Below are 113,699 nucleotides of genomic sequence, written 5' to 3'. Positions count from 1 at the left end.
CCAGACGGCTTTTGAGTATCTCCGAGGAGGGAGACTCCACAACCTCTCTGGACAACTGCGTCAGTGCTCAGTCACAGTAAAAAAGTGTTTCCTGATGTTCAGAGGGAACCTCCTGTGTCTCAGTTTGTGCCCACTGCCTCTTGTCCTGTCACTGGACACCACTGAAAAAAAGCCTTCCTCCGTCCTCTTTGCACCCTCCCTTCAGGTATTTATATACATTGCTAAGACACACTCCCCCAAGCCTTCTCTTTTCCAGGCTAAACAGTCCCAGCTCTCTTAGCACTTGCTCATAGGAGAGATGCTCCAGTCACTTCATCACCTTAATGGCCCTTTGCTGGACTCTCTACAGCACATCCAGGTCTCCTGTACTACGGAGCCCAGAAATGGACATAATACTCCGAGTGTAGCCTCACCAGTGCTGAGTAGAAGGGCAGGACCACCTCCCTTGACCTGCTGGCAACCCTCCTCCTCATGCAGCCCAGGATACCATTTGCCTTCTCTACAGCAAGGGTGTGCTGCTGGCTTACGGTCAACCTGGTGTCCACCAGGACCCCCAGGGCCTTTTCTGCAGAGCTGCTTCCCACTGCATATAGCAGTCTGGTGCTGTTCCTTCCCAGGTGCAGAGCTTCGCCCTTCCCCTTGTTGAGCTTCATGAGGTTCATTATGTCAGCCCATTTCTCCAGCCTCTGGATGGCAGCACCACCCTCTGGTGTATCAGCCACTCCTCCCAGTTCTCTGTCATCTGCAAACGTGCTGAGGGTACACTCTGCTCATAATCCAGATCATTAGTGAAGATGTTAAACAGGATCAGACCCAGTATTGACCCCTGGGGTACACCACTAGTTACTGGCATTCAACTACTCTTTGTGCCACTGATTACCACCCTCTGGGCTCAGTTACTCAGCCAGTTTTCAATCCACCTTCAGAATTCAATTCATAAGGTCCTCTTACCTGGACAACCCTGCTGTCAAACTCCTTCAGCTGATGAATCAGATGGCTTTCACTGGACAGCATCGAACAACCACCAAGAAGAAAAAAGGCAACACAGAGGATTTCAGAGGACTGTAATTGAAAAATGTGAAGGTAGACCTGCCTTTACTGAAAGACACTTTGTTATTACAAGAAGAGAAATTCTTTCACCTGTTCTCTTATATATTCAAAAAGCATAGTTCTACTGTAAAATTACTGCACAAATAAGGAAGGTAATTTTGCATTCTCTTATTTAAGAAGTTAAGAACTTTTTAAATGTAACCTCTCATGGGAACTGGGGGTGGGAGCAATCCTCAAACACGTTCCCTAGTCTGGATGAGCACAGACACTAGATAATACTGCAGCATCTATATAAACCCTACACTTAACTAGAGATTAACAAGATTTAAATCACAGAGCACAAATGGTGTAGTGTTAACATCCATCTCATTCTTTCACAAGAACAGGAATTCTGAACAATCCAATGACAAACTTCCAGTATCAAGGCGAAAAAAGCTAGCTAAGTTACAGCTATTTTCTTAAACTCTACAGGCCAAGTCTGGTGGATCACAGAGAGCACAATCAGCAAGATCTCTTCTAGGCCCTACCAGGGCATTAGTAACTTTCAACACATTGCCACTATCCACTTACATCAATACCATCTTATAGAGCGTTTTGAGAATATGCTTTGGTGTGGCCCACAAAAACCCTGTAAAGGAAAAGCACTACAGATTCAAAGGCAGTTACAGCAAAGAGATTCAGCAAAAGGATGGGTCCTTCATCATTAAATGGCATTTCTAACACCCTCAGAAATAGCACTTGCACTCCAAGAGACTAAAGGGAGAAAGATCAACTACTAACGCCAATTACCTCAAGCAATTTATGAAGGTTGGGTTTTCTCACTATGACCTGCGAAAACTGTCACATGCTGATATCCTTCTGCCTTTTGTGAATGTGGTCAGAAGAGTGCTCGTGCCCAGCCTGGGTTTAAAGCCAGGCCGTTTATATGACGCCTGCACCATAACAGCCTGTTCTCAGACTCCTTAATCTTAAATGGCATCCTTATACTACCAGATTTTTCCCACCTCCAGGCTTTTTTGTGGGGTTGTTTTCATGCAATTATGTTTTTAACATGAAGGAAGTTCAGAATCTTTGGATTCTCACATGTAAGTTTCATCTTCAACAACCTTCCGGCCACACTGTCCATAAGAATTGTTCCCCATGGTGAAAACTGAAAAACAATGATAAAATGCACTAGTTTTATTGCTGTCCAATCCCCTGAAGGCCTCTTTTCAGGTACACAAAATATTTTCATGTGGTCCTCAGTATGAAAGGTGGAACACAGTACCGTAAAAAGTGGCATAAGCTTTCTTCAAACCAAAGGCCACTTGAATTTAAGTGACTGAATCCATTTTAGTCAACAATATCCCAGCAATATTGTTGCAGGCACAGTGGCAGTACCTGGAGCCCATTGGCTGTTTTTCAGTAATTGCCTAGTTCATCCTGCCGTTGCCAAGGAGACTCAGAAATAGATCAGCGTTCCCACAGGAGCGTTACATCAACCAACCAACCAGCTCACCCACTGATAAGCAGCACTGGATGGCTCAGTGCAGCACTGAAGCCACTGCACCAGAGAATTCCCAGAGACGTGGCGAGTCAATTCACACACAGAATCTCCTGTATAAAGGCCTACTAATTAATCGCTTTTATAAATGTAGCACTCTGGAGCTTCAAGAGGAAAATAACACAGGAATATTGGCACAGCCATCCAAAACTGAATTCAAAAACACATTTGACTGAACAAGACAAATAGGCTACACTTAAACAAGGCCTGGGGCTAGAGAAACAAACCACATTTTGCAATACTTGTAGTGAAAAATCTTCCAACACATTTACAGCTTGAGCCAAGCAGAGCTCAAAACACGGTTATAGGCTCAGGTCTCTCCCTCCCGGTAGCAATCCTACAAAGGCCAACAGCTACCTGCCATCACATTTACAGTGCAGACAGCCCATTTGGGGTCTAGCTCGAAAGGAGGGAAGACAATCTTTTCCAGATCTTTTAATGAAAACATAGTCAGGTGTCCCTTGTCACCAGCACAAGTGATACTATACCTCCCTCACTGTCTGTCAGGATCAGGGAATGGGCTCTCCCACAGGACACTTGCAAGACTCGAGTTTGCTGTGGCTTCTCCAGTGGTAACGGAATTGGAGATGGTTCCAAGACATATTCATAGCCCTTAGCTTAAAGAAGAGAGAGAAATTTAAAAAGTCAGTAGCTTCCACAAAGCAAATTCATCATATATTTTAGAAAGCCAAGATACTAACTAAAGTAAAAGGTTGACTGGGATTCATTTGGGGGGGGGGGGGGGGCACGCAGGTAAAAAGCCATAGGAATGGTTGAAGCCAATAATCACTGCCTAATCAAAAATCCACCATACCTAGAAGCTGAATGTTATTAAGGCTTCAGGTGGCCAGAACTGAGAAACAGAGGCTTTCAGCCATATGTTGAACCTCTGGTGAATAAGGCTGGATTACTAGAGAGCTTAACACCAAGCACAAACTAAGTACTCTGCGCAACTGGGGACATTGCAAACAAGGTACAATAGCAGCAATCACAAAAAGACAGCACAAAAGGTGAACAAAAACAATCTTAGGGCTTCATATTTAAAGAACAGTAGATTAAAGGCTTTTTCAGAAAAAAGGAATGGAAGAAACACTAGCTAGCATGGCTCCATAGGGGATAAGAGATCTAAGGTTTACAAAAAAAATGACAGGCTTTACTAGAAAAAGAAGATTTAGTAACTTGAAGAATATGCAATCAGTTACGGTCAACTGGGAAGGGGGAAAAAAAAAAAAAAAAAGAACAGCAAAACATAAATCGGTACTAGGGAAAAGGTTAAGGGGAGATAAAAAGCATTGATATAAAAGAAAGCCACCGTAACAAGTGAAATCAAATCCCAAAGGACCCAAAACAGCATTTTGCTCACATGTAGCAGTGCTTTAACTAGTCCTCACTGCCTTCAATTAAAAAAACCCCAGAAAATCTACACATACCCTTTTACAGTAAGACACTACTGGATGCGGAACAGGCATCACAACTGGCTGTTTCCACATAGTGGGAGCCTGCCTTGCAATACAGCAGCAACTGAAAGACAGCGAGGATGTATCTGTCTGAGACACATGGAAGTTCACAAAGCAAAAAACCTTTTTTTCCTCTCTTTCTGTTCCTTCCAGCAGAGTCACTAGCTACTGGCATCTGTGGTAATGAATTCAGTATCATCACTGATATCTGAGGGATTTTAGAGAAAAGAGACAACAAGGTGGCTAAGGCAGGGGAGGACGAGAGTAAAATATTCGTAGTTTAGCTTAGAAACAGCTCAAGTTAGAGCATGAAATACAAACATCTAAAAAGTCAGAAGGCTGCAAATTCCCTTGGAAACAAACCATCTAAGGGGACACAGCCTTAGAACTAGTAGGTACTAAAGTAAGTTTGTAACACTGAGTAACAAGCAGCACATCCAACAGGAAGCTTCTCTGTGAGGAACAAAACATGGAGCAGCAGCAAACCCACTGATCTGCACACCACTTTCAACAGATCCTATCAAACACTGAACACTCGCTTACTTAGAAGGGCTTGAACTGCACAACCTATTTACGGATTCTCTGGCAAAAATAGGCCAGATGAAAAACAAGAAAGTGTCAGGATACCCCTGAGACATCAACAGTCACAGAACTAAGAGTAAGAGCTGAAACCTTTAAAAGCAGAAGTGAGTGGAGGCTTCTGTGGTCCTTCCATTTTGCAGCTGCTGTTTAAGCACACACACTTGCTGTGTGCACACGCTCTTGGAAATCTATGTAGTATGCTAGCAGCAACACACAACAGCAGCACCACTGTAAACTTCTGTGCATTCTGCACAGTGGCAGCAATTTTCTTTTGCTTCTCCACAAAGTTTAATCTTTTGCCCGTATCGGATGCACCATATCTTAACGGATTATGCTCTTACATACAGTGTAAAGAGGAAAAACTGTTTTTAACATGGAAAAAGGTTTTTGAACAGTTAGGAGACAGCCATTCTATAAGGGAAGTAAGTTTGTGCTTTTTGTATCTGTCTTAGGTGGAAGGTGGCAATGTTCTGCACACAAATCATGAACTTAAATGCGTTTGAGAGCCTGGTATAAGACAGAATGACTGAATAACACGTTTTTCCTTCAAAATGCAAGTTGGTGTTAAAATAAAAAAACCCTACAGCTTCACACAAAATTCCACTGACTGTATAAAAAGATCTCTGTGGGAAATTAGTTTATAGATGCAAAGGCAACAGAAGTGAACAAATCATCTTGCCAAAATAATTTTATTAACAGTCCACTACATTGTCTACTATCAAACTATAGAGATTAAAAGCAACACCTGAACCAACACACGCACATTTCTACAGAATAGTTACTTAGATTTTAGTTACATCCAGGCAAGAATGTAAGTGCACTGCACAGAACAAATGCAAACCTTGATCAGCTACAAACCACAAAAATACATAGCTAAGTTCCAAAAAAAAAGTCCTTTTTTTTTTTTTAAAGGAAAAAAAAGCATAGCCCTGTAATCTGCATCAAAGCCTCCTGGACATTTTTTATGCCTTCTAACCCAGTTTCCCACCTCACATGTTTCCTACAGTGCCGCCCTGTAAGCCCTTACACCACCTCAATCCTTACTTCGATCTCTTATGCTTCTCTGAAATCCAAGCTGGGAATCCTTGTTCAGCCCCATGCCCCACACTTTGATGATGTCCGTGGTATTAGAGGACAGCAGCGTGAATCCATAACCACATGCAGCAGAGGATATCTTTGAAGACAAGCAAAACCCACACCATTCAGTTATAAACTATGGCTTAGAAAAACAAGTTTCACCCCATGCTATTTGTTCATCAGCATTCCTCCTTCATTAGGCCACATCCAAATACAGCCCAAATTCATGGTACATAGAAACTTCGCAAAAATCATCCGAGACACTCTTCAGAGATAAGCACAATGGTGTAAACTCAAGTCCAACATTACTGCCCTAGAGTTTTGGGTTTGTGTGTATACATCTTTATTTTTGCATTATTTTGGACCACTTCAATCACAACAGGAAGACCTATCTGCTGACCTGCAGCAGCAGTAGGTTAAAAAAAAAAAACCAAAAACCACAAAAAGATATTAAGAGAATAACATTTCCCTGCTTTACTTCTTTTGCCAAAAAAAAGCCCAGTGTAACAGCTCTGACCTTCTTTGAACTAGACAGCAGAGCATGATGTTTGAAACATGTAGACAACAGAATAACATGATTTTCAACACAAGCTTCCAATTTTGTCAAAGTGAAAGTAGCCACTGAAAACAGGGCCTTATTTCTCTGGTAAATGTTGTTTACACTCTTGCCCTCTTTGGCTCTGCCAAAAGAATACAGGTATACATATTTTCCAAATTGCATGCTACTATAGTTATACCACAAAAATCATCCTCATAAGTATCACTGTATCAACAAAAAAAATCAATCACGGCAAAGTCTTTAAATGAGATTAGTTAATGCCTTTCAAAGCTGAGAGAAGAAACCTGCCAAGACTGACTAGCAGGGGCAGAGGAGATGCACCGGTGTTTGAGAAGCAACGCTCACGTTACCCTGTCGGGATAAAAGAGCCTCCTTCCCCGGGCCCACCTTCTCTTCCGTTTCCAGCCGGTAGGGCGTGGGTTGGATCCGCCGCGGCTTCTTCCAGCCCACGTCCGGCTTCACGAAGCTGGGGACGCCCAGGGCCCCCGAGTAGCAGAAGCCCCACACGAAGACCCGGTCCTTCCGCTTGGCCGCCTTCCCCGCGTACTGGAAGACCGGGGCGGCCTCCTCGGCCTCCCTCAGCTGGCGGACGGTCCGCGGGCCCGCCTCCTTGGCCAGGCCCCTGCGGAAGGCGGGCGGCGGCTGCCGCACTCCCCTCAGCGCTCCCCACATGGCCGCCGCCGCCGCCCCCCCGCACCCGCAGGCCGCCGCCGCCGCCATTTTGTCGACCTCTCACCTGCGACCCCGCGTGGGCAGCGCGCCGCGCGCATGCGCCCGCGCGGCGCCGTGCGGCTCGAGACGGGGGCCGGTAGGGGCGCGCGAGAAGCTCTGGTCTTAAAGGGGCTACACCGCCCTTTGGACAGGGTGGGCCCCAGCCCAGAGAGAGATCTAAATCTAAACCTAGACCCAGACTCAGACCTACATCCAGACCCAGAACCATACCTACACCCACGCCCAAACCCAAACCTAGCCCCAGACCCACGGCCAGACCCAAAACCAGACCCAAACCTAGTCCTAGATCCAGAACTAGACCCAAACCCAGACCCAGGCCTAGTCTAAGATCCAGGGCCAGACCAAAAACCAGACCGTAACCCAGACCCAGACCCAAACCTAGTCCCATACCCAGAACTAGACCCAGACCCAAACCCAGACACAGACCCAAATCCAAACGCAGGCCCAAAGCTAGACCCAGACCCAGACCTAGTCCTAAACCCGCACTGCCTGGCGTGGCACTGGCAGGGCTCCTGTGGTGGCTCCCAAGCACAGCCCTCACACCACGCTCCCTGCTGAAAAGCAGCCCTGTCCCGGAGGGGCTGGCAGAGCTGTGATGGCCACCGGCCTCCTGACATGGCAGCCCTCCGCAAGGCGGCAGGAGGGACCAGCGTCTGCAGCCTGGGGAAGCCACTCGCCCCTCATGCCCTGGCAGCCCCACAGGCCCTGGGCCGCCCACCCTGCACCGCTCACACCCTGCCACCATTTGGGGCAGCCACCTTGCCTCATGGCTCCTGCCTGACCCAGCAGACACCACATCCCCACACCCCAGCCCTTGCTTTCCACTAGAGGGAGTGAAGCTGACGCCTTCCAGGAAGAAGATGTCCTCCGTTCATCGCCCCAGCCAGATTTCCTCCCCGCTGGCATCTTTCGCAAGAGACCCTTGCCCAATCCACCCGCCGGACACAGTGGGGAGAAACGCCTTTCCTGCAGCCATGCCACCGGCCGCCGGGCTGCTCCCCGGTGTCTGCATTGACCAGCTGTCCAAGCGGACATTGAAATATATCTATAAACTGTCTCTCCTTGATTGGTGTAAATCACAAAATCATTCAAAATACAAATAGGGGATAAAAGGGGGTCTAGCGGCGAGGGGTATCCAGTGGCTACGGAGGCCTCAGCCTCCCAAGAGCCAGTGGAGTCCCTGCTGGGACTGAGTCCCTACTCATGGTCTCATTAGGACACATTGGACTCGCTGCACTAGTGGGTGAAGATGGGCACTGGGCTGCGCCGATCCAGCTGGCAGCCCCCCAGGGCCTGCAGCAGCTGCCAGTGATGTCTCAAGTAAGGTAATGTTGAGGTCAGCTGGTAGAGAATTAAATATATACAAGGACAAAATGTTAGTTAAAGCAGAAGCTGGCGGAGATAAAGCATCAGCTGACTGGTGGGGTGGGCTGAGGCTTCACAGGATCTTTCTCCGGGTGCTCTCGGTACAGCGGTTCAGGATGAGGTCTTTGCTGGGACGGGGAGGAACAGCAGGTTGAGCTTTGGGTTTGTTCTCCTCTTGCTCGTTTTTCTCAACTGTGGGTAAAGCAGATGTACAGATGGGTCAGAGCTGTCCACCACCCAAAACCTTCATGTGAACATTCAAAAGCTTCCTATGTAATGGCCATCAAACCTCCTGCCTCTCCTCCTGTCTCAGCCTTGTGTGATGGTCTTCCCAGAGGTTGGGGTGGTGGCATAAGCCCACCGGTTCCTGGCTGGGAGCTCTGCTCAGGTGGGAGCCCAGCTCTAGGTCCGTGCAAGGAGCTGGTCTCCCTTGGGAAGGTCAAGGATCCCACACGGGGATCACCAGATCTAAAGCGTCTACCTCAATAGCAGCCTCCTTCTTTACGCACCACCTCCCTCTAGGTGCTTTGTTGACAGCTAAAGTACATGATGACAATGGTAACAGCAGCACAGGTGAGGTTAGGTGCACAGAGGAAAGCACAGGTCCTAAATGTGGGCTGACCTCCCACCAGGACCATATTCCGCTCCTTCTCTGTCAGACCTATAACCAGAGGTAAGAAACCTCATTGAAAAGAAACATCTCCCTGCACATGCTTTCCTCATAGGATAAGGGTGGACAGGCAAGGTGTGACCTTCATGTGCTGTCCTACTCCAGCAACCAGCATTGGAGGGCATGGGCCATGCCTGCAGGACTTCAGCCCGTGTTCAGGGAAAAGGCCCTGATGAGACTTACTGATGACATTGGCCTTATTCTGGAACTTTTCCTTCATGTTCCTCCGGCTCTGGATGTACTTCTTGCTGTTCCTCCTGTAGGTCTCCTGGCTGATCTGCTTCCGGCTCTGCTTGTGAATGCTCTTTGCGTTTCGGATGGTGGATCTGCCATGAATCAGAAACAAAACTTTCAGTCTCTGTGCCAGCAGCTCTCATGCCTCTTGCTTTCTCACCAAGTATTTCCCCAGCCCTGCCTCTCAAGGACCTGCTACAACAGGACTCCGTGCTTCCTCCTCTGCCTCACGCAAACCCCAATATCTGCTTTGCGGTTTTGCCCAGTGGAAGGCAACAGGTGGATGCCACCCCTCGCGGGCAGCCGTAGGTGAGATGAGATGTACAGTGTGTCAGGAGGCAGCTGGAGCGGTGCTTTGGAAGCAAGTACTGAAGGGTGAAGCCTGAGCACAAGCCTGGAAAGTAATGATGGGGATGGCGAGGTAGATTGGGCATAAGGCTGGAAGGACAAGATGAGCATGAGGTTTATCCAACAGAGTTCAAGAAAGCCCTGGAAGTGATCTATAGCTCTTGGATGGATGGACATACAGCATCTATACTGGCTGCCACACTGAGATCCCTGGTGTGGTGTTTGGCATGGCTCCCCCAACGCCCAAAGATCAGTCCCTGGGCCAGGGGAACAGAGTGTGGGGTACGTGTCAATGTGCACCTAGATGTGTGGTGTTGAACCCACAGCAGAGAAACTACTGAGAGAAGTGAAAGGCTGAGCACCTGGGGCTGTGTGGCAGAATGCAGCCACAGGGGAATCCCCAGTGCCAGGGACCGTCCCCAGGCAGGCAGACGGAGGCCACTGCTTTGTCGTCACTACCAGGGCATGAGTGATGTGTCTCCTGACATCCATCCCATGGCATCATCCTCCTGCTCTGCTCAAGGCAATGGCCTCTTGCTGTGCCCATCTGCCTTCAGCCTCTCCCTGGTTTGAGCACACATCCATCTCAAAGCAAAGCTGATGCCCACAATGGCAGGTCACCACCTTTGCAACAGGGCTCAGCCTAGGGACAGCATTCACCATGGTGGGGCAAATCACTGTCCTTGAACCAAGCCACCTCATCTCCCCCAAGGGTATCAGTAGGCATCACTGTGCTCAAATAGGTGGATCTGGGCCATTTTACACTGTCTTACACTCAATCTGTGCTCCAGCAGAGCTGAATTTTGACTTTATAGCAAGGCTGCTGTGTCTTCTTGTAGGGAAGAAAAGATAGCCACAAACTCTGCCCTTCCTAGCAGTTTTCTTTGCATCCGAATTAATGAGTTATTATTGCTTTTTATCTTTTTAATCAAAATAAAATCCCTTCCATTAGCTCAAATCCTCCCATCAGATTAGGCCATTTGGCAGCTCTGATTAGTCAAATCTCTCCTCGCTTCTCAAAGATTCAGTGGATGTACTTAGGAAATAAGGAAAAGGCCAATTTGAAGATTAAATGAGATTAGCCCAGAAAAGAAACTTTGCAGCAGGACAAGGAGAAATACACTTCACTGGAGGACCTGCTGGAGCAAGGATCGTGCAGCCCTGCACCAGAAATGCTGGGCTGCCTCTCCTGCCTGGGGAAATCAGGGAGCACAGAGCTATTTTTGCTGCAGCCCTGCAGGATCTGCCTCATGGTCTGTCTTTGCCCTGCTCATATCTCTCCTGGGCAGTTAGTTCCTCATTGCCAGGGTGAGCAAGGGACACCACAAACCATAGTCTGGTTTCATTTCACCCACCTTGAAGAAGAACTTTAGTCCTCCTTCCCCCTGCCCGAGGCTTCTCCTACCTTCGTGGAGGAGCACTCCGGTTCCTCAGCTCACTCTTCACAGAGGTATTTGCCTCCCCGGCTTTCTGCAGGTACATGGATGGGTAATAACCCGTAGTTTCATCCTTCCTGCAGTGCAACACAAAGCAACATTGCTTGCAGTCTTGGCTCTGCAACCATCACCTCCATGCCCCTGTCCCCAGCAGGATTGCTAGGTGGGCCATTTCTTCTCATGTTGCTTGCAGGGATGGGGGCTTCAACTGTCCCCTCACCTTGTGTGCCTTTGGCTCTCCATGAAAGTGTGGCTTGCGTCCCAAAAGTAAGTAGGTAGCAGACAGAGCAATGGCTCACATCTTTCAGGGTCTCACCAGCTCATATTATCTCTCCTGGGGGTTTTGCTGGGCTCCTGAAGCATTGCTCAGGGCCTGCTGCCAGACACCCTGCCATGTGCTCAAGAAATGCTCCCTGGTCGCCAGCCCGTCTCCCACTCCAGCCCAGCACACCTGCAAACACCAGGAGATCCTGCTAGACCACTTGCCTGAGCACAGGCTAGGGCAGGAGGATCCCCAGGGTTTGCAGCCATGTCATGTCTTGCTGTGAATGTGCAATCTGTGACCCTCCAGAGTACAAATGCAGCTGGGGTTCCCCTTGGGAAAGCCCGAGTTTGCAGGGCAGGCCAGGGCTGGGATGAAAGCTGAGGTTTTGCAAAGCAAAATGTGCCAGAATACTTGAAGGCAAAATAACAGACTTTTTTTTTTCCACCGGCCTCTTTTTTGGATATTTCTGAAGCCCCCAGCAGACAAAGCCCCAGCTGCAATGTTTAACATTTGGCAAAGCCACAGGCTACTAGAAGCAGCCCTGCAAAAGGAAGTGCAGCAGCACCAAACAGTCTGTGGCTTTCACAGCCCCTGTGTGGAGAACTGCTGGTTCATCCCTTCCCTCTGCCCAAATCCCACTTGCCTTATTTGTTCGTGGCATCTCTCACCTGATGACCCACCAGCCATCGAGGAGCTTGTGGATGACTTCGATGGTATCACCCTCCTTGAGGCTCAGCTCATCCTCCTCCATGGCTGTGTAGCTTTTCTGGACAATGTACTCCTCACCTGCACACAAAATCAGGACAGCAGGTTGTGTGCTATCACACCAGGGATGGGGCACATCCTCTCCAGCTGCCGAGGAGAGGAGGCACCAGAGCATCTACCCTATGTTTTAGGCAAGACCCAGGGTGCTTCAGGTCTCCAAGTTTGGATTCAGACTTGCCCCAGCCTTGTCGGTGCCTGTGGCTCAAGCCAGCCCCTCCAGCACCTCTCCAGGAGAAAGATGGTGAATGCAAGCCGTGGAAGTACACCAAGAGCATGTTTATAATTCAGGTGATTGAATGAGGAAGAAGGAAGCGTTGCACTAATAGAGTCTGTTTTGAAAACCACGAAGACAAAGCCTGAAGAGCACTGACTGATGAGTCTGCAGGATCCTCCCTCTGCTCTGTGAGATAAGGCCCCACCGACACGGTGGGGCGATGTGGAGTGCTGCTAAGGACAGCACAGAAGCCAAGTGCTAGGGAAAGCCTGCAGCTCAGTTCAGATGCTGCACCGTGCTCCTTTGCTAACCCAGCAACTCAGCATGCACCCAGCTAGCTCAGGATAGCCACTAGATGAAGATGTGCATCTGTGATCAGCCAAAACAAGCATCTAATGCTGAGTTGCAGGTCATGGGAAGCTCCTGATGTTGAGAGTAAAGCACTGAACTATGAGATTTATCCCTCCTGGCAGCTTCTACAGCAATATCTCTGTGGCCAGCGGTCCTGCTGCAGCATGGACTGCCCAGTGGAGGCCTTGCAATGAACCATCCCAGCAGGGAGCAGTGGCAGGCTGTGCTCTGGTGCACACCCTGGTTACCCCAACATTTTACCTGCATAGTTGGGCTCCTGCTCTTCAGACTCATCAGGACCATCCATTGGCTCCAGATAGGCAGCTGGCACCCAGCCCCGTTTATTCTTCAACTGGCAAAACCACCAGCCTGCAACAAAAGTAGCCGTGGGCAAGAATAGAGGGTGTTGTGGGGGCACTGAGGGGGCACCAGCGCCGGGTCTGTCCCTGGCCGGGGTAGTCGCAGGCATCCATGTGGCCTGGATGGAAGGGATGGTGCCGGGGCTGGTCTCTGTTTACATGGTGCAACCAGGGAGCTTGGCCACTTCCTCCTGTTTCTGCCGGGGCAGGAAACCTCACAGGCTGAGGCGTGTGAGGAGGAGGTTGCAGGGTTTTCTAGGATTGCCCCACACCCTCCCCAGCCAAAACTGACTGTCACATGGCTCCATGGGAATGTGAAACATGTCCCAAGGGGGTGGGAAGTGCCAAGAGGTTCAGTGCTGCTGGCTGCATTTGCTCTGAGCTTCTCCTTTCCATCAGGAGACCCTCATACAACCACCTACCCCTTAACCCGTGCACTGGCATAACCAACTCCCAGGACCACCGCACTTGGACACAAGATGCAAGGGCAGTCCACGTCCCCGCTGAAATGGTGGCCAGGAGAAGGCTGGCCCTCGGGGGCTCTCTGGAGGGACAGACACATACCACTCTCGCTCTTCTCCACTACGTCCACCATGTCCCCAGCTTTTATAGCCATCTCAGATTTGGAGCTCTTCTCATAGTCAGCAACAGCTCGGTAGGTTTGCAGGACAATGGGGCCCGTGATGTCTGTGGGAGAGAAGTGAGAGATGTTCCCTCTCCCAGCCCCTGTGCAGAAATACCCTATTTCAGGCAGGCCAAAAGCAGCTCCAGGACAGCCCAAAGCACTCTCCCAGCCTCTTCTGGTCTCAGACCAGCTGGATCCCAGGACAGGGACTCCTTCCCCCCAGAGCTGTGGTTTCCTCCCAGCTGCAGCTCTGGCACAGAGACTGTGTTCTTGGTCAGGGCATCTGCCGCGGGATGGCTGCCCCTCTCCTGGTCAGGCTTTGCTGCCGCTGAGGCAGCCACTTGCACCCCTCCAAGGCCTCTTACCAGTGGGGTTTTTCTTGGAATCCTTGGGCAGGAGGAAGACCTCAGGCTTCTTGATCCTAGATGGGTCAGAGCAAAGGTAGCTCAGTGCTGACCACCCCTCACAGCCAGCAGCGGTGCCCTCCCTGCAAGCTGCTGCCAGCGCCTGGGGCTGGGGACGCAGGATTCCCCCAAAGCGGCAGGCAGCTGGACTCACTGGCTGTCCGTGACGGGGTTTGTGTCGTCGGGACGGACCTTGAAGAAGTTCACCACATGCAGGCACCGGGAGATCTTGTGGGGCAGGTTGACCAGTGCGTAGCAGTACTCAGCCAGCGTGCCCTGCCTGCTCTGGGTTGAGCGCTGCCCATCAAACCACTTTGGGGCTGAGGGTGAGGGGAAAAAGCAGACAGAGTGCCCTGTTTTTATGAATTTCCCAAGCAGGCTGCTCCGAATCATTAATTTTGCCCTGAAAACAAGTGGATTTGGCCCCAGGGTGCTGCATGGCAGCGTGGTGCCATAAGGCAAAGCTCTGGGGGAGGGTGGCCCAGTGTCCTCCCTTGCTGCTCTGGCCCTGGCCATGGCAGGCACGCAGGGGGCCATGCATGGTGCCGAAAAAGCTGGGGAGAAGCTGACTGCAGGGCCATGGCTGTTTTGCAGAAGTGCTGCAGCTGTGGGTTCCTCGTTTTGGCAGTGTGTCTGGGGAGGCAAGTGTGGTGTGGCACCCAGCCCGGGTGCTGTGGTCAGCATTGAGGAGAGCACTGTGCAGCCAGACTCACCCCCTGCAGCCTGTGGACTCTTGCAGAGCTCATGCAACCCCAGAAAAGACCCTGTTTGACCCCAGTTCGGTTATGGGATAACTCCCACATACATGCTCAGACTAAGCCCAGCCGCTGGGCCACAAATGCAGCGACTGCACCGGGGCACAAGGAGGGACTCAGGGGACCAGCCCATGGCTAGGGGAGACATGCACATCCCTCCATCCCACTGGCCACGGCACACATACTGCAACAGCCACTCTTAACCCCCGGGCTCCAAAATGCCACTGGCAGCCTTGACCCACAGCAGTCTTGAAGCCTGCATCGGGGTGCATGTGTGCGGCCAGTGGCACCCCTGCACCCCCTGCAGCCATCCGATGTGCGTCTTGTCCCCAGTGCTTTCAGTTCCCCAAACGGGACGAGGATGCTCTGAACAGCCCTGCACGGCAGTGGCAGCACATAGGAAGGGTCCCGGCATGGCGGTGTTAGTCCGGCCCCAAGGGGAGTCTCCCCACATGGCACCCACACTGCTTCGCGGTGCAGGTTTATTCCTCCTTGAGAAGTGTTGACAACAACCTGCAGGTATTTCTCATGCTCCTTCCTGCCTCCTTTAAAGCAGGAAATTAAATAAAAGGGGGAATTTTGCTGACATGCACCATGCTTGGAGACAAACCGTCAGCACTTTGGATCAGGAGTTAATTCCCTGTCATTGAAGACATATTGCATTGCTTACTCTTACAAAATATCTGTGTTGCCATAACGGCAGTAAAAACTGATCCCACTGGTGGTATCACCAAAGGAGGGCTCAGCTCAGCACAGCTCAGGCTTTCCGAAGCCAGACCCTTTGCACCAGCCAGGGGTCGCACCCAATTCTCTGGGAAGCATCCCCAGGGAGGAATAACAGGGCCTGCAGGGCTGGTGAGTGTTAGGAGAAACCACTGCTGCTGCTCAGACAGACCTTGCTGTAGTTTTGATTTCAAGCCCAGTGGGCAGGAACCAAAATCGCACCAAGCACCTGCGTGGGAGGCAGCCGGCAGAGTGCAAGCCGCTGGGGAATTTCCCAACCAGCTGCAATTGCTATTTCAGCCCCCAGCCCCAGCGCCTGCCCCTCACCTGGCAAGGGTGGGATGATCCGTTTCTCCATGTTGATGTCCCCGGATTCAATGGGGAACATCTCCTTCAGCGCTTTCTGTGGAGCAGAGCCAGGCATGGCTGTGAAGATGGCACTGGGGGATCCCCCCATGGCACCCGCACTCCTGCCTGCATTTTGCCCCCCCTTCTCAGCGCTCACCCCGCTGCCTGCTGGCATTTGCTGGCTGGATCCCGCACCTTGACGCTGGGAGAAACCTGACAGGGGAGCACAGAGCTGGTTGCTCCCCACTTCAAGGGGCAAAGGACATTGAAACACAGGGACCCAGGAGCCTCTTGTGAGCCAGGTTTGTTTTGAGGCAATTTCAGCTGGAATTCGCCCTCCTGTTTTTCCCCATCCCAAGCCCTGGTGCGCTGGGCCAGGGGCCAGTGCCTGCCCTGGGATGACTCACGTGGAACTCGTATATCTCAGTAAAGCGGCGGTAGACGAGCTTTTCAGAGAGGTCATTCCACTTCACCAGGAACATGTAGACCTGAGAGGCAAAGCAGAGGTGCTGCAGCTCTGTGGGTGAGCACAGGACCCCGCGCTCCGCTGTGGCCAAAGCCCCCGGGGAGCCTCATGGACGTTTCCATTTCAGATAAACTGCACGCTTTTCTTCCACCACCCCAATGCGAGTAGCTCTGCCCAGGCAGCGGGGTGCTAGGGAAGCTCAGCAGGGACACAGAGGAGACAGAAACTTGCAGACAGGTGGGAATCAGAGGGAAAAGCCCTCTCCAAGCCTGTGAAGTAACCAACAGCTTGCAAAGAAGGTGCCCAAAATCTTGTGTGTTCAGGATATTTTAGCCTCTGGCTGCCTCCAGTTCATGCCAGCTGCTATGACCCCCTGAAAAAAGGATGTTCTTAAGCCCTCATTCACATTTATCTAAAGAAACATGCTGGCCAGGCTTTTTACCCCCGCCAGTCCTTGCTGCTCAGCTTGTCAGAAGATTGCTGTGTACTCACATAGTGCTGGCTGGGGAAAAACCTTTTCTCGTAGCCCAGGAGCTCGATGTGCCGGATGAAGTCATCCCCCATAGCTGCTCCCAGCTGCAGTGTCCCACTCCGGCCCCTGCTCCTGCCTCCCCGGGCGTCTTGGTGTCCTCTCCTCCCCTCTGCTTTTGCACAGCTCTGCTTCGCTGCTAAAGCTCCAGGGAAAGCGGAAGTCCCACTGCAATTGTGCCTGTAATTGTTTACCCGCTGTGGTTTGTATTGAGTCAGTGTTTCCCGTGGGGAGTCTCCAGCCCAGCCCCTCCAGCAGCTCCAGGGCTGGGGGAGGAGTCAGGCAGCAGGGAGACCTTGGGGATGCTCTGTACGCACCTCTGAAATCAGGACAGCGAACGTTCAGGGCCAGGTCAGCTGCCCCGATAGCCAAGTGGTCCCTCTGACCACTGATGCTGCCCCGTGATGGCACAGGGTGCTGCAGCGCCCACTTCGCAGAGGGTCAAGGACAGGCAAATGCCTTGGCAATGGCAACCAGAGGAGTCTTTACCCTCTCGAGCAGAACTGGACGGGCTGAATGAAGCATGTAACATGCTCCCTGAGCTCAGGGATGGCACCACAGTCCTCTGTATGGCTGGGAGACCGTCCCATGCACCCGGGGCTCCTGCCCTTGCATCACCATTTCCTTTCAGTCACCTGCAGCTTCCCTAAAATCTGCCGTCAATAGGCCCTTGAGGGCCTGAACCCGCTTCAGCACCATGGCTCTGCTCACTGCCATACCTGGGCACAGCACTGCATGGGAGCACTGGTCACGGGGGACCCCAAGCATGGGGAAACCCCAGGGTAGGCTGGAGATGGACCCCTGCCTCCCACTGGGAGAGCATGAGGGTCCCCAGCAACACCCCTTATTAGCTGTAAAGAAAAAAGCTTGCCCTGACTGCATTAAAAAAATCAAATACTAACTATAGCTTTCCCCTGAATCTCAAGTATGGTGCTTTGCAGGTGTTGAGATCAGAAACATGGTCATTTAAATTTGGTTTCTTGTTATTTTAACATGGGGACTTCCCTGTATGCAAGGCAAAATTATACAACCAGTAATATTAAAAAAGATACCTCCAGGACTGTTCGGATTCTGCTCAATTAATAGCTGGATCACTGCTTCTTATGCAGAACGACCACAAACTCTGTCATGAAAACTAATTTCATAATTACAATTGTTTGTACTAAATCTAAAACTGCTTTACAGACCATGCATTACTGGAAGCCACTTAATTCACATGCTTCTTCCTGTTTCCTCATAGCTCATCTTGTGATGTGAGAAATGAAACGCAACTTGTAGATCTCACTGCTGGCGATGGGTTAGTTCACAGTGAGATGCAACGCCTAACTCCATATGATACACTGCTTAGTGTTTCCACCAACTGTCCCATAGTTACTAGGTACCACAAAGCATAATTTTAGAAGCAAATTTGTGGAAGGAGTAATGATCCATCTGATAAACAAGCTGAGTTTACGGAGTTCATGAGCTGATTCATGTTTTGGGAAACAAGCCTGGCATCTGAATGCAGGACGTGATTTTTGAGAGAGATGGAGAACTTCCACCTGCCTCAAGATGGAGAGTTGGTAGCAATGCTTTGCAGCAATGCACCACTGCTTTGGAGTGAGAACAGCAGACACGGGACTTAAGGTGACAGATTTCAATCAAGGTTATTGAAGATGAAGCGCTAGAGGTTTAAAGCTTCTAGGGAAATGGACTATCCTCTTTTCTGTAGTGCTCCTCCCAAAACAACTACCAAAACCTCCTAGAAATTAAAAGCTGAAGAAAGGAATGCCAATCTGACTTTGTTCAAAATGTAATTTTTGATTTTTTGGTAGTTTATATTTAAGCTTAATTCAATCCAGAGCCAAGGGAGGCCTTGCTTATGTCACTGATGGCAAACTGCTGTGTGTGAACAGTACTACATGCTCTAAGAGCTGTTGCAAAATCACAAAAATGAAAGTCTGCCCTCTTCCTTAGCAGTGTGTCGCTGACAAGACAGGTAAGAAAAGAAACAAAAGAGAAAGGGTTCAAGTTTTGTATGTGTAAATCTTGAAATCCCAAAGGAAAAACACTGGCCAGCAGCTGCATGACAGAGGTGCTTGGACCTCATCTGACATCTAGTGGTTACCGCTGCGAGAAAAGGCAGGGTGTCATACCCAAGGAACACCAGGCTCCACCATAGACACCCTGGATCCTATACTACTTGGATCCAAAATTCCTGTTTAAGAGAAAGGAGACAGCCCAAGGCACAGGACAGGCTTTTAAAGTTCAGTAAAACATGGGGAATAAATACTTGTCTGCTACTTCATCACCACAAAGCTTCTCTGCTGGAACAAAAAATATTCAAAGCTCTGGTAAATTGTTGCAATTTTATTTATTTACTTGCTTAGTAGTACAGCCAAGGCTTTTTAGGGCATTATCACTCAATACCCGAAGAGTGACACACCTCATGTATTACTAGTTTGGAAATTAGTGAAATTTTCATACACGTCAACATCGTAAAAGTCTGCTACCTGTTAGGACTATATACAGAGATAGATAATTTTTTAATATAAAATTGATATTTGGAAGGTATAAATATTGGTGCAATTATTTTGTCAGTCTAATTTCTCTCTACTGGATATAACTCAAAACGTCTGAGACGAAAAAGAGACTTCAGTGTTGAATGCTGATGCACCCATCAGCATTACTGCAAGCCCAGCAGCGGGACGGACACGCCGCACACCGCCCCCCTAACTTCCAGCATCACATAAGGACTCCAGTCCTTCCAGCAGAACCACTGCATCAGTTTTCACTGCATTTTTTTTTCAGCTCCTGCACGTGAAGTTGCAGGATGTTCATGCTCTGCTGTTACATGCTTGACAAGGCAGTAGCCTGCAATTACGTATTTTCACGGTTCTTTTGCTATGATGCCTCGCCCTCATTTTGAGTGAGCACTGACGACTCCATCAGCAATATATAGCCTTACTGGGCAGGCAGGTGTGCAAAATGTGCCTCCTAAAGATAGCTGCAAGTGAAGAAGGGATGGACCATCCTTCCGCTTTTTCAAAAGGGGAAGTTGAAAGCCAGCTGAAAACCCCGGGAAAGCTGCATTAACTCATTTCCCAATTATAAACATTCCTAGCAGCAAGTGCAAAACTGGCCATTGCCCTGATAACAACCTGTTTATGGAGGTACGTTAACTGAGCACGTCTCTTAATCTGATCAGCAGTGAAATACATCAGTGGTTATAATTTGGGACAGTACCCATACGGCTGAGAGTTAACAGCTAAGTTAAGTCAACAGGCTTGTTCCCATGGGACTGAGATGGGGCTGTTTGCTGAGGCAGGAAGGCAGCACTGCATCGGCTACCACTGGTTCCCATCTGCAGAGCTGGAAGGTACAACAGGACAAGCATTTTCAAAATGACTCAGAGTGGAGCTAACCCTGCTCCTACTGACATCAACAGCACAAGGTCTGAATATTTAAGTGCGAGCACCTAGATCTGCACGGAGCAATTGTGAAAATGCAAGCACATGTCCTACAGCTCTCCCTTGCCTACAGAATGACAGAGCATGTGCTGCTCTGAATTAATCTGCTGGATTTCAGGCTGCTCCCAGGGAACAGACACTGTACCTAATTGAATTTAAGGCTTCAAAATTTTCCTTGAAGATACAACAACCTCACCCACCTGGAGCTGGATTTCTGTCTGAAAGTCATGACTGGAACTTGCTTCCTTTGCTGGAATGAATAACTATGCTACAACATGTTCTACCTGCCTACAGAATTACTGCTAGAACTTGATTTGTTGTAAAATATGTAAAGGTATACTGCATGGACAGTCATGAAAACCATCAGAAAGGTCTTTATTTCTTAATCAGGGAATAAGGTTTACCATTTGTGCATAATGCAGTCATCCCAAACTCATGCCAATAAAAGAGAAACCTTTACAATAATCTGCACCTTCTCTATAGAGATTATCATACAGCCAGAACTTTATATCTCTTATGGTTTGTGAAACTTAAAAAAAAAAAAAAATGCTTACATGAGTGTCTTACATGATGCAGGGCATAACCAGGACTACAGAGGACTAACTTTTGACATAGTAGGACTTACAGCAGCTTGTAGCATACGTTTCCATAACTAGTTCTAAATGAACAGAAAGGCATCCCCCACAGCCTTCAGGAGAAAAGCTCTCACAGAGGTCCATGTGAGTTTTGCCTACATTAGGAGTGCAAGACCAGACCCACCATATATAAACCATGTGATATTCTGATAAAACATGCACTTACTACTTTGAATTAATGGAACAAACTATAACAGGGTTTAATTTAAATCGGTTCCTAATCCACACACTGAAATACTGACCATTTCACAGTCCATCTCATTAATGCGTACTAACGGTCAAGTGAACCAGTTTATCTTTTATTTATGAAAAACGTATGAATTGTGATAGATATAATAGGAAAAATTAGTTCAAATATACAGATACTATTTTCCAATCAGCCATTAAAGGAGTAAGAATGAAAAATTAATGATATTTTTTTTTCCCCCAAGTAAAACTAACAAACTGAACTACTTGCAGGAATTTTTCTTCATTACAAAAGCTGAGATGCATTCAGGTACAGTGAAATTCAGCTTTATTGGGAAATGTGGACAGCCTCTGTTAAGTCCCTGTTGATTTTAATCCCTGTCATCTCCCCAGCATTGCTGCATCAAATTTAGTCCTTATAATATATTCCAAAGTAAAACCAGCCATTCCAAATCTACAGTCATTCTTTGCTTTAAGTCAATTCACAGAACTGCTGAAAAAGTAGACATTTCTATCTAAAAGTACAAAAAGGGTTTGTATAGAAGGTACTTCTCTTATACAGTTATATTACACAGCTCAAGACAGTCCCGGCAGGCTCTTCTCAGAACTGGATACTTCTGACTAGGTAAGAAAAATTACAAAAGTGAGTTAGTTTCATTGCAGCTCTGCATTCTGCTACAAATATGAGTAGTTTGCATTGCCTTTTCGAGTTCTTTAGGCCTAGGTTCAGAAAACATGGAGAAGCTGAATATTGCTCCCAATAAATATGAGATCAAATATGTGCCTGAATGGTCTCTCTAAGAATTTAGATCAAATATATGCTTTAGTATAAATTTAGTGCATGGCCTACAGCATCCAAAAATCCAAACCACTGCAGCACCAAATTGTGAAGCCATTGCTCAGGCAAAATTTCCATGACCTTTAATGGATGAGTTAGTTAGCTTTTTATATCTCCACTGGGTGAAGTGCTTCCCATGACAAATCAAAAGGTTTTCTTTAGCACATTTTCTCCTGACATGTTCAGTTTTATGACAAATATTTCCAAAGCAGACTTCACCAATTCATTAGGAAGACTACTGCTGTCCTTATAATTCTCAGGGCACAGACAGTTGGTATGCTGGTATGTCTGTCTCTGCCAGCTTCTACCAAAGAATTTCTGGATTTGTCCCTTCAGTCCTTCATCCCGATGCCATCAGCAGCCCTCCATGTGCCAGGCTGTGTTTATGCTGCACGGATGGAGGGCCACGGCCAAGGCTGTCCTTGTCTCCAAAAAGCTGGGTGGTGCCAGGAGTGAAACCCGCAGGCTCCAGGCTGCCCCAGCCACTGGCTCATGCGAGGGGCAAACCGCATTATCACTCTCAGCTGCTCAGGCTGACAGAAATGAAGAACCAGAGCTTGGTTTTGCTGATTGCCTGTCTGTGCCCTCAGAACTGGAATAGTACACAGATGTTTTCTTCTCTGGGATGAATAAAATGTTTTCTTACTAAAGCTAGACAGGTTACAGCTCAAGTGTACTAAACAAATGCATCCAACTTTGTATCAATCAAATCAGATTACTAAAGTATCAAACACTACTCAACGAGGAAAATATTTGGAGTATTATCAAAAAACTGAAATGGGAAAAAGTACTACAGAGCTGTGATAACTTAAAATTGCCATTTTCTCTGAACAAAGCATACAGACTCACAACCATGTGGGTCAGCCTTTTACATTTGGTGACATGGTAACATCACTAGCACTGTTCTCCACCTCCACCAAAATGTCATTTTTAGGAATGAGTGAAGTTAAAAATAGTATAAGAGAAAGATTCAGACATTTCTGCATACTGGAAAAGAAAAAAAGCTTAAAGGAAGTTGGTTTGTCATCACGGCTAATAGCTTTACCAAGTGTCCCAAGCTTAGACAATATCGCAATCATAGTCAAGAGCCTTCCTGCTCAATTACAATTTGGAAATATATAGGCTTTACCAAGAATAACAATGGTCTTTCACACAACCATGTTAGAGCTCTTCATAAACACTAATTCCCTAAGCTTTCATTTACTCTGCCTCTGAGGTATGTAATTATCATCACCCATTTTTATTTATAGGCCACATTTTCCTAGGAATGACTGCCTCACAAATTTGAACGCAGCGTGCTTTACATTATATTTGGGTAAGGTAGTGAAAACATCCTACATTTTACAGGTGAGAACCAAGACAAATAAAATAATTCACAAGTAAAGGACTGGCACCTTCTGGCACTCAGTCCTGTATCTCAGGCCTCTTCTCCCCACCCCAAACATAAAGATGTTATTCCTTGACAGGTGTTGACTTCAAGAAACACTAAATTCTTTTACCCAGTATTGATGAAGTCTACCACGTTGGGTCTGGTTCTTGCTTTATTTGAGAATTTTCTTCTGTTTCTGTAATATCTGTTGAAAAAGCAGTAATGAATGAAGAAAAAAGGAAAACTCTCAACCAATTTTGTTGTTATTGTTGTACTTAATAAATAAAAAATTATGAAAATATAAAAAGCATTCATTTATCATTTTAAACTATCGATAAATAAAAACATATTCACAACAATCTGAATCTGTGGAAATTACCACATTGACTTCACTGTAAAGCAGCCTGGGATCTTAGAGAACTCTAGTTTCTTAAAGAACAGAAATAAAAATTGGTATTAGAAGTGTATGAAACTTTAACATGCTCTTTATGCAGCTGAAATACTCACTAGGCAAGAAAGGAACTTAATCCAAAAAGGAAACAACATATAACCAGTGAAAAAACATCAGATATATCACTGTTTTGGTCTGCATCCTGCTCTTCAGTCCTTCTCCCTCCTCTTTGTCAATCCCCAGCGCCATTCCTTCCTCCACCCTCCTCATCAGATATGCAGTGCAGGGTGAAGCTTTTCAAACGCTCACATGTAAGTCTGTAGCCCATGATTTCAAATACTTCAGGCATGACCATTGCTTTACATTTTTTAAGATGCTGTCTTCCAAAGCTAGCTAACAACAGCTGAACCTACTTGTGCTCAAGTCATGCCTTCTGGGTTAGTTATTAAACTAACATTCACTGCACAAACTCTTGCTTTCACAGCACTGACTATTTTCCAGGGTTTTTTTCCGTCTGTAGAACTGCTTCTTTTCTTGACACCGGCTTTTGCATTATTATATTTCAATCTGTCCAAAACAAATTTTGACCCTAGCTAATTTTTCTTCTTCAGTGCACAGTATCACATAGAAAGGCATTATGATATGCTTAAAAAAAAAAAAAAAAAAAAAAAAAAGAGATAAAGACATTTTATCTTGTTGGCTAAAGCATTCATCATCTTTTGATACAAATCTTTTTTCATTTCCAGGAGACTTCATTACAAAATCTTTGCTTTTTCTTGTTCACAGGGATGCTTGGAGGTAAATCAAAGAAATCTTGTGCCTGTATAGCACTGCCTATATGACCAGGAGCCTGATTTTGTTCTTTGTATAAACAGAGAATGTGATGTTGGAAGGAAATTGGTTTTTTACTGAAGTTGTTTGGAAGGTTTCGGGCTAAGGTAATTCATCATTACAAAGCCAAGCCATTTCACTGCATGATCATTTTATACTTTCCAGCCTAGTTCTGAAGCGATTTTGAACTCTTTAGCAATTGCATGCCTTATCTCAAGATCATTCTTCTGGTAACTGGGTCTAAATCCAGTTTTGGATGACAAATTCAAAACCACGTTTGTCTATTTCTTCAAAACAATCACTGTGCAGGCTAGATCTCCTCTGCGTGAGGGTATTCAGGAACAACTCGTGCACTCCATCTAACAGTTTCAGTGATCCCGCATAGTTTTGGTATCATAAAGACATTTGATGCTCCAGCTTTCAGTAACTGTGAACTTAAAATCTGCAGCTCAGCTCTTCTGTGACTCTAACGCTTTCTTTTTTTCTTGAATGTTGCAACAGGATTGATCTATATTCTGAGAAAGACCTACTCGTAACGCTGAGTGAACCTGTAACTGAGTTTGTAACAGTAGTTCTGGCTGAGCATGTTGCCTTGTCTCTGCGTCCAGTGGCATGCTAGGGAAACTGAAGCAACAGACTAGAAAGGGCATTTCCATGGAAAAGGATACAAAGAATGGGAGTGCTGAGATTTCCTGCTTTCTCTTTTGGGGGAATCTAAGCAGGATTAGGGAATGAACTCAAGTCAAGAGTTTTAAGATGACAAGTGCTGATGCACAGCAGCATCCATCCCAGTGCTGTTACATTGCTGTCAAGCTGCTACTGACACATCAGAGAGCCCCTCTCAGGACTACCTAGCACGAAGGCAGCATCCCATCAAAATGACAGCACCTCAGATCCCCCATGCCAGCCACGCCAGAGGCAGCCACAGCCATCCAGGGCCATGCTGACAAGCTGGGGCTATAGCAGAGGCAGCATTTACAGGACCAGAGCACACAGCAGACACCAGCATCCCAATTCTCAGGTCAATTCAGTATTCCTAATGCTCCAAGACCATATGCAAAAGCACAGGGTGGGTAGAAGAGCCACAGCCTCCTTGGTCTCACATATATCAACATCTGAAAAAGGTACTACTCAAGTATATTCTTGGACAATAAGAAAGTTGGATGTTTTTCAGAGCTTAAGTTCTGGAAGAACAACAATACTCCCCCTCCCCAACACAGTATATTCAGGCCAATATGGCATTCAAATTTCCTGATGATGGCAATCATTCACTTGCATAAATTGTGGACTACCACGCTGAATAACTAGATGCATCACTCAGGATATGAGCAATCACTCAAACCCTATATATAGTCATGACTCACCAACCAAGAACAACAATTCATAAAACTCCTCTGTAAAATTATTTGAATAATTTTGCTGCAGGGTATTTTTCACATGATGCAGCATGATATTAATACAGATGAAAAAATGTCCTGGGAACCAACAAAAACCTTTTTTTTGTTTTGATTGACCTGTCTCCTTTAAAAAAAGATGCAACTTTGTTAAAAATTACTTAAAAATATTTGTTGATAATAACTGAAGACAAACACTTACCTCCTACTGATACTTCTATTTGGCTTGGTTCAGCTGGCTCTTCAATGAAAAAAAAAATCAGTCAAATGAATACGAATATAGTTTCAACAATATGAATCAGGTAAGCATCTTAGAAAATTAGGGAAATTAAGTTTTCCCTGAAAAAAACAGCCTCATCTTTTTCTTATGATCAGACTCAAATATCTTTGTCTGAGATAAATGTGTCTAAGTTTCTATAATCTGCAGCAAAATATAAAAAATACCCAAACATTTATTACATTACACTATCTAACACATTCTCTTCCAAGTCTGGTTCACTGTGGCAGACATATCATCAAGTCCTAGCAGAACATAATGTGCACTTGCACAGAATATACCAAGTTTAGAACAGCTTTACTCGAACCGCTTAAATGTAAAACTGTATTAAAAAAAAAAAAGTCATCACTTCTGGTTAGTATTGTCTTTAATGGTGAGTATGTGTATTTTGGGGGAGAGTGGGAAGGTGCAGAATTCCACCTTCCACCGCCTCCAAATGTAAACAGAGGAGCCAGTAGTTTCCTTTATAATTACTTCCACTATACAAGTGTCCCTTACTCTTAAAATGTTCATCGAACGTTTTCTCTTAGTTTCCCTGTTTCTTTGAGTAACGGTTTATTCAGTCAATTTCAGAAGTCTTTCCTGCACTACACCAACTTGGGAAATGCATTTTTAAAAGGTCTGCAAACATTTAGAAACTCTATTGAGTCAAAAGGAAGTTGCTCAACTACAGTTACTTTAGCTATTCATAGCATAAAGCTAAGTTCTTCATTCAGACTAAGCTGGTGATGTGTGTGCAGTCTAGACCCAGTCCAGCAGGGGTTACAGAGCTGTGCAATGGGCAGAAATTCCATCAAGACCCCATTCTAGGTTCTTACATGTTACACAGGCAAAATTCACTTGGCTGAACATCTATCTGGTGCAGGCACACACATACTTTGAGTTAAGCAGACATCAATAAAAGCATACTGAATTGACTTTACACGTTGCCCCTACTAATCCTTCTTCTCAGCTCACTCATCATCTGTGAAAATCAAATCAAGGAACACGCCAATGACACAGCTTGAAAGAATTAATGGTTCTATTAATTTATTAATATTTAATAGCTATAAAAGTCACCATCATACACTATCTGTCAAAATAAAAAGGCTCATCATGAGCAGCGTGTACCCAGGACATGACTACTAATATCGTCTGTCAATAAAATTAAGAACTCCGCACCCTACCCCTTCTGCAAGGACATGCATCACGCTCTGCATCACCTGGTAGTACTGGTGCTGCCGCTGGTGCTGTTGGTGGTGCTTCTGCTTCAGCTTTTTCCATCAGCTCTAAGATTAGACATGATCACTGTTTAACTTCACAATGAAAATGATCCCACACGTAACACAAGGGCAATCTTACTTCTTGAATCTGCAAATCCTGAAACTTGTTGCACGAACAGGTTACTAACACTTGTGATTGAGCTGCAGTTCAGTATTTTTTATTACAGAGAAAACATTCACTATCTTGCCTGCAAGCACCAAAAATTTCCTTGCAAGTTCTCACACGTTCTTCAGAACAAGAATAAACCATCATTCCTACATAAGCAGTAGGCTCAGAGCCTTTCAATCATTCACCTCAGTATCTATCAATATCAGATAATTCTGATCATCATGAATAGACATGGATACTGCATAAAAATCATATGTTCAATAACCAATCTGCTCCTCCAGTGATGGAAGATGATTGGAATGTTGTTTTTATGAATGTTGTTTTTATTCAGCATATTAGCTAGCCTCAGTCTCAACACATGCTGAAAGTTATGCTGGACAGACAACAGTTTAATAGATTCTTTCATTTCTAATTCAATTCTCTGGAAATGCTATTACACACTTATCTGCCTAGAAAGTTCCCTCTTACAAAGTGATCTCTTTCCCACCTAAGAAGGGGTGCCTAGGACTGGTAAGCAGGTCAACTAGAATACCTTCCTGAGAACACTTCGTACTTGCAGTTCATAGACCTCAGTGTGTTAGCTGGAATATAGAATCATAGAATCATTTAGGTTGAAGAAGACCTTTAAGATCATCGAGTATGGTGGTGGCTGGATGCAGATGAATAAATGCTGGGTTGCTAAGGCTCAGGCTGGGTAAGGCCAAATGAACAGTAGGTTATTTGGCCTCTGAATTTCTAATCTCACATTGGCTCAGAAAGAACATGACACAAGGGACACTGCAATGACAGTGTTCTGCAGTTTGTTTTTTCTCTTAAATAAGATCTAAAAAACCAGGTCACAATTATTTTAGGCAACTGAAAATACTAAGACTTTTTTTTTTTCCCCTCTCAAGTGATTTCATTAACATGGCCAAACTGGCCATGGCACTTCAGGTAATTATACTCTGCCTCTCTAAACTGTTACAGTTTCAGCAGAATGCAGAATTTTTCACTGGAACACAGTTGTGCAGCTACTGGAAAGTTCTTGCTTATTAACTACTACTGCAATGGATCCGAACCTAAAATGCAGACACTCCCATGTAAGTCTGTTGCTCAGTCAGGGTCCTAAATCTCTTTGGGACTCTGCAGCTGAAAAATACAAAATCAGTATCTTGCATTTTCATATCAAAGTTAATGCTAATCTTATACTGTTCTGTAAATTTATCACACTGCTCTCAAGTTAATTGGACATGCATGTTTAGTCAGAAAATCTTAATGAGACAGACACAGACAAAAGAGTTATACACAGAACTTAACTACTGTGGAGGCTCTGCCACTAAGCCAAAAAGTAGAAAACGAATCTTGGTAAGTTACAAAGATACATTTCCCATCAGTGTTTCATAAATACTTACGATTGTTAATCACAAGTCCTGGAAATGGTCTATAAAAAGAAAAAAAGTAAAAAAAAAAAAAAGGTCAGTGATTCTAAATATACTGCATGGGGTCTCCCTCCCAAGGCAGACTCACCTAATGGTTCATAACAGAGGTCATGCTAAAAAATTAACAGAAAGTCAAACAAAACAGAAGGAACCACCATAGTAGCTCTTGGGCGCCATGGTTTATTCGCTAGCATTTCAAAAAGTAACATACACAGAAAGATCTAAATCCTTCCCTCAGTCACAGCTAGTGAACAAGAGAGTTACCGCTTCTTCGGAGCTCAATTAAATAAAATTTATCAAGCAAAAGTCCTCTCAGTTAGAACTATTCATGATTAAGGGTTGAGAATTCAGACCCCTTAGTAAAATACATTTAAGAAATTCATCTCCATCTAAAGATAAATTGAAGCTTTAGACTCCTGTGAAGCAGCCTATGATTTGAGAAGTTACATAAACTGATAAATTTTTATTTTCAATTCCTGAACTCCTTCTGAGGATGATTCCAAAGTTTCATTTATTCTGCTTCATGCATGCAAATATACTTTGTGTGTGTGTGTGTGTGTGTGTGTGTGTACGTTTACGCAAACATACACATACAAAGAAAAATCACTTGTATTGTAATTGGACAATATTGTATTTTTATATATTGTAGATAAAGTTATTTTGCAGGAAAAAACCCATTTATCAAAGAGCTTACCTTAACTCAGGAATTTTAACACAACTGAAAAACTTAAAAAATATTAATACTACTAGAAACATACTATTTACTGTCAAAAGCCAACAAGCTCTGGACCTGTCTCAAAGCTTAATCTGATAAATGGGAGAGCAAGGCCCACAACACTTTAGGACTCTGTTACATAATATGAATAGATTTCAACTCAAAAGACAGCTTGCTGTAATATGCAGTATTAATAACATGCCCTTTGTCATACTAATTGGACATGCCCTCCAAAGAGTTACTATCTTCATTCATGCTATGAACATCTGGGCTTCATTTGACTTGACCTATTGTTTCCAAAAGAGCCAACATCTTCCACTATTTAAAGATGCAATGCAACTTCTATTCTTTCAAATCTCAATTTATTGAAGCTACAGGGCTGTCTTCACAACATCTGTACGATCTAATCAATGGCAACTACATACCTAATGACAGTAAATTTGATAAACTCTGCTGATTCCAAAATCTTCCTCATCGAGCTGATTTCCAGGTAACTTGGAGCTTTAAATGCCACGCCAGGAGGCATCCCATCCACCACCACACAGCCAGGGTTGATAGTGATTTTTCTGTATGGGACTTTCACAGGAAAGTTCATACCAATGGCTTCACCTAAGTGAGAGAGGTCACGTTGACTTTCAAGTCTACATATTTATGATTACACATTGAAGAAAAAGTCCTCAGACGATTAAGAAACTAAATGCAAACCCAAGCTTTCTATCAGATCTGAAACTATGAAAATCCACTTGACAATCAAACCATTACAGTGTCAGATGTTTTGGATTACACTCATGAATGTTACTACAAGATCATTAATTAAACTTCAACTCTAACAGCTCACGATATGAAGGACCCAGATTCTGTTTTTACTAAAAAAGATACAAAACAGGATACCTAAGGAAACACCTACATGAAGGAAGAAAAAGCATTTCCTGCAATGCGCACAAAAAGCAATTCAACACAGCACTAGTGAAGGAATTTCAGATAAAGAAACTCAGATCATTACTGCCATACAATGCAAATAACAAAGTAGAAATAAAGAAAACCATACACAGCAAAAAGGTTAAGTTGCATTTTAAAAATTAATCTAGTTTCAAGTATTAAGAGGTCTCTGAAGCCCTAAGAAGAATCATGGTTTGCCAGAAAAATATTTCATCCATTTTTACACAGAAAAAAATAGGAAACTGGGGGGTGGGGGGTGGGGGATGGGTGTGGTGTGAGCAAAGATAAAGCAATCTATACTCTTGGGATTTTTTCTTTAAAAGACCAAACAACCTACATCACTTATAAAACATTCTTTTTGAAGTCAAAACACAACATTCATATACAATTCTCAAATTTGTTCATTTTAATGTCATATATATCATCCTTTGTGATGATTCAGCAACTTCAATATGAACAACATTAATTGCATTCACACCTATGGAAAAATAGGAAGTAAGAAGCAATTACCAAATTTCCGGCTAAAAAGATCATTTACTTGCTCTCTCAATTGTCTGGCCTTCTCTACTTTTGACAGTCGCTCACTTTCATCATCTGGAAGAAATTGTTAGAATAGCATCAGAATTAAGCAGGTTTTTTTTTCTCCTGAAGCATGTTTACTCAAAGAGGTATATCTGAATGCTTTGAAACAGGCCCTGTTTCTGTTCCTAGTTTTAGCAGTGCCACAGAATTGTACAAATATGCAAAAATCGACAGTTGTTGAGAAATCTGTGAGAAGCTTCGAAGTATTTACATAACCAACATTAGAGGTACTATCTAGAGATGATTTTGTAAATTTAATCTAAAACCACAAATTATATTGTATTTTCCTATGGTACATATAATAGTGGGGAAAGGTAAAAGCAAAGTGACATTCAATAGATGGCCATAGCATGCAATGTTCCTCACGGTTTCTAATGAGTGTAATGTATGTGTGAGAAAGTAATAATCAGTGTTAAGACAAAGCAGTTCAGTCTGCATGGTTATTCAATTCAGTCCAAGTCCTGATGTCTTGAAGTTGCCAAGAAAATTGCAAATCAGTTTTAATTTATTGCATGTGAAAAAAGGGAAAAATGTGGATACTTCTTAACTAGGGGACGGACCAAGAATATTCTAGAGATATCACTGAATAAATATTCATAAGTTAGAAAATATTTAACATCTCAGCAAAAACAGAATGCTAAATTATGCTCTTTGTTGACTGTACTTATATTTCAGTGAACCAACTTGACTGTAGGAAAAAACTTCACCAGACTAAATAAATATCATGGAGAATATAAGCACAAAAAGTATGGCGTGAAACCTGTCAGTATACACACCTGGTATAGTTACTTGAATGATGTTAAGATCTTCAACACCTGCAGCTGTGTTCACCACTGTGTTTGTTGTGGTGCTTGCTGTATTGGCTATATTAGATGAATTATTTTTTCCTAGAAGTAAGAGAATTAATTTTAAAAACAGTTGTAAAGAGCCCAAAATCTTGACTGTCCTATATAAAGAAAATATTGCAAAATAACAGGTATTTGCGAAATTTTCAAAGCAGACCCAGTCCCATTTTCAAAATGGGTTCAGCTTCCAATGAGACATACTTATTGAAGGTACATGCTACTCTGTCTTTCCAACCCAAGAGGAGAAAGGGCTAGATTAAAGACAATGTTAATCTTTACCTACCTGTTTTCTTAAAAAGACTATTAATAAAAGGAAAAAAAGAGTATATGGAACATGTGTTTTGGTATTTTTATTAACAGAAAAATCGCAGAACTCGCAGTTAATTCAGTAACACGTATTGATCCACATGTTCACTGCATGCATTCACAAAAGAAATCCCTTACAGTTAGATTTGTAAGCCACACTGTCCAGTGGCACAAACTAGCATAGTTCAGCTAACTCAGTGGAGTCTTGCCAACCCATAGTAACAGATAATAGTATGACTTAAAACATTTAAACCATGACCTGCCTGACACAATTTTCTACTGGCTATCTGCACTCTTATCTGCGGAGCACTTCTCATTTAGATGACCTACATATCAGGAACAAATAATTTATCGCTAGACCTGAGTTACCTCTATGTTGCTTCTTTTATTTTGACAAAAGGTAGTAAAGAATATATTAGAGGAATGATTATTGTGAATAACTTAAAAAAATTTAATACTGCCTTGCTAAAGCTATATTAAAACTGCAACTAGAAAGTGCTTTTCCCATCTCAAAAAAACCCAAGCAAACCAACCACAACATAGAATGAATCTTTCAGGAACTCATTAACACCAGGCAGCACTCCTGGTTTGTATTTAATCCTTGAAAGAGACTGTTATCTAGAACATTAAGCAGTTGCAAAACTCACTTTGGGGGCTTCTAGCAGAACTTTCCTTAACAGCTGCCTCAAACATCTCGGGCCTGCAAACAGATTGAACATTTCATGTACAGTAATAAAATTACATTCATCAACATTAAAGCAAATGAGATTTTCTAATATTAATTTACTGAAGACAGGAACTAAGTGATATCGTAAATGCTATATTACTCTCAGCCAAACAGACAGCCAAGAATGCAACGGCTAAGACGCTCTGCAACTTCTCTTGCCACTGTTTCTACACTGGCACATGGGAATCTAAACCTATTCTAGACAAGAAAAATAAATTCTTACAACCCCCAATATATGAATGTCCACTTCTCAGCTTTTAGTACACCGCTGGCAGGTTTTATGAGTAACCTGTAAGTGCTCTACGCAGTAGGAACTAAACCACTGATGTGATAACTGAAATGGGCTAAGAAATCTGGACTTGCTCTTCCTCCAAAAATAGGCTGTGAGCATCTTTCGGAACAAAAAGAGATTTCTATGTCTTGGCTCCACTTCTGCAAGAGCTTTCTGACCATTTCCTCATTTACTAAAAATATTCCAGTGTGTATTATAGAGTAATTTAGCAACTCGGCAACACAGTTTCATTTTTTGGTCTACATTTCAATTCCCATAGAATGGATTATCAAAGACATATGGAGTCTTACTTTTTAATAATGAATTTTATCTTTGATTTGTTTCTCAGGATCTTCTCTAGTCTTGGAATTCCAAAAGTAGAAGGTCGGCGGAATGGCACCCCCTCGGGTAGTCCTTCCACGTAGAAAACCTCCGGGAAGGATTCAAACAATGCAAACGGCACCTTCACTGGTTCAGTCAGCCCCAGCGCTTCCCCTGAAATGCAACAGAGCAAATAGGCTACCAGCTAGATAACTGATGTGTCTATAAAAAGGAAAATCTCAGGCATAAATGGTATATAATAGTCAGCACTTACATACTAGATTAGGTGGAACTACCAGGCTTTGGGTTTTTTTGGTGATGGCTATGAGTAGACAGGAAGAAAATAAAGTCTCAAACATAACTCTCTTGCAGTAAATCTGATCGTAATTTGCAGTTGAAAATATTAGTATTTATAGACAGCTCATGCCACTGGCTTGGTCTGCATACAATACTATCCCATTTGCACTGCACTTTGTTACAGGCAGCGTATTCTGTCTTTGTCTCTGCTAGAGAATAGCACAAAGGGCAGGTGACATTAGTGTTCTTGTTCCAAAAACTGCACTCAGAGGAGTAATGAGAAGTCATTACTTCCAAAAGTAATTAGTTTCCAAACAGCCTGCACTAGAAGAAGCACTGGGATATGATGGAGGACGTCTCTCCAGATACCATCCATAACGTATTGAGTCACGCAGAGGCTGAACTCATACACAAGTCCCATTCATAACCAGAGTGAAGAAAACTTAAAAAATGTGCCAGGATGTAGAGTCACTATGCCTCTGGGTCATTAAAGAAGTAGTAATGCAACCACAACTTCTCCATTTCCAAGCCCAAATAAAATAACTAGTAGAAATGTGACACAGAATTGCAAGCAACCTTCGTGAGAATGAACTCAAATTAGAGATTGCCTAGAGCACACAAGGATTGCAGGACCTTTGGAATAAACATGTGAACATATCTATCATATGTCTAACTGCATGTTCATAAGACAGACATCTCAGTAAAAAAGAATCAATGAACTTACCACATTTTTCATTAAAAAGATTTTCGACTTTCTGCTTTAAGTCAGTAATTTTGGCATTCCACGCCTCTGCCAGGAGGAAATTGGAAGAATTAGATCAACACAGACACAATGAATCAGTCCTTGAAGAATATTTTAATAAATGTTTAATAAGTTATTATGCTTGATCACTGATTTACTATGACAGTAAAATGCACAAAATGGCTATCATTCTGCAAATGGCACTGAAACATCCTGCTGCAGTCTAAACCTATACCCACATGAATCCTCATTTTCCTAAAGCTTTGAAAAATACTGCTAACTAAAGCAAGGATGATTAAAATCAAAATTAACCCAAGAGTGATCCAAATTTACAATATCAGGCAACATAAAAATTACTCATCTAAACCAGCACCCAAAATAGCGGCAGAAAGTTCTTCATATGTTGAGTGACATAGCCCCAAAACACATGCCCCTCTCTAGAGAACTATAAGCTCTATCATAATTTCAACTTCAGCGGGTAAGATTTAATGTCCATGTAGCTAGGCATTTTGTTTCTGACAGTGACCAGCAGCAATTCCTAAACCAGTTTACCTGTGGCTGCAGTAAGTGGTGCTTAGCTGGTCTACAAAATGAAAAACTCAGTTGAAAGTCTGAAAAAGTTGCAGACTAAAGCTTAAAAAGAGCCTAGGTCTAACAATGACAAGCAAGTCCAAGAAAACTGTACACAACTGTGAACACAGATACTGCCCGTACCAAAACGAGGAGCAGTCATACCAAATCGGTATCTTATATTCATTCTAAACTGGCACAGTAGGAGTAAAAAATTCCTTTGTTTCATGTTTTATGACCATATGGCTAAAAAGAAAACATGGGGGGCAAACACAAAAAAGCAAGTAACAAACTCCTATATAAATATAAGCAAATAATCTTAGAATGTAAGGATTCTGAAAAAAAGGTTTCATGAGACTTGGAAACTGCTTACAGTTACTCTGAATACAGTCACCCATCTCCCCTGACTATGAGGAATTTATCTGGGTTGCAAATTTGACCCTGCTTTCAATGCAAAGATTTATGTGCTAGAGCACTGCACAGATAGGCCTGGTCCTCCATGGTTAAAAAGGTCTGGCCCAATGCTCATGAACACAGCTACATGGCTTTCAGCCTTGCCTGGCTTCTCCTTTATGGATTTTCCAGAACTGGAGAGGTTTATAATGGCGATCTTGCAAAATTAGCTCCAATATATTATAGCTTACTAATGTTAGTTCAAATCCTTCCTAGTTCCTGCATACCACATCTCTGCACAGGATGCTCAGTATTTCAAGTTTGTGGAGTGTTTATTAAGCTTATGGACAATATCAGATCTCAGCTGGGTTTATGCACTCTGGTGGTACTGTGCACCAGACAAGTCCTTCAAGGGTCTGCAGCATTGTGAAATAACAGAGCAGCAAAAGTCTAAAGGGACTGATTCTGGACCCAAGCTAGTAAGATCTAATGGACCCATGCTGCATTTGTACAGCACTCTCCATACATCATCCAGGATTCCCCAATGCAGATTATTCTACATGACAAAGAACTGAATATACATGAAAACAAGAACTTCAGTCATTCGCTAACTGTAGAATAAAACATGAATTCAAAATATCTCTGATATGTAATCACCAGAATTTTTGATACCAACATTAACAGAATGCATGTGTGCTAATTCCCACAACATTTACCAAAAGAAAACTCTCTTCCTCGTGGCTTGAAACTCATATTGGACCCATTGGTTTGAGAGTTAGTTCGAACCTCTGTTGTTTGTTGTTTATTAGGACCTGTAAAAAGACATTACATATATACATGGAGAAAGCAGAAGCAAGCCATTACAGGAAAAGAACAAAGCATCAAACTTTATTACTAGAGAAAACTTAACTTCTGAATCAAGAGTAGAACAAAAAACCGCTTAAGAAGTTCTTCTATGTCTGTCATTTCTCTGCAGAAACCAGTTCCAACATCTCTGCTTGGAATAAAAGGCCCAAGCAAGCTGTCAAACTCTAACATTTTACATAACCATCATCTGCACAGAATCCAGTATTATTCAGAAACGAAAAATAAAACTGTTTTTACATTAAAGTGTATCTGGAGCCCTGAAATGAAACTGGGTTTCCTACATGATATGCATGTATAAGTTAATTATGGGCTATGAAAACTGAGAAGAACAGAAAACATTAGAAGAATAGAATAGAAGAACATTAGAATAACGATACTTCTTCCATACCTTCTTCAACAGTAACTTCAATCTCTGGGACTTTTGAATTGCCTGCAGGACTTCGTGACCTTTTTGAACTCTTTGGACTCATTGCTGGAAGTCAATATAATACACGGTGTAATGCACAAACCCTCTATAATGTATATCCTGCACAGCTAATGAAAAAACAGCTGTATTCTAAAAATTCCAACAGACTGAAGAATCACTTGTGTCTGTACTAAGTGCAGTCTGCATTGTAAAATCTGAACAATACAGTGATGCTCATAGCCTTAAAAAGTAGGTTCAGTACTCTTGAAAAAGGCAGGTATCACACCTAAATTTTCACTCCACTAATTCAGAACAGAAGACTTCCTTGTTTCTAAGTGTGAGGGACAGCTTTGGTACTTTTTATTAGCTAAGTAACAAAATTATTAACTTCTGAATTTTTTATAGACAACATAAACTTAAAAGTCTTTCTTTTTTATTCTTCTCTTACAAAACTTCATTGTTATTTACTTCAGTTCACAGCCATAAGTTAAATATGGTTTAGGCCATTAATTGCAAACTAAAAGTTGTCAAAATTGGGTAAATTCTATATTCTGTATTGGAATAGTCTTAAGTAAAAAAAAGTAGATAAATTTATGTTTTGAGTAACTTTTTCAAATAAAAGCAGATTTAGAGCCTACTATGCTAGATCATCTTAAATAACGCCTTGTGTTTGCAACACCCGTATTTTTCAACCACAAAGACCTCTCAGTCTGCTACGGAAGCAGAAAGTAAGTATTTATGAATTGATGGCAGCAAATAATACTTAATTGTTTACCTTTAGTGTTTATTTTACTAGCCAGTCCTGGAGGCAAATAGGAAGTGACAAGCTCAGGCCTAAAAGTTGAACAAAACACAATCCAATCAATTAAACATGCAAGAAAAATAATACAGCAAAATGTTACAAATTTCTTGGAATTCAGTTGAATTCAAATTTACATAACATCAGGTCTCTATAATAAAATTCTGCTAGAAGCACAGGTGACTCTCCGTCTACTATAACCACAAAAAGTTAGAAAACATAAAGCTACATTTTCTACTCTTATTTCAAGCAAAAAAATAAAGAAAAAGAAGGGGGAAAAAAAAAAAAGAAGGAAAAAAGCTTCCAGGTATAAGGCCATTTTTTCCCCTAGATCCTTGATGCATGAAACACACAATTTATACATCTATATAAATTTAATACAGAAGGTATATCCTTTTATGAGATAAAACATATCTCATGCAAAATGTTCTTTGCGTTTCATGGAAATATAATTTAGGTAGCATTTAAAGCCTGAAGTTGTTGGGAAGAAAATCAAATAACTTCAAAATCAGGAGTAAAAATAACTGAATTACAAACATACTTTTTAACAACAAATTTGATTTTGCCACTCCCACGGACAATTCTTTCAAGGCGTGGAATTCCAAACCATGTGGGACTCCGGAAGGGGATTCCTTCTGGCAAGCCTTCGACGTACAAGTACTCAGGATTTGATTCAAATACAGGATAGGGAACTTTCACTGCCTCTGAAAGCCCCAGAGCCTGGGCTGAAAATAAAGATTTAATGATAGTTTACACACTCAAATGGGTGGTATTTTATCTCAAGTGATTTTAAGAAGCTTGGCTTACAGAAGCTCTGCTAGTCAGAGATAATAAAAAAACCCAAGAGAAATATTTAAATAGATTTTCTATTATTTTCTGTAGAATAATTGCAAATGGCAACATTGTCCATCTTGTTACAGATAACATCTAAGTCTGCAGTGGCTAATATTTTCTTCTGAGAACTTTTTTCATCACCTCTGTCATGCAACTAAAACTATGGCCTAGGATGTTGTTATAAAGTCGTTTATGTCAGTTATAGGGAAGAGTCAGTAAAAAGTAGGTCAAGATTTCCACATCTGACCTAGCACATTTCTGATGTTTAAATAAGTACAGTAAAATTTAAAACTTTTTACAGACGAGTTTTAAAACACAGCAGTGTTATAAAACAGTTTAATTAACATGTAACTTACCAAACTTCATATTAAATATCTCTTCTACTTGCTTTCTTAGCTTTGTGATCCTGACGTTCCAATCTTCTTTGACTGAAAACCAGAAATGGATATATGTCAGAGTATTACCCAGTTCTAGATAAACAGGTAAATTCGAACACATTTTTTTCAACACAAGAACTTGTAAACTATCAACACAATCACATCTGAGTAGACAAGGACACACAATGAGTAATGATTATTAATGGCAGCCTAAATGATACACGCAATTCTCTCTACATAATGGAAAAACTATTTAAATGTAGTTACAAATTTCAAATATTGCCCAAAGTGGGAGAACTTGTTCTTCAGAGCCTTTAGATGCAGGAAGGAATTATTCTAGTGCCTCTTACAAAGCTGGAATTAATTAATCATAGTGCATGAGAATAACACTCTTTAGAACAGAACATGAGGAGGTAAAGAGTGCTTTGCTAAACATTTTGATTAGCATTAAAAAATCATCTTCAATCTTGTTCTCTATTATAAATAAAAGTCAATTATAGGAGTGCTAGCCAGAGCAGACGATTTGTAGCTCAGGTGGAGAAGAAAGGAAAGGACACTAGCAGCAATAAAAAGCTCTACTTTTCTGACAAACAGCATAATTCATTACTTTTCATCATAACCCACAAATTACAACTGCTACTGAGCTAATACCATTCAGAATTGTGGAAAGCATGCAGGAAGGAAACTATACAAAATAAATAATATTTTTGACTAACAAATTACCTGACCTGCTTTATTTCTAGCTTCTTATACTCTCAAGGCAAGATGCATTCATATTTTTTTGCAATCTGGCCTACTTATTTGGTAGATTTCACAGGTATTTAACACCTGCACATGTGTTTATACTTATGCACAGGTTGTAGTCTCACTGGCAAAGGAATTTACTTAAAAAGATTAAAATGTTTTTTGCAGACTATCTGTTGAGGGCACCGGATTTTTACTTTGCAACAGAATGATATTTTGCTTAAAAAAAAGGTCCAATATTCTTTAGCAACATAAAGTTTGCTAATGTTCTTTAGCAACATAAAGTACTGCATCTGCAGTAATAAGACCCTCAGGCCTTTGCCTGGGAAAATGGTTTTCACTGGGCTCTAAGCCCAAGAGAACATGTGCTGCATTTACCTGACTGACATCAAACCCTGGACCCTGGTAAACTTTGTGGACATTGATAATACCAGACTCACCTATAAGTTAGTGAAAAATGTAACTAATACAAAAAAGAAATGTTATTCTGAAGATTCAAACAGTCTGAGTTCAAGAATCATGGCCACTGCACATCAGTTCTTTCAGAAAGAGGATTTTATTAGCTGTTTTTTACTGCTGTCATTGGCACCTGCTGTTATTACTTTCTCGTCAGACTGTCAGTTATATTGACAAATTTGATAACAGTTGGGGTTTTGGCAACAAAACAAACCAATCAACAGTGCCTTTTCCTTCTGTTCTATATTGAACACAGTCTTTTCTACTGAGTTACCTACCTTCTTGCTGAATATGAGCCTTTTCCTAAAACCCAAACAAAATCCACAATACATTGTGATGACGTAAGACGACTACTGATTACATAATTATTAAATCATATTCTTTCCTTTTTTTTCTGCAGGAAGCTCAACACAATTATTTCCTGAAGCTGCAGTTTGTTTATCCAGTGAAATCTGTGTGGGGAAAAAACCTAGCAAGCCCTGTGTCTCGGTCTGTGTTATTACTACTAGCAGATTCATACTCTGGATTGTACACTTCTGTAGCAAGAAAGTATCAATACACCAATTCAGAGCATTCAATTGTCTTGGGAAATAAAAAAACAATCTGGATTCTCTTCCTGTGTTAAAGGCATTTCATGCTTACAATTCCGTACCAACAGAGGCCTGAAAAAAGCCCAACAGCGTCAGCTGTGAAATGCTACAGGGCTCCAGAGCTTTGATTCAGGCCAGGACAGTAACTCCAGTTCTCCCAGGCTGTGAAGGCGATCCATTCTGCTATTCAGACAGCTGGACTGCACCATAATCCAGAAAGCCGTCCGTATTCATAATGATCAATTTATTCTTTTCAAAACTCATGAACAGCATGTCAGCACACTCATCACAGAAGGGTTACGTCTTGAAAACTGTTGCATTGATCCAAATTTGTGTCCTCACCAATCCCTTCCATTCCCACTTGAAGACAGCAGCTGTCTTACCTGGGGTGTTTGACCTGGGTTGAATAACTTCGGTTGAAGTGAGAGTTAGCAGCTCCGGCCTGCAACCAGAAAGTGAAAAATCTGTCCATTCTTGATATAAATGAAATACTACTAATTGTTATGACATGAATTGAAAAGCTTGGATTTTTCTATTATGTATTTCACACTTTTGAAAATGCTACAAAGATATTTTGGAAGACTCATCTGGATTACAAATAGCCGCTTTATAATGCAGAATATTTAATCTGCCTATTTAGTAACTAGAAACTGAATGCTTCATGACTTAATGAAACCAAGTGCTTGACTACACAAAGGGTGTTTGTTTGGCCTCTTTCTAAAAAAAAAAAACCCAAACATTAAAACAAACACTTACCTTTTGATCACAAATTTTATTCTGTTGCTCACTTGAATTATTTTTTCAAGGCGAGGGATTCCATACCAGGAGGGACTCCTAAAGGGGATGTTCTCTGGCAGCCCTTCAACACAGAGGTCAGTAGGATGGGCCTCAAATTTCTGGTATGGAACAGCTTTAGGCTCAGTGCTCCCCAGGGCCTCGGCTGTTAGAACAAAATACATCCAGTAACTGGACAGTTTGGTCATCAACATTTATTAAAAGCTAGCTAAGCTACCAAATCTTCAGGCTGTCGCAATCGTAATCTAGAACCTTGGTCAATGCAGGATATCCAAACCCAATAGAGTCCAAGTCTCAGCACATCAAGAATATAAAAATTTACCATATTATATCATGTTGATATGGGCAGTCACAATGCTAGACCAAAGATGACTGGGTTCTTCACTGTGGCATAATACAGCAGTTTTATCCAAAGTTTTTAATCTATTATAGAGCATCATGCAACATTTTATTCTAGCTCTTATGGAGTGGACTATTCTTTTATATTGGAGAGAACACAAAAATTCACCCAGAAATGTTCTAATACTAATTTTAATGGTACTGCAATGGATATAAATAAGTAAACGGTTGTTTTATTCACGATCAAAGGAAAAAAATCCAAACAGGAATGAATTGAGAGCAATTAGAAGAGCCGTACATGTAAGATTTATAAATTTTTTTAACTATGAATTTACCTTGTTGTATAAACAGCAGAGTAATAATACATTGTTTTTCACTCAACTGCCAGTTTTTTAAATATTTGAAAAAAACGGATCAAAGGTCTCATTCATGTAGATTTTAAAAGGAAATAATGAAAGCAACCTTTTAAGAAATACAGAGTCATAAAAGAAAAGAAAATAATAATACTGTACTCACCAAACTTTTTACAGAAGAGTTGATCTACCATCTTTCTCAGTTTGGTGATTCTGGCATACCACTCCTCTTTCACTGTATTTGAGTGATAGAGAACAAAAACAACATTCCTAATTATTTTGGTTATATTTTCAGTCATTCAGTTTATAGCAGGCATAACTATCTTGCATTTTCAGGTAACCCAGGAAATACTATGTGGAAGAAGTATGGATTCAACTTGGAACTAGGAAAATGATTATAAAAAATGAGATAATACTAAAACTGTATAAAAATTCATTGAACCAGTGACATTGCTCTTGCTACAAAACACACACAGTGTACTGGCATGAAGAACTGCAATGCTTTCACCACCTGCCTCCAATCTGTCGATCCCATTTGGAGATGGGATTAATTTTTTGCTAGTTCCATTTTCTAAAAAATTATCTTGATATTCAGTGCAGATTTTGGTATGCACATGGAATGAAAACTTGCCTTTAGGGAATTTTCACGAAGCACTGACAACCCCAAAGGAAGCTTTTACAGTAGGCGCACCTATCAGTTTGCTCTTTGCTGTATATTCATGTTGAACTTCCAGCATCCATTTCTCCCCACTGTTTGTGGGCAATACTTTTTGAATGGTGGTTAACAGCTACATCAGATGACTCCAGGGGTTTTGTCATTCTTCTTGAGATGACAAGCAGCTAAGTTCCAACTCTCCAAAATGTTTCCTTGACACTACTTAAGACATGACTTAAGTCATAATTTAGACACAGAACCCAACATGTGGCAGCTATGTAGATTAGCATATCCTGGTGAATAAAACAAGTTTAAATACTGTTCTTCCATCATTTTACCACTTGAGTATCTTTGCTTATTGGCTGGTACACACGCATCTTTGGTAGAGCTCATGAGACAAAGTTTTGCACCTGAAGACAGTTATAAGTTTGAGTTCTGCTCCTGCAGCAGAACAGAGCACAACGATGACATTTAGTGCTGTCATATTTGGTAGCAGGAATGGTAACAACTTTTGCTTATGTTTTGTCATGCGTGCTTGTCATTTGGGATTGTGACTGGTACCCCCTGCTCCAAACCTCTGGTAATGTGGTTAGTATAACCAATGCCATTTTCTAAGGCAAGCAGCCATTCTCTGTGACCAAGTGAGTCACGTATTCATTCCCTTTCCCTTCATTCTCAGGCCCTGAAGGTACCTATCAACCAAGTAGACAAACCAGACGGATTTCTTCTTCCCCTCCCTACAGGCCTCAAGGTTCCTGGGCGCCAGGCCGATTACTCCCTTCCTTGCTGGCCTTGAAGGTCCCAGGCACCCAGCCAGCCTGGCAGTGGTGGCAACGTCAGGGAAGCATAACAGCACAGGGAGCACTGTCCATAAAATCAAGCAGTTACAAGTCCTAAGGGAGGAACTTGGACTGGAACTGCTGCTGGACAGCAAGACCCATGAACCCCTGTGGCCAGGGACACCTCCACCATCCTCTCCTTGCTCTGAGGACTGACAGACTCATCGTCTTTCATATTATTTTTGAATCTAGATTATGATTGCTATTGTTGTATGATTGTATTGTTGATACAGCAAGCCACATATTAAGATCTGACCCGATCTGCAGAGGGTCTAGGAGATTAGAAACCATTTTGTATTATAAATTCTCTATTATGCTACTTACAAATTCTGCTACATTGATTCTGCTTGTAAAAATCTTGTGCCACTCTAATAATAAATTCTATGCTATACTTATTATAATATCCTGCTAAAAAAATAAAGCTTTAATTGTAACTATGATTTAGTGCTGTCAGCATTCTGCCAAGGATCCCTAAAAGAACCTGTTTGTCCCCTCAGTGTTGGGTGCCAGGTATCAAAGCACATATCATACAAATCACTTTTTTCTTCTGAATATGTCTTTATGACCAACAAGTGGAAGCTCATCAGTCTTGAACAAGATACCGGACAGCTGCCATGCTGTGGGTTTAGTCAGCAACAACTTCTCCTCCATAATGGAACTGCACCAGGTTGGGCTATCTTCACAGGCACCTGCTCACATGTCTCCAGCCATTTCCTGAGCCAAACCATCACTGCCTGACTGGTTGTCTTGGAGCCAATATCAGTCTTCTCAGGGCTTCAGGGCTGAGGCCGTTTCATAAAACCTTCCTGACCAGCCTATTTCCTACAGGAATGCAAATGCAAATTGTCTTTCTTCTGCCAGTCAAAATACAACTTCTGTACTCATCCCGCTCCTCTCCTGCTAGGGACACAAGGTAGCAGGGGCTACAGACAGAGCAGGACGCTGGACATGGAACCACAAGGAGCTGAGAGCAGGGGCTGGCGCTACATAGCTATCTCTCCTGAGGTGGCAGCAGACATGTGGAGCAGCAGAGGAGACGATGAGCTACTGGGAAAGAGGGAATCTAAACAGGGAGAAAAGAAAACTGAGGGAAAGGAGGCTCAGACAGCTGCTGTCTTCTGAGTTTTGTTCCCCGAGATGTTATCAACAGCTTTTACAGACGTTCTCTTCTCTCAGAAATAATGCAGAGGTCACACATGAATATACCATCATTACAAGTTAGTGGAGACAAGTAACACGAAGTGACTGTTATAACACTGCGCCATAAAAATGGGTTACCACTAGTTTTCTTAGCTACAGGGGTTTTACAGGATATGTAATGTACCTGCTTTGTCTTTGTAATCAGTATAGCCATATTAAATACAACAAAAACAACACAGAGAAGGGCTAATTTAAAAACCCACATAAGAGTACAGTTAAGTTTAAGACTCAGTCCTTAGCTGACCTACTATTTTTGTAGTCAAATTTGGTGCTCAAAGGAACAGTAGGTTATTAAGACTCAAGACACTAGGTTAACTTACACTGCAGGAAAAGTTTAATACCTCCACACACATTAGAGTGACATCCTTATGACATAATTTCTTTGCTTAATTTAGACCCTTAATGTTCACTTGAAGTACAGCCTTCGATATACTTTTTACAACAGAAGACTATGAGTATATAATGTAACATAATGGTGCTGCAGTAGTGCAGATACTACCATTTATAAGCTTGTGTCCCTGTCTGAACTAAGAATTTCTCTGGTATTACTAAAAATTCACAGTTTAACCAGGCTGAGGTTGCCAGTTAGCATTTTGCGGTTGAGAGCAATTTGTTTGCTACCATTGGTTCAGGCATACAAGCTTTCAACACTTGGCTTAATTGGACAATTAAAAAAACACCCTGAAGACAAAGAGACAGTAGAATACAACTGAAGAGAAAAACAAGTCCAGGAAAGTAGTTTACCAACTAGTGCCCATTCAAAGGCACTATTCTTTCAAAACTTGATTTTTTTCCATACTAAACTTTTTTTTCTCCCAACTTGAGGGGAAATGAGTTTATAGGTGCAATTGTAACAAAAGTCTATTCTTGTAGTCTTGTTTTTACATGGTCACTTTTGTTACCTTTGGATGGGTGCTCAATGGAGACAAAACATGTAAGATCATGCATGTGCTGAAAAGTATTCCTGATGGCAAAACTGGTTAGAATGTATTGTCTTTGCACTACTATGTGAAAATGGGAGTCCCATCATCTGAGCTAGTCAGATTCTACAATAATAAATGTCACTATAACCAGTATGTTCATTACTGCATTTCAGTTAATCTAATTTTGGCAAATACCATATATAAGCAATTATTCCATGATAGAGACAGTTCCCTACCCAGTAAACTCTATCAACTATGGAAACTACTGCCTTTTCTCTGTATCTCAACAGACGAACACTTAGCTCATTGTTTTTCCTTCTGGTCAGCTGAATCAAATCAGTTGATAGAGCGTTAGTAACACTGGCTTGGATAGCCAGTGAAAAATTGCTGTCACTTTGTAGCTAAAGAAAATTCAAAACAAGGAATTATTTGCAATGTGTTATTAGTAAAAGCAAACGGTAGCCACCACTAAGACTGTCAAATAGGAAATCATAGTGTACAACTCACACATTAGAAGACCTACCTCCTGCAACTGGTTTGTCTAATGGTACATCTTCTCGTGTCGAATTCAAAAGCTCATGCCTAAAAGATTTAAGATACATGCTTCAACAGTGACATAAACTTTGATAAACCAGAAGTTAACAACCTAGAGTTACAGCCTCAAGTTACCACTGAAGGATCAGAAAAAAAAAAAATAACAGGGGACATCATGATCCCCAGCATTAAATTCCAATTAACACCAAAGGGCTGGTTGGAACCCTATTGACAAAAACATTTTTCATGCCTGATACTCATATCCACCTGAGCCATAACATTTCATGGTAAACATACAGATTGCATTAAAATTATCTCTGAGGTCTAAGACGCACTTCATCGGAAACAAAGATCCAAATCAAAAATTTAATCTTTAAAAATTAAAATCTAAAAGCAGACAATTCCGTTTCCCAAATACATCTAGTTTTATCCATATTAGAACAACAAAAAAATTAAAAATTCTGACATTTCTCACAGAGCTGAACTGTTTTTTGACCTGCTCTGGTTACCACACATTGTAAGAGATAATAAAAATGTTTTTACAAATACATTAACAACAAAAAGAGAGCCAAGGAGAATCTCCATCCTTTGCTGGATGCAGGGGGGAACATTGCCACCAAGGATGAGGAAAAGGCTGAGGTACTTAATGCCTTCTTTGCCTCAGTCTTTAACAGCCAGACCAGCTATCCCCAGGGTATTCAGCCCCCTGAGCTGGAAGACAGGGACAGGGAGCAGAATAGAACCCCCGTAATCCAGGAGGAACCAGTTAATGACCTGCTGTGCTACCTGGACACTCACAAGTCTATGGGGCCAGATGGGATCCACCCAAGAGTACAGAGGGAGCTGGCAGGGGAGCTTGCCGAGCCACTTTCCATCATCTATCAGCAGTCCTGGTTAACAGGGGAGGTCCCTGATGACCGGAAGCTTGCCAATGTGATGCCCATCTACAAGAAGGGTCGGAAGGAGGATCCAGGGAACTACAGGCCTGTCAGCCTGACCTTGGTGCCGGGAAAGATTATGGAGCAGTTCATCTAGTGCGCTCAACAGTCATGTGCAGGTCAACCAAGGGATCGTACCCAGCCAGCACGGGTTCATGAAAGGCAGGTCCTGCTTGATGAACCTGATCTCCTACTATGACCTGGTGACCCACCTAGTGGATGAGAGGAAGGCTGTGGATGTCATCTACCTGGACTTCAGCAAAGCCTTTGACACAGTCTCCCACAGCATTCTCCTAAGGAAGCTGGCGGCTCATGGCCTAGGCAGGTGTAGTCTTTGCTGGGTAAAAAACTGGCAGGATGGCCAAGCCCAGAGAGTTGTGGTGAATGGAGTTAAATCCAGTTGGCGACCGGTCACAAGTGATGTTCCCCAGGGATCTGTTTTGGGGCCGGTCTTGTTTAACATCTTTATCAACGATCTGGATGGGGGGATTGAGTGCGCCCTCAGTAAGTTTGCAGATGACACCAAACTAGGTGGGAGCGTTGATCTGCTCGAGGGTAGGAGGGCCCTGCAGAGGGATCTGGACAGGCTGGACCGATGGGCTGAGGCCAAGTGTCGGGTCCTGCACTTGGGTCACAACAACCCTATGCAACACTACAGGCTTGGGGAAGAGTGGCTGGAAAGCTGCCCAGCAGAAAAGGACCTGGCGATGCTGGTTGACAGCCAGCTGAACATGAGCCAGCAGTGTGCCCAGGTGGCCAAGAAGGCCACCAGCATCCTGGCTTGTATCAGGAATAGTGTGGCCAGCAGGAGCAGGGAAATGACCGACCCCCTGTACTCAGCACTGGTGAGACCGCACCTGGGATACTGTGTCCAGTTTTGGGCCCCTCAATACAAGAAGGACATTGAGGTGCTGGAGTGTGTCCAGAGAAGGGCAACAAAGCTGGTGAAGGATCTGGAGCACAGGCCTTATGAGGAGCGGCTGAGGGAACTGGGGTTGTTTAGCCTGAAGAAAAGGAGGCCAAGGGGAGACCTTATCGCTCTCTACAACTACCTGAGAGGAGGTGGGTGTTGGTCTCTTCTCCCAAGTAGTTAGTGATAGGACAAGAGGAAATGGCCTCAAGCTGCATCAGGGGAGGTTTAGATTGGATATTAGGGAAAATTTCTTCACTGAAAGAATGGTCGAGCATTGAACATGCTGCCCAGAGAGGTGGTGGAGTCACCATCCCTGGTGGTGTTCAAAAAATGGGTAGATGTGGCACTCTGTGACATGGTTTAGTGGGCATGGTGGTGTTGGGTTGATGGTTGGACTGATGATCTTAGAGATCCTTTCCAACCTTAATGATTCCTAGTTTTTACTTTCATTAACAAATAATCCAGTCAGCAAGCCAGGAAACATCAAATTAATTAGTACTCTACCCCCATTAGGATGACAGAAACTGAACATATACCTCTCAGATTTGAGAAACTAGCATCCATGCTAAAGGCAGCATGCACAGAGGCATGGGATGTCACTACCATCAATTCTGAGCTTGACCACTGCAATCCGGAGATTCCTATCCACTTTGAAAACTCTTGGATTAGGCCCTACACCACTGCACAATAATAAAACATCAGCTGTTATTCACAGAAGCTTCATTTAAACTGTAAATGCCCATCTATGGTGTGAAACCACATCTGTGTGAAGTGAAGCACCAAACTACTAAAGGTAAATATCCACCCACTACCAAAGCTGCGTATCACTCTGCCACAGTCGTATCCACAGCATGGGATCTCAAAGTGCTCTGCAGCTCTGAGATCCATCACTTGACACCCACAGATGCTGACATCTCTCCCTGCATATCCTGAATTCAGGCTCGTCCAGGCTCCCTTCCAATCCCACCTGCTTTTGCAGAAAGTAATGTCATGATTCTTCTAGGAAAGACACCAAGGCAATAAAGGAGAAAAAGACAAAGAAAGGAGCCCAGAACATCTCATGAGTCTCATGTCCTCACTTTAAAGGCAGATGATACCCTGCCAGGCTAGCTACAGCATGCAGCTGAGCCCTCAAGCAGTTTCTATGTACATCTAAGGTCTCTCTTGCTGTACACTATCTGATCTACCTCCAGACACACCAAGGACACGCATCCAACTAAATCACAGGAACCAGTAGCTATTTTGGCTTCAAGCCTGCCCTGGGAGATGCTACATATAGATACAGCCATAGACACCTTGAAACGGTATTCCAGCAAGAAAAAAAAAAAAAAAAGCATATGCCAAAATTTAGACCAGGATCCTCAGACAGCAGAAAATATCCCCAAGTCAATGGCTTTCAACATGTATTACAGCCACAGATTAAAATAGTACAAAGAGATCTGCCCATGACAAGAAGTCCATAATATTGAAGAGATCTGTCCAGATCTCAGCCACCACTGTGGTGCTTTGGTGATCTGATAAGCTGAATTTATCAGAGTGTACATCAACTAAAAATTACTCGTCAGTACTGCAAAAGAATACGTCAGTAGAAATCAGTTTGGAAGTTCTTGAAGATAAAATGAAGCAGAATGGAGCCAGCAGAAAACAAGGAGTAATACAGGGACAAAAAAGCAAAATTCCTTACTTTTTAATCACAAACCGGATCCGCTCCTTTGCTAGAAGTATCCTCTCAAGACGGGGAATGCCGTACGTGGATGGCCGTCTGAACGGAATTCCTTCTGGTAGCCCTTCCACATATAAGTCTTCCACATGCGACTGGAAGAGTGGGTATGGGATAGACACTGGACCTTTTGCTTTTATAGCTTGAGCTTTAAGAAAAAAGGAGAATGAAAACATTAGACTAGCTTGTGGCTCTACTCAAATTATCTGTTTGATATCACTCTGAAAAACATTAAAATTAGCAGACAGGCAATAACCCCCTCAGCACATTTAAACATGCAAGCATTCATATTTGTGGGGGTTTGGTTTTGAAAATCACTCTAATTCACAGTAAACAAGCTGCAGACCTGCATACATATGCAGATTCTCCTCTTTTCCCTTTACTCTGTAAACATTTAATAACAGAGACTGCACCTGTTACAGTGAAGTTTCACAGTATTTTGGTTTTGTTTAATAGCACATTTTGAAAGATGAAATTATCTAGACTTAATTATAAAGCAAGCACGTTTCAGTTCGTTAGCTCTGATTATTATTATTTGTTACTACTATTGGGTTACAAGAGTCATTAATGCCTTGGAGGAGGGGCACACATCCTTTCTTTTGAGTGAATTCCTAAAGCTTCAGTGTATTTTAGAACTCCAAGGAATCACTAATGAAATAAACAATACACTTCTAATGAAATTTTTGAAGCAAACAAAAAGCAAATAACAGATTCACCCACAGCTGGAAAATAACCTCAATGTATTTTTTTAAGTTATAAGGACCATAATCATATCAATGCACCTATCAGGCTGGCAAATACTAGAGAATGGCATGATGGTTTGCAAATACCAAGAGGGCTAATTGCTTTATACTCATAAGGGTACGTTAATTTTGTAGGCCATGCAGCAAGAATTCTCTATTACCATCTGACTGGTCTGCAAATAGTTTGGTACATTCTGTTGTTTTGCTATGGAAATTAGATACAAAAAATTATTTGAGGAGAGAAAGGCTAAGCTAAGGCCAAATTACAGTACAGCAATGTTGTGGCTGGGTTTCTGAAAGCAAAACTACTCAGGTCACTTTTTCAAGCAACTTAATGTAACATGAAAGCGGCCAGTGGTTCAGACATCAGTGTATACAAAATGCTCACATTAACTCACAAATTCTTAAAGGCAATAAAACAGTTTAGGTTTTAAAGGCATTTGGGTAACATACTCTTTCAACCACTTTGAAGCAGAACAGTTCTAGGTATGTTTATCATAAAACAGGGAAGCTTTGAAAATACTGTATGCATCTTAGTCTTATATTCCGATGAGAACTGAGTACCAAAATTTTAGAAAACTGTGAGAACTGTGTTTCAACTAGACTCAGTTTCAACTGCCAAATATAAGATGGCCAAAACTGGAGACAGAGACTAGATGAGTACAGACAGGGACATGAACCTGAAGATGACTCTTACAAAATAGACTAAAGAAACGCTATTCAAACCTGTGCCAAAGGAGCTGCAGAAAAATCACCAAAAGAACTGTTGTGTATCATTAAAGTAGATTTTTATTGGAGTCATATATCTGTTCCAAGAAATTTAAAAAAACATTCTCAGCTCTGGAGGCTGTTGAGGCAAGTGTTTAAAAGCGTAACAAATCCAGCAGATGAGCCTCAGATGGAAACGAGTGTTTGTGAACCACAGTCAGCCGCCGGAAAAAAGATCAAGAACATCACCAAAATCTAGATCACTACACAGCATCAAGTAAGAACAGCTTGAGAGTAACAAAAATCATGTTTGTTTAAATAACTAACAACAGGTAAGTTTTTACAAGTGAGAATCTTTATTTCTTTTAAATCAGCAAATGTTCTAGCAAATACTTTTCAGACAGCCTAAGAACACAATCAGCATCGCAGTCTGCAGTTAGGCTTCTTAGATTTGGAACCTTACACATTTTTGCATAGAAATCCTATTGAATATAGGTTTCATTTTTATAAATGCATCTGTATTTGTAAGCCACTGTCTTGTATTTACACTATAAAAGGTAATACCATTTAGTTTACATCTAAACACAAAAATAAATATATTTTCAGACATGTGAGTTGTAATGGATGACAATGGCTGACATTGCTAAAATGCTTTGGAGCTCCAGAAGCCAACAAATCTGAGGAGCATTCTGGGAATTCTGACATCCATAACTCATTTCAGTAAATGGGAAATTGCATGCCCATACAGACAGAAAGAATTGGAATGTGATATGGAATTGGTTTGTGAATCAATGAAATGTTGTCATCCACAGAGAAAAAGGGGATAATTTAATACCATCTGGCCTGCTATGGAAAGTCAGGAATAGCTCTGTATTCAACAGACTCCATAGGAGATTTTTAGGCTGGCTATGTGCAAACACCAAAACCAAAATTAAAAGCAATTCACCATGAATGATGCTCCTTTCTAGAGCAATTAAGATACTGTGAATCAGATTCTGAACTGTTTTTACTTGGTGCGTGTTGCTTTCAGTGGGCTGTTTAAATGTCAGATGATAGCAACATCCAAAACATGTAGTAACTCCAACATCACAAGGTCCATTCTGAAAGCACTTCCACTTTTCACGGCAGAGGAGCACCACCATTTATTTTTAAATTTTTGCTGATGCTGTTCTGGTCTGTGATATGCGGACACAAAATATGTCTAGGTGCAACATCTGGAGACAAATTCGAAAGTCTAACATGTGTGCTTCTTTTTCTCTTCAAGAACCATTAACATATAATTGTTGCTTCACTGCAAATCACTCATAATCAGAAAGGAACAATCAATCAGTGGTAACGTCTCCCCAGAGCCATTTTAAAAGATTATTTCACTTAAGGACTCAGTGTAATTACAGAAAAAAGGCCAGCTCTCTCAAATGTGGGTGGCCCCAGACATAAGCACACTGGAACTCCAGGAAACTGAGCACAACTGAAAAATAAAATCAAGTTTCGCACTTAGGTGCCAAACACAGGTACCCAAATTTGGAATTACTCCGCTCATCAAAAAAACTGCTTTCCCCTCTTTTAGGTCTTCTAATAATATTTAACCCTTTGGTGCTGTCAGTACTGGTGTGCTCCTGAGCCAACAACAAGACGCATGGCAGAGAGTTGTGCTTTACAGCGTCAAAGGACTACAATTGTTTGGAAAGGAGTGTAACACATACCGTATTTTTTTTCAAACAGCTCTTCAACTTGCTTTCTCAAGTCTGTAATTCGCGCATTCCACTTCTCTGCAAAGAAAAGAGGAGGATATGTCAGAGTACAAATGAAACTGAGAATCTCTTGTAAGATCTATGTTACCACTAACTGAAATATGCAGTGTGCTTTTACTGCTCACTAGCATACAAGTGCTTGTGGAGTATGGTATAGGCTATACCATAAAATACATGGATACATTCAGACAGAAAAATGATAGAATAAAATGTTTAAGATTACCTCCAAAACTTGTGCAGATGTTAAATCAAGTTTAAAAAAATAAAAGGACATAAAACAGGGTAAAGTAACTCCAAAAATGGTTTCTTTTTGACGGCTCGGTCAGCAGCTCTCACTACCATCAGGGGTAAAGTCAGTTTGCAGGCGCTGGTGATAGTTATCTAAATCCCGGCACTGAAAAGCGTAATTAGTGAAGCTTGATAAAGCTTACAGCGAGTACATGAAGTTGTTTTGGTGCAAATCTGTACAGTTATCTGGGTCAGAAGGCATCATGCCATGCTCTACCTTAATCCAGTATTTCTCCAAGTCCTGATGTTGCAAAACATCCCTATAAATCCTATTTCTGAAAGAAGATGCAGGCTGCAAGACAGAAGTTATCCAAATCCAATCATGTGTTCCATGGAGAGCTGGATTAAACAGCAAAGTTTTAACACCTAATTTTCTGCCTGTGACAGAGCGCATACGTTTTCACAACTTTTTGTGCTATCCCAATGCTTTTAGGAACATGCCACAAGTCTTTTGTAGGTAGTACCAGATGCTGGCTGGCCTTTATGAATGAGTTAATAAGCAACCGTACTTACAGCTTATTTCTTACACTGAAGACCTGAATCTAGTAACTGCAGAGGTAAAAAAATGAGGCCATTCAAGCTATTACACTGCCAGTTGTCAAAAAATTCTTATATCAGAAAAAGAGAGAATTGAATTTTGAGTCTGTATCAAAATGGTTTTAAATATTCATTCTCAGACCAACGTATACAACTTTGGTGGCCATTTTTAAGCTTATAGTTTTAAAATGTAATTTCATGGATATCAAGAAAACAGCATGCTTCACATGTAGGCAAGAACAAGGCCTTGTTTAGAGGGGAAAAGGTGTTTTGGCACACTGCCTGTCATCCAGACATAAACTCTTCATTCTAGTGACCTGGCATATCACCTACATCAACTAACCTGTTTATATTTTGAAATAACATCCTTGTGGATAAATCTATATAATTACTTCTGCCACCTTTTTTACTGCTATCCTGTAGTACATAGCTTCTTAGCTGATAAAAATGTCTTGAGCTCAATGGTTTTTACTCCTGTGTCACTTCAAGCTTGCAATACTTCTCCCTCTAACTTCAGATGTATAGCCAGATGAAGCTCTTTCTGATTACAGCACAATCACCAACCGCATGTTTTGTCGACCTACAGAACAATGGATTAATAGCAGCTTTACCAGTAAGAGTCAGGAAAATATGAGTCAGAATTTACTGACTTAAAGGAGAAACTCTGCTTTACTCAACAGAGCTGGTGAACACACATGGACAGTTCTGGGACAAGGGTTTTGAAAGGCACCTGTGTGACTGCAGATTGTAACCCAGAGGAAAGTGTCAGAGTTGAGATCCCTTCAGTTCATCAAGCTCCGAGGCAGACTCAGCAAATGACCTCCTCCAAAACTCAGGCTGGTTGTCATCAGAGGGAGAACAGCCAAAAAGAATGTCATGCCACAAAGCAGCCATATAAAAGTATACAAATAATACTGGTTTGAATATTGGTTGTTGCCGCAATTTTAGGAGAAGCTGCTCCCACCCAGCCTGGTCTCCCTCTGCTTGTCAGCATGCTCACAAGAGCGTTCCTACAGAGGCCATTAACTTGTCAAAGGTTCATTTTTCTCAGTCACCAAACCCCACAATCACTGGCCAAATATTCCATTTGGATATTTTCAAGCAACTACTGCCATGCCCCTCTCCCTCCAATGGAAACACTACAGGGATTAATAATCAAATACACCATAAAACAGGCATGTTTATTTGGAATGGTGGATACACAGAGAATAGGCAACTGAAAAAAATCATAAACTGGCTCACATTTTGATCAGCACACTGTTTTTTAGCTACTTTTGTGTTTTATGAGTAAATTGCCAAGTTAGGCAACAGAGACAAAATTCAGAGCGGTTATCAGGTAACTGGCTTTATTTTTAATCAGACTGTCAGCATTATTAACCCCTTGGATTAAGACCAATTACTGTAAAAACATTCTTTTGTCACACACTTTGTGCTCGTGTAGCAAAGTTGAAGATGTACCACAAAGCTAAGCTGATATTCTAATTTGGTAATCACACTGCAGCGCAGTTTAGCTTTCCCATAGGCACCAAGATAAGTGGTGGTTTCCTTCTATTCCTACATATGCACCTTCTGATACATGGGAAACAGCATCGCAATTAACTAACAATCCTGAAAACGAAAACCACCCCAGCCCATCCACAGTCTCTTCAATTCACCCCATTCTCTGCTCCAGATAACATCCCACTACAGTAGAGGCAACCTGCAGAGTGCGCACAAAATGATGCTCAGGTACTAAGCACATTCCTATTCCCATCAACATGCCACACAGTACTCTGTGGGGAAATAAAATGGAAAACACACAGCAAGTCTAAGCATGCTGCAGGCTGGCAAAACCTGTGTTCAACAGCGTGTCAAAATGGGGAAAAACTATACACACTTTCCATCACTGTCATAGCGAGACAACAGCTAAGGGACTTTTTTCCCACTAACCTGGAAGTCTTGCACAACTGCAAGACAAAACTTCAAGCTTCTGAACTTTTGATAAAATCTCTAAGAAGCAAAACAACGTGGGAAGAGATTTTTACTGGCAATGTCAGTTCCTTTCAGCAAAGATATTTTTAACCTGAAATAGTTGGGTCAGAAATATTTTTTAAATCCAACCTCCCTGCTCAAAGATGATCAATTTCTATGAAGCATTTTACCAGACACTTCATTCTTCCCCTGGTTACAATTATTTTGTTTTCCACTTTCATTTCCTGTTTCCACGAAACTTAAGAGCACAGCACATTATTCACCCTGTTTCTCAGGCCACTTGGGGTACCTGATCTCTGACTCAATCAAGACATACAGGAAGTCCCTCCAACTCACAGCTATCAAACATCTGGATCTCATCAGTGTTACGCAAAATACTGAAAGTCCTTATGAGATGAGACAGATTTCTCTCTCAAGCACCTATACCTCCTTTCCAGTCTTCTGAGTACACGTGCCTTTGCCATTCTGCAGCTATTCATGATAGACTTAAACACCTCCTCTCTCCTGTCCAATTATCTAATATTAGACTTCATTAGAGAAAGGTGCAGTCTTCCGAAAAGTCCAAACAGCAGCACTGCAACTACCAACAGTTGCTCTTTTTTTCATTACAGCAAATGAAGTCTATTTCTTCAAAGCTTCTCACGTTCATTTTGTGTTTTAACTGGACCTTGCAACACTGTAGAGAAATACCACTTTCTGTAGGTGAACCCCAAAAGTGAATACAAGGGGCAGGAACCTCAATACAATTTAGGAAGCCCAGGAATAAAGATCTGTGAAAAACGCGAACTGCAAAACACTGTACTCTAACTGCATGGCAGGTGGTTAAGAGCAAAGCTTTCCTGTGACTAGCCCAGTGAGATGATCTACCAAGTCAACTCAGAGCAACAGTGAGCAGGTAAGCTGTGACATGTTCTTTAACTGGTGTTTCAACACTGCAATCTCAACTCAAACTTTTATCATCCTAATATTTTATTACCTTTGCTCTCCATGTCTAATCCAGCTCACTGTTTATTCCCTTCAAACACTGCTGGCCTGCCATGCTTAGATGCTGTTTTCCACTAAGGGAATATATTCTAGCAAAAGATTCTGCAGTATTAACTGCTCAGTCTTCTCCTCTACTAATGCTGCCATTGTGTTCTCCTGACCCAACCAAAACCAACTAATGCTCCGTGTGGAACTGCCTGTTAGTATTAATGATCTTTTGAGAATAGAGCTCTCAACAATGTTTTATTCAGTTTTGCTGAAATTAGCTTGAAATAACATCTTTCACGCAAAACAGATGTCAGAAGAGGTTCCACGGGGATTTTCCAATTGACCTCAAATCCCAACATTCCTAATAAACATCTCACACACTGTGCCAAAGGACATATTCCTGGTTGTGCATAACCTTATAGAAGTACATAGATTCATGGGATATCTGCCCAGAAACCAAACCAAACCAAGAAATAAAGGAGAGGCACAGGGCTGCAACAAATCACATGGGAAGTATCTTTAACCAGAGTAACTACAGTGTTTGGATGCATTCCTGCAGTGAGAACTCTACATAAGGCGTCATGAAAGAACACCACCAAAAAGACCCCAACTTTTTGCATGTCCACAGGGATCAAGGCAGGCTACTTGGCATAACAGAGTCACTTGTTTACCTTCCCAAATGTGGCACTCTCAGCACATCTTCATTGTTCACAGCACGTATCAAGAAAGACCAGCTAGACAGGCTCCTGACCTCCGGTTCGTCATAATTCAGTACACTAGTAAATTCAGTTTTATATTAATGTCCAAGAAATGAGCTGACAACAATCTAGACTTATTTTTATTTTATTAAATTACTTGCAGTGTCTATTTAGATGGTCACTTTGTATAATGAGAAACAACAGAGGTAGCCTGTGATGATGATTATACTGCTGGAATACACCTACAAAGAGCCCTGGGCTCTTAAATGAATACTTGCACTGGCATGTCTTACTCCTGCCGTGTGAAACTGTCTAATACCTTTTTATAAAACAAGCAGAGAGATAAACGAATCTTTAATTTTTATCTTACCAAAATTGAACTCTCTCACTTTTCTTCTCCCAGTATTGGCAGCTTCATTAGCTGACTCAGTGTTCTTCGATCTCTTGTTAGGGGGCAAGTAGTCGTCATCATCTTAAAGAAACATAAAAATATCGCTGTTTTAATGTCCAGAGAACTCATGTGCAATGTTGGAACTGCTTTGAATTTCAAAGCTCTAATGCAAGTGTTGAACTGTGCTTTATCAGGGCACCAAATTTTGCTATGTGTTACTTATCTGAGAAACTTCAGAAAGCTACTGGCCCGTGTAGGAACAATTTGCGTAAGAGAGCCAGCACAAGGCATAAGATAGCAAAAAAGCAAAGTTTCTTCTGTACTTCTTAAGGAAAACAATATTGTGTTCTGAAACACAACTGGACATCTCTTGATCATAAAATGACCATGCAACAGCAAAAGAAATCAGGAAATAAATTGTGCAGACACAGACTACGTTTTTAATCTAATTGGAAATATCCTTCCACTAATAAGTCTTGAAACACAGTACCTAAGTTTTATCTTGAAGAGCTCAAAGGCACTAAAACTGGTTTCAAACCAATGTAAAACTGATGGACGTCACTGAAATTCATTTAACAGGTCAGCCCTACCTCAAACACACACAGACAGAGGGGAAAACTGCAAAACCCAGGTATTTTTCAGTGAGCTGCTACTTAGCCAGTCACTTCCCAATCCAAAACAATATCTTCCCTACCCGTTAATGAATTTTTAAGACTGTCCAATTACCAATACCTGCAACCTTAGAGAAAAGAAATGGTTAAAGCAGACAAAGAAAATTAAAATTAATTTCACATATAGAATAGCATCTGCCCAGGTCACCGAGGGTATAGTTTAATTAGGAAGAATAATATTACATATTGACATCTCTTGCACCTATGCATTTGTATTATATTCTGTCAGAGAAAACCTTTTCAGAGCATTTTTACTTTTGTGGTAAAGGCCTTTACACATACACAGAGCTTAATGACTATTCTCTTATTACCTTTTCTGTTGAGGTAACGTAAGAATTATTTTACTGCTGGATTATAAAAAGGTGCAAGTAATGCCAGAAGTGTCAACTTTGTCCTAAAATGCACTGCCTAATTTATTTTCTAAATTGCTAATTTGGTGGTCTTAACCTTACCCATTCCAGAAGCAAGCATTGCAAAAGCCAATCTCAGAAGTGTTTTAAAGCAGTTACAGGACATGCAATTCACAAATACAAGAACTACAGCTGACTTCCAACCAACATTCTAGCATGAAAACAACATGGATGCTAGTTAGTGCCTTCAGTGCCATTTAGACCAGAAAGGGAGGTGGCAAGTATAAAGGTTTTTATCTCATATTTATTAATATTAGACAAATAAATTGAAGCTTACTTACACCACCTGTACATTTACTTACACACCTACATCATTTCTGTTATGGTACAGTTCTTCCCAGAAGCTAGTGTTAACCAGAAGTTTTATATAACTACAGTGTGCTTATAAAACAACGTATTCTTCAGAATGAATCTTTTAAAAATCTGAATTAATGGCTGTTAAATAATGAGTATTCTTTATTACCAATGCTTGAAAAATATGTGAAAGATGCAAATCTCTGTCACGCATCATTTCAAAACCAGCCCAGTAAGTCCAATATGCTTCAGTATATTGTGGCTTTATAAAACTTTCAGACTAGATATGTTTACCAAGCAGTGCACAATCCAAACTGTAGTCAACACTGGCACATAATCTTATTTATTCAGTGCTACGTAATGCAGGCATTGTAAAACATTTTTTAAACATAAAAATGCCCAATGGGCTGAAATCAATGAACTGGAGAACTAACCTTCGATGGTGACCTCGACCTCAGGATCCTCACTTGTTTCTGAAGGGGCATGCTGGGAGGACTCTGAAGGGGGAAAAACAGGACGGCTGAATGATGGACACACAAAAGATTTTTAACCAAACACTCCGTGATTTTGTATATAAACTAATGCTTGTCAAAGAAGCCCCCTGGCTCACTGAAACATTCTGCATTCACAGCGTGCAACAAAAACAGAAGCCAAGATATTTTACCATAAGCCTTTAAGCAATTCTAGACAAGGGTAAGGAGGAGGGGATTATACTTACTAAATTGCTGTGCAGCAGCGCAGAGTTGGGTGTTAATGACAGTAGGAAATTCCTTATTCTTGGCTTAATAGGATTAATACAGTCCTAAATATTTTTCCCTTTGTTATCAAGGATTACTGAAAATATAAACAAAGGCTGTGTGCCCGTACAAGATGATATATTTCTTTACCATTTATACAGACTCATAGGTGTTGCATTATAAAGATTTCCATAACAGGCTGCAAGGCCAACAGTGAAAAATAAGAGGGAAATTCATAATCACAATGCTTTCGTCGGGGCAGTCTGCACCAACATAATAAATAGGATTAGGCCTATCAATACTAAGTGGGAGAAAGAGCAATTTGCATTTAACTGCAGTAAAGTTTTAAAAAGTGAAGCTAAACATACTGGAAATTATTTCAAAACTAAGTAGCGGTGTATGAAGGAATATATTTTAATTATTCTGGCAGAGTAATGCTGCACTTGTGCATTTTGAGGAGTACCTTCTTTCAGATCTCTGTAAGCTGCCAGTATGGTTATCACTTTGGGAATAAGTCCCAAAAACGTATTCCCAAAACGGGAATCTCCATTTCAAAGGCTTTTCACATGATGTTGTATATGGTAGAGATTCAGCCGTATCTACTGAGACACCTTAGCTGGAGTATATTCTAACTATGTCAAATATATCTTCTAGTTCATGGAAAACAGTATGACGTTTTAATCTAATTCAGAGTGAGTGCTGGGTAGATAACTAGCAAATGCAAAGCACAACAAAAGGAAAGAATTAGGAGGTAATGGCCTTTTAGTAGACATGAACATAAAGTATGGTCATAAAAATAACTATCACATCAACTGATCACTTAGAAGCTTTTTTGAGAGCATCAGAAAAGTTTTTAAAAAATTAAGAAATACAAATTTTGGAAATTTAAGAACAGCCACAAAGAGTGGCAAATGATGCATCTAGTCCAGTACCAAATCCCTGAGAAATAGTCATCATTGAGAGAAACATGCAAAAATGTCAAAGCAGATGGTAACAGAGTTCTGGAAGAAAACTCCCAGATGGAAAATTTATTCTTAAGCCATATTAAACCAACTGATTTAAACACTAAAGTAATTTTTTTTAACAAAGTATTATCATCACTAGGTATTTTTTGATCTTAGGTAAATACACACAGCTCCTAAGCAGCAGCCTTCTTCACCATTCTAAATGCTGTCATTCATTGGCACTTTCTCCAGTTTCTCAAACGTGATTTCATTCAGTTTAAAACAATTTCTTTTGATGCACATAACCTTAACTTTCTGATAGCTGAATTTCAATCACACTATGCTCCCCACTCATCCAATCTCACTAAGACCTCAGACACCTTTATCAGCTACAGCTAATCCGGGGGATTCCAGGCACACATTAATTTTGCCACTTCCTTTTTCACCATCTTGTCAAGGTTACTGTAGAGGAAAACCAGTGAAAACCCCCAGTGATATACAACAAAAGATATGTTCGTACATCCCTCTGATGTTTTTCTTTGCAGAAAACAATCATTTCTGCAAATCTTCTGCATCACAGGCTGTAGCTTTCAGACAAACTTTCCAAAGAACTTTAAATGCCTATTATATGTATTTCTTCAATAATAGTTAGAAGGATATACACCAAAGACTTCATAAAATCCGAACACGGCCATCCATTTTTCTTTCTTACTCATTTTTGTGAGGATCAGCAATAAATAATTTTATACAGAATATTTATACAGAATCCAGACTGTATGCCTATTTAAACAACAAATGAAATTTAAGTTAGACTGCTACCTGCAATTTTTAATCACTGCCTATAGACCTTTTCATAAATACTAACCTTCACAAACAACAGGTTTACTCTATTCAGCAAAAGCAGGGTGCAACTTTCAGCCTATCTCTTACAGAAACTTGTAAAGGAGAACACATTTGAGAAAACGGTGTGTAACAAAAGCACATTCTGACACAAAGGGCCACACTCAGCATCTGTAGCTATAAAATTCTACATAGTCAAAACCAAAGCAAAGTCAGAGTCTTGGTTATTTCATATCACATTTTCCTTTCCTCAGGCTCTCCTCACGGCCAGGCATAAAGATCACGGCATTATGCTTAGGAAAACAAAGTACCTGGATTATTTCTTCTCAAATAAGTAGAGTTAATAGTGCAGTCAGCAAGAGCAAAGACCTTTATTCTCCTTTATCAAGAGAAATGCTTTTAAATTTCATGTAATGGTACCCTTAACTATGGTGATATTCACCTGCAATGCAAAACTAATGGGATTTGCAAGAATGAGTATTGCTGCTAGCATAACTTGGCCTTAACATCCGAAAAATACTCATGACAAGTTTGAGAGTCAGGTGCTTAGAATGAAACTAGCTGCAGAATGATGTACTGTTAACATCATGTCAAAGCATTAAATGTTGGGTGACAAGCACCTTACAAATGCAATTTATGATTTAAAAGAATGATGACTCCCATCACAACTTGCTTATAGCACAGAGTGGCATGATTTGGGAGATTAAAAGCAAAACAAAACAAAAAACCCAAAAGCCAACCTTGTGGAAATGTAGAAAGAGAATGGTTGGGTAGATGTACAACTTTAATTAAGGTGCCATCTTTTCAAATATTTCTGTAAAAAAATATCCAATGATGTTAAATTATTCTCATGAAAAACATTTCATATCTCTAACCTTCTACCGGTATTTCCACATCTGTTCCTTCACTGCAATCGGAACCCTGGTGGCTTCCTTAGACAAATATAAAGTAAAAGACATACCATAATAAAAATACAAAAGGAACTTTTAACATCAACTATTCAAAGCAAGGATTTTCGTAAGCAAAAAGTCCAGAACTATAACGTTCACATGAACAACATACAAAAGGCTCAATTTCTGAATCTTAAATTCATGACAGCAGGAGCACTCTGACATTATAAAGAAAGTCACAGGTTGAAATGCAGATTAATACTTTCTAGTGTTTGCAGATAGGCAAACGAGTATTTTTAATACAGACTGTAAGAAGCTGAAAAAAATGTACAATTCTGAAGTAAATTTATTTCAGATATTGTTCATATACAGTAAGGAATTCCTTCCACTAAACACAGACTTCCATATACCTTGTTCTGTTTATACCCTTTCACCTCACACACAGCTGAAAGAAATGATCAAGTTGTACTCACAATACATAAGCAGAAGTTTATTAAACTTTATAACCAATTATGAAACAGACTGAATTTCATGAGAAACATATCAACTTGCACAAATTACTAGTGCTTTAGTGATCAACCTGATGTTCCTTTTCAAATTTAGAAAAGAAAGAAATAAGATTCCCTTCTATATGACACTCTGCTTGGACACCTGAAAATTAAGGCAACTGACATTTTCATTTCTGTTTAAGTTCCAATACCCTAAAACTCTTACTTCAAATCAAGGAAGCAGAGCCTTGAAAAGTAAAACTCACACATTCAATTTCCAAAACAGATGTGAGAAAAATACAACTAAAAGATCTACCTGTGTAACTTTTTGCAAGAGCAATTTTTTCATCCATCTCTGATGTTTCGGAAGGGCCTGCTTGAGAACAAAGAGAATTGCTTTTAAATTGCGTCTCACAACAAACACATTTTCCTAGTCCATAGAGGAATTTGCCAAATAACTCTTGACTTCATATATCATATGCTCATTTCATAATTTCTGTAATGTTGAACTTACGAAACACCGTGTGAAATATTAAGAACATATAAATCCTTACTCATCCAGTTCAACAGAATAAATATGTTGAGGGGCTAATGGCAAGGGTGTGCATTTCTTGGACTACTGAACAGTCAGAGACTCATGCAGAACAGCAGGTTTTCAATTTTTTTGGTGTTAATAAACTAATTTTGAAACATGAAGTGTTGATGGTTCTGCCTTTTTTTCAATGATTTTTTAACCAGCTAAATCTTTTTCCTGTTTGTTAAAATGTGTATTCCTACGGAGTCCTTTTTGACTTTAAAATTTCTACCTACATTAAATAGACAAATTCAGAGAGATTAAAATAATTTATGACACTTCAAGGTTGTTTGATTTTCATCACAACAGCTCTTTTGATGGCTATATACAGACTGCTTTAAAAAGGCTGTTGCAGAAAGCAGCACACAAACGACACTTAAAAGATTAAATTAACACCCCTAAAATCCAACTGCTTAATGCTTTGGCACTCCTGCAGTTACACTGAAAAGAGTGAACTGCTCACAGCACAAATGGCTTCACGCTGAGCAAGAGGTCATTCCATACCACAAAAATAACACACGTATATAAAACCAGCCTATGTGTGGCATACGGGAAAGTATAGGACTAACTGAAACTGAAGGATTTGGACTAATTGTTCTGTGTAAATCGAATCATTGCTGTGTTCATTTGCAAAAGCAATCTGCAGAAGATCATATACCTCCCCAGAAATCATGGCCGTTTAAAGGTAGGTTTAAAAGTGTATCAACAACAAATATCAATAGCTTCACAACAGAAAAAGCTACTGTTAACAAATAAGGCAAATGAAATAATTTAAACTCATTATTTTATACACACAGTAAGAAATATAGAGAAGACTGTTGTCACAATCAGACAATAAGTATTTCAGTCAACTCAAAGTACATATGCGGTATCAAATACTATGAGTTACTAAAGAAAATTAATATTTAGGGATTAATTTTTAGAAGAAAAACATGATTATTAGGTGGTTACAATAACGTTTGGTTGAGACAGTTCTGCCTAATTTGATTGCTCAGATTTTCAAAGGGATTTTAAAATAACAGGATTTCAAGTGAGTAACCTATACAAGATTCTTTGTTTTACATGCATTTCTTACAGTAAGTGCTGCTTTAACCTGGTCCTGCCACTTTTTCTTTGCTGGGGTGTGAGGTTTTTTTCTATTTGTCTTTTTAACTCAGAGGAGCTCCCCGATTTGGTTCAAAACACGGCTCCAGAAAGAGCGGTACTGGCACAGCTGAGACCAAAGTCCAAAGATGGGAAAAAGCGGTGGGGAAGAAAAGGATCAAGGCAGAAGCCAGAGACACTGGTGGTGCTCTAGGCCACATGAGAAGAAATTCTCATCAAAATAGTGTGATTCGCAACAGGGGTGGGAATAGAACACAGCCTCCCTGGGTGTGCTGGAAAACGTCTCCATGGACTAAATCTGTTTTTATTTAAATAAACGTGTTCCACGTATGTAGCCAGATGGGACGGTCATTTCCTAAGAACTCTTCTGAACATGCAAGTATTGTAATTCGTAACGCACTGACACACAGAAGCATGCATGCCATTATAAGCAAATATCCTATTATAAGCACATATTTTTGTGTTTATTCCTTAATTCAGAAATCCTGACAGGTTTGTTTTACCTACATATTCTGCAACAGTCTCTATATTGCGTTATCTTCATGCCAAATACATGCTGTGACACAAACAACAAAGGAATAATAGGAGTCTTTGACATGTTCAAACTTGAAGAAAGATTTCTCTAGTTAGAGATGCACTTACTAGGCTTACAGCCCCTGGAATTAAGCACAGGGAATTCAATCCCCTCATCTTTAATGTCAATAAAACCTACAGTACAGGTAGTAAATCCATCAGGTTTCTTAAGTGACCCACAAAGATTATTCTATGAAACTTGATGCTTTTTTTTTCATATGATGATGTTTTGACCACGGAAAAAACAGTATGAAAAAATTGTTTCAGAAATTAAGAAGTGTAAACCAATATATTCTGCTAGATTAATTTAGTAAAGACTAGAAAATGAAATTTAAAAGAATTCTGAAAGTTCTACCACCAGGAGATATTAAAAAAAAGGCAGATACATTTCTGCTTTACTGCAGTCATGCACATTACAGGCAGATACATACACATCACATTACTAAGAAAAGCAAAAACCAAGAATGGTGGTAAAACCATTTACTTACACTGAGTTCAAATCCCTCAGCCTCAGTTTCTAATAGATTATGTCCTAACGCTACACAGCCAAACCTGTGCCACTTGGCAGAAGCAACAGATTTATCATCTCATGGATTGCATGGATTGCATCGTCAGCAATGCTCATTTTTTGGTCTTTTTTTCACTACACAGAGGGCAGCAATGTGAACAATATGTAATTACCAGGGTGTTCTGGTTTTGGCTGGGATAGAGTTAATTTTCTTCCTAGTAGCTGGCATAGTGCTGTGTTTTGGATTTAGTATGAGAATAATGCTGATAACACACTGATGTTTTAGTTGTTGCTAAGGTCTGCTTATGCTAGTCAAGGACTTTTCAGCTTCTCGTGCTATGCCAGCTGACCCAAACTGGCTAAAGGCATATTCCATACCATATGACATCATGCTCAGTATATAAACTACGGGAAAGCTGGCAGGGGGGCCACTGCTTGGGGACTGGCTGGACACTGGTCAGCAGGTGGTGAGCAACTGCATCATGCATCACTTCCTTTGCATATTCTTCTGTTGTTATCTTTTAATTATTATTACTACTATTTTATTTCAATTATTAAACTGTTCTTATCTCAACCCATGAGTTTTCTCACTTTTACTCTTCCGATTCTCTCCCCCATCCCAGTGGCGGGGCGGGGGGGAGTGAGTGAGCAGCTGGGTGGTGCTCAGTTGCCAGCTGGGGTTAAACCACGACACAGGGCAATATCAGAATGCCTTTAGGAAACACAACATCATGCTTTCTGGTTTTCTTGATATACTCTCTGGAATTTCCTGCTTTAAGATAGTATCTACATGCCAAGTCTTGCATTATGGAGGTTAGAGTACTGCCAGACTAGCTTTATAGTTTTAGCCCCATTAAAATGGACATTACTTCTAGTATTCTGAGAGATCTCCAAAGGAGAAATATTTTGTTGTTAGAGACACACTGAAAGATGTTTGTGACTTTCAACATTCCAGAGTGAGAATAAAAACACAGTTTACTTTCCCATTTTGGGCTTTTCTTCCAGCAGAAGATATTTTAAATCTCATTTGATTTTGGATGGATGTCCTATATTTTATCTGCCTCACTCTAGTATTTCCAGAAATTCCAAAACTGACAGCACTGTTCAACCACATGGTGCTTTAGAGAGAAAAGATGTTAGACAGTTGTTTACTCACTCTAAGCAGTTTATAAGCAAAACCAGTCAGTTCATTAGACAGCAGTTTATAAGCTGAACCAGGCAAACAGGACACATTGTTTACAGCTTTTTCCTTCAGCTTCCAGTTCTTTGTTTTAACTTTGAGGCGTCAGTGGTAACTGAAGACTTGCATCCAGAAAATTCATGGGATAACATGACTTTTTCAGGAAATGTTTGGTCCTTAGTCAGTAAGTTACTCAGTTGTGCTGGGCTATGTCTCAAAAAGCTTTGTTTTACTCTGTGCTGATTAAGAGGACTGAAGATGGTACATATCCCCGAGGAATTTTCTTAAGGTATTCTTGCTTCTTTGTTCCTCATTTAGTCAACAGTCAAAATCTGGACCTTTCTTCCAGAACAGGGTGTCTTTGGTGTCACCCAAAGCATTTAACACTGCAGTGACCTTCACGTTTGTCCAGGATACTGCAAAAAAACCACCCACTGCCATACTGCTAGTGCCCACCGGCGGAAAATTGCCCCTAATACTCTGTCAAAACACCCACATGAGGTTTTTTGATGGCTAAAGTCCCTATTTCTCAGTCATCTTATTGTGTACTGCTAAAACATTTCTAAATGTAGTAATTCAGTATTAACTCATGGCGACATCCAAATGCTGCGACCTACTGCGAAATAGTAAGAGATTAAAAGAACGTCCACCTACAGGTAAAATTTTCCCCCTGTTTGATTAATGGGAGAATTTCACATGCCACCGAGGCACACAGAACTTTGGTCAGCGTTACGGATTTGTGACGGGAAGCAAACACTCGGAGAAAAACAGTAACTGTGAAATTTCACCAGTAAATCATTTTCTCCAGGAAGCCCCAAGCATATTGCTGTTCTCTAACAGTTAAGTTGTTTGTTCTCATAAATCGATAAGCCTGGCTTTTGCTGTAGGGTATTTTTAGTAAGAACTATGACCCTAGCCATTTTCTTTATTTTGCAGCACGTCTCTACAAAGGCAATACTTGGGCAGACTTGCATCATCCCTCAGGAGCACACCTCGGGATAACTGTACTTTTCTAAGGTTCACTTCTCTGCACAGCACCATCATGCACACACAAACCCCCATTATGCCTCTTGAATTTATAGCTCTCTGTACCACCTTTGGCGTGAATCTGAGTGTCAGCAACTCAAAGAAATGAAAGGGAAGCTGCTTTACTCCAGGGAAGGAGGGATGACATGACATGATAACATCTCTCTTAGCTCACAGCACCCCATCCCTTCTAGCAGTATATTCGGTTTTGCCTTGTTTTAAATGCAAGTTTGGAGGACTACACTGGAGGGGGAAAAAGGGGGAATTATTAATAGAGCACCATTTTATCTGAAAAAGATACATATTGCTCTTCAACAATCACAAGATTTTAATTTAGAGTTCTGTAAAAGACAAGAGAAATTCCCCCTCCAAATCCACACTGCTTAGCATTTACTATGGAAGCATATTGTCTAAACAGGATTTTTTAGCTCAAACACGCCTCAGCACAATGGGTTACTATTCTGTAAGGAAGCAATTTCAGTACATACTCTCTTCAAACAGCACTGGATTACACTTTGGGCTATTGGCCAAATTCTGACATTGTTTTTATGCATGAAATGGAAAGCCACAAGGGACTGAAAAGCCAAAAGATGACAGGACTTGGCTTTGGAAGGATCAATGATTAGGTTGTCTCAAAAAAAGTATCTATTTACTACATTGTATCACGCCTGTAAACCCCCCCCAATCCCCTGAGGCTAGGCAATATAAAAATATGAAGAAAAGATAATCGTAACCCCAGAGAATTCCCCTTTCAAATTCTGAACTTGAGCGGTGGCATTCTGCTATGCCGTATGGTTAAGATCTCTCTGAGCAGTGCTCGTACTTTACTTGAGACGCACCAGTACGAGAATATTGATTCTACAATCCTGTATGTAGTTACTAAAGCACATTAGAAAATAATCTTGAGAATCTCTGTGTCTAAACATGGACAAAAAAATGTATCTCAATAATATATAATATTACAAAATGAAAGCGTTGTGGTTTAACCCCAGCCGTTGACTGAGCACCACCCAGCCGCTCGCTCCCCTCCCTGCTGGGATGGGGAAGAGAATCAGAAGAGTAAAAGTGAGAAAACTCATGGGCTGAGATAAAGACAGTTTAATAATTGAAATAAAATAAAATAACATAAAATAACATAACAACAACAATAACAGTAACAAAAGAATATACAAAGGACGTGATGCATGATGCAATTGCTCACCACCCACTGAACGATGCCTAGCCAGTCCCCAAGCAGTGGCCCCCCCGGCCAGCTTTCCCCCAGTTTATATACTGAGCATGATGTCATGGAATCCAGTCCAGGGTTATGGAATATCCCTTTAGCCAGTTTGGGTCAGCCGTCCCGGCTGTGCCCCGTCCCAGTTTCTTGTGCACCTGGCATAGCACGAGAAGCTGAAAAGTCCTTGACTAGCGTAAGCAGACCTTAGCAACAACTAAAACATCAGTGTGTTATCAGCATTATTCTCATACCAAATCCAAAACACAGCACTACGCCACCTACTAGGAAGAAAATTAACTCTATCCCAGACGAAACCAGGACAGAAAGGATGTGCTGTTTTGCACTTCATTGTTGAATATGCAGCTATCCTTCAGAGATGCGTGGCAGCTTGCCCGTGTTCCTTTGTATTGCTCAATTAACCTACTGACAAATTCAAACAGGCTGAAATAATAAATTTAGGGTTCTAGTTATTTTATGTCTCCATTTATAATCAGGACTTCTTAATTACTGTTCATTTCAACCTACAGAAGCAATGATTCCTTTTTTTTTTACTCCTAGTTGAGGTTAACATGCAGTATTAACCAGATACTTAGAGATGAGGCAAAACAACTGAGAGATACCTTAAAACATACACAGAGCCCGAGTCATGGACCTCACAAATGTTGTTATGCTTTGTCTATATAAACCTTTCAATACAATTTTGACACATATTGGTCATTCCATACAAGAAAAGTGACTGATACACTATAAAAGTTACTGCAACTTTTAACTAAAGAAAAGATAGATCCAAGCTGTGCTCTGGACAGTATTGTTACGGTTTATTTCCTGTTTAAAGAGGTCACTGGAATTAGTCTGCATACTAGACCCTCAGAAAAAAACCCAAGAAGTTCAAAAGACTCCTGGAATTTCTCCTTCAGCCCAAACACACACATATGGGTATGCTGAAGTTGTACTTTAGCTCTTTTGGTATTCTTCAGAATAATTTAAATGACAGCACGGAAATGTTGTATCCTAACAGAGCTCAGTAAATGCATGTTTAACAACCAAGAATAAAAAGAGAGGCACAAAGAGAGCAACACTTAAGTAATTGACCCTTCCATGAGATAAACACATATGAAAGTTAGTATCCTTACCTGGAATATTATATTGATAGTAGTCAGGATCATCTGATTCCTCCTTTACTGCTACTGTTGCCATTTCCAAAGAAATTCCTGTAGAAGCAACAAAAGAATCAAATATGGAAACTAGTAAGAACCAGATTCTTAAAAAAACCTAAACAAAACACCCTCCAAGATCCTAGCTGGTGTCTATTCAAAAAACGAAAAAAAAAAAAAAAACCAAAACCCCACAACCAAAAAAACCCAAACCATTTTCAGGTGTGGAGACACTAAACAATTGCTGAGCTAAAACAATGGTAACAAAGTGACCTGCTGGTATCTTATCTTTCAGTTTGGTCACCGTCAGAAGGGATTCAGGATTAAATGCCTCCCTACAAACTAGGCATCCTTGCAAATGCTGCCTTGGATCTGAAGAATTAAGAAGAATGGTCTCCTTCCTTTTTGCCCACTACCACAGCCAAAAAAAAATATATATTTTAACACTCATTGTGCTGAAAGTACTTCTAGATCTACTCCTGCTCACTCCTCTGTAGAGCGAAGTTCAGAAACAGTCTGCATCGAACTGTGCTGGTGATGGAGCAACACAAAAGGTCCTCAACTGCTCTTGGCTTCCTTCAAGTGAACTATCCCCTCCATAAGCCTTCACAGTATTCCCTAAAATGTTTTCAAAACATTCTGAAAAAAGGAGAATTACTTAAAATGCCTAGAAAGCAGCACTGGAAAGAGTCTGGGACTGACTTGACTAAAAGCTCAAGTTAACTCTTCACATACATTAAGCTAAATGTTAACCATGAAGGGTTTCCAAACTACAAGTTTAAAGTTGTGAAGCACAAAGAACTGGAGCAAAAAACTGGACTAAATATAAAAACTTAATTCTTATACAAATTGCTGAGCGGTGTAGTCCAACCCAACAAAAGGGAAATTCACAAGCTTATCTCTAGGCACACCTGTCATCTCATTGGCTTTAATGGGATTATTCATGCCTTTATCTCAAAGCATACACTTTAAGCAGATCACAGTGCCTTGCAGGATCATGTCCTACCTGCAGGGGAACTTAGGAATGCTTGGCCATTTTTTTTAACAATCAGTAACATGTTTTGCTATTTATTTCCATTTTAGCTAGAAAATGGACATTCTAACATTTTCTATATTTTAGTAATATTAACAAATAAACCAGGCTTTTCTCTCCCTATTAGGTATAAAGTGATCTTGAACTAGAACAAAATAAAAACCAAGATTTTCTTTTTCTCCATTTAAAACTAAACTATTGACAAAGATGTATTATTTTAGTCTACAAAATTTTACAAATCTCCTCCTCCTAGAAACGGAAACATTTGGCTAAAGTTAAATACTTGATAAAAACGCCAACTGAAAAGTGGGCATTTTTAACGAAACAAAAGTTTTTCTTTCTCACAAAGGATGTCTTTTTGCTGCTTTTTTCTTGGAGCTTCCTATCTTTGCTTAAATTCAGCCTTCTGAATACAAATCGACTGTTTATTTTTTTGCAGATAAAGGCAAAATTTTGAACATACCAGAATCCTCGTTTGGTTCTGTTTTCACTTGAATAGGAGGACAACTACAAAAATAAACAAATCAAGCACATTGATTTTACTTGACAACCTGTAAAGCTTGAGGAACTTTCCAGAAATGTGATATTCGTTTTTTATAATGTCAATCTCCCAGTATTTGTTTCCCAACTAGGAACACAAAAGTAAAAAACCCTGCATCTTAGCTTATCTGATTTATCTCAAGGGAATTGCCAGGAATCTCCCATCCCTACATTTTTGGGACATATACAATATTCAAAGCATGTTTACCATTTAATGAGAAGCAAACACAGAAGCACAGAAACACTAGCCATTTTGCTCCCTGTTTTCACATTAGCCAATTTTTTATTTATTCCAGACATCATCTCTTCATTTACTAACAAAAAAAAAGTATTTTAATTTTTTTAATTGAGGAGGGGGAAAGAAGCAACATTACATCTGTTCCCCATCACTTTCATATCATAAAACATGACAAACTTATCCCTGACTGACAGACTGTGAATTAAAACGCTCATTGGGCTAATTAAACCAAGGGAAAACTTTGCCATCTGTTTAATTCATAACAGTTTCCCCACAAATAATGGTCAAAAGAAAGAGAAAATTCAACTTCATGCTTTTGATAATCCTAGGCAAGCAAAAGTTATCCAAAGGTCAGCTTGACAGAAAAAGCACATTAAGAGAAAGATAAACTATATGAAAATACATAGTTGATACAAAAAAACTACATTATTTTAAATTCACCTTCCACCTGGAGGTATAATTGAATGTGAAGGATCTGTCATATGAGCTCCTGAAAGTTAAAAGACAATCTTTGAATTTCCTGTACTTCATTTACCTTGAATACAAATTGAAAATGTAACATTGATTTCATGAAGCAAAAACCTGTTCACATTCTACAAGCATATGTGCATATTTTCCGTATTCACAGATACGAAGGCAAGATCTCTTGTTAAATTGCTTTATTAATCTATGAAGCAATACCAGTATAAAATCGCTTCAAATGTGCATATAACCATGCTTTTCAGTGCTGTCTTTCATGATGCTAAATGAAAATCTTGGGAAACAAGGTTAAACAGATCTTCCACCTAGACTCTGCTAAAAGAAAATGGATTGTCTTACAGAGATTCCAGCTTAGTCCTAAATTACAGCTAGACGCAAATAGATTATATTTATAGAAAGCCATTCACCACACTGAAAACCTGCCTTGCTTTTTCAACAGATATATATTATTACCAGAATCTCTGTAATTTCCCACTCTTTGGTCTTCTTACTAGGCACAGACGACACATCTAATTTTACTAATCCAGCATCAACTTTTTCACCTTGAAGTGAAACTTTTCTTTTTTGATTACATTCCTATGGAGATTGCTTCATCCTCTTCATAAAACAAATCCTCACACATACGAATTTTGCAAGTAAAGCAACATGATCCCATGAAAGGAACAGAAGGAGGGGTTTCTTCTAGGCTAGAAGTGAATCTTTGCGGAGTTTTAAAAAACTCACTTTAGCTCAAGTTTTTTCATATATAGAGGCTTTCATAGGAACTGCGACACCTAAGCACTTCAGAAGATTAGATCAATTTTTAAAATGAGATATAAATGCCAAAATCAGCTATGTATTGGAACATGGAGCACTGCAAAGTCTTGGCCATCTTCTAAAAATGCAACGCACAGTCCTTCATTTATTCACTTCTCCTTTCCCTAGGATACCAGCCAATTCACGTTAAATTTAAACTCAGTAAAAGGATGAAGAATGCAATAGAACAAATTCTATCTCTAATTAGTTGCTCCTGGCGAAACGCATAAAGGAAAAGGTTGTAGTTCCATAAGTAAGGCAACTCACACTCCAGGAATTTCTGCGGTTTGCCACTTTATCCACACAACCAAAACTTGTATCCATATTGCTATCTAAACTAAAATTTTGATCTGTTTCTGTTTAGTCTGAGTAAATAGTAACTTACCTAGGTGTTTCTTTGGCTCTAGGAAAGGCCTGTGTGGAAATATGGAAAGAAAAACCCAAAGCTTTAGTAAAGACATCATTACTTACTTGGAAGTGTAACATTAGAGAGAGCAAGCACTCCTGTTTAAGAGAAACAGGCTGCAATGTATTTAATTAAAAATTCAAGTTAATTGGACTTAAGTACAAAACCAAAGAGGACAGACCAGTGCAAGAGAGAGCAAATAACCTTTTGATGACAAATGAGATCCCTGACTTGTTTTCCAAAATCCATTTCAGGGTTGAAACATCGTAATTTGCTGGATGTTTAAATGCAAGTCCTTCGGGCAGGCCCTGCACTACCACAGCAGACTGGTCCCTCTGAATCTTCTCATATGGCACAGGTACCACTGTTGACTTTCCTAAAGCTTTACCTAGAAAGAAAAAAGGAGACTGTTTCGAGGTGAAAAGCACTCAAGTTAGCAAAAGGACAAGTCCCTCTTAAAACTTTTTACTTTGAAGAGGACTGGAGCTAAAGCAAGGTGCAGATGCAAATCTCTACAGGAAACCAAGTACTGCTCACATTAACATGCACTGGAACCCACTGAGATACAGAAGCTTTCTTGAAAGAAAACTAAATGGGCTGTGCAATAATCTCAAATCGCATCCCACAAAACACATCAAGAAGAAACTATCCAATATACGTGTATGTTTTAGAATCGGCTACTAAAAGTTAAACTTACCTCCTTAACAGCAGTATGGTTGGAAGGCTAAGATCATACAGTACTCTCCTCCCAACTGGAATAAAAATTTAGAAATCCAGAACATCTATTTAGAAGACTTTAAAGCACCCACCATAGCAAAAGCAGAAAAAGTCCTCCACAGACTTTCTGAGAGCTTCCAGTTCCACAATATCCACTGTCAGTCTGTTTACAGGTGGTATAGTCTTTGTTTTCTGCAGTTCTGCAGCGCTCTCCTCTTCTGTAACACCTGGCCGTTATTTATAAAAATAAGACAAAAGTAAAATAAGAAGTTATTAAAACACCAGTACCTAGTCCCTCCAGTTTAGACTACAGACACTTGGGAAGGATTCCTGCCAGATAATCATAACTTATTTGCCTTAGAAGCAAATGCACTTATCTATGTACATGAGCAGTAAGTAAACTTAAATTTACACCAAAATTACTATATCCTGCTTACAACCTTTGTAAATATCACCCTCTGAGGTGTAACAATGATGAATTTAAGAGACACACCCAAGCAGCCTTTTTTTTGGCATGAAGAGGTAGAAAACACTATTAATCTCAGGAGACGATAATACAGTAGAAATAAAATGCAAAACTGCCAAGAAAAGAAGGACCAAGACAGTCACCAGGGAAAAGGTAAAATACCTGTGTGGAGGGTCCCATAGCTCTCTAGTGCTATGCATGATGTCTTACGCAGCAGTTATGTTATATCCTGTTTTGTTTATGCTGTATGTGCTTAGCTGAACTTTTTATAGAAGGGATCTGACTTTTGCCACAAAGAGCTTCTACATCCTTCAAAAGACAAGTTAAGTACACATCTCTTATTGCTGAATAGGAGGAGTTGCAAACAAGCCATAATCATGCAGAACAGAGAAGATTTCAGCCCCACACCTTGTTCTAGTGTCTGAGCAAAAGTCATTGCAAAAGGAGTGAGGGAATAACAACACTTTCAATATTAAAAAGCAAAAGGAAGTGATCCTTTCAGGTGGCAGCATTCCCTTCTTATCATTCAGTTCGTGCGAAGATTTACTGAGAATCACCCAGCAAAAATAGGGGAAAACAACAGATATTCTGCATATGAAAGAAAAAGCAAGGGAGATCTATGTTCCCGTGTGCAAGAGAATGATCAGTGTTGAAGTTGTGTCATGACTTCACCATGAGCAAGCACAGCACTAAGTCTGAAATGCTGCGATTTGCATTACCAGTACTGCTGGCATCGTAATTCTAAGCTAATACAAGAAAATAGACATCAATTTGAACAACTGATGACAAATCGGTTGTGAAATGAGCTGAAGCAGCAATGCCGTTAGTAAAAATGCATTTATCATCTTAAAAACTCGTATCTTCATTTAAAAGAGAAGCTATTCCTTCCTCTACAGATCACACGTCTGCTTTGTGCCCTGAGAAACCCACCTCCACGTGATATTTAGCTCTCCAGCTCTTCAGGCCTGAAACTTTTCCTTTCTCTGCAATATCACAGTGCCTACCATAACACAAAAATAATGCAAAAATGTAATGTTACTGTTTACCTATAACACAGGGGCTTAGTTAATGACAGTCACTAAGGTTTGCCTGGAGATTCAGGGATAAGAGACATCAGTTCCCATTTATAGCTATGTGCAATGTCGCTTTTTGGGTGTTTTTTTTCCACATAAGAGACTGATTCACTGAAAATGGCTTTACTGCCAAGTAGCTTCTCAAAAGTGTACCCACACAAAAATAAGCAAAACAAAAAATAAGATGACGACACTGCTCGCTTCCCATTGAAATGAAAAGCAGACAAAAAGACATAGAAATTTTCCTCCTTAACTAGAAGAAACCCTTATCATTGTTTTTTATTACATGATTTTTATCCATTTTCTTAAGCTCACATTATGCATCTGCCTCCCTAATCTCTCCCATGTTTGTTGGCCAATTTCAATCAGGTCTGACAAACAAGATCAAGTCTCAAAGACAGTAAGATTTGTAAGAGCTCTGCACAACTGGTCAAAGCTCGCAGCCATTCACCTCCTCCTGGCAGCACTGCTGGACACTTCTCCACTTGTTGGAGGCTACACAACTTGCAGGCTCTGTCAGAACTCTTGCCACAATTACTAGAGCACCCAGCAGGATTCAGGCTACGTCTAGGGCAGGGGATGCCTGGGGCACGTGCAACAAGACCTGGAGGGGAAGAGGGATGAGGGGCTGTATTTATAGGGTAAATGGCTCAGGAAGGGTTATAAGGTATAAGAATTGCATTCTACATATCTGGGAGTATACAGCAGGATTAGTCCAGTTATTCTGCAAAAATTATTCTGGATTCAGCAGGACTACAATGAAACAACTCCTAGCAATTCTCATTTTGCACTGAAAACCCGTATATAGTTGAGTACCTCTTATCTTCTTGTACTATCCAGGTGTTCTGGTTATTCAGAACAACCTTTCTTACCTGTCCTGATCAGCAGCAGACTGGGTTTGACAGTCCAGCCTACCACTTGGCTGGAAAAGGAGTCTCCCAGCTGTCACCATCCTTATAAAATGAATATACTACAAAATGAATAGACTGCTTTAAAATAAAAAAAGCCTGCTTACAAAAACTTTTGTCATGGAATAAAAAATTGAATACTTGAAACAATCAAATTTAATTTGGCAATTTTTTCTTGTTGCATGGCAGCAATTAGATGGCTACACCCTAAACTCTGTATAGGCAGATTCTCCAGCTTCCTGCCTTAAATAGATGCTGTTACGCTTATGAATTGAAGAAGAGAGTTACAGCTCAGCAGTGATATACAACACCTATTCTGAAGGTCCACTAAAGCATGGTCTCAGTGCAGCAGACTAAAATAGGCCATAAAGAACATCTGTCTTCAAAGCACCTTACTCAGAAGTAAGGGGAAAACTGCTCTTTGGAGGAGGCAGGCTGCATTTCTCCTGCAGAGCAGAGCACGCCCCGCTGGGTCATGCTGCAGACAACTGACAAAACCAGCACTGACCACATCTCACCGAAGAAACAAAAAACAACTTTAGCAGCTAAACAGTTTACTTCACTGAAATTTCCTCAGAAATGTGACCTGGAGATGCTACACAAACACCAGAAAAAAGGTGGCAGGATTCAATATCTGAAGCTGATGTAGCTCAACACTCCTCTAGCAAAAGAGCTGTCAGTCTCACAGCACATAAGACATGTTAAAACATCAGAAGGCTTTTAATCAGGTGTTTTTTAATCCCCCAGCTAAAGTCAAGAAGTGATTATAAGAGTATGAATGTCACCCCTGCGCAGACACTCCAAGAGGCAACTTAAGGGCAACAATTATTTTGTGACAACACTCATGTACGTATACTTCATCATTTGTGCTTAAGGAAAATTACTCTCTGAAAATAACTATGAGCAATGAAAGAGGGAAAGTAAATGTGTGTGTGGCTAAAAGCATTTTGCTTTGCTTTATAATGCATCCACCCAGTTCATCTGTGAGCTTTTTAAGGCCATCCAGTTTTACAGTTCAGGAAATTGGACAATAGCCTCAAATTAAAGAAAAATCGTTTTATGATTATCAAAGGATCCCTTAAACCACAAGAAAAGCAAATCACCTGAGGCAGAATTTAGGAGCCAGGGAATTTCAAAAAGATCAGCTATCTGCAGTAATTTTCTGTTTGTTTGTGACTCTGAGGGAACAAGATGGGTGGTCTCCGCTGAAATGTAACTTTCTTCGCAAGTTTTCTGAACTAGCTGTTAGCTTCATACCCCTTAACTGGCTAGGCAAAGACAGATCAGACAATCAAGCCAAGCAACCTAGCGCTAATAAGGCTGTAGAAGAGGCCAGTTACCCAAATCTGAAATAAACCCAGAAAAATAGCACAGAGTTCTGAGCTAGACAGGGCATGGCTAAAGCTAAAGGTGCTGGAAAGAAAAGAAATCCGTACTGGCACATGACCTGCAAGATTCTCTGTGTTCCTGACACATGTATGGAGCCAGAGAGGCAGATGATGGAAGCAAAGCAAGCACCCCCGAGAAGGGAGGCAGAAAGTGATCTTATAAAACTCTTTAAAAATAACATGTGTCTAGCTATGTAACAGAAGTTGCGAAAATGCATTTTTCTTTTCATTTTGAGAACTTGGGAAAAGGGGTAAACTGACTTGTGAAACAAGGGAAACTGCCAGTAACATAAAACTTAAGAAAAACACATTAATTCACCCCTAACACCATGAAAAAGGGCTGCAAAGGAGAGCATCAAAAATGCATGGCTAGCCAGGGCTGGCCATCACCCACTTCATGTAAAGCCCTTTCACCAGCCTGGGAAGTTGGGGAAAAAAGAAGGAAAGGAAAACAGTAGTAGAAGAGAAAAGGAAAAGTATAGGAGGCCACAAGTTAAAGCTAAAAGATAGGAGAATTAGGTCCATGTATTTCATGAAGGAACCTGAATGTACACGAGTCTATGGGACCTGATAAGATGCATCCCAGAGTCCTGAGGGAACTGGCTGATGATGTTGCCAAGCCACTCTCCATAATATTTGAAAAGTCATGGCAGTCAGGTGAAGTCCCTGCTGACTGGAAGAAGGGGAACATTGCGCACATTTTTAAAAAGGGAAAAAAGGAGGACCCTGGGAACTACCGACCTGTCAGCCTCACCTCTGTGCCTGGGAAGATCATGGAACAGATCCTCCTAGAAGCTATGCTCAAGCACATGGGAGACAGGGAGGTGATTCGAGACAGCCAGCATGGCTTCACCAAGGGCAAGTCCTGCCTGACCAACTTAGTAGCTTTCTGTGAAGGAGTGACTGCATCAGTGGACAAGGGAAAAGCAATGGATGTCATCTACTTGGACTTCTGTAAAGTCTTCGACATGGTCCCCCACATCATCTTTCTCTCTAAATAGGGGAGATACGGATTTGATGGGTGGACTGTTCGGTGGATAAGGAATTGGTTGGATGGTCACATCCAGAAGGTAGTGGTCAACAGCTCGATGTCCACATGGAGACCGGTGACAAGTGGTGTCCCTCAGGGGTCCATACTGGGACCAGTGCTGTTTAATATCTTCATCAGTGACATAGACAGGGGGATGGAGTGCACCCTCAGCAGGTTTGCAGATGACACCAAGCTGAGTGGTGCAGTTGACATGCCAGAAGTACGAGATGTCATCCAAAGGGACCTGGACAAGCTGGAGAGGTGGGCCTGTGTGAACCTCATGAGGTTCAACAAGGCCAAGTGCAAGGTCCTGCACCTGGCACGGGGCAACCCCCAATATCAATACAGGCTGGGGAATGAAGGGATTGAGAGCAGCCCTGCGGAGAAGGACTTGGGGGTACTGGTGGATGAAAAGCTGGACATGAGCCAGCAATGTGTGCTCACAGCCCAGAAGGCCAACCATATCCTGGGCTGCATCAACAGAAGCGTGGCCAGCAGGTCGAGGGAGGTGATTCTGCCCCTCTACTCTGCTCTGGTGAGACCTCACCTGGAGTACCGCGTCCAGCTCTGGAGCCCTCAGCACAAGGAGGACATGGACCTGTTGGAGCGAGTCCAGAGGAGGGCCACAAAAATGATCCGAGGGCTGGAGCACCTCTCCTATGAGGACAGGCTGAGGGAGTTGGGGTTGTTCAGCCTGGAGAAGAGGAGGCTGCGAGACCTTATTGCAGCCTTTCAGTACTTAAAGGGGGCCTACAGAAAGGATGGGGACAATCCTTTTAGCAAGGCCTGTTGTGACAGGACAAGGAGTAATGCTTTTAAACTAAAGAAGAACAGATTTAGACTAGACATAAGGAAGAAATTTTTTACAATGAGGGTGGTCAAGCACTGGAACAGGTTGCCCAGAGAGGTAGTGGAGGCCCCATCCCTGGCAACATTCAAGGTCAGGTTGGACCGGGCTCTTGAGCAACCTGATGTAGTTAAAGCTGTCCCCTGCTCACTGCAGGGGGGTTGGGCTAGATGGCCTCTGAAGGTCCCTTCTAACCGAAAGCATTCTATGATTCTATGAAGATCTAGGCTATTAATGTGGAGTTCAGGTAATGAACACATATTAATATGTGAGAAATATGCAGCACGGGACAGCTCAAAAATTACATTATTTGCATTTCAAAAGGTTAGGCAGAAGGGGACTGTAAGGTGAGCCATTCAAGTGAGCTCAAATGGCGACAGCAATGGCAAAAAAAAAGCAGCTCAGTAAGAGAGACAGGGCTGATTGCTTTGGATTTTATTGTTATTATTTGTATCTGCACCGTTTGGTCAGTGCTAGGAATGTTATCTTTAAACTAATCCCTAAGCACATTATTTATTAGGAATAAACTGATGAAATCTTTAGAAGTAGATGCTTTAACTTATAGCCACATTCTGCAAATATTAAATAGAAAGTGATTGAAACTTAAATCAAAAAAAAGCTCTCAGGGATTCCAAGAATGAGCACCGTTCAGTTAATTTATCAGGCAGTTACAATCACAACAGAAAAACTCCCTCAAAAACTATGGGTGGGGCAGAAACAGATGCAAAATATGAACCAGTGCTTCCAATAAACAGAGTACAATGTAAATACTTTAAGTATTTAAGAAGCCCAGAGTGCTGGAGGCAGTCTCAATGTATGTAGCAAAGTGTCCTAGCTTTCCAGCAGGAACATCTGAAGCGTCATGCTTTTTATTAAGTAAACAAAGATACCCCATAAGCTTTAGCAATCAGGGCACTCCAGACATCTTTGTAGCATCCTAGGGAGATGGGGACCCCCAGAACTAAATCACAGTGCTAAGGTTTTACAGTCATACAGAGGCCTGGGCACAAAGGCAGAAGACCATCTTACATAGAGAGCTGCAGAAGAACAGAAAAGGAGATACTCAAGAAGGCGGCAGCAGCTACCATGCCCACAACTCTCCCAAGCAAAAAGGATTATGAAACTGTTCCCTAATTAGCCCCAGGCAGAGCCGGCCAGGTTAGCATTAACACATCACTAAACAGGCATGATGCAACCTGACTCATGTAATGTAAACCGGACAAGGGAACACTCACGTGATCCCTTCCACTAGCAGAGATACAAGGTCTTAACACCCAAGTGACAGACCTGGCAGGAGTAAATACATTATGTCTGCCAGCACTATTAGTCTGGGAAATGGTGATGGGCTATAGTCAGTGCGGCCAGGAGCAGCCATCCATCTCTTCTGGTCTTACAATTTGCAGAAGTGCAAGTTATTCCAAGTTACCTGCTGCAAAAAGGAAAGCGAAAACTCAGAAACACAACCTAGAACTACAGCTGAGTAAGTTCCCATTAAAGGTGACTGGGAAGAGCCTGTTCCAGCAGATACTCAAACAGAATAAGCATTTAGCAGAGGTTGTTTTAAAGAGGCCGCTCCCAAATAGCTGGAAGGAAACCTGGCATGAAAAAAGAGGTGGAGAGTTACAGAGGTGTAAAACAGCTCTGGCTTGGCAATAGGAAAGCATCCCGACAGTCACAGCTTTAAAAAGCAACTATTCCAACATCCTTTTTTCCTACTACACATTGTGTAAAGTGTACCCATTTTGAAGTGCACTGGAAGAACAAAGCTAAAGCAAGAATCATAGATACAGTCCCCCATTTGCAATTAAAACAGGTAACAGATTAGTGATGGCATGCATGCAACTCCACAAATGTTTTTTCAGGATTAATCCTCTGCCTGGCTCTTACTGGTTTTCTTTCATTTACTATTTATGTCTACGATTTCATGACTCCTCTTTCTCTTCCAAAATATTCTGTAGCTTCAGGAGCAGCAAAAGCCACAGAAGTCTCAGCTAGCCACAGAATAGTTTAGGGCCAAAGAAAATGACAGTGGGAAACCAGTTTCCACACTAGCACATCATCATCAAAAAGAACTGGTATTTTTCAACGAGCTGCATTAATGTCAAGGGATTGGCCTCTCAGCAACATAAAAAGATGTCAGCTAGTTACAGAATGGTATTTTCACCATAATACCATAGCACATAATCAGAGACAAAGATGATAATGAAGACTGTCCTTTAGATATTATAACAAGGACAAACAAATCCAATCAATAGCAGTTAGACCCCCTAATAACCTCTGTTATTAAAGTAATACTGAAAAGGTATTAGGCTGCTTCTGTACAGGTCAGTGGATTCAGTCTGTACTCAATTTCAAGTCTGAGGTATTCCGCTTTAGAGATGAAAAGCTAAACACTCCGTTTAGATACTGCTTCTGAATTACTAAAGCCATGACAAGTAAGATATACAGAATATAATCAGAGGTAATCACAATAGTAAGGAACAAGCAAATCAACTGTATTAATACTTTATTTACATCATTACTGGAGCATCCAAATAAAGTACCGTAGAAGGACTACATCCAGACTAGCAGTACAGTACACACACTAACTAGCAAGCTGCAGTGTCAGGGGCTATCTCAGCAGATTTAATCAAAGCCATTTTTAAGCACAAGTCTAAAATTAACCCAGAGCTACTGAATTAATAAAATATTCACACTGTAGCTTGACTCCCACCTATCATCTTCTAAACACAAGATCTGTGCATGATACTCTCAGGCCTGCAATATCACAGTCTGTTCAGCATTGCTTATAGTGAAGTACATAGATGATACACAGATGGGATCAAACATGTAAATAGCTTTACCCATTAGAAAAATGAAAGAGAGCAGCAAGACATGCCAATCAGAGCTTCAGCGTGTTAAAATTTGTGTTTATACCAATATGCTATACACTTTCCTAGGCTTTGGTTAAAACATACTGAAATCATGTATTTCCAATTATTGCCAATATTGGAAATAATTGCACCTGTGGTGATGCAATGAAGAATATTAACATTTTTCAAACCTCAATTGCAAGAGAAGTATTGGCTATTTTATTTCACAAAATACTTCTAGTTTGAAAAAAACTTAACAGTCAGGAAACTTGGAGTGCATCGACCTCTTGTCAGTAAGAAACAATGCAAGACAGATGATGACAAACAGCCAGCAAAAGGTTGCTGCCTTCAAACAGCTGGACTTCGGGGCTCTAGTGTCCATATGCACTTTTCCATGGGGGATGACTCCAGCCAGGGCCACAAATTTCTCAGTAGGAAAATTCTCATGCAGACAGCAACCACAGAGCTCGTATTCACTGCTGCTGAGATCTCGTGAAGTGAGCAAAGCCATCACTTCTGATGAAAGCATATCCAGAGCGTTCAGATTGCCTTCCAGCTGTCCACGATCTCAGCACCGTGTATGGGATACCACCAAACAGCCCCAAGCCCAGGTAGAGCACACTATGTCCACTTTTGCTGTGCTGCAGTATCATGGCTAGGGACACAAGACAGACACTTGGAACATTTGAGCAGCTTTGTCCTGCGCAGTCATAGTTTAAACATTAACATTTAATGTTAGAACAAACTATTTCTGTCACTCGGAGAACAGCAAGAGTAAGATTTCATTAGGAGAATCCCTAGAAACAGATCAGGAAAGCAAGCAAAGAGTGGAAAGCTGAGAGACAGAGTCATGACACCTTCCATCTCTGGTGTCCAGCACAGACAGCACCCAGCCTAACAAAATTGTGCCACTGAAAGAAACACAGAAAGCAGAGACAGAAGTAGTGAGTTGTACCTCTTTGGCATAGCTGGGAAGAGGCTGCCTGGAAAACAAGGTCTAGGCAGTAACAGATTTGCTTTAATCCCACACAGGTATCCTCCAGCCTATGGGGATGAACAGCTAGGGATGAAGTAGACTGATGCTCTCCAGTGTAGGTGTGATGTACAGACTGACTACTTAGAATCCCATTGGCAGTCCTTAAAGACCAAAGGATTGCTTGACAGTCTTTTTTGTGCATTTGAAACCTTCTTAGATATTAAGCTAAAAAGCTCACCTTCCACAGAGAAGAGATCCTGCACAGTGAACAGCAGCTTCTGTGGAAGTCAAAACCTGAAGTGAGGACAGTCACTGCATCGCTATAATTACAGCTATGGAGTAGGAAGCCGGCATCTACCATAGCAAGACCCTAGACATGGTATAACTTCAGCCAGAGATGCTTAATTCTCTCTAGACTATAGGGACAAACTACTACAAGCCCAGAAATGCCAATTTCAGCTATTCAGATGGAAATTACAGTGGGCCAAAGTAGTCCAACAGTTGCCAATCCAGTTAGAGACTTGCCAGTTTTGAGTTTGTTTTGGTTTGTTTTTTAAACCAGTAAGATCTAGCCTTTCAGGTTTCAGATTTTGTTTGCTTTTTCCACCCCCCTCTAAATTGCTGAAGCATTACATTAGTTACAGAGTCACAGAGATAAGGGAGCACAATGTCAGAAGAAGAATTCCCCAGAAAACCTGATACTTTTATTTGCTCAAAGGCCAGAAGGATTCAATGAGACAAAAGCCTAGCCACAGATCTTCAAGCGGGTCCACAATAGCCTAGGTTATGGGAAGAGTCATTTTACTTGCCTGCAGATGATGGAGGATATCCAAAAGGGAACAGTAACCCACATACCAAAGACACTGGGGAGCCAAAGCTGAGCAATCTTTCCCATAAGGTCTTCGGAGCATCGTGTGCCATTTATTCATCACGAGCAGGAGGAACAGCTGTGCCCATTAAAAACACTCAGATTCTGAGCATTCTTGAAGCTACAATGAGTTCTTGTAACCTGTGGCTGGATGGACATGGAGGTAGAGGTAAGAAGAGTGAAAGACACTGAGCCAAAGTCTCTAGCAGAACGTGAAGCCAAACTCTGGCCCATACCAGATGCACTGTTAAGAACAGCATGGAAACCTGAGGCCACCAGAAGGAAAATGAAGTCTCCTAAAAATAAAGGACCTGTCATCCAAGATGAACCATCTGCAGATGCAAGATGGCCCCACCTCAGGCAAGCAAGCCCAGAGCCCTGACACCAAAGAAGGAAAAAGCAGCATGACTACGAGAGCTGACAGAAAGATGCAGAATTAGCAGGATTACGCTTCCATGCGACCTACATACCAATGGTGCAACAGCCAGTACCAGTGGAAATGCTTGCAGAGGCAACGAGGATTCTTGGAGAACAATTAGCTCCTTGGCAGATGGGATGGAACACACAGTGCTGGGTAAATCTCTTTCAAAGTCCAGAGCAGATGACCAAAAAAGCATTTCTGAGTCAGGAAGCTCTTCTGAAAGCTCTCTGCTGACAGGCAAATACAACCGGGGGATGATGAGGCCTCTTCTGGTTTTTTCTGATTGTTTGTTTGTTTTATAAACCACATCCAGCTCCATTCAAATGGGAATGAATTCCACAGAGCTGATACCAAACCTTGACCAAACCTCAAGGGTAACTGCCAAGATGACAAAGATGAACACATGAAGGGAAGAGCATTCTTGAGACACGCCAGCAATAAGTCTCCTGTTCAGGATGGCTGATAATCCTCAACTCCACAGCAATCCAGAGAGCAAGGAGGCACTTCATCTTGCCAAGGCCATCCAAGAGGAACTGAAGACCACACAATACACTTCAGCAGGGAACAGCAACTAAAACAAAGAGGTACTGGTAGGGCAAGACGTGTATGATCTTGATTGCTTACAGTGCACAAGTATCCATGTTTGTCTGTATTTTGAATATGAGCAGGCACTCAAAGGATATACTCTTTTTATGTACAATACAAACTTACACAGGCTTAGAATAACTGACACTGCAAGTTACCTAAGTTACATGCTATGCATACAAGCACATGCAGTTCTACATCGATTAAAACATACTATTTCACTGTAACATAGGGCTTACAGCCATCTTAATCAGGCACAGTTCAGAAGAATGTATTATCTGACCCAATTTTAAATAACCAATGCCTATTGACTGGTTCTTCAACACAGACTACACAATCCATACTAACGTTAAAAAAAGCATTGCTATAATTTGTTTCTAATGCATTTCCTTAAGGTAACAAGGTACATGAGATATGCGCAGGGCTCCTCCTTCCCCTGCAGCTAGCCGTTAGGGAACCCATGTGGGTGAAAGTCATTATGAATGAAAGCCACAGGAAACCAAACTCCAGTGCCGCTTTCACTGAACCGCTGTTACTTTAATCAGTCCTATACTGCTAGAAAGTGTACTTGCTACTTCCTTCATAAACCTCATATATACATTTCATCAATTTAGCCCACTAAATTATATTCATTACTAAAAATAAGCAGCGGGTTTGAAGCCTGAGCCCTCCAGATTCCGAAAACTCTTCGTATTTACTCAAACTACACAAAGGAGCTGTGGGAAAAATGGAAGTAAAGACTGGAGACACGTGCTGGCTTGTCACAACAGAAAGTCAGACATAGCTAGAGGAATGCTTAGTAACTACCCTTCTGTTTCCATACTTGAAGAAAAATGAAGAGACCCGCACAAGTGGAGAGCTAATTCTCAATACTGTCAGCACCATGTGTTCCAGAGACTGACATCACAGCTGAATTTTTAAAGGTTTAATTGTAACAGCAATGTAAGAATCTCTTGGAAGCCTTTATTAATCATAAAGGAACAAAAAGGACCCTACTCTTAACTTACTAAAACCACACAGAACCGTGGCCTCCCTGGGTTTTTCCAAAACACCTAATAAAATTGCAATTAACATTGTCTATTGCTAGCTTTCATACTTAACTGAAGAAACAAGGTGTGAGGGGAAAGGAACTGTTGCCTCCACAGTTCTAAGCTTTAGGTTAAAAGATATTACACTATAAACTTCATCAAGACTTCAAAGTTGTCAAAGGCAGTGATGGAATCAGCATCACCAGGAATAAATAATGCTATTATTCCTAAAAACTAGTGTTCTGAAGTCAAGTTTTCTGGAATTACCAACATCTTTGTCAGCAAGAGGAGAAAACTACCTCCAGCATCAAAACTCCCCAGAAAGCATGGGGCATATGCACTTAGTGAAACCATGAAAGCAATGACTGAGGTGTTCTGCAAGAAGCATAAAGAAAACACTGTTTTCAAAGTGGATATTGTTTAATCTTATTGGCCTGACAGTACAAAAACACTGCCCAAGAACGAGTATATTGTAACTGGAATAAAGCAGAGGATCAGGATTATCAGAACTAATGTAAGATTTAAACACAGACACATATCTACAGAAACCACATCTGATACAGTCAAACACAAGCATGGATGAGAAGCCAGCCCTTCCCACAGTACAGAACCAGAAATACAGATCTAGCCAGGGAGATCAAACATCAAATTCCAGTTATTTCAGACTCCCCACCAATAGCTGTGCCCAGTATACAAAGTCTCCAGCATATCAGGGCCCATGATACCACTGTACTGGCAATAAAACAAAGCCTCTAGGACCTCAGGGAAGCCCTTTAAGGAACCACAACAAAGAAAAGAAATCAGGTGAAAAAATTAACACACACACACACTCCCCATTATTCAGCTAACAGTTTTCATAAATACCAGTATCAGAAGACCGCCCCTATAAAAAACAAAAAAGGAATTGATTCATCTTCTACTCGATTCCTCAGTGAGGTCGTAATTCTGCAGTTTGGTATCAGTTATCTGTTACAATGCAACATTGCGGTGACTTTCCTTAGAGTAAATAGACTTATGTGCACAGAAAGTCACTGTCCAAGTGAGTAGGTCAGTGGCAAAAATCCAGAGCCCCACCACAAACAAATGATCTTGAGACAAAACCTCCATGAGAATTTTAGCTAGCAGCAAAAGCATTTTTAGGAGCAAATGTTTCTGTTACAGATTAAACATAGTTGCTTTCCAAGCAGTATTTAATTAGTCAAGCCAGAATATTTTACAGCTGTTGCTTTTAAACTCCCACCCAGACTGATTCTTCTCTCATACCCTGCTCTTGACCTGCACCACCTCCCTTTCCCTAGGCAGGTAAATGTACATTTCGTTATTGATTAAGCAGTGTCCATCAACAACACATTCTTAAATGAGCACATCAATGCTCCGACAAAGAGTCACTCAATCTTTGAAACCTAACTCCTAAAAATACTGTCCTGTACTCAGTGGATCATGTTTTATGAACACAGAAGTTCCACTGTTCTACTATAGAAATGAAACTAAACAAAAAACACCCCTAGATGTACTTAAAAGAATACAACAGTAAATGTTGTTTTTTTAGGGCAGATGTAATTTTAGGTCATTATGATATAGATACATATTTCTGTCTACTAAATAACAGTGACATAAAAAAGCTATATAAAAAAATAATATCTTGTCAAAAATGTGTATCTGCTTTAATAAGGCATGAAGTGATCTGAAGAACCAGGACCATCTGAGCTGACAGAAGTAGTCTACTACCTGTTCAATGTCCTGCCCAGCCTTCACACATGGAAAAAAGACTTGGAGGAGGGGATACAAAGAAAAATTAACGTGCACTAAGAAATGCAGGATGTGTTGTGAGGGTGGACAGTCTAATACTTCTTATTGTACTAGTTTGTCATATTATTTAAGAAAAAATGAACATTTCAAGCCACAGTTGAAGTAACACTCCAGACAAGACCACTGTTACTGATGATTTTTACGTTCTTAAACAGCTGGTTTTGCCATAGTCAATGTAATTATAGCATGTAGCCATGATATACAGAACTTTGCTCCCCGAAGTTATTAGTACCATGCAATACACATTAAGCAGCTTGTGAAATACAAAAATACAACATTGAAACTTACAGTATTTAACAAAATCCTTCTGAAAATCTTTCCTAGAATTGACAAAGGCTCTTCCTCTCTCAGTTCCAACTACAAACACATCTGTTTCATATACAGCAATACAGGCAACTTCTGCCTTGGACTTGGCAAGTTCTTTACACTATAAAAAGAAAAACAAAAAGCTTTTATTGCCATAGTTAAGAGTACAGTTAATAGAAATGTATGTGGTATCATGTAAAACAGTTATTACTTCTGTTGCCAGCATCCACCCTGCAGAAGGTACTGCAAGAAACACAACATCAGCCATTAGCAAAGGATAATTTATACATCTGGAGTGCTTTTCATCAGGAATCTTAAAAGCATTGTAGATGCATTAGTGAAATTAAGGCCTTGTCTAGACTCAGAGATTGCACTGTTTTTAATTAAAATTATTTATGACATCAATCCATATGAAATTATCACTCCCCTGTTAGATCGTTGTCTTACTCCAACTTTCAACAGAGCATATAGGAGTTTTGTTCATTCACAGCACACTTATCACACATCATGTTCTGTTCAGAAACGTGTGGTTGCAAGCAGGAAGGCTGCCTGCAGTCTGTCTTGTCCCGCCTGCTGTGCTCAAGCTCAGGTGAATTCCTCCTGAGCGGAAGGATTGCATCTTCCCTGTCAACACCTACGTGTGTTCTGCTGGGAGAAATTTCTGGCAAAAAAGGAAGGCAGGAAGCCTGTGGCACAAGGAGAGATCGAAGATCCTAAGATTATTACTGAGAACATCAAGAAGTGACCACAGAAGGTCAATTTCTCCTAGGAAATCAAATCAGAGTTTGCTTGCAACCTATGAAGATACCAACAACTGCAGCATGAGAGGAAAAAGTGACACAAAGCCTTTAGGAACCAAATATACCCATTGGGAAAAAGGGCTTGCAATCAATTTTCTTATAACATTCCATTCAAAGTTTCATTGCTGAAAAGAAAATTTTTGTTCTTGCTTATCATTTAAGAAAACAATTTTAAAGAACCAAATCTTTGACAGCACCTTGACTTCAAGGAAATGGGACAGGCATTTCCACTCACAGCCCTGGCCAACCTTAAACCCCACCACACAATGATTAAATAACTTCTAAAAAACAGGTGATATGCCAACTTAAAAAAAAAGTATTTTCTGAACAAGTTTTGTTGAATTGGTACAGCAGCTGAGGACAAGGCATTAGGCTCAAGACCATTTATTCACTCTGTATTACAGATGACAAAGATCAGAACATACTCTTGCCTTTCAACCACGCTCTACCTGAGCAATCAAGAAATACTTCTCGTTTGTTTATTTGACAAAATAATTTTTAAAACAACCACACCACAACAAGAAACAAGATGACTGTTAGCATGATTTTCCAAGCAAAGAGAGAGTTACAGCTCGTTGGACAGCACGCAATAAGGTAAAGATAAAACATTACACCTTTCCTGCTCCCCAGCGGGAGGCAACATATTGCTGTAATACTGCACATGCCAAGACAGAATTATGACGCAGCTGCTTAACTTCTCTACTAACCATTGACTCAAGTGCTGACATGAGGAATGTAACCACCATTCTGCTTTCAGAGGAGTCCTCATCATGGATGGATGTTGCTGGTGCAGTAGTTTGGGCCATTTTCCTCCTATAAAATGAAATCAAAAAACCTGTTCAGATCCACACAACAGTGAAAGAAAGCTAAAATCTCTCTTATGCAAGCAAAGAAAAAAAAAAAAATTCAAAAACGCAGAACACACCCCACCAAACACACACACAAGCAAGCAAATATACAGGTAAATTAACTGGAGGAAGTGCTCACTCTTCTGTTCTTGCATGCTTCCTGCTGTTTCATCCAAAGCTGGAGCTAAACATTCAAAACTTAAAATGTTGTGCCATGACTAGACCACAAACCCTTTGTGCCTAGAAAGATGCATATTAATTGATTAGCTGAATTTACATTGATTTTTCTTTCTAAGCATGTTTGCAACTCTGGCAGTCTAGATGAACACAGCAAAAAACACTGGCATTAATGTACAGAAAAGAAATGGCAAATTGTAATTATGACACAAGTATTAGAACAACCCCTCCTGTAATTATCATGGCCTAGCTCAAAACAAACCACCACCACCCTGCCCCAAAATCATGGCCTCAGAGACTACAGTATCAGTAACCAGAACGTGACATTTTTATTTGCAGGTTCTTCAGTTGTAGAATTAACTCCAAAGCTAAGGAGTCCCAATTAAGATGCTAAAATTAAAAACTGAATTTCAGCAGTGACACAAAAAAGAGATTTAAACCTATTTTCTGTATGGCATTCAGAAGACTTTCAACTTATTTAAGACCTAAGTAGTAATCAGGACTTGTTTATGCTTCTGCTGGCAGAATTGTCTATACAAGAATGAATATATTGAGAATGAAGTTTCAGCAGCTGCTAAGAGCACATTTTTTGATTGCAGTGTTGCAGCTTGTTACGTTTACACATATCTAAAGCAATAACCTGACATGCCTGGAGGAGGACAGAACTGGTAGAGATTTAGCTGTTACAACTCCATGCACAAGTCTTGAGAAAAATCACCTCAAAAGTCAAGATAGCACAGATAAATGAGACATTTCACAACAGCTCCATGAGACAGCTTGCTGCTACTGTAGAACCTGGACACATGACGTGGCTCAAGTTTTCAAAGGTGATGTGTATCCTATTAGATGTGCAGACGAGTCAGGGCAATAACCATTGCATGTGGTAATACATGCTTACACTGGAAAAAAATGGCACTGTGTTGCTCTTTTAATAGGGCTTAGAGCACTTCATACTACAAATTGGAGGCGAGGGGGGAAAAAAAAAGCTAGCAACACTGCAAGCTCACAACAGACATTCTGCAGCCTTCTGGCTCTCCAGACACAGGCCGGCAAGATTTAAACAGCCTTAAAACTGTGTTATGAATAAACTGGCAGTGGCATAGTCAGCAGCTGTTTGAGGATGCAGGTAATGAGAGGTCTGAACACCTGCTACACTGAGGAGTAGGCAAACAGGTCCTTCATCAGGTCTGGAAAAGGAGCTAAAATTCAAGAGTGAATATAAAGGAGTAACAACTGTTGAACAATACTGATTGCTTCAGTGACCTAAGAGAGTGTCAGCTGGGGATGGGGAGGCAGAGGCTGATGGGGTTATCCTCCAGAGGAAGAGGGGCATCTTACTTATTGCTTGTGGGATATCAGAGGGAAAAGGAGATTATGATGCAATGTAAATAAATCAATCTTCATTGAGCCATGTTTTTTGATACCTAATAAGAGTTCTCAAGCTCATCTTCAGAACTCCTTTAGGGTTGGGATGCTGACTGATTTTAAACATGGTAGCTTTTAGGCTTTTTAAAACAGTATCTTACCAATCCAATATTCAAGATGAAACAGAACATAACTACACATTTCCCCTTTCTCTCATGTCTCTACTCACTGTCTAATGCAGCCGTTCTGCATCAATTCAACACGTCCCAAGCTAGCAGTGGCACAAACATACACACCTACCCCATTCTGGGTGAAAAATCAGGCTGTGTAAAAACAAGAGTAAACTTATTTTCTATTTTGCAGAGGCACCTTGTCCAGAAAACAGACCAAGGAAATTCTAGCGATCATTTGAAGGCTGTGGATGCACAAACACATCAGAGAAGTGCCAGTTCAGGCTGTCGCCCCCATGCAGAATTGCTCCCATCCCTGGAAGGTGGTTTCTGATCCACAGGGATACAGTGAATCAAGTCAGGGAGCTTGTCCAGGGAACGGGGAGGAGAAGTGCCCCACTGTACCGGGTCCCAGTTTGATTCACTGCACAGCCCCACAAACAGCCGTCCTGGCTCAACGGAGAGGACAGCACATCCTAAGCTACCTTGCTGCTGCACGTGAGGCCACAGCCTCCGTACCTCAGAATCACATTTGGTCAGGAGTTGGGTTAGGTTATCATTGGACTACTCTTCTAATAACATTTGTAAGAATCTTTCCAAAGTATAAAGTCGTAGTGCCTTTTATTTTTACAGTATCCATTCTTTAACCAGTTTGCACAGTGCCAGATCAGTGTTTAATGCAGATTCAAGAGACATCCTATTGCACCATGGCAGCACAAGAATATTCTTTGATACCCACTTGACAGCAAGTCACACGTGAAAGATTCCTCCCCTCCCCCCTCCCCCATTTCACCAGTTTCTCCCTTTCAAACAACAGTTTTCTCTGCTATCCTTATCTATACCACTTCGACAGTGTTTATTATTAGAAAGAGCAGGCTACAGTTCAGGAGATCTAATGAACCTGGCTGCCTTTCCAAGATCCAGCCCTTAGAAAGTGTGTGACAACACCATTGCCCAGTGTAAATCCCTAGAGCAAAGCCCTGAAAAAAGTGTAACACCTTACCTATTACCAACGTGCTACACAAAAAGGCCAATTTAAAAACCATCCTTTGAACAATTATAAGCTGGCTGCCAGAGTACCACTTATGAGGTATCTATTAATCTTAATCACCTATTGCTAAAAAAGAACTTCCAGATCCGTTATTATTAGTTATAATTATCTATAAATCCTTCAGTTTAACTGTGCCAAGATGAGCCTTTGCCTGAATAAAGGCTTGTAACAATGAACAAAGCCTTGCAAAATACACCGGTAGAGTACTGAGGATGTAACATCTAGCCATTCCTGCCTGCGGTTTAACCCCGGCCGGCAACTAAGCCCCACACAGCCGCTCGCTCACTCCCCGCCCCAGTGGGATCGGGGAGAGAATCAGAAGAGTAAAAGTGAGAAAACTCGTGGGTTGGCATAAACACAGTTTAATAGGTAAAGCAAAAGCCACGCACACAGGCAAAGCCGAACAAGGCATTCATTCACTGCTTCCCACTGGCAGGCAGGTGTTCAGCCATCTCCAGGAAAGCAGGGCTCCAGCACGCGTAACGGTGACTTGGGAAGACAAAGGCCATCACTCCGAACATCCCCCACTTCCTTCTTCTTCCCCCAGTTTTTAATTGCTGAGCACGATGTCATATGGTATGGAATATCCCTTTGGTGATTTGGGGCCAGCTGTCCCGGCTGTGTCCCCTCCCAGCCTCTTGTGCACCCCCAGCCTGCTCGCTGGTGGGGTGGGGTGAGAAGCAGAAAAGGCCTTGGCTCTGTGTAAGCACTGCTCAGCAGTAATGAAAACATCCCTGTATTATCAACACTGTTTCCAGCACAAATCCAAACCACAGTCCCATATTAGCTACTATGAAGAAAATTAACCCTACCCCAGCCAAAACCAACACACTGCCTGATGAGAAATTCACCACCATATAGAGCTACCCCCCCCCTCCATGTTTTGCCTTTACAAGGAAAAAAACAAAGACCAAAACCAGTAGCATTTCAGGAAGCCAAATCAAACCAACATGTATCTCATTCCACATGTTCCTTGCTGGCTTCTACTTTCAAGAACCAAAAAAACAGAAATACTCAAGGCAAGAGAGAACAAAACCACAAGACACAGTTACTTTCCATCTTCCCTGTACTCACACAGGAGCAGACATGCCAATCTTGATAAACCCACCAGTAACGGATGCTCTCTTTAGTAGTTGCTTGTCAGACACACAAAAAGCAAGAGCAAAAAAAATAATTAAGCTTTATGAAGAAAAACTGTTATTTAAGTGAATAAAGAATACATATGGAAAAATAGAGGGGAAAAAAAAAGGAATATGTGTTTCTTAGGGAAGAGTCTTAATAAGCAGCAGGAACATGTTTTTACCCTTTACCAGATATAATGCAAGCGGGTATTCCCCAAATGGTACATCTATCCATTGTCTACTGCTCTTCAGAAAAGTAGCTGTGATGCCAAAGCATACTCCTCCCCACTAGCCCCTCACCTAGCGTTACAAACACTAAAACAAATCCTGCCACACTGATGGAAAAGAACGTAACTCCCAAGAACCCCAAAATACAGCTGGATGTGAGTTTGTGTGATCTCATCATTACACACCACTGAAGATTTGCTGCTCCTTAGGGGAAAGAAATCCAGCTTCTGCTAGATCCCCATGGGCCACTTTTGATATCTGGGGAAAAAAAGATTATTCTAGCAGAGTACAAAAGCACACTTTTGTGGTTTAACCCCAGCCAGCAACTAAGCCCCACACAGCCGCTCACTCACTCTGCCCCAGTGGGATGGGGGAGAGAATCAGAAGGGTAAAAGGAGAAAACTTGTGGGTTGAGATAAGAACAGTTTAATAACTGAAATAAAAAAAATAATAAAAATTTGTAATGAAAAGGAAAACAATGAGAAAGAAAGAGAGAGAGGGGAATAAAACCCAGGAAAAACAAGTGATGCAACCACTCACCACCCAACGACCGATGCCCAGCCAGTCCCCAAGCAGCGATCGCTGCCCCCCGGCCAAGTCCCTCCAGTTTATATACTGAGCATGACGTCATATGGTATGGAATAGCCCTTTGGTCAGTTTGGGTCAGCTGTCCTGGCTATGCCCCCTCCCACCTTCTTGTGCACCTCCTTGCTGGCAGAGCACAGGAAGCTGAAAAGTCCTTGACTTAGTATAAACACTGGTTAGCAACAACTAAAACATCAGTGTGTTATCACATTATTCTCATACTATATCCAAAACACAGCACTATGCCAGCTACTAGGAAGAAAATTAACTCTATCCCAGCCGAAATCAGGACACACACATTTCATTACAAAGCTGGAGCAAGAAGGAACATAACAAAATATACCGGTAAAAAAAAAAAAAAAAATCTAATAAAGCTAGACTGCTTCTTGGCTGTTGCAGCTTTCACCCCTTGGCTTCTTTGCCAAGACACAATTTCAGCATATTTAACTCTGCCCAAATATTTGCCTTCTGACAAAGGGCAGAAGTTGGTTCTTTCCAAACTGTACAATAATTGTAATACTCACAAGCTGTTAAGTGCAAATGAATCTTTTTAAACAGATCTTGGCTAAAAATCTGTGTTATTCTTCCTACAATTTGGTTCAGTGATCCCGTGTTTCAGAGGAAGTTAAGTCTGACGGTTCTTAGCTAACCTAGCATAGAAACTCTGTTGGGATGCAAACCTACCACCACCAGTTTTTCTGATTTTCTGTAACACATTCACCCTAGCTGCAGTGCACACGGGGTTAGGAGATTCTCACCTTCACCCTCCAGCATCTGTTCATAGCTGACCTATGCAATCCCGTTAGGATGATCTATTTTCCTTGTTACGACATGTCATTGATCATCTTAAAATTATACAAGTACTCCACAAGCAAGAATTTTCAGCTCCTTCCAATCACTAGACTGCTCATGCATAGCAGAAACACAACAAGCTTAACAGCAAGGGTGCTCAGACTGTGTAACACCCCTACCTTCAGATACATGCAACTATTTTTTGAAAGGAAGTATTTTCACAAGCCGTAGCCCAAGAGAAATAGAAGCAAAGGATCTTGGAGTTCCTTCACAACAACGTTGCCAGTTCTTCACCACCTGCATCTGGTACATGTGGATTATGGATCAGTTCGGGTGAGCAACATCCATGTTACCTCTGTGGAGGACTAGCCTGTTCTGAAACACAAATACTGCTGGACCACACCAAGCAAAAGCAGCTCCAGATGTTCAGAGCCAGCTCAATCCAAAGCAGAGAGGCAGAGGCAGGTCTGGCAGAGTTTAAGTCTGCTTACAGCCTACACCAAAAACAAGAGGGCAAAGCTTCCCGACATCAGGAACAGGAAGGCGAGACAATATGGAAATACCAGAAGGCATTTACTCAACTCAGACCAATGTGGGTTTATCTCTTCTGGCTTACTGTCAGCTCCTCCAGACAGAAGTTGGCTCCCTTGGAGGTACAAACCTTGACTCATCGGCTAGAGCGCAGTGTCATGTACTGAGCATGGTCAGCTCTTAGCTAAGACTGAACCCAGGCTATTAACACCACACCCCCCCCCCAAAAAATGAATAAAAATCACTTTCAAGGACGGAAGAGTAACCCTGAAGAAGCCTTAACATATCAGGGAGGCTCTGCACCTCTCCCCTTCACGCATACTCCCTGAAGTATCTCTGTTGCCTTTTTTTCCAGCCTCTTATCTGGAGCCGCAGAGCGGCTGATTCAGGAAAAATGCACATCACGATTAAACTCAACCTTCTTGCTCCTTTGCTCACTAAAAATTAAGTGTGTTTATCTCCCTAACCTATATTACTTTCTAGTTCGAGACACGAGGAATACAGACATGGCACTCACCAGTTTCACCTGAGGAGCAGGTTCCTGGTAAGCACGCTCTTGCCATTCACACCCGACACCATTACAAGCGCAGCAATAGTGACCCATTAAACACGGCAGCTGGGACGTTTGCTGTCGCCATTTCAATCCAACTCCCACTGCAGGGATTTAACTCGCAGCAGCAGAATCAACAAGACACAGCACCGAGTGTTTTACATTAGGGCTTACGCCAACAAAACACACCAGCAACACTACTTAGGGCACCACTTCCCACTCTAATTAATGAAACGACTCGCAGAATCACACCACTCAGAAATACGACCTCACTGTAAACCAACACACTGCCCCAAATCCCTACTGTAGCGCTCACTGATTTAAGCTTTCATTTTTTTTTTTTCCAAGGGCGGCTGAGCAGAAGGTCAGCAACCGAAGGCAGTCGGGAAAGAAAGCAAGGGCCCCTAACAAACAAAGCTCCAAGGGGAAACACCTGGTGTTCAGCACACCCAATAGCACCGAGACAGCACAAAGTCACACGAAAGCAGCAGCATTTTGGTGGGGGGGCACGGTTCATTACACAGCTGCAATACCCCCGCCTAAAACCAACAATAATTAATTCCCATTTTTCTAGGTACTTCTATGATACTCAGCAACATGCGATGACTTTTTAGCTAGCCTAGATGGCAACTACCTCTGTTACTCTTAAGAACCATTAAAAAAGTAAACCACAATTCCAGCAACTGCTATTTGAAAAGCACCTCTGATTTCTCTCATTCATAAGTCTGCATAATTGTGTTTGCAAAGAGGTATTTAAATTTGATTTTCATTATTTCTAAAGATTCCAATATAGACCAACATATAATCATGAAATTTTAGATAGAATGAAAATGCAGTATCTAACTATATACTTCACAGACAGTCATATAAAAGTGAATGTACTACCTGGGTTTGGAGTAGTTAAGAAACCATTAGTGTAAAACTCCATTTCTGTATTAAAGCCAGATAGACTCGGGGGACAATTCACTTAGTTTTTAAGTACACAGTGCCCTACTGAAGCACCTAGACATTCGCGAATTACAGTGAAACCATGTAAACAATGAAATATTAATCACAGCAGTCCTGACCATCTGATAACTTCCATCTTTACCAGTGTAATTCTATTTACTTAGTCAACATGACGATCATGTTAAGTAACAATCACTTTAGTTCTGTAGGTCCATCAACACGTACACATAATATTTGAGAAGTGAATTACTCTAAACTCTATTGGTATTCATTTAATTATAACAAAATTGGTGCTGGCGCTTTTTCCAGAGTGAGAAATTGTCCGTGCGAGCACGAGATGGTCCTTTAGATTTGTCATGAATTTGGCTAGGATAGAGTTAATTTTCTTCCTAGTAGCTGGCATAGTGCTGTGTTTTGGATATAGTATGAGAATAATACTGGTAACACACTGATGTTTTAGTTGTTGCTAAGTAGTGCTTACACTAAATCAAGGACTTTTCAGCTTCTCATGCTCTACCAGCTCAGAAGGCTGGAGGTGCACAAGAAGGTGGGAGGGGGCACAGCTGGGACAGCTGACCCAAACTGGCTAAAGGGCTATTCCATACCATATGACGTCATGCTCAGTATATAAACTGGGGGAAAGCTGGTCGGGGGGCTGCTGCTTGGGGACTGGCTGGGCATCAGTGAGTAGGGGGTGAGCAATCGCATCATACATCACTTGCTTTGTATATTCTTTTATTATTATAAATAATACTATTTTATTTTATTTCAATTATTAAACTGTTCTTATCTCAACCCATGAGTTTTGTCACTTTTACCCTTCCGATTCTCTCCCTCATCCCAATGGGGGGGAGGGGCAGGGAGTGAGTGAGCAGCTGGGTGGTGCTCAGTCACTGGTGGGGTTAAACCACAGCAGCACTTGTATGTCATACTGCAATAGTTACAAGAAAAAAAAGGCTCGAATCGATTTAAGGGCAAACAAAACCCCCTTAATTCCTCCAGAGTTCCCACAAAGAGCTAAACTGACACTAAACACCCAGTAGTGTTTTAACATCTTTAAAAATAAAAATCATCCAATTAGTATATAGGCGGTATCTGAAGCGCACACCTTTGCCCAGTAGCTTCATGCAGTGAACCGCTCTGTGTCCGCACAGGTGTGGTGTGCCCACCACTGCACGCATCAGGGTACTCCACAAAACCTGGGAAACTAATCACCCCATCACTCTTCACAGTAATCAGTTCCCTCTGTTTGGTCACTTAATTCCCCCTGCATCTCTTTCCCTTGTTCCTATTATTGTATTTAAGCAAACTACCCAGAACACTGATTTCCATGGAATCAATTACAAGTGTTCTTGCTTGAACTGAAGCATTTATGTCAATCTTACCAGAAGTCTCTCTCCAGCCAAGATCCGAGACCAGAAACAAAAGTCAGTTCCATAAGCAAGAGTCTGGGAATGTGTCAGTAACTTTTTGTCAGAAAGTCACAAATTCACAGTCTTTCCAGAGGAACGTGAGTTTCAACCAAACTTCTATGAAAAGGTTCTCATGTCCTGATGGGTAAGAGAGGGCTGCCAGTAGCCTCTTGCCAGGGGACAAACGTTTATGCCATCTAACTTACCTAATGGATTTACAAGCCTTTTTGTTCTTTTTTTTTTTAAATATGTTTTATAGGGTTTTGTTATTTCAATTGCAGAGTTAAAGTCAGACATGCAGAAACAAATATTAGGTATATTTAAAAACACAGTCTAAAAGTTGCTCCTTATTGTGAGATACTAACCCAAAGATTTGTCCACACTGACAACAACTCAGTTACATGATTAGCTTACAAGGGGATGGCTGCACTCATTGAACAGTCACCATGAGGATGTTTCTCTCTGGCAACTTACATGCCAAACCTTTGGCAAAAGAAGCCTGCAAAGAAAGAACTGGAAACACAACAGATGATACCCAAAACATTGTCACGATTAAAAACATCGTCATGAATCCAAGAGAGGCAGGTAACATTACACCTCCAGACGTGTACGATATTATGTCGACCTCCCTTAAACATCAGGCTGACAGACGTCTGTAACAATTCTTCACTGCTGGCTAGGGAAGTTCTTTGCTGCTGGCCGCGTTGCTGCACATAAACCCACCTTTGCTGAATCCTTGTCTCAAGCACCTGCTCTGCAGAAGCGCACTCCCAGGCCTCTCAGCCGAGCTCTCCTACACTAACGCTCTTCCCCAGGCAATCTGCTCCCCCTGACAGCTGACCAGAGTGCAGATTTGCCACCTGCAGGGTGAAACTTTAGTGCTAGACTGACTTCACAGTTAAGTCACCTTGGATATAGAAGGGGGGGAAAAAAAAAATCTAAACGCCTCTCGATTTTAAGAAAAAAAAATAAATAAAAATCATTCTGCTTACTCTGCGTAACTGCATGTCCTCCTCACCTGAGCTACCCGTGCGCTCCCTCCCCAGTGCCTGGGCACCGGCCGACACAGGTCTGTACGGTCCCAGGGGAGCGCTCAGGGCTCAAGGCTCACCCCCTGCCCCGGCCGTCGAGGGGTGCCCGGCCCCGCCCTGGGCGAAGGAGCCACCGCCCACGGCCGGCGGGGGTCGCGGCCCGGGCCCCACCGGCGCCCCGGGGGCCCCCACCACAGCGCCTCCGCACGCCTCGCCCCGCCCCTTCCCGCCCGCGCCCAATCGCCGCCGCCGCGCGCAGGGCTCCGGCACGTGCGCACCGCCCCGCCAGCCAATGGCAGGCGGCGGCGCGGCGGCAGCGCCCCCTCCTCCCAGCGGCCGGGGTCCCGCGGGAGGGGGCGGTGAAGGGCGCGGAGCCCCGCCCCCCCGCGCGCGGCGCTGAGGAGGGGGCGCCCCCCTTTCCCCCCCGCAGGGCCGCGCAGGGAGCGGCGGGCGCGGCGCGAGCAGCCGGACCCCGGCCCCGCCCGCCGAGCGGCGGCACGAGCCCCCCTGCGGTCGGGGGGCGCCCCCCCGCCGCAAGGCCCCCCCCCGCGCTGCGGGCCGAGGGGGGGAGGCCTCCCCTCAGGGAGCCGCGGGTACCGCTCCCGTCCCCCGCACCGGCGAGGCCCGATCGCGCCCGCCCACTCACCCGCCGCCGGGCGCGGACAGCCCGCTCCTGCGGGCTGGAGGCGAGGAGGAGGCGCCGCCGGGCTGCGGGGGAAGGCCGGGCGCGGCGGAGCCCCGCTGGCGGGGGGTGGTTTCCCCGCGGCCTCTCAGCGGCTGGCGGGGCGACGGGCCCGGCCGCTACACGGCCCCGTTCTTCCCCTCACGGTCTCGGGCTGAGCCCAGCGCCGCTCCGGGGGCGCGGAGGGGGGAGGTTTTTTTGTTCGAGGAGCCCCGGCCGCGCATGCGCGCCCCTCGCGGGGGCCGCCGGGAGCTGTAGTCCGCCGGCGGCGGCCGGGCCGGGCCGGGCCGGGCCGAGGGGAGGGCGCGGACTGCGGCTCCCGCCGTGCCCCGCGCGGGGAGGGGCGGCTGGGGCCCTGCGCCGAGCGGGGGCAGCGCGGCGAGAGCGGCGCGGGCCGCCCCGGCGGGCGCGGGGGCCTGGGCGGAAGATGGCCGCCCCCGCCCGGGAGGGCCCTGCCGCCGCCGGGTCCCTGCGCTCCCTCTTCCCCTGCGGCCTGGCCCGGCGGAGCGAGGAGAGCTCCGCGCTGCCCCGCGGCGCCTCGCCGCGTCAGGCCGCCCTTCCGCGGCAGAGGGCCGGTCGCGCTTGTCGGATGAGCGGCGGCGCCGAGCCCCGAAAACGCCCCCGCACGTCGGCGCTGGCGGCCGCTCCCACCCTGCGCCGGTGAGGCCCCGGTGCGGCCCCGGTGCGCGGTGCTGCCCGGCCGCGCCCCGGCTGGCCCGTGCAGAGGCCTCGGCTCGGCCGCCCCGCCGCGCTCATGCGTTTTCTGCAAAAAATCAGCCGGGTTTAGCACCCAGAGCTGCTCCCAGCTTCTCCGGAACCAGCACCGGGCGCAGCAGCCTCCTGCAAGCAGAAAGCCTGCTTTCGGTTTAGAAAGAACTTGATAGCAAAATAATTCCCCTGTTGCTGCAAGTTAGGTTATTACTTTTCCCCAAAGCTGCTCGGCATAATAGATACCATCTATGAGATTTATTTCCCTGGGCATAACCAGGCAAATGTTTTAGTTGACATCACCGGTATTTTCCTCTGAATTCAGGTTCAACGTGGTAAATGTGGATAGAAACATGTCCATTCAAATGGAAATGTTGCGTATCAAAATTTGTTCCAAATAAAAAGATGGAGTACTGTTAAAAATAGCTGGTTTTTAAATCAAACTATCATTTTTATAAATATCAATGTTTTGTGTATGGTGCGTACAAGACTTTTAGGATGTATATAAAAGTGCTAATGGTATTTTTGAAACGTTGACAGTGTGTTGAGAGTTGGTCACAAGGAACCACCAAACACTACAAATGCTAGTAGATCTAATCTGTAAAGGAAAAAGAAGTGTACTTAGTTGAAAGCATTCGCCTTCTTCCTAGTTGCAATAAATAGAGATAAATCAAACCAGGGAATAAAGCCCCAAAGCTGTCTGCTGGGAAGGGAGCCTGCAGGAGGCACTTTGGCCGTTCCCATACCATCGCTGTCGATGCTATAAACTGCAAAACAAACACCCATTTGCAAATGCTGAGCAGCATCCCCTGAGCAAACAGTCCCAGTAATTCAAGATGTTGTGGCTCTCGGTGGTTCCTTGCCAGTGTTTAGCTGGATGTAATTGTTCTCATGATTTACATTGTGGGAAAGGAGACAGAAGCATTCTGCAGTGGCCTAGCGAAAAAACCCACAACCAAAAAACCAAACCAAACCCCCTCAAAAAACCCCAAACACTTACCAAAACACTCCAGAAAACCCAAAGACAAAAAGGCTGGCACCCACTTTCATCACCACCTTACCCTAAACCAGAAGATTTTGTCCTGCAGCACTTGGGTGGTTTCTTTTTGCAGATCCTGTGCAGGGAAAGGCATAACTTCTGGTGAAGGACTTCAGCACAAGGGACACCAAATCTTTCTAGGCAGCCACAACTATTTTCTAAATCAATGTCAGCTCCCTTTGCTGTTTAGATGGCATTGTTAGTGGAAGGCACCACCCCATGATAACTGCATGCTGTCATCTGCCAGCTGTACCTTAGTGCACACACAGCCCATACCGGCCACTGCATATGATTTAGATGTCCTAAGTACACCCTGTCCAGAAGTTACTCAAGCAAATCCTCCTGGAAGGCAGGAGGAGTTTTACCTGCCTAAGAAATGGAAGCTCATTGCCAGGACATCATTCAGGGGCTGCATCCAGACCCTTGTCCTGCAGGCATGGGCTGTTCCTGGCCGCAGAGAAGATGCCTTTCGCTTACACAGCATCACGTCACGATTTATTTTGAGAGTCATACGTGGCAGCTGCTTCCCACTGCTAAGACCATCATTGCCGTGGCTCATTTGCTACCATGTGGGTCCTCGGAAGAGTGGAAACTTGGCAGTTCTCTGGGACAAGATTCTTCCCCCTCTTCTGTATCCCTCTTTACCACCTGATCCAGGCACATGAGCTATGGAGCTGAATAAAGTTTAGGAGTTAACTGAAGTCAGAGAGTTAACTGAAGTCATGCTTTATATGGAATAAGGTTTACCCATTGTGGTTAGAAGATGACTAACTGAAAAATCAGTTCCTTAAGGCTTCTAAATCCATCAGAGACATTCACTGGGTGAATCAGTGCTCAGACTAGAAATAACTTGTATGTTTTTCGTAGCTAGAGTAATTAACAACTGTAACATATTACCATGGACCGCGAGAATTTCTCCATCAGTTCAGATCCTGGAAATTCAAGCAGCTTCCTTCCAGAAAAGACATCCAGCTTAATACACAGCCTCCGTGGATTTTTACCAGAAGATTCCTGAACTGACTGTTATACATAACATCTGACCAGTTAATCTTGATTCTTTCTAGGTTTAAAATTCAAGGTCAAGTCTTCTGGCAGAAAATACTTTGATTTAAATTCCTTGGTTTAAAGTATTTTGTATCGCTTTGCTTTTCCTTCTATTAGTTAACCAGCTGGGCTTCAACTACAGATTGAAAAAGATTTTCACACGACTACAAGGCAAGCAAAACATTTCTCTTGAACAAGGGAGCCAGACTGTGAAACCAAAAATGTTGGAAGAGAGGAGTTGAATTGAGAGTTATTTCTATCCTAATTTTTTAAAAAAAGATAAATTCCATTTCAAACTCACAGTTGTCTTCTGAAAAGAAATTGAGACCAATATAGACAATTTTTAAAATTTTTACTTCCTCATTAGTTTGGGGAATTATTCTGTTTCATCCCCAGAAACTTGTATTATTCTCTTTAGCACTCACAAGAGCTAGGCTGTCTTTATCAGAAGGCTTTGTTTCACTACATGCAAAAAGTTACAAATTTAACCTCAAGCTAAGTGTAGCATAGGGGATTTCAGTCAACTCGCCCTTGAAGTTTCTATGGGTAAATCTAAATATCCTTGACAACTTCCATGTAACAGCTGAGAGTCTGAAAACCTTAGCGCACACCTGTTGAATCTATTGGAGTCCTTAAAAACTTGTGAAGGGGTGAGAGCAAGTAGAAAACAACCAGTCTTGCACTGATGACCATAGACCTGCTTTTCCAGGCAGGAAAACTTCAAAACCCCTGCAAAAACATCACACGTGGAGGGTTCGGATCCAATCTCAGTTCTTCCCCCCTTATCTTTGTCCAGCACGGGATACGTGCCTCAGTTTGCCAGCCTTTACTTGGTGTCTTGCCATCCCTTTCTCAAAGTGCTTTCGTTGCAGGATTCACCTATATAACCTTTGAATAGAGGGGAAGTGCAGAGGGAAAGGAAGGAGGAAGCCCCAGCCTCTCAGAAAAAAAACAATGCAGAATTATATTGTCTTTTATGCAGAAATCAGACTGCAGTGTCTGGAAGCTATGTGCAAATCTGTCAGACCCTCAGAGCACGGGGTTCATAGTTCCTCGTGGTGCACTGTTTCTTTTATATGTAAATAGAATCTCTTTCCCTCTCCCAGTATATTTTTTCAATTGTAACTCCCAAACCAGTATAGGTCCACTACGGCCCAGGAGCAGCAAAGTGCTCTTTGTATCAGAGAACAGTAGTGATGATGGACCAGAACAAGACTATAGCGATCCACATTTTTCTGGCACATGGCTCCAGATAAGCTTATTTCATGCTCCTTTACCAATTTTCCTTTGCTCCAGTTGTCTAGATTCCTCTGCAGTTTTCTTTCACTAAGCTTTTTCTCCGTTAAATAGTAAATAAGGACATCCTGTATTTTTCCTTTGAACGTGGTGCACGTGATAAAGCTGGTGAACACATGGGCAGTACAAATATTTGGCTAGTAAAAGCACAGGCACTGTTTTCTTCTATCATTTTCTCCTCTCCCCTCAGAATATTCTGGGAATTTTAGCAAGGAAGGATGTACTAGAATGTCTTGGCTCTCCCCTCCATGTCTCCCCAGAGTGATGAACTTAAATCAAGATCCTTCTATTACCATCATTTTTAATGACAATATAAAATGTATAGAGCAGGCAGGAATTCTGCACCAGTTTGCGTATGGTAACTCTTCAAAAGAGGAAGGAAGCATTTAAAAATAATTCACCTTTTCTAACAGATGATTACGGGGGACAGTAAATACACATTCTCAGGAATGTGAGATCAGGAATAAAAAACCCCAACTTGACACACTATCCAAAATTGCAGGTGCCAGCAGTAGGTTACGGGGACCCCTAAATGCATCTACTTGTCCCACAAAAGAAGTTGCCACTTTGAAAATACCCAGAAAATCTGTGCAGTAAGGTGCTTCGATGAGCACAGTAGTTAACGGGGACATTAAAAGTATCCGCGGCTGCTGAGTTATTCACATTACTATTATTCACATCCCAAAATGGTCGCTGCACTCACAGGCTTGTACAGACATTGATGCATCAGCTTATGCTTCCCAAATTTTCCTCCCAGCCATACCAGCCAGGGACCGAGTGTTTCTAAAATGAAAGTCGAGACTGTTGTGCACAAGATGGCAGAGTGGGAGATGTGCCAGCATCCCGCCACGCACCTCTGGGGCCGCTCCAGACCAGCACCAGGCTTGGGCTGGCACTGCAAAGAGTCCCAGGCAGCAGAAAGGACAAAGTGAGCAAACACGAACCATGAGAGTTCAGATCTAGTGCAGGCGCACTGCAAATTAATTCAGCTATATAACAAAGATCTCCAAGTAGTGCAGACGCCGGCAGTGCTTGTGCCTCATATGTTCAGCCATTCCCCCAAGTAAATTATTTTTTTGCTATTAGGAGGAAATTAGATCAGGACTTTGCCAGCAATGCTTTATTATCCAAGAGAGGGGTTTCAGGGTTTTTTTGTTCTGGTTTGGGTTTTTCTCCCCCCACCCTGCTCCTCACCAAGAAATCTGTGCCAGTGTAATTACGGAGCCTAGATCAAGCCATTGACAAACAGACCGGCAATTTGGGCAGCTACGTATTTGATAAGAATACCCACAACACTGAAGGCTGAAAAAGGATTCTGGTTTGCAATTAAAGAAGACAGACCTTTCTACTCAGCCTATATTTCTAGAAGAAAGGAGTTTGGGAGCGTTTTTGCTTTACATTACAGAATGATTTCATTGGCAGCTGAATTATAAAAAAATGTACTTCTACAAAAGTCAAAAAAATCCCAACAAAACCAAAAAACAATTTAGGGACTCACTTGTGTTCAGTTTGTGGTTCCAGTCTGATCTTCCTGGACACTGTCCATCCCTTGGCCTTATGTACTCCTGCCTGTACGAGCTGGGGGGTGGCAGGGGACCATGGCAGCGAGGAGGTGGCAGCAGGCTGGCGATGGGGATCATCTTCTAGGGGTATGAGCTCTTCAGTAGGGCTGCTCTAAACCTGCCTGTCACCTGGATCTACTCGTCTCCTCGGGGCACAGCACAACTTCTCGCAAGGGGCCAAAAGCCACCCGAAAGTGGTGGTGAAGGAGTTTAAAACTGAGCAGCAAGGAGCAGCCCGGTGTTCCTAGCAGGGAGCACGGGACATGGGAGCACCCTGCCCTGATCATCTTGGTGGCAAGAAGTCAAAGCCAGATGCAGTTTTCCTCAGCTGCAGAGCTGGGTGTTTTCTGCGCAAACTAACCGTTCAGCATTCCTCACTGAGGGAGAACGTGTTTGTCCCCATCCATCACTGTCCTTCCCGGAGCGGTGATGTTCCTGGGGAAGTGCCTGGCAGCACGGGTGTGAGCAGCATGTCAGCGCTCCGCACGGGAGCTTTCTCACACATCAGTGCCATCCTCCGCAGAGGCTTCCCAAGGCAAACACCAGGCCATCTTACTATTTTTGGCTGAACACAGTCGGCTGTCACATTCACTTATACGCCTGCAGATCTGTTAGCGCTTCTAAACGTAATCAGCCTGTTGCATCCTTATCTCCAATTATTCTGCACTCAGGTCTATCGACATTTGGGTGTGAAGAAGAGGGTCTTTTTTGTCCTAGCTGCAACAGAAGACAGATTTACTGATGCAGACATCAGCAACATGAACAGCAGCTTAAAATAAGCCATTAACATCAGTAGAGCAACTGTGAGGAAGCTCGCTCCTGTAGGCAAATCAGATGCACCTCTTTCCTGAGAATTTTATAATCCTTTATAAGACCTTGAGCTTACAGTCAGCTCTCCACAGACTGGCACCAGCACTGCCAGGGTCTATCCTAAAGCTGGAGGTTTCCAAGCTGGCAAGCTGACATAGTATCTTTGTAATAGAGAAGAAATCCTGTGCCACCACATGGCAAAGCAGCGATGGTGCTGCATGTGGCGGTGGTGGCTGTGTTCTTAGTTCTCCTCATCTTTTTGGAAATAAGTTGTGTTGATTCAGTCAGAGAAATGGGGAAAGTGTTTTGGAGAAAGGTTGAAGCAGGACAGGAGGAGAGATCATTGTTACAGGCCACTCAGCTGCAAACACTTCTAAGGGCTTTCCCAGGATGGGCCATGCCCTGGGTGCAGCAGCACCTCGCTGGTGGGTGATGCTGGGTTGCGCCCGGGCACACCCCTGTGCAGCTGCCAGAAGCAGTTTCTTGGTGTTCACATAAGACCCAAGAGAACAAACCCAGTGGGTCCAAACCAGCTGAGACATCTTGGCCTGGGTTCAGCAGGACCAACACCAAACCAGAGCTGAGAGGCACGACCGATGGAGTCCTCATTGCTTTCCCCAGCACAGGTCACCTGTGACCCTCCCAGCTCTTCCAAACCCCAGGAACAGAATGGCTGGGCAGGTCTGCACATACTTTTAGAGCTGTGTATCCAGAGGACCAAGAAGAGCAGGAAGCCTCCATGAAACATGCCTCCATACCCAGAGCAAGCCCTGGGTTGCACAGGCACAGCCGTGATTGCTCAGACTGCAGGGCTGGGTCACAGCGCAGGTGGACCCTACAGTGGTTGTGCACAGGTGCTCCAAGAAGGGAACAGGGCAAGCACAGGCAATGCTATCCCCAGGTATTCACCCAGATCCCAGCTATTTTGGGGAGGTTCCCACGCCCGATGTGGTTTGCCAGCTGAGTAGACCTCAACAGATCTTGCTTCCAAGTTACTTCTCCAGCCTCTCCTTAAGCCCACACAAACTTCCCATGGCATCCTTTGGCAGAGTTGCACAAATACCTCCCTGATCCTTGATGAACCATTCCCAGCACCCTTCCCTTCCTCCCTTTTCCCTTAGAAAGCTCCTGTCCAGGCCCTTCTCAGAGAGGTATTAATGTGCAGGTTAATGAGGGGTCTCATTACCCTCCTGTGACCACACAGCTGCTACCAGAGATGCCCATCAGTCTTCTCTGCCACCCTTTGCCATTAGCAGAACAGGGCAAAGCAGCAGAGCTGCCTCCTCCCCGAGCCCACCGGCGGCAGCGGATGTGCCACAGCCCTGCGTCTCCAAATCCTGCAGGCAGCCGTGAAATCCCAGCCCCTGCCATGAGTACTCTGAAGCCATTTTAGTAAGATGAATGGTCCTGCTGGGGATTTGGCCTGTCCCTTCTAGGAGTGCCCATTTCATAATCTTACTGGGGCAAAAATTAATAAATAACTGTAATGATGGCTCGCAGAGATTCATTCCACTTAAACATCACCCCCCAAAAGCCCCACTCATGAAGACATTAATCTTCGCATGAGAATGTGCCAGTTCAGTTCAGCTACATCAATCTGCTGTTATACCCCATGGACCTGTTAATCTGAGTCTGAGACAGCTGTTTAATACATTCATTTAAGAAAAGATGTAGACACTCTGCTGGAAGTGTCCTCATGAATTACAGCACCGCAGCTCCATCCCCCCATTGACCCCGGTGCCTCAAGCATCACCACTGCCACCAGCTCTCCCGTCCAGCAGCACAGGCACATCAGTGGGGTTTCTTTCTCTGGATTAGGTAATCCTAGTCAATAGGATTACCAATTTAAGATGAATGGTGTTTGAGCCATTAACTGGAGAAAATAATCCAAGAGACGGCAAAGCGCAAGTTATATGTTATATACAAGTTATATGGGGGAGAAAGAGAGATATAAAAGTTTTATATCTATCTATATCTATATCTATATATATACAAGTACTATGGGGGAAGGAAAGCCATGGCTGGAGGTCAAACAACTTGCAGACACAATAAATAAATAAACGTCACTGCACTGTCAAGTGGTTGCCACCCCTGGAAAGGCTCCAGTGTACGCTGTGCTGGGGAAAGAGCCCGCACAGAAACCTGTGCCTGCTTCTCACTGGGACCACAGAAAATTTTGGTATGGAAAAGCAGCCGCTGGGCTGTCCTGTCCCTTGCACCCTCCTGCGCACTGGCACACAGTGGGCTTTAAACCCCGGTATGGCCGGGCGGGCACGTGGGGTTTGTCCTGCAGGAAAGCGCTGAGCCCCGGCCGGAGCTGCCCGGGAGCTCCTGGGGAGCCAAGCCTTGGCACCACCTGGACAGAGCCTCCCATGACACCTCAGCCTCCTCCATTTCATTAGCTTTAGCCTTTGATAAGCTACATGCGATATGCTGTATAGGCTACAAAGGACTACCTGTAACGTATATGCTAGCCATAGCGCTTCGCACATTCCTGGAAGGGGCGAGTTACTGCAAGCAGGGGTGGGGTGTAACGACTGCTGGGAAACAGCCTGAAATTTGATTGTATTTCAAAACAAGTCTTTCTTTGGCATCAGCTGAATGCTTCAAAAATAAAAACAATTTAAAAAACACCCAAAGAAGGAAGCAAGACCTCGCACTTGGCTGCATTATTAGTTTCCTAGCCTTGCCATAGCATTAGGGGAAGGTTTCCGCATGCACCCAGCCGGCCGCGCCGTCCTGGCGAGCTGCAGCCGACAACCCATGATTGCTCCGAAAGGGTTTGCAAAGTGTTTCCTCGCAAATGCATTCGGGCTTCTGAATAAAAGCCCAGATGCTGTTTATGCTGTTCTCTAGCATCTCGGTGCACTATATTTTTTAAAAATGATTTGAATCAAAGCTCTCATTCTTTAATTAAACTTCATTTAGCTGCCATCTGCCTGGGATCAAAATGGCTTCATGTTTTGCAACTCTTAATGAGGATTGTTATTGGATTTGTAAACACATAAACAACAAAAAAACCCCCACCAAAGTCTTTGAAAAGTAATAAATGAGGAACGTGGCCCAAGTGTTAAGATCTGCATCTTCACTTGTCTAATTGTAATGGAGCGGATCCCATTCAGCAGATAATCATGTTACACACAAAAACTGGGTATAAAAATACCCTGCAACTGCAGGATCAAGATTAGGGAAGTTGCGAGAATTACAGCTGAGGGAAAACCATAATAAAGCAATATCTGTCATTTTCCCGAAGTGGGAAGGGTCAGCGCTCCTGGGTCATGAGCAAATGTAGGCACTGAGGGCAGGAGTTTCCCACCCCAGCCACGGAAAATGAAAAGTGGATGTTGTGGCCCTGAAACTCCACATGATTACAGTGGGAATTACTGCTATTCGCTCCCAAAAATATATCTGTTACCAGAAACCAGCAGCCTCAAAACCCAGCCTGGGGATACTGGAGGTGCCAGGCAGCCGCGGAGCTTCCCAGCCAAGCAGATGGGGCAGGGCACGAGCTGCCCGTCGGTGAGCGGGGTTGGGGGCACACGGAGCTCCAACTAATGGATCAAGAAACTTAGGGAAGACAGCCTGAGCCCAGAGCTTTGGCTCAGCCGTGCCGTAGCAGCACAGCCAGCCTTCCCCTGCCCTGCCCCTAACCAGGCTCCGAGCTGGGGACCCGGCTGGGGGAGAGGGAAGAGGCAGGGCAGGGAAACAGCCCTACGCTGCCTCCTTGCTCAGCTCCCATTCCCCCCAACATTTACAGCCTTTACGATTGCATTTGGCTTTCTGAACTAAATCATTAATCCCCAGCGTAGCTCCCATGCCCCGATTTAACTCCACTGCCTGCATGCACCCCTGCCTTTCAGCGGCAGTAATTAGGGCCCCGTGCAGGGTGCAGCGCTCCAGACCTACACCCTGCCAGCAGCCTTCCCTCTGCTGCCAGCGCGTTTGCGGGATGCTGGGACCGGCAGCAGACCTGGGGCAGCCTCAAACATCTCCAGTCATTACCAAACTGCACCGCTGCCTTTGGTGCTATGGCATCAGACCTTTTTTTTTTAATGGCAAAAAAAAGAAAAGTCAAAATATAATGAGTGTGCCCTCTGAGGAGACACCTACTCAGTGGGGTTTGATCTGTGAATAAGCTCCTTCTAGTCATTTTGGAAGAGAAAATTGTATTTTTACCTCAGAATCATGTTTCTTTGTTTCCTAATTGGAGATGCCACAGGTTTCAGCATCAGGCAGAAACATGAAAGACTTCAGATTTTGATGCCAACCGCTCAGATGTCAAATTGTATTTCTAATTGGGGTCACTGATACAGATCTTTGCCCTTCTTTTGGCTGCCGCCTTTGTGCCGTCTGCTGCACTTGTTTGGGCTTTTATTATCTCGTGATCATTTGCATCTAACTGCACAGCACATGCAAGTCCACAGCCAGGAAATAAAACTGCAGCTGCCTTGAAACACTGCTACCCACCATCAAATCCCCCCAGTGGCCTGAAAAGACCGGGATTCGAGCAGACCAAAACCCCATAAAACAAATAAAGCAGCACATTACACTCGGCAAAGCTGTCACGAGCGACTTCGATCCTGCATCTACTACTGTCCACCCTCCAGCGGACCATGGCCAGTGCTTTTGGGGCAGGTTTGCTCTGTGAAAAGGCTGTGACCCATCCTGCAGCTTGGAGGGACGCCCAGCTGTGGTCACCTCACAGTGATGGCGCACATTGCTGCTTGGGACGACACCAAGCCACAAGCCCCAGGGCATCTTGCTTCACTGGGGGTTTGTGCTGGGCTTCATTTACTTACACACAAGCCTGGATATTTCTTCTTGTTGGCTTCTTATGCTACCCTCATGCTGGCATTAGCTCCCGCCACATCTCACCCGTGCACGGCTCTCGGCGGACACAAAGCACAAATTAAATACATGCAGTGGTCAGCAATAGTGGTTGGTGCCATTAGCTTCTGCTGCCAAACTCTACAAGTGGAATGGAAGTAAGATTGCAGGAATTTCAAATAACATCCCTCAATTTACTGGGTTGCTTCTTACATGAGGCGAAGCGGCTCAGGGCACGCAGAGGAGCCCAGGGGCTCCCCTGGATGCTCTCAGCAATGACACTTGCAGCTCTTGGTCCACTGTTATGGAACCAGTGGAGCATCAGTGGGATCAGCCCATACTTACGGTGGGACCTTCTTCCCCCGTTAAGGCATTAAAACCTCTTAGAAAATCATGAATAGTGAAGAACTTTACTGGATGAAAATCTTTTTTCTGGTTCAGAAGCTGGTTAAACACAGACAACTGAAATTGCTTCTGTGCCTTTCCAAGTCTGGGGTGGTAGGAGGCCAGACACGAGGGGGCTTGGGGGGATCTCGCTCCCTGGGGGGCCTGAAACCTCCTTCCTGTTTAATCCAAACCTGCTTCTGCTCCAGAGCCAACAGGACTCGTGGGAGCAGGTCTCTGGTGCTCATAAGGGCTGGTTCCCTTGTCTGTCGCCGCTGCAGTTTGGTACCACTCC

General features: G+C 42.5%; 3 protein-coding genes across 7 annotated transcripts in view; all 3 read right to left on the bottom strand.

The window, feature by feature from the left end:
• Positions 1-6,940, bottom strand: part of RCC1L (RCC1 like) — a 15,567-nt gene extending 8,627 nt beyond the window's left edge. Inside the window, exons 1-5 of the mRNA XM_009487719.2 lie at positions 6,656-6,940; positions 5,677-5,806; positions 3,082-3,210; positions 2,134-2,200; positions 952-1,003 (exon numbers count right to left, since the gene is read on the bottom strand). Coding sequence (XP_009485994.2) covers positions 952-1,003; positions 2,134-2,200; positions 3,082-3,210; positions 5,677-5,806; positions 6,656-6,940 — 663 coding nt within the window. The remainder of the gene's footprint in view (positions 1-951; positions 1,004-2,133; positions 2,201-3,081; positions 3,211-5,676; positions 5,807-6,655) is intronic.
• A 1,192-nt stretch (positions 6,941-8,132) lies between these two features.
• Positions 8,133-16,972, bottom strand: NCF1 (neutrophil cytosolic factor 1). The gene is made up of 11 exons (XM_009480274.2): positions 16,821-16,972; positions 16,270-16,350; positions 15,842-15,917; positions 14,191-14,356; positions 13,998-14,053; positions 13,572-13,694; positions 12,910-13,017; positions 11,987-12,104; positions 11,023-11,130; positions 9,219-9,361; positions 8,133-8,557 (listed from the first exon to the last, which is right to left on the bottom strand). The coding sequence occupies exons 1-11, from the start codon at positions 16,890-16,892 to the stop codon at positions 8,439-8,441; spliced, it is 1,170 nt and encodes a 389-aa protein (XP_009478549.2). The 5' UTR covers positions 16,893-16,972; the 3' UTR covers positions 8,133-8,438.
• A 4,316-nt stretch (positions 16,973-21,288) lies between these two features.
• Positions 21,289-100,770, bottom strand: GTF2I (general transcription factor IIi). 5 transcript variants are annotated; one of them, XM_075720286.1, is made up of 35 exons: positions 100,745-100,770; positions 90,951-91,056; positions 89,426-89,564; positions 74,979-75,113; positions 74,374-74,557; positions 74,149-74,177; positions 72,930-72,978; positions 72,174-72,217; positions 70,657-70,734; positions 63,656-63,715; positions 62,837-62,893; positions 59,875-59,937; positions 58,045-58,146; positions 53,161-53,226; positions 49,971-50,154; positions 46,425-46,483; positions 42,448-42,519; positions 41,554-41,737; positions 41,181-41,239; positions 38,987-39,058; positions 38,338-38,521; positions 37,773-37,831; positions 36,980-37,063; positions 36,441-36,536; positions 34,744-34,809; positions 33,713-33,896; positions 33,051-33,103; positions 32,029-32,139; positions 31,181-31,264; positions 30,157-30,340; positions 28,990-29,018; positions 27,463-27,495; positions 26,153-26,200; positions 23,465-23,539; positions 21,289-21,748 (listed from the first exon to the last, which is right to left on the bottom strand). In XM_075720286.1, the coding sequence occupies exons 2-34, from the start codon at positions 91,047-91,049 to the stop codon at positions 23,481-23,483; spliced, it is 3,009 nt and encodes a 1,002-aa protein (XP_075576401.1). In that variant the 5' UTR covers positions 91,050-91,056; positions 100,745-100,770; the 3' UTR covers positions 21,289-21,748; positions 23,465-23,480. The 5 variants fall into 5 exon arrangements, with proteins under 5 accessions (XP_075576401.1, XP_075576399.1, XP_075576400.1 ...); XM_075720284.1 differs by lacking the exon at positions 62,837-62,893 and having other exon boundaries at positions 26,153-26,191; positions 27,430-27,495; XM_075720285.1 differs by lacking the exon at positions 62,837-62,893 and having other exon boundaries at positions 26,153-26,191; positions 27,430-27,495; positions 63,656-63,712.
• Between the last annotated feature and the right edge of the window lie 12,929 nt (positions 100,771-113,699).

Source organism: Pelecanus crispus, chromosome 12 (assembly GCF_030463565.1).
Source record: "Pelecanus crispus isolate bPelCri1 chromosome 12, bPelCri1.pri, whole genome shotgun sequence".
In the NCBI taxonomy this organism is placed as follows: domain Eukaryota; kingdom Metazoa; phylum Chordata; class Aves; order Pelecaniformes; family Pelecanidae; genus Pelecanus; species Pelecanus crispus.
Note: the sequence above shows the minus strand (reverse complement) of the source record. Positions and strands in the feature narration are given on the sequence as shown.

What these genes read in the sequence shown, in the direction of transcription:
- NCF1 (XM_009480274.2), bottom strand. Translation starts at nt 16,892, where the DNA reads ATGGGGGATGACTTCATCCGGCACATCGAGCTCCTGGGCTACGAGAAA. An exon ending in CTGAGATATACGAGTTCCAC is followed by an intron (nt 15,918 to 16,269) that starts GTGAGTCATCCC and finishes TCTGCTCCACAG; the next exon opens with AAAGCGCTGAAGGAGATGTT. An exon ending in GATGGCTGGTGGGTCATCAG is followed by an intron (nt 11,131 to 11,986) that starts GTGAGAGATGCC and finishes GTTGCACTGCAG; the next exon opens with GAAGGATGAAACTACGGGTT.
- GTF2I (XM_075720286.1), bottom strand. Translation starts at nt 91,049, where the DNA reads ATGGCCCAAACTACTGCACCAGCAACATCCATCCATGATGAGGACTCC. An exon ending in TGTCAGCACTTGAGTCAATG is followed by an intron (nt 89,565 to 90,950) that starts GTTAGTAGAGAA and finishes TTCTTTTTATAG; the next exon opens with TGTAAAGAACTTGCCAAGTC. An exon ending in ATAAAATTTGTGATCAAAAG is followed by an intron (nt 41,240 to 41,553) that starts GTAAGTGTTTGT and finishes TTCTGGTTGCAG; the next exon opens with GCCGGAGCTGCTAACTCTCA.